Below are 144,179 nucleotides of genomic sequence, written 5' to 3'. Positions count from 1 at the left end.
CGTTAGTGGGTGGCGGTGGGTCTGCAGCGCTGGGGCTCAGCCTTCATCCAGCCGTTGGTGAATCCTCCCTCAGTGATCCTTAATATACGAAGGGGGGGAAAGAGATGAGTGCAGGAGGGGGCTCTGGGGCAAAGGGTTTGCGGGATGGGACATATTTTGGGGTTTATGATTGAGTGCAGATGGCCGACTTCATAGAAATGTCTTCAAGATACAGGTAATTATTTGTGAAGGAAATAATATAAGCCCTGTTACTGCTGGGGGGGCACAGGAGATGCTGGAAGCACAGTGCCCCAAGACAGGCCCCAGAGTTTGGCTTCTTGTGATCAGATAAAGATTAAGTGTACAGTACCCGTCACCATCCAGCATAGGGGACACCGGGGGGAGGATGCCAGTCCATCAAAGGTCATGAAGCAGGGGACACCGGGGGGAGGATGCAATTACCTTACAGGGCACAAGGCAGGGGACACCCAGGACAGGATGCCAGTCCATTGCAGGACAGATGACAATGGAACTGCTCTCCTAACCCGCTACTCATTTGTTGCTCCTGACTGGAGAGTAGACTGTGATCTCTGCCTGTCTTCTTTCGAAGAAGAGTTGAACAGGATAGCAAATCAGTCTCAGAAGACATTCTTATCTGGAAGTGTGTGATTGATCTGATCGTAATCCATGCAGTCACCTGTTATTGGACTTCTGTGCTAATCACAGTTTGTCCATAATTAACATCATAATGGAGTATAAGGGTGTTCATAAGTGCGCTTGTCACCAGAGCACCTTAGGCTGCTGTTCGATGATCGATTTTGTAATCATGTCGGTGGATCAGTGTTCATGTGTTTTGGACACTCAGGTGAAAGGAGGAGCAGAGCTGTCAACTGATCACCAGCTGATGGTGTCGTGTATGACGAGGCACGGACCAGGGGAGCAGGCAAAAGAGATAAGGAATGGGGTAAAATAAGAGGGTTTAATCGGCAAACAACGGGACATAACAATCCACAGCACTATAATGACAGAAGTAGGGAAACACACTCTGACGTGGACTTAAATACACAGAACTAATGAAGACAACACGAAACAGCTGATAGACACGGGGAATCCGCACGGGGTTAACGAGGCGGGCGTGGCACAGGAGGATCGAACGAGCGGGTCATGACAGATGGTGAGTTGGATCCAATGGCGGGGGAGGAAGCTGGATAGACCTGGTAGACCCAAATACATAGTGAGGGTGTGCTGGGAGCTCGTGGCGGAGGCCCCTGTCTGAGAGATCGTCAACTCACACCTGTAGCAAAATAATTCTTCTCTCCCAAGGAAGTCAGGGGACATGGAGCCTGAATGTGTCATGTTCCAGGACTCTACTGCTGAGGTGGCAGTGCGGAGCTGTAGCTGTAAGGTTACCAGTGCCAGTTGTGGCAGCAATCCCTGAACCCAGTGGTGGACACCAGCAGTAAAGGGAGCTGTCCGGCTGAAGAAGGAGGCCTTCGGGATTTGGTTTCCTTGTGGGATTCCGGAAGCAGTGGACAGGTACTGACAGGCGAAGCGGCTTGGGCGGTTGCTGAGACAAAGACTTGGGTGGGGGAGTTTGGTGAGACCATGGAGAAGGATTTTCGGGGAGCCTTGAAAAGGTTCTGGCAACTGGCAGGTGACTCAGGAGGAGGAAGCGGAGCTTCACCAATGTCATGTACAGCAGGGATAGAGAACTATTCACCTCAACTGGGAATGTAGTCGGGCGGTGGAAGGAATATTTTGAGGATCTCCTGAAGCCTAATGATATGCCTTCCTCGGAGGAAGTACAGCTGGAAGACTCAGAGGAGGACCATCTGTGGGGCTGTAGGTCGCTGAAATAGTTAAACAACTCCTCGGTGGCAGGGCTCCGGGGGTGGATGAGAGTCACCCTGAGTTCTTGAAGGCTCTTGATGTTGGTGGGCTGTCTCGGCTGAGATGCCTCTTCAACACTGCGTCAATGTCGAGGACAGTGCCTTTGGATTGACAGACTGGGGTGGTGGTCCCAATCTTTAAGAAAGGGGACCAGAGGATGTGTTCCAACATTAGGAGGATCATACTCCACAGCCTCCCTGAGAAAGTCCATGACGGGGTACTGGAGAGGAGGCCCCGGCCATTGGCAAAACCTCAGATCCAGGAAGAACAATGCGAGGATCAGGAAGGGCATCTCCAAGTCGGAGGCCATGGATCTTCACCAGAAAAGGGTGGATGGCCCTATCCTGGTGGGGGATGAGTTACTGCCTCAAGCGGAGGAGTTCAAGTATCTTGGGGTCTTGTTTACGAGTGAGGGGAAAGGGAGCAGGAGGCCAAAAGACAGATCGGTGCAGCATCAGCAGTAATGCGGATGATGTACCATTCTGTTTTGGTGAAGAGGGATTTACTGGCTGATCTACATTCCTCCTCTCACCTATGGTCAAGAGCTCTGGGTAGTGACCCAAAGAATGACGTCATAGACACAAGCGGCCGATATCAGCTTCCTCCTTATGGTGGCTGGGCTCAGCCTTAGAGACATGGGTGAGGAGCATGGACATCCGGGAGGGGCTCAAATTAGAGTCACTGCTCTTCCACATAAAAAGGAGCCATTTGAGGTGGTTTTGGCATCTATCTAGGTTGCCTCCTGGAGGTCTCCCTGTTTCGGGTATGTCCAACATGGAGGAGGGACTGGGGCAGACCCAGGACACACAGATCTCTCGCCTGGCCTGGAAACACTTTGGTATTCCCCGGGAGGAGCTGGAGGAGGTAGCTGGTGAGAGGTAGATCTGGGCATCCCTGTTTAGACTGCTGCCCCTACAACTCGACCCTAGATAAGCAGCAGAAAATGGATGGATAAGTGAACATTCTTATCCTTCTTATCTATCTTTCAATGAAAGATTTCTTTAAATAAGCAAAAAAACAAACAAACCTCTTCCTTGATTTATAAGGTTGTCTTGGAATTAACAGCTGAAAGCAGTAGTTATGTTCCATTCTCCCCAAAGGAGGTCCACTTCTGCTTCGCAAGGTCTGGATCTACCTCTCTGCTGGTCAGGGGCATCTGAATTGAATGGTCCACGTGACTGACGGCCCAGACAGAAACACTTGACTTTTTTGCCGTGCCACCAAATCACAACCACTTCCAGGAATACAGCGTTAGCAGCCTGCTCACGGTTCTGCCAGTGCGGCCGGATCCAATGCTGGAATAGGTTGCTTTTCCCTAATCAGGCAGGCTCGGTTCTGAGTAACTTACATTAGGTCCAGGTTAAGTGCTTCACTTATGGACAAACTGAGACCTTTTAGTTGAATTTCAAAAGTTAAAACATCTATGCCAGCTGTTGGTACTTCTGCATGTCTACATTTACAATTATTTTTATTTAGCAGATGTTTTTGTTCAAAGTGATGTACAAGTAAGGTCATGTCACAACTCAGACCAGGGAAGCAGGAGCGGGGAGACGGAGAATCAGGAACGGAGGGATTTATTAGGAATCAACCCTACACAGGACACTGGACACATGCAGCGTCAATGACAGGACTAGGGAAACATACTCGAATGCGGACTGAAATGCACAGGACTAATTTACAGCAACAGGAAACAGCTGGTGAACAGGGGGATTCCACACGGGGTAGATGAGGGGGCGAGGCACCCGGGAGGATCGGACAAGCGGTCAAAGAGTCAGATAGTCATAAGTACAGCTTAAGTACAAGCATGAGTAGAGCTAGGCTGAGCTTCCCTTGAATGCTCAGCTACAAGTGTAAGCAGTACTGGAGCAGGAGCTAAACGAAATCTTTTAACAAAGAAGGAACCTAATAAGACAACTATTCACTGAACATTAACAGTAAGAGCATCCAGGGAGCATGCAGTGGTGTCAGGCTGGTGGAGCTGGTCCTAGAACAGATGGGCCTTGACGTGCTTCTTTGAAGATGGAGAGGGAATCTGAGGACCAGATGTGGTTCAGCAGGATGTGGTCCTTCCCAGGAGAGCATTTAATGTCTTTAGATGACTATACTTGCCTATATACAAGGTACGACAGTACGCTCTCCTGAGATTCCACCTGGAATCTGTGTTGGTTGCCCATCGCCCATATAGTCTCCATATACCTACAGCCCATACCACGCAGTCCCAAGGCCGGTAGCTGCGGCGGACAGTCTGCCAGCACCTCGCTTCCGCTACCAGTCTCACATTTCCCATGGGGATGAGATCATGGCTGCTGCATGGCTCCATATTGCCTTGTCAGACATGTTGAGATTTTTGACATGCCATCTGCGGGAATCTCACTGCAACGCTTCATTTTTGATGGATATTTTGCTGTTACAGTCGCTCACAGTTGCTTATATTATCATGCCTGAATAGCATGCGTTTGGACAATGAGAGCAACCCTGCAGGTCTACAAACATGGAGAAGAGATAAACGTGTCCGATACTGATCTGGGGTGGGAACTGAACCCTGGGAAAAAAAGCCAGAGCCACACAGTGGGCGCGATATCAGCCGGCTGACTGGAGCTCAGCCTCGCAGCTCAGCGGCCGCGTGAAAGGTGGCCCTGACAGTGGTGGTGCTGACTGCTCAATGGTGTTAATTAATCTCTGCTGGGGGAGGCGGCTGTGTGTGGGGGGGGTCTGTGTGTGTGGGGGAGGGTCTCTGTCAGCTCTCTCTTTTCTCACCTTCTGACTCAGACACTGAGCTCTTTGTGCAGGTCCTGACAAGCGGCTAGGGGTGGAAGAGGACTGCGGAAATCCAAGCAGAGAGCCCCCCATGTTCATTCACCACCCCGGGTTACACTCTGCTGGCCTCTCAATGGAGAGGCCCTTTTTCTGATGGGTTTCCCATTCGCGTCTGGGTGCGGGGTCAGCGTGGCGTAATTATGGGATGCGCAGTGTCACCGTGGGGATGGTGAGCATTCCCAAAAGCTGTTGTGCCTGATCAGTGAAGGGCAGACTTGTAGGATCCTGGGTCAGCTAACACTGTATGACTGTATAGGCACTCGCTGACCAAATGTGAGGCTGAATGGGTTAGGACCCTGTGCCTGTGACTGGAAGGATGCCAGGTCTAAGTCCTTGCCTGATAGAGTAGCTAAATCTCCATCGGGCCCTAAAATAGGGCCCTTGAGCAAAACCCACCCCCCACAATGCTGCAGGGGCACCAGAGAAATGGCTGCACTCAGACCACAGTTTTTAGCTCTATATGTGCATCTTAAAAAGGAGAGCAAGATGGGATACGTGTGAAACTTACTGCTGAGTAGAGTACCTGTCAGACGTTTGAACACGCCACCCTAAAAGGAGAGCGACCGAGTCTCATCACATGGCTTTGTTCCTGACCTAAACGCAGAAGAGAAGGATTTAAGGAGTTTGACCAGAGTGGGAAAGAAAAGCAGCCAATGGGGGCTCAGAATATGTAGGACCTCCTTCAGGAAGCTGGAAAAGCATCTCAGGAGGCCACCTCATGGAACTGGTGTAGAGGAGACAGTAGGGGCAGCCAGTGGCTGGAGTCCAAACCCACAGTGCTCTCCCCCCACAAATTCATTTGTTGTTTAATACTTTTTTGCTAAGTGCATAATTCCATAGATGATATAGATTTATTATTATTGTAAGATGTAGATAACCGTACACATAGACCTTTCATTGGGTAGGTGTGTCCAAACTTCTGACTGGTACTGTATTTCTACAAATGGCAAATAAAGCTTCCTTTCACTTCATTACAGATGTTTAGTTAAGCTCCTTCAATGGAGTCTTCAGCTCGGCAAGATAACCCAAGAGAGGAAGAAATATAATCCACTATTTGCACATCGAGGAAAGATATAACACGCAAACCCAGGCCCGGATTACCCTAAGGTGAGCTCTTCTGGAAGCTTCCGTACTTCAAAAGATGAAATTGCATGCAGATTTCGATACACACACGTCCTTCAGGCCCACAATGAAGCTGTTCTGCGGTTTGTATTGCGGTAGAGACCACAAAGACGTCACATGCCCAGATGAGACCCTATCAGCCAGCGCTGTCTCCCCTCTTTGCAGTGACCATGTCATGCGTGTAAGTGAACATATATGTGTACATACACCTGCGTGGGGCCACGTAAAAGAACGATGCATACACAGCTTTGACGTGTGTAAAAGAACGGTGCATATGCAGCTTCGGGGCGTGTAAAACAACAACATGTATGCACCTTTGAGCCGTATAGAAGAATAGCACATTCACAGTTTCAGGGCGTCTAAAGGACGCTGCATATGTAGCTTTGGGCCACATTAAAAAACACCGTATACTTGGCTTTAGGGTAATAAAACAACAGCCCGTACATAGCTTCAGGCCATGTTAAACAACATCACCTATGCAGCTTCAGGCCATGTTAAACAACAGCACCTATGCAGCTTCAGGCCATGTTAAACAACAGCACCCAAGCAGCTTCAGGCCATGTTAAACAACAGCACCTAAGCAGCTTCAGGCCATGTTAAACAACAGCACCTATGCAGCTTCAGGCCATGTTAAACAACAGCACCCAAGCAGCTTCAGGCCATGTTAAACAACATCACCTATGCAGCTTCAGGCCATGTTAAACAACAGCACCTAAGCAGCTTCAGGCCATGTTAAACAACAGCACCTAAGCAGCTTCAGGCCATGTTAAACAGCACCTATGCAGCTTCAGGCCATGTTAAACAACAGCACCTATGCAGCTTCAGCCCATGTTAAACAACAGCGCCTATGCAGCTTCAGGCCATGTTAAACAACAGCACCTATGCAGCTTCAGGCCATGTTAAACCACAGCGCCTACGCAGCTTCAGTCCATGTTAAACAACAGCGCAGGCGCAGATTCAGGCCATGTTAAACAACAGCACCTATGCAGCTTCAGGCCATGTTAAACAACAGCGCATGTGCAGATTCAGGCCATGTTAAACAACAGCGCATGTGCAGATTCAGGCCATGTTAAACAACAGCACCCAAGCAGCTTCAGGCCATGTTAAGCCACAGCACCCAAGCAGCTTCAGGCCATATTAAACAACAGCGCCTACGCAGCTTCAGGCCATGTTAAACAACAGCACCTATGCAGCTTCAGGCCATGTTAAACAACAGCACCTATGCAGCTTCAGGCCATGTTAAACAACAGCACCTATGCAGCTTCAGGCCATGTTAAACCACAGCGCCTACGCAGCTTCAGGCCATGTTAAACAACAGCACCCAAGCAGCTTCAGGCCATGTTAAACAACAGCACCTACGCAGCTTCAGGCCATGTTAAACCACAGCGCCTACGCAGCTTCAGTCCATGTTAAACAACAGCGCCTAAGCACCTTCAGGCCATGTTAAACAGCACCTATGCAGCTTCAGGCCATGTTAAACAACAGCGCAGGTGCAGATTCAGGCCATGTTAAACAACAGCACCTATGCAGCTTCAGGCCATGTTAAACAACAGCGCCTACGCAGCTTCAGGCCATGTTAAACAACAGCACCCAAGCAGCTTCAGGCCATGTTAAACAACAGCACCTATGCAGCTTCAGGCCATGTTAAACAACAGCGCCTACGCAGCTTCAGGCCATGTTAAACAACAGCACCTATGCAGCTTCAGGCCATGCTAAACAACAGCGCCTACGCAGCTTCAGGCCATGTTAAACAACAGCGCAGGCGCAGATTCAGGCCATGTTAAACAACAGCACCTATGCAGCTTCAGGCCATGTTAAACAACAGCACCTATGCAGCTTCAGGCCATGTTAAACAACAGCGCCTACGCAGCTTCAGGCCATGTTAAACAACAGCACCTATGCAGCTTCAGGCCATGCTAAACAACAGCGCCTACGCAGCTTCAGGCCATGTTAAACCACAGCGCCTACGCAGCTTCAGTCCATGTTAAACAACAGCGCCTAAGCACCTTCAGGCCATGTTAAACAGCACCTATGCAGCTTCAGGCCATGTTAAACAACAGCGCAGGTGCAGATTCAGGCCATGTTAAACAACAGCACCTATGCAGCTTCAGGCCATGTTAAACAACAGCGCCTACGCAGCTTCAGGCCATGTTAAACAACAGCACCCAAGCAGCTTCAGGCCATGTTAAACAACAGCACCTATGCAGCTTCAGGCCATGTTAAACAACAGCGCCTACGCAGCTTCAGGCCATGTTAAACAACAGCACCTATGCAGCTTCATGCCATGCTAAACAACAGCGCCTACGCAGCTTCAGGCCATGTTAAACAACAGCGCAGGCGCAGATTCAGGCCATGTTAAACAACAGCACCTATGCAGCTTCAGGCCATGTTAAACAACAGCACCTATGCAGCTTCAGGCCATGTTAAACAACAGCGCCTACGCAGCTTCAGGCCATGTTAAACAACAGCACCTATGCAGCTTCAGGCCATGCTAAACAACAGCGCCTACACAGCTTCAGGCCATGTTGCTTGTTGAATTGCATGCCATTGTATTAAGCAAACGCACCCTTGAGAGGATTTTAAGCAAGAAGCAACTCTGCCGACGGAAGAATAAAACCTATGTGGCGGAGGTGGCAACCTTTATTGAACAGCAGTTGCAAATGTCTGGTCAAGACACTCAATCCAGCAAGACTAAGAATAATGTAGTGAGACGAGGGATTCAGAGTCTGCCAGTTGTATCTGACATTTAAAAGCATCACTTGTAATGCTTACGTTTGCACTGTGTCTCCTTATTGACGCCAATGAGGCGATGACAGGCCTTCAGCTGGACTGGAGCGCATGCGTACTTCTTATCTCGTAACTTTGACTTTCTATCTCATAATTTCGACTTTCTGTTTCATTTTTTTTTCTTTTACTGGCGGAAACGGGCTTCCATACTTTGTAAGCAGTCTGTAGACTTTGCAAATTACCTAATTTTAGGTTTAGAATGTGATAATTTCCCCATTAGCTTTCTTGTGTGAATGTGAAAATCTGAAAAAGCTGAGTGTCATGCCAGATATGTGAGAGATAGCTACTCTGATCATATACAACCCAGCCAGTTATGTCACGTCTGATGCACAGAAATTTCCACAAATTTCTGTTACATGGGTCCAAACACACGGAGAAATCACTGCTGCCATAATGCTGGGGTTTAAACTCACAGAAAACCTAGAAAGTGCAAAAAGAGAATCACCTAGAAGCAGAGTCCGCTTTGGTCTCCCTCTGTAACACATAAATACATGCTGTCAGGTCACAGCTCTGATGATGGGCCTGCCAAGAGACGCGGGCAGCTGCAGGGGACCAGCCTTCCATCAGACTCCCTGACTCACCTCCGCCAGTAGCTGAGTATGTCTTTCACTCATGTAGATTTGTACCTAATACATTTTTCCAGGTTTCCGAGTTCATCGTCCATTCATTTGCATCCAGTACTGAATTAACTCTTCGTGGTACTTTTGTAGCCAATGGCTCAGTGAAGAGTGTGAGGCTCTGGTAAATCACTTTGCGGTTCATTTATTTATTTTTAAATACTCGACAGATGTGAGTAATCCATTCCTCAAGCCCTCATGTAAGTCAAATCTTACATAACATCGTATTTACCCCCCATACCATTCAAGACACCTTATAGCAAAAAGCACACAAACCAAAAATATACAAGCTATACATACTATGTATTAAATACATGAAAAAATATAGTGTAAATTTATTTACATGCAAATGTTACCATTTTGTGCTTCCACAAATTATGTAGGTCAAATATATTTCAGTTGGTTTTACACGTGTTGAGAGCTGCCTGTATTTCGATACATACAGTATATCAGAAGTACCACTGATGAACATGTAATTATCTGTCTTGATGCAGCCAGCATTTGCTAATTAACCATGTCAACATCAAAGTATAATTTATTCAAAGAAGTTTCTGTACATGTGTGCAGATGGAGTATTTTCTGTTTTCTACTATTTCCACTCTACCTGTCAGTTGGCAGCAGGTAACTGGCTTGGTGGTTTTGGCCCACTTGCTGGTTTTGGCCCACTTGCTGGTTTTGGCCGGCTTGCTGGTTTTGGCCGGCTTGCTGGTTTTGGCCGGCGTGCTGGTTTGCCTGGTTTGGTTGGCTTCGTTATTTTGGTGGCTTGGGGACTGGTCGGCTTTGAGGCTGCTGGGCCGCTGCTGTACTGACTTTCATTCTTATACATGTGCATCCTGACTTTTGAGTTCTTGCCCCTTTTAAGTTCCTTAGTTCCTGGTCTGTGTTCTCCAGTCTACCTTTTGCTTCACCCCATCTTAGAGTCATCTATGCAGTCGGTGACCCTCTGGTTCCATGTTTCCAGCAGTTTTTGGTTGATTAGTCTCAGTGGGAAGAAGACCTGGTTTGATGGATAGACGGCATCAGCTGAGATGTTCTATTACCGATTTTGTTTATGAAGACCAATAAAAGTTTTTAATCAGTAAGCACTGAATCTGAGTCATGATGAAGCAACCTTTAGGCTGCCATTTGAAGGTAGGTTTACATTAAGAGGCCCATTATATATTTTGAACTTGCGTAAATTCTTTCAGCTCCAAGTTTGGTGGCCCTTACCGGTATAGATAGATTCTGCTAAAAGGTCATGGAGCAGCACATAGGACTCTTACATCTATCTAAGTACCGTCTTAACGGAAGCAGGCCTGGTGTGTGGCCTCTGCTGATCCTGCATGTGTCTCCAAGTGCTGCAGCTGCTCTCTGAGAAGTCTTTTGTAGTAGGTTTGGCAGAACATGTCTTCAGGACCACATGTTAGGGCCCCGCGGCCTTGCTGGTGAAGTTTCCATCTCTTGCTAACTAACCTCAGCTTTCTCGCTGCAGGCACAGAAATGCTGACTGCTGTCAGCAGGACACAGTGTTTTGATGGGCAGCCATGGTTCTCTGTGGGAAAGTTGCTGAATGTGGCAATAAAACCAATGCTGAGAGAAACCAAAATGAAGAAGCACATGCATCGGTTTAGTAACAGAGCCGGGTATTAAGTAAAAGGCTGCTTCCCTCGCAATGTTCTTTTCCAGAAGGAATGAAGACCCTTAAAGCCATTATCCGAGGCTTTTTGAGGAGAAGCCAATTGGGTAATGGCTGTTCCTGGGTAAATAATGTCCCTATATGTGTAGAATCACAAGCCTGGTCATAGATATCAATGCCCCTTCAGCATGGATCATCACGAAGGCTAGAGATCTTGCCTGAGCCCTCGAGTGGCTGGAGGTTCTGTAAGGTGCTGAGGGTATTTACGCAGATCGCCAATCCAAGTGCACCTGCAGCTAAGTTAAATACATTCAATCGATATTGTCACAAGGCAAATGTCTGGGTATTTTTGGCTTGTTCAGCATGAGGGATGTAGGTGGAAAGCCTGCTGAGTTGGTCTCAGGCAAATACCCACTGCCTGAATGTCAACAAGACAAAGGAGATGATGATAGACTTTAGGAGGCAAAAGAGGAGCTATACCCCACCTCAGATCAGCGGATCCCTAGTGGAGAGGGTGAGGTCTTTTAAATACCCTGGTGTCACATCACTGAGGACCTAATCTGAAGCTCTCCCAGACAGTGCCTCTACCACCTTAGGTGATTCAGGAGGCTCAGGGTATGTTCCTTCATTTTAAAACACTGCTACTCTCAGGTAATACAGGTCATCCTGACAGGAAGCATGACAGCCTGGTACAGATACTATACCGTACAGGAACAGAAAGCCCTGCAGCTGTTTGCTGAGCCCTCAGGATCACCAGTGACTCCACCACCCACGCCGCACATAGACTGTCAAACTGCTGAACCCTAAGGATCACCAGTGACTCCACCCACGCCGCACATAGACTGTCAGACTGCTGAGCCCTCAGCATCACCTATGACTCCACCCATGCCTCACATAGACTGTCAGACTTCCGAGCCCTCAGGATCACCTATGACTCCACCCATGCCGCACATAGACTGTCAGACTGCCGAGCCCTCAGGATCACCTGTGTCTCCACCCATGCCGCACATAGACTGTCAATCTGCCGAACCCAAAGGATCACCTGTGACTCCACCCACGCCGCACATAGACTGTCATACTGCCGAGCCCTCAGCATCACCTGTGACTCCACCCACGCCGCACATAGACTGTCAGACTGCCGAGCCCTCAGCATCACCTGTGACTCGTCCCACGCCGCACATACACTGTCAGACTGCCGAGCCCTCAGGATCACCCGTGACTCCAAGCACGCCGCACATAGACTGTCAGACTGCCGAGCCCTCAGTATCACCAGTGACTCCACCAACACCGCACATACACTGTCAGGCTGCTGAGCCCTCAGGATCACCTGTGACTCCACCCACGCCGCACATACACTGTCAGGCTGCTGAGCCCTCAGGATCACCAGTGACTCCACCCACGCCGCACATAAACTGTCAGACTGCTGAGCCCTTAGGATCACCTGTGACTCCACCCACGCCGCACATAGACTGTCAATCTGCCGAACCCTAAGGATCACCTATGACTCCACCCACGCCGCACATACACTGTCAGGCTGCTGAGCCCTCAGGATCACCTGTGACTCCACCAATGCCGCACATAGACTGTCAGGCTGCTGAGCCCTCAGGATCACCTGTGACTCCATCCATGCCGCATATAGACTGTCAGACTGCCGAGCCCTCAGGATCACCAGTGACTCCACCCACGCCGCACATACACTGTCAGACTGCCGAGCCCTCAGGATCACCTATGACTCCACCCACGCCGCACATAGACTGTCAGACTGCCGAGCCCTCAGGATCACCTATGACTCCACCCACGCCGCACATAGACTGTCAGACTGCTGAGCCCTCAGGATCACCAGTGACTCCACCCACGCCACACATACACTGTCAGACTGCCGAGCCCTCAGGATCACCTATGACTCCACCCACGCCGCACATAGACTGTCAGACTGCTGAGCCCTCAGGATCACCAGTGACTCCACCCACACCGCACATAGACTGTCAGGCTGCTGAGCCCTCAGGATCACCAGTGACTCCACCCACGCCGCACATACACTGTCAGACTGCTGAGCCCTCATGATCACCAGTGACTCCACCCACGCCGCATATACACTGTCAGGCTGCTGAGCCCTCAGGATCACCTGTGACTCCACCAATGCCGCACATAGATTGTCAGGCTGCTGAGCCCTCAGGATCACCAGTGACTCCACCAATGCCACACATACACTGTCAGACTGCTGAGCCCTCAGGATCACCTGTGACTCCACCAATGCCACACATACACTGTCAGACTGCTGAGCCCTCAGGATCACCAGTGACTCCACCCACGCCGCACATACACTGTCAGACTGCCGAGCCCTCAGGATCACCTATGACTCCACCCACGCCGCACATAGACTGTCAGACTGCTGAGCCCTCAGGATCACCAGTGACTCCACCCATGCCACACATAGACTGTCAGACTGCTGAGCCCTCAGGATCACCAGTGACTCCACCCACGCCGCACATAGACTGTCAGACTGCTGAGCCCTCAGGATCACCAGTGACTCCACCAATGCCGCACATAAACTGTCAGGCTGCTGAGCCCTCAGGATCACCTGTGACTCCACCCACGCCGCACATAGACTGTCAGACTGCTGAGCCCTCAGGATCACCAGTGACTCCACCCATGCCGCACATAGACTGTCAGACTGCTGAGCCCTCAGGATCACCTATGACTCCATCCATGCCGCACATAGACTGTCAGACTGCTGAGCCCTCAGGATCACCAGTGACTCCACCCACGCCGCACATAGACTGTCAGGCTGCTGAGCCCTCAGGATCACCAGTGACTCCACCCACCCCACACATAAACTGCTCAGGCTGCTGAGGTCCAGTGGATACTTCTTCAGCCTCAAAGCCAAGACTGAATGCTTCAGGAGAAGCTTTTATCCCCAAGCGCTAAGATTGTTAACAACATTAAACATAATGGACAGTCCACTTCTCCATAGATGCACACTAGCGCTCTCACTCTCTTCCATTAATTCCCATTTCACCCTCCGCTCTTATCTTGCACACTCACCAACCTACCTTCTACACTCATACCAACTAACACACTACGTCTTGTGATTGTGTTTTGTTTTTTTTTGATACTTTATTATTTTTACAATTTTTATATATTATACATATTCTCTAGGGGATGGCATGGTGCTGCAGTGGTTAGCACTGTTGCCTCACACCTCTGGGACCCGGGTTCGAGTCTCCGCCTGGGTCACATGTGTGTGGAGTTTGCATGTTCTCCCCATGTTGTCGTGGGGTTTCCTCCGGGTACTCCGGTTTCCCCCCACAGTCCAAAAACATGCTGAGGCTAATTGGAGTTGCTAAATTGCCCGTAGGTGTGTGTGTGTGAGTGAATGGTGTGTGAGTGTGCCCTGCGATGGGCTGGCTCCCCATCCTGCTTCCGGGATAGGCTCCAGACCCCCCATGACCCAGTAGGATAAGGGGTTTGGAAAATGGATGGATGGACGGATGGACATATTCTGTATACTTTAGATCATAATTTCTCTAATCATATGTACCACAGTCGGTGAACCTGCCAGACCACACATTTCATTGTATGTTATACAAGTTTGGTTGCATAAAACAAAGACCTTTGCCTTTGCTGAAGAACCGTTGGTCTCCCCAGAGAATCCTACAAGCGCAGGAAAATCCGGCATGGGCCAGACTGTACAAAAGGGTTAGTCAGGCCATACATTTATTTATTGAAGACAAAGAAAAAATTCTGAAACAATCATTAATTGATAATTATTGCCTAGATTTAGGGTAGCACTAGCAGAAGAAGAGCAGTCATTAAGCAGCAGTGAAGCTGCACACCTTATCTGAACAACATCATAAAAAAGGAATGTTGTTCTTAAGCTGGCATGTGTGCTGATATTTCAGGATCACGTCGGCCTTTCTTTCCGCAGGGCTGCCTAAGGGTTGGCTGTTCTTTAAAAGACTTCTAATATTTCCCATCCTTTGAGAGCAGAGGTCTTTATCTGCACATTAGCTGAGGGTGTGCCGAAGAAGGACCTGAACATGCATGTACTGCATGGAACTGATCTGAGGGGGAGAGAGATTTCTGACGGAAAGCACATCCCTGTCATTTCCTTTGTCTCATGACAACTTTAAGCCACACATTTCCACAATTAGTTCTTCAACCTTCGAACTCTTCTTGTACTAAGGAATGAGTTAAATCAATGAACCGGGATTCAGATTGTCGTCAGGAGATGGAAGGTCAACGTCATTGTTATTGAGTGATATTTGCCAGGGTTAAACATTAGTCTTTCATGCTTTGAAATTTTGTTGACATACGGCTGACCATTTGTTAGACGTGAAGGTCAGTGATCTTTTGTTTCAGCAGGTTTCCATACAAATGAATCAAAATGCAGGATAGAAATCTCCGTTTGCAGCTCCTTCCTCACCCTAGTCTTTCTCCACCTGCCTGCTTCCTTCAGGTGTTCTGCTTCAGACAACCGAGCTTTGGTTTTAAAGGTATGATGTCCATTTCAGTAACTGTGGTGACTTACATTAATATGTCCACGGACCCATTAGCTAGCTTTTGTGATGTTTCGGCTCTGAAGAGCCTCCCTGGAGTTTTACGCGTTTATTACGTTGTACTTCGTGATCGATATACGAGCTGAACTTTGCTCAAAGACTATGCCTGTATCTCCCCTGCAAAAGCCAATCTATCTTTGTCTGAAAATTCAGATCTGAGCACTCGAACTTCCTCCTGGGTGTCGTACATCAAGTCAAAACAGATTTATGTTACACTCGGGGGAGAAAAAAGCTCAGTTTTCTTCCCGATGCCCCAGAATTTCATTGTTAAACATGTAAGGCAACGCAAAGCAAAATTTGCTCAATTGCTCACATTGTCCATCTTGTTTTTATCCTGCAAAATTGCCAAGGGAGAATTTCTCTTAGATGGTTGCGGTTGAAAACCCAGGCTTCAGTGTATGGTTTCTGGGAAATTTTCAATTGGGCTTGGAACAAGGGCAGACATCTTACAGTTTAACAGAAGCCTTGGCCTTTGGCGATAGTTTTATGGACATTTGATTGTTAAAATATACACCTATTTCTGCAATATAGCAGTAATAGTGCCGATGTCTGGAATCATGAAGACAGCTGTGTGTAATTCCAACTCTTTCTTCTGACACTAATGCAGAGAATAAGGTACCGAAGCAGTCAAGAGTTTAGACACACCTACTCATACGGAAGGTTTATTTGTACTTTCCTCTGCATTTACAAGTATTCAAAAAAATAATAATTTGTTGGGGGGGGGGGGGGGCAGCTCTGTGGGTTGGGACTCTGTGGGTTGCTGGTTAAAATCCTGTGGTGAGCAGAGTGACCCCAGCATCAGGCCCTTAACCCCAGTTGTTCCAGGTACTGGCTGAGCCTCCATTCTCCTCTAAGCCAGTTCCATGAGGTGGCCTCCTGAGATGCTATTCCAGCTGTCCAGACAGAGGTCCCACATATGCTGAGCCCCCATTGGCCGCTGTTTCCTCACTTTCTGGTCAAACTCATCCAAAACTAGTTCTGCTGTGTTTAGTTCAGGTGGCCAGGTCATGTGATGCAACACTATTGCTCTTCTTTGTAAGTGGCTTGGTATGCCCAAAACAACTCTGGGCACGTTCCCACCCCAGGAAAATTTTTTTCAGATCCAGGAACTTCTGTTGTGTTCCCTCTGCAGAAAATCAGCCCAATTGTAGTTCCCCAGAGGCCGTTCCAGAACCTTTTTCTAGCCCTACTCCAAGTTAGGTACTTTTACTTCAACTACAAACTATGGGGCAGGGCATATACTGATAAACTTGCTGATTGGTTGACCACAAACAGCAGCGCCAACTTGGAAAAGAGATAGAAGTAGTGGTGCTTAAATTGAGCAGATGGAATTATTTTTCTACCTCAATTATATTTAATGCATTTTACTTGTGTCTCCATATTTCTGCATCAGAATATGCAATTGACAACCAATATACTTCAGTCTGGTGCCGGTGGTGAAGCTTGTCAGCACTTATTAGTGGAATAACATCACATCATTTTTTATACTGTGGAAAATGGCAAATCAATCTGCTGACCAGATTTAATAATGAATTATAAACATGTGAAAGATCGTACGAATAAAATACTACATAAACAAAAAGCTGTGCCCCATTTTGATTGCGACTGATCCCTCCAATAAGTAACAAAATTACATGTTCATCCTCCGCTGTTTTGGTTTGTTTTGGTGCAGTAACGTATGAAATTACATGTGCAGTGACACACACAAGTGGCCAAGAATTACAAAAGTTCCCACTCAAAGTGACCTAGGAACTCAGAACCAGGAACTTGGTTCCTGATTGTTATAAAAGCCTAATAATCTACTAATCAGCGCACAAAAGTGTTGATGGTAAAAACTTGCCAAGTAGGGGGTGGGGGTGGTTAAATTTGCTGAGGCTGGAGGGGGGGTGGACAAACCAATTGGTCAGATTTGATAAGGCTAACACTTCTCTTCTTCCCTCTCTGTTGCCCAGGCTGCCCCTATAATTGATAATCAATGCAGATATAATTATGTTTTGACAACATAAAACAGGGAATTCCACCTTGGGAGGATAGTTCTGAAGACACCAAACAGGATCGGTGGGGGGGGGCATTATTGTTTTGGCAGATAAATTACTATTGTGCTGTGGACAAGCTTGCTTGTGCCTTACATGCTTTTGTAAGAGTGGTGGGTTAATTCTACACCTTTGAACTGTGACTGACTGCAGACACCGGCTGTTTATACCAGGTTTACTATATGAGGACGTGACAGGCGAGGCTATGACCTCACAGGACTTTTTGGAACCGCCTGTCTCCCCGCTGGTCTCTGTGACTGACACAAAGCAGGCCACAGTCCTATGTAGTAATGATCTTATTTGGAAAGCCATAGAACCGGCGATAAAAATCTTTCTGTGTCCATGTTATCTTTGAAATATATCACTAGCCAAACAGACTAAGGCTAACGACAGCCCCGGTGATTTATTTGTTGTCATTAAGGAAGGCTATAAATTTCTTTGCACATCTTGTCAGGAAAGGCCTTGCAAAAGGATTTTTTTTTTTAAGGTTTGCTGTTTATTTGTCTTAACAGTCATAAGTCAGGCGGAGACAACATATTTACTTTTGTGTAAAAAAAGCTTTATTGCTTGCAATAAATAATCACTTGGTGTTTGGACATAGAAAGGGTTCAAGAGACACTGGTGTTTGTAGAGTCAGTGGAGCTCTGAAGATTGTTACATGTGACATTTTGCATATGGCATGAATTTGGATCAATGTGATAGCATTTACTTTTCCTGTACTGTGTGGTCCCTGGCAAGGATCATGACCTCTGGCATATGGAGGCTCCCAGTAGGGTCTCCCTTGGTGAACAAGTCTGTGGGGAAAAGCCAGACAAAGCACAAGCTACCAATAAATACCAGAAAGACAAGGACTTGGCAGCGGACAGCGGCTTTGGCAGGGCGAGAGCCCAGGCTAGTGCGGGACAAAGAGAAACGTTGACTAGAGTTGGCTGTACCAGCACACTGCAGCCAAATCCAGAAGAAAATGTAACGGGTGGAGTTTGCCATAGTGAGAGACCACAGGTGGGTGTGGGGGGTGGAGTTTGCCATAGTGAGAGACCACAGGTGGGTGTGGGGGGTGGAGTTTGCCATAGTGAGAGACCACAGGTGGGTGTGGGGGGTGGAGTTTCCCATAGTGACAGACCACAGGTGGGTGTGGGGGTCGGAGTTTGCCATAGTGACAGACCACATGTGGGTGTGGGGGTACTTTCAGGGTAGTCTCTAAAGGATCTGCATTTGCAGTGTTTCCCTGCAGACAGGAGGTCTGTCCTTATTGGAGACCACAGCCTTCTTAGAGAAAGTGAGTCTGTACTTCCCTGTACTTCCCCCCTTTGATGCCTACTTAGGGAACAGTGGGTATTCCTGGCTGGGGTGTGACTGGGGAGAACAGCCTCCTGGATTTGATATCCATACTGTTTTTTGGTACAAGTAATGGGCTGTCCATAGCAAACACCCAGCTCCAACGGGGGGGGGCAGGAGAGCACCACAGCCAATGATCAACTTAGTAGTAAAGTAGTCTGGCAATGCGAGGAGCTGACAATGTGGGGACCATTTTTCATATCTCCACAAAGATCTGTGAATGTACTCAAAAACTGAGGGACTGGCTCACAGCTGAGAGCCGACTGCTTTACTGCCCTCTTCACATGCAGGACTGGCTCACAGCTGAGAGCAGACTGCATTACTGCCCTATTCACATGCGGGACTGGTTCACAGCTGAGAGCCAACTGCATTACTGCCCTCTTCACATGTGGGACTGGCTCACAGCTGAGAGCCGACTGCATTACTGCCCTCTTCACATGCTGGACTGGCTCACAGCTGAGAGCCGACTGCATTTCTGCCCTCTTCAAATGCGGGACTGGCTCACCGCTGAGAGCCGACTGCATTACTGCCCTCTTCATATGCGGGACTGGCTCACAGCTGAGAGCCGACTGCATTACTGCCCTCTTCACATGCTGGACTGGCTCACAGCTGAGAGCCGACTGCATTTCTGCCCTCTTCAAATGCGGGACTGGCTCACCGCTGAGAGCCGACTGCTTTACTGCCCTCTTCACATGCGAGACTGGCTCACAGCTGAGAGCCGACTGCATTACTGCCCTCTTCAAATGCGGGACTGGCTCACAGCTGAGAGCCGACTGCATTTCTGCCCTCTTCAAATGCGGGACTGGCTCACAGCTGAGAGCCGACTGCATTACTGCCCTATTCACATGCGGGACTGGCTCACAGCTGAGAGCCGACTGCATTTCTGCCCTCTTCAAATGCGGGACTGGCTCACAGCTGAGAGCCGACTGCATTTCTCCCCTCTTCAAATGCGGGACTGGCTCACAGCTGAGAGCCGACTGCATTACTGCCCTATTCACATGCGGGACTGGCTCACAGCTGAGAGCCGACTGCATTTCTGCCCTCTTCAAATGCGGGACTGGCTCAAAGCTGAGAGCGACTGCAGTTCCAATTAACAGACGACAATCTCACATTTAGGCTGTGTAATGCTGGGCGCTAATAAGCTTTCTCTGCTGATAAAGTTAATTAAAACTATTTAATTTCCCTTAATGTAATTACACCCTAAGCACGCTGCATCCATATATACATAAACTACAGGGCAACACTGCTGGATTAACAGAGAATAAAACAATATACAGTATTCAAATATATATATAGGAATTAACGTATCCATCCATCCATCCATCCATTTTCTGAAACCACTAATCCTATCTAGGGTAACGGGGAATTAAAGTATATACAATATAAACAGGTGTATGTAACTGAGAAGGTGAGTATTAAGTAACTGGCTATTTATTTTGGTTCTTAATGTTGAAATGTCGCCTGTTTCTGGCTCATTCGGTTCCTGTGACCCGCCTTGTCTTTGTCCAGTATTTGCTTGTGCGTCTGGGTCCTGAATGGGGGGCACAGGAATCACCAAAGGCAATTTCATGTTGTCCAGCATGTTTTAAAGAGGTCCACTCCATGGTATCTGTGCCCCCCCCCCGGATGGTAAATAAGCACAGTGTCATTACACAGAAGATGGGGGGGGGAGGGAATGCAGGCCACTTTATATTCTCCCCCACCTCAGTCGGTCACGGCTGTGATTTACTTGGGCAAAGGCGCCCGTAGATAACCAGCCTTTGACTGGGACAGCTGCCAGTTGCAGACCCTGTAAATCGATCTGTACTCTTCCAGAGATATTAAACTATAATATCTTTAAGCTCTGTTCATGTACCTCAGTATTAAGAGGCTTTTCAGGGAGTCGTATGCCAGTAAATGTATTATAAGGTATTATAAGGGACATTTTATTGTCATAAACTCCAGCTTCAAACTATGTACATCTCTAATGGTCAGGAAATCACAGACAAATCGGAGCACAGACGCTTATAAAAGGAGCCATTTCATTTATGTTTATTATTTAAATAATCTTTCCATTCTGTTCCTACAGCTGCAGTCTAACTGCCATAAACTGCCTCCGGATGAATGATGCACAACAAAAAATGTCCTTTAAATGAAGGCATTTATGAAATGTTTTGTCAGAAAATTTCACATATTGAAGGATTTTTTTTGCCAGAAACAGAACAATAAATGTCAGTTCAGTTTAGCTTAAAGGCACATTTGGCATCCAGATTTAATTTAAGCCCCCCCCCCCCCCCCCCACCACCTCATGTTCTGCTCCTGACGACAATTGAGCTGACTTATGGTCGATGGGGGTCACATCATTACGCTACAAAGCTGCTATTGCCCCCCGCCCCCCAACGTTCTCCTCGCAGAAGCACAACACCAAGAGCCTTTGTGCTACTAAGCTACCACTGCTTGCTCCGCTCCTGACCCCCCCCCCCCCCCCCAAAGCCCCCCGCAGTCAGTAACTTCCTCCTCGCAGCTCCGGTAGGATTAACAGATGTGTAACATCTGTGGATGCTGCCTTGTCTGCCTCAGTCGTTTTTTAGACACTGCTCTGCATCGCTGAAAAACAGCTTGACTTTTGTGTTAGACAGCCGGGTCTTCGACGGTGACTTATGACCGATCGTGTAAACAGACTTTGTGGCTAAATGTGCTGATACAGCCACCATGCACGGCTGAGACGTGTCAGGCAGGCTTGTTCTGTTAGGTGGACAATCTGATAAAACTAATCAAGTCACATTAAGCCCATAATTAGCACAATCAGCAGGTCTGAATGTGAAATTAACAGACGGAATGGATGAGAAGCTGAAAACGGCTTTAAGAAGCTTTTGTGTGGATGAATCCAGCATCTACCATCCAGCCCTGGAACACACGTCTCCCTGAAGCTCCTGCAAGATAAATATTATGGTATGTCTGCACCTGACAGTCCTAAAAGCTCAAGAAGCAGGAGAAGATGCAGAGATCTTGCGTAAGTGTCATTTTTTACGATCCACTAGACCTGGAGATTGATGAAGAGAGAGGGAGGAGAGGTTTGCGTATTTGGGGAGTTTTGCGTGTTCGGTTACACCTGTGCTGAAGTAGTGACCCCCCATGTACTCAGACTTCTATGGTGACGCCATAAACATTCATATGTTTGTCTATGTATTGTGTCAAGATCAGAATGATAGCAGCCAAATGTCACTCTTGTAATTCTTGTACTACAATGTTAATAATAATTATTGTTAATGCAATGTCTTCTCTCCAGGGTTCGAGTCTCCGCCTGGGTCACATGTGTGTGGAGTTTGCATGTTCTCCCCATGTCGTCGTGGGGTTTCCTCCGGGTACTCCGGTTTCCCCCCACAGTCCAAAACATGCGGAGGCTAATTGGAGTTGCTAAATTGCCCGTAGGTGTGCATGTGTGAGTGAATGGTGTGTGAGAGTGCCCTGCGATGTGCTGGCCCCCCATCCTGGGTTGTTCCCTGCCTCGTGCCCATTGATTCCGGGATAGGCTCCGGACCCCCCGCGACCCAGAAGGATAAGTGGTTTGGAAAATGGATGGATGGATGGACGATTTTAATTTTGCATAGGAACTCATCACTGTGCACTTATTTGTTAATCATTTACTTTAGTGTTCTTTCAGGTTTGTAGCCTAATTTTATGCATGTTTGAGTTTGACAAATTATGAACCTATAAAGACGACATACTGCCCCGCGCTGCTGGCTCACCTCTGCCAGGCTTCTGCCCTCCCACAGCTTGTTATCCTTAATAGCTGCTGTAAATAAGCTTCTCTACTTTGGCCGACCTTCCCTTCCCATCATGCCACAGTTACAGGCAGTTTGGGCCCAGCAGACTGTGCTTGCTGAGTTTTCCTCTGTGATTTGGGCTGGTGTGTCACACAGGGATGCCTCGGGATCCTTCCCGCAGGACCCCTTACCACGGGAGTCCGGTTGGCCGTCCCGGGAGGCAATCACCGGACTTGAGGATTCACCCAAACCCATTGTGGGAAATGAGAGCAGTATTGTAACTCTCTGTACTGGAGCGAGATAAGATCACATGACCACATGAGGTCGGCTGGAAAGCTCCGCCCCCCCGGCTTCTCCGCACACGAAACGCATAAAGACGATAAATTAGAAGCTAGTAAATATCGGAATTTCTTACTAGTTGCTCTTCCTGTGTGTATTTAGCTTTATTCTTTATGCAGGAAGCCGCACTTGGATGCTGCTTGCGATCTCACGCACCTGGGGTTTAGTGAGGCGCGGCTGCAAGAAAGCGGCCGACCCTTTGGGCCCGGGGGGGCGGGGGCAATGCAGCCGGGTCCTCCTGGCTGATCACTCGACCCGGGACGCGTATTCGTCTGGCCAGCTTCAAAGCCGCAGTGATGTCAGTGCTGTGACCAGGAACAGCCGGACCTGACAGACGTCTCCCAGACACCGTTTCCTGCTTCGAGCTCCGCGGGGAACATTCCATGACATAAAACACACCCAGTGTTAAGATTTAAGGGCGGCTACCCCATTAAAAAAATCACCCTCCAGTAATTTGGATCAGCAAATGCTAATCAGAATCAAATGGGTTATATATATATATATATATATATATATATATATATATATATATATATATATATATATATATATATGAGTCACATGGTTCGCTAAGGTGAGAGTGGCTGTCGACGTACATCTGGAATGCACATCCATCCATCTGCCTGTCTCTCCTCTCTAACACACAGTCACCCGTCCATGTTTCTGCCATTTAAAGCTTCTGGAGCATCTCAAAAGGCAGCTTCTGACATGCTATTAGTCCCCATTAAACCTCGTACTGTGGACCGGTGCTGGGCTTTCATCCTATAGAGGTCGGCCATGCCAGGGTCACACTGCCATTACGGTAGGATGCGTTGCCATGGAAACATACTAGTCATTTCCATATAGATGCTACCGTTGTCGGGGGAATGTGTCTGTGTGTGTGTGTGTATTTATATATATAATTGACCGTAACTGTTCAGAACTGAAAAAATGTGAATTACGGACTTTGATATTCATATTTTTATTCAGTGGTTTCCTTTAATGTTGGCAGTAAAACTCTGTAGTTGGAATCAGAGAAATACCCTGGAGGTGCCCTTGGGCTGCTGGGGTCGCACCGCCGGTTCGGCTCGGTGCGCAGACCAGTCCGTTCGGCTCGCTGCTTCGAATCCTGTGGTATTATTGTCGGGCCCCTGAACCCGCGGCGGCCCCTAAGCCCACATTCCTCCTGAGACTGACTGACCCTGCTTGTCTCGGTATGTCGCTGGGAATAAAAGCTTCTGCGTGTAGTTTTCCCGGTGCTTTGCTGGGGTGGCTGGCTGGACACGCCATTGTGAAGTGCTGGACGCCCAGTCTCGTTCTTTCGCTCCTGTTTGGTATGAAGAAGCCCCCCCCCAGGTTTCCCGTATGGCCCCAGCATGACCTTGCGGAGGCCAGAACTGCCCAGCTCTGCTGATGTATTTATCATCAAAATAAAAGACCCGTCTGATCTAGAATCACCTCCAGCAGGTTCCTGAACGCTCTTCGTCTCTCTCTGTCTGCTAACTAAACAATAGCCTTGTGTTCTTACCTTAATCACTGTTCTTCCATTGCAAGTTGTTTGCTTTCAAACCCATTGCACAGTCCAGAAGTCACGCTTGCACCCTCCGGCCAGGCTTGACCCTCCTGTGTCCACAAGTCCGTTGTCTAGTAAACCATGAATACTCTCTCCGTACAGCATAATTATTTATTCATTTGTTCGTTTGTTTTTATTCTCGGCGTAAAGCTCTTTGGGCTGCATGTTGTGTATGAAAGGTGCTATATAAATAAAGATTATTATTATTATTGTAGGTGTTTTATTTTTATGGTTTTTAAAGTGTCAGAAAAACGCTTTTCTTTTTATTGCGTGCCTGCATGCAGTAAGTGCTTTGTAAGTTGATGTGTGTGTGTTTTGTGTATTTGGAGAAATCTGATTGGATAAAAGTGGCAAAACAGGAAGCAGAATATAAAAAGTTTGAGTTAGTATGTTTTGACAAACCCATGTTGATACTGAATAAACGGCTGAAGAATAAATCTGCCTCCATCTATCGCTGTTTATTTGAAAGACGTTCCCACAACTTACATCTATTGTACAATATGAGTTTTCTCCAATTACCTAATTAATTTCCCATCCACTGACTGCATTTAGATCTAATATATTTCATTTTATTGTGCAATGTTTGTGAACAGAATATTTGTGATCAAATTAAAATACCAATAGTCAGTTTGAAATGGCTGATACTGGGTCAACACAGGAAAACACACAAGGCAAAACGGCAAAAAACACAATCCATCGAGAATTAAAATATTTGCAGATTGCGTATGATGATTATTTACAATGTCTAATATACAGGAGAACTCACTGTTCATATAAAAAGCGACAAATTTGTTGATTGATATACCCTGTAAAATAATACGCTTAATTATTCAGAGACATGAATAATTATCACCGCAGAATTCTGATCAATGAGTGTCGGGCTTAAGCACGCGGCACCTGTAGGTCACAGAGAACCTGTGAAACCGGGTAGTGAATGTTAAATAAGCCCCCAGTCTGCTAGGAGATTAACAGATGGGGGGTTTATGAGAACGAGGGATGAGCAGGAAAAGGAGGGAAAGGAAAGATAGAAATTAATTTGGGATGACGCACATCTCAGGAGGCTGCATGGCTATTTCTCTTTGTTCAGTTTATGTTTTTAGCTGCAGTCAGACGTCCCAAGTTCAGTTCAAATGGGCTTCAATCGACTCTGCCTGAGGTGTGAGAGATGGGGAATAATGCAAATGTTATTCTGTCGCCCTGGCATGCAACCTCAAAAACACACTCTGCTCCACGTCCTCAGATCGGAATCAGGTGACAGAACATAAAAAACCTGAAAGCAACACCAGAAAAAGTCCATGTAGCAAACCTTACTGCCAGCACCCCCACCCCCAGTTTGCTTAGCTGCCACCCTTGGCAGTGACCTGTGTCAACAAGCCCTACCTCGTAGGACGTGCCAGGTCCTCATGCAGATGTGGGTGGGTCCATCCATCCATCCATCCATCCTCCTCTTCTCTGGTCCACTAGAGGGATGTACCATACTCGCTCATCAGTCCCAGCAGCCTTGGGGATCGAGAGTATGGCCCCAATCTCCTGATAATCCCCACAGTGAGGTGCTCCTCAGATCAACAGCCAGTGCAGAGACTCACAGCTGTTACAGTGTGATATCGAGCACTAATCACTAAAACGAAATGCTTATAAGGTATGCTGAGAGGAGCTTTAAATGGACGCCGTTACTGAGATCTCACCTAAGTGATGATCACGTAGCAAAAACAAGCATTAAGGGGCACCTCCAATATGTGTAGGGAGCAGCCCTTAACGGGTGATTCTGCTCTCGTTTATCTGATAAACAGATAAACTATTTAGTAAAATATGATCCCAGACACAGCTGGGGTCTGGGGAGTTACGGGGATGCCATCCGCTTCCAGAATGTTCTCTCTTGGTTCCGTGGGCAAGCTAAGCCAGCCCAGATGCAAAGCAGACATCAGTTCACTAAGGATAAATGGAATTATTCAGTAGTGATGCATATTTAACATGACATGTAAGTGGCAAAAGCAAAATAATGGGAGGGCCTGCCACTCCATCGCGGAGGTCTCGCCAAGAAGGTCTCGCCAAGAAGGTCTCGCCAAGAAGATGCTGTTTCTGGGTTCCTATCCTGGCCTGTGATCGATTAATGTCCAGCTCACTCCAAACTTTATGAGAGCCAGACACAAATAATTAATATAGCAGTGGGACCAAACTAAATTAATTAATGATAAATGATGCAAATCATGCATATACTTTTAATATTCATGTGCTGTTATCTGCTAACATGATTGCGGCATCTACCCTAATTCTGAAGTGACATTTGGGTAGGATGGAGATGGGGGGGGGGGGGCAAGGTTCATTATCATTGTGTCAAGTACAGTAATGATGAGAGTTTGGCTTGAACAGTAGAGACTGGGCATTGCCTTTGTTGGTCGTAAATCAGATGTGGTGGACATAGATTCGATTCCAGTGCTGCCAGTCAGTGGCCTTATAATGGCACCATCATCTAGATGATGGGTCTCTGTCAGAGATATAGCGCCATGTCGAGTGAGTAGTTTGGGGGAACGAACGGTGGCTCGTTAGTCTCAGAAAAGCCGCCTTGGCGGAGAGGCAGAGGGAACAAGCCTGTGCGTGCAGTTAATGGCTCTGATCCCTTTGGAAGACAAGGCTGTGAACTCAGAGCTGGTTTCTTCAGAAAGCAAGTCAGCAGGTTAGATGGGGCAGGAGGTCTCCCAGGCGGATGAGAGAGGTGCACGACACTACAGCGATGTTTCGGAAGAGCGCCTGGGTTTATGAGAAACAGGGGCTGCTCCCGTTAGTTAAACAGCCGCATCCCTTATACTCACACATCTCCTCGCTGCCCATTCCTTGTTTCTCCACATTAAATATTCAGGCGACACGGCAGTTTGACTTCAAAAGGCTGAAATCTCTCTACAGGGGCCCAGGACACCAGTATGGAAACACTTCATTATAATTTCCCTGCACACCAAGCAGGGTGGCTCTTTTGGGGGCAAATCTCTGTGCACTGAAACAAAACGTCCATTTCCACTTATCACCAAGATGTACGGAGGTGATGTCGGCTACACAGGGCTCCAGGCTTTCTTCCTCGGTCGTGATTTTTGCAAACCGTGTTGATGGTTTATCGATTCAGGCTTTTGGGGAGTCATTTAACGGAACCATGAAGGTTACATGCCAGAGTCTTTTCAAAGGCATTCGAAAATCGGCAGGGGTGTGGTTCAGTGGATTTAGAAGCCATGCCAATAAGCAGAAGGTCGTAAGTTCAAATCCTGGGCTCCACTCAGGGGATTCGCTGTGGGGCCCCTGAGCAAGGCCCTTAGCCCCCAATTGCTCCAGAGGCTTTCGAACCCTGTTTTCTCAAAAAAAAAAATTAAAAATGTGTATTGCTTTGGGTAAAATATGAATAAATTAAAAAGCAGTATTGTGGTCCCATGCCGCTTGTAAATGGGATCCCTGGCCTGACCTTTAACCCCAGCACCATGGCTGGCTGAGGCTTTATAATGGGTATTTGTTTTTCTAAGCTGCTCTGTGCGGGGAATCTCTCTCCTGATGGCTTCCAGGTGATGCACTGTTGCCTGTAGCAATGCGTAAATAACACATTTTCTCAGTATGGCTTCCGTAGTTTTTGCAGCAACGGGAAAAGTTTAAACAGAAGCAAGGTGGGGGTGGTGGGTTTGGGCGTCGCATTGGGGGGTGGGGGGGTGGATTGGATCGCTTTCTTCATGATCACGTGACCCCTCAGGTCCCGGCAGGCCGATAGACATCACTGAGCTGTAAACGTGGAATTAAACGGCGCTCTTCAGGAAGGTGTGTTTCAGGGTAAAAAGGGTTAGACTGAAACACACCTCGACTTCTTTTCTGAAGTCTTCAGAAAGAGAAATACAAATGTTTTCATCATTTGTTCCCAGTGGATAAACAGAAAGGTGACTGCTAATCGTTCGATGTAAATCATTGATAAAGGCTCCCTGAAGTTTAAATTCTCTGACTAGCATTAATAAATCATAGTGTGACCTACATTATTTTTAATTAGCAGGAATTTGTATATTCTACCCTTTTTCTGCAGTATTTAATGTATGATCATGTTTATCTGTTTTATTTGTTATTTGTTAAGTCCAAATTTTATTTTCATCATTACGTTTGTTCATTGAGACATTTAGAGGACAGTGAGCGAGGCAGACGGCTTTCGCAGTGAGACGCAGATGCTCTTTACAGTTTGGCAAACTGGCTTCCCTTGTTAATGTTCATGCATGAATGCGGTCACTGGAAATGATGGGCCCAGGTTCCTCTCCGGTATGAAGGACACTTGGTATGAAGGACAGGATTTGTCTTCTCTCATTGTTTTTTTCCTGTATGTCATACGAGGCTGGGTGGGATACAAAATATTGATCTCAAGAGTTTCCTTTGATCTCCATCCAAAGGATCTTCAGTAAACTGCGAAGAGACCCCGGCTGTTTATCAGTGATGACGCGCCTCCATCCTCACTCCAGTCACACCTCTGGCTGTTAGTTATACCTCATCTTAGCCTTTAATGATTTTTTATCCTCAGGTGGTTGACTTGACATGAAATCATTCAGGTAAGAAAATGACAGATCGCACGTCCTTCCTGAAATGTGGGTAGTGAATGTTGTCCATGAAGACCTCTTCCAGGACGCTATTTGGGAATCCCACTTATAGGCTGCTATTAGTGGGATGAAGATGGTACACGGTAAATGGCATGCAGCCTTTTAACGATCCAAATGGATGCGGGTATCACTTTGTTTGTGAAGCACTGGTTCTCAACTGCTTTAGTCTCCAGACCCCTTTGTTCCTTGGTGATTAAGTCACCAGCCAAATTGTTAAGCAAAATTACGTCACAACACAAAGCACAGTAATAGTAAATAGAACAATGAACAGTAACAATAAAGCATTGTTAAAGATGCCCATTGTTTATCACTTTACGCTGTATCATGTCTTATGATGTAATCAGGGTTCATCTGTTTAACATTTCTGTCAGCATCTACGCAGGAGGGGCCCCGGGGGCCCCACAGGGATGGGGACATGTCCCCAGATGTCGTCCAAGGGCCACAGTGTGAGTCCTCAGGCCTCTTTTAAATTGCACCACCACGCCGGTCTAAATGCACTCATTCAGCAGCTGACGTCCAGCTCTCTGAGAGGCCTGTGGTGTGCCCGAATTGAGGCCCCAAGACAGTCCAGCATCCTGCCAGGCGTGAGAATGGCCCGGGGGATGGGGGGGTGACCGTAAGTAACTCTCTGAGGCGGGTAGGTTCACACGGCACCGGAGCCCCGTGGCTTTGGCCCAGGGACGGCCTCCAAGACAGAGTTAGCGTTGGGCAGTCGCTAGTGGCGTTAGCTATGATTCCTGCAGTCAGCAGCAGGGCATCCAATACTGGCAGCCGGAAGGTTATCAGTACGTCAACCAGCCCTTACGCCCTTCACAAAGTCAGAATCGGTATGTGAAAATAACAGGAGAAATAAATCAGGTGTGACTGGGCCTGCTGTCTTGGGGTCACTGCAGGGGAAGCTGTCCCAGCATGGGGGGCGAGGGAAAGGGATTGCTCATTATGGGGGGTCCATTGAAGTAAATTTCTCCGTGGTCAGAGTGTGATGTACAGCAGGCCTGGGTGCAGCCATAAGAAATGTCCGCAATTTGGGGAATCTGTGTTCAATGCAGAAGCGCACAGTTTGCTTTGCTTTAGAACTATTAAGAATCTGCAACAGGTGAAATTCAGCCTTCATATATCCTATCTTACTCTCGCATTGAAGGCCACACATACACCACTCACACCTCAGCACACATACACCACTCACACGTCAGCACATATACACACTCACATACACCACTCACACCTCAGCACATATACACCACTCACATGCACCACTCACACGTCAGCACATATACACCACTCACATGCACCACTCACACGTCAGCACATATACACCACTCACACACCATTCACACCTCAGGACATATACACACACTCACACACCATTCACTCTTTAGAATATATACACAGACACTCACACACCTTGTCACACCTCAGAATATATACACACACTCGCACACCATTCATACCTCAGCACATATACACCACTCACATACACCACTCACACCTCAGCACATATACACACTCACATACACCACTCACACCTCAGCACATATACACACTCACATACACCACTCACACCTCAGCACATATACAGCACTCACACCTCAGCACATATACACACTCACATACACCACTCACACCTCAGTACATATACACACTCACATACACCACTCACACCTCAGCACATATACACACTCACATACACCACTCACACCTCAGCACATATACACACTCACATACACCACTCACACCTCAGCACATATACACACTCACATACACCACTCACACCTCAGCACATATACAGCACTCACACCTCAGCACATATACACACTCACATACACCACTCACACCTCAGCACATATACACACACTCACACACCATTCACTCTTTAGAATATATACACACGCACTCACACACCTTGTCACACCTCAGCACATATACACACACTCACACACCATTCACATCTCAGCATATATACACAAACTCACACACCATTCACTCTTTACCATAGATACACACACACTCACACACCATTCACTCTTTAGAATACATACACACACTCACACACCTTGTCACACATCATATATACACACACTCGTGCACCATTTACACCTCAGCATACATACACACACTCACACACCATTCACACTTCAGCATACATACACACACTCACACACCATTCACACCTCAGCATACATACACACACTCACACACCATTCACACCTCAGCATACATACACACACTCACACACCATTCACACCTCAGCATACATACACACACTCACACACCATTCACTCTTTAGCATAGATGTACACACTCACACACCATTCACTCTTTAGAATATATACACAGACACTCACACACCTTGTCACACCTCAGAATATATACACACACTCGCACACCATTCATACCTCAGCACATATACACACACTCACACACCATTCACTCTTTAGCATAGATATACACACACTCACACACCATTCACTCTTTAGAATATATACACAGACACTCACACACCTTGTCACACCTCAGCATATATACACACACACACACACACCATTCACTCTTTAGCATAGATACACAGACACTCACACAGCATTCACTCTTTAGCTTATATACACACTCACACACCATTCACTGCTTAGAATATATACACACACTCACACACTGTTGGAGTACGCCGACTCCACCGGGTCCGTAGATGAGAAGAGATCACCTGGAGGTGTGGATGAGTTAATCCAATATACTTTTATTCCAATAACCTTTTATTCCATTTATTCCAACAGATCGATCTGGGAAGTCTGTGATACACCGTATCCCAACAGAGTTCGACTTCCTTACTATTCATGTGTGTCTTATATCCTTCTACAAGCGGCCCCCGCCCCTGTCCGTACTTTTCCACTTTCTGGCAATTTCGCCTTATCTGGTACACCATGTTATTCGGTACGTTAGCCACCACAGTCTGCGTCAATAGGTTAATTTTGGTACGCACAGATCCTCCCTAAGTGTCCTTGTTCCCCTGCAGTTATTGCTCTCCACAACACCTTGTCACACATCATATATACACACACTCGTGCACCATTCACACCTCAGCATACATACACACACTCACACACCATTTACTGTTTAGTATGTATACATAGACACACACACCATTCACACCTCAGCATACATACACACACTAACACCCCATTTACACCTCAGCACATATACACACACTCACATACACCACTCACTCTTTAGCATATATACACAGACACTCACACGCCATTCACTCCTTAGCATATATACACACACTCACAAGCCATTCACTCTTTAGCATATATACACACACTCACACGCCATTCACTCTTTAGCATATATACACACACTCACACGCCATTCACTCTTTAGCATATATACACACACTCACACGCCATTCACTCTTTAGCATATATACACAAACTCACACACCATTCACTCTTTGGCATATGTACACAGACACTCACACGCCATTCACTCTTTAGCATATATACACACACTCACACGCCATTCACTCTTTAGCATATATACACACACTCACACGCCATTCACTCTTTAGCATATATACACAAACTCACACACCATTCACTCTTTGGCATATGTACACAGACACTCACACGCCATTCACTCTTTAGCATATATACACACACTCACACGCCATTCACTCTTTAACATATATACACACACTCACACGCCATTCACTCTTTAGCATATATACACAGACACTCACACAGCACGCAGGAGGAGGGAGAGCCGAGGCTCGGCTGAGGGGGCTGGGGGGGATTATAAGGAGGGGGTGAAACAGCACAACCGGCTGTTCTGGTGCATGAGTTAATTTTGGATAACTGACATGAGAAAATGGTAGGTGGGGGGAAGTATAGATAAGTTGGGGGGGCGGCATGGCTCACAAAGAGCTTCTTAGGCATAGGAATGATCAGATGTGAAGCAGGAGAGCGAGCCGGGCATGACATTTCAGAAGCTCTGCCTGTGGCCCCCACCCTGCGTTTCCATTGGGCGCCAAGTAACTGCTTGACTGGCATGCGGATTAAACGGACGTGACTGTACGCGCGGGTCCGGCATGTCACACGGGGCGTTCCCTTTCATCCCGCCAAGGTCCTGCTACAGAACAATCCCTCCAAAGTCAATCTTACTTCTGTCAGTCTGCGGTTGGATGAAGAATTCGCCTCTCCCAAGGTTATTTTTAATACTTAGCTAATAACAATTTTTTCTTTGGAAGCTGATGAAGGAAACGCTACCGATAAATCATCGCTAGCGTAAGGTAGGAGGATGCAGGAGACCCGGCAGTCAGATCACCATGATGCTGCTCCTCAGGTGAGCAGCACCAGCCGGCTGCTAGAATCAAGCCCCAGGGGTTCTGATCCAGGTCTCCACTGGATGGCGTACTGTTACCAGGACCTCAGCAGCACCGCAGCCCCCTAAGGTCCACTTCACTTTCAGGAGGAAGGCTGCAGGTGGGAGTTAAGCCCCTCCCCAAACAAAGCCCCGCCCCCAGCTAAGCCCCACCCCCGCAGCCTGATGTGGGTCAGCAGATCTGTCAGCAACTCCCTCCTTTTGGTCCCTTGTCCCATCTCCCTCATAAATCACGTCGGCCTTTAGTATTCGGACCCCCCTCCCATGTCCCGTTCCAGGTCGTAACCTCTGCTAAGCCCGTTTGTTCCCGGTTGGAGCCCTGGCCGGTGCCCCCTTTGTTCACCCAGCAGATCCCGGCAGACAGGATGGGGGACATGGGGGTGAGGCGGCCCTGAGCTAAGGACAAGGCAGCCGGGCCACAAAAGCCTACTTTTCTTGGGGCAGGGGGTCTAAATTGGCAGCCGTCCCCCTGGCCAGGCCGCCCTACATCGATGCGAGACGGGAGAGAGGCCGACAATGGCAATCTGTCTTCAGCTTGTTCCCGAGGGTCCTTCCTGTAATCGTTTTCTCTTCATTTTAGCATCCCAAGCTGATGTATGAAGCAGCCATCAAACGGGCTGCGTGTGTGAACTCGCCTCCCTCCGTAGTTGGCGACAGTTAAACAAAAAACTGAATTTAACAGTCATTCTGGGTCCTACGAAATCAATCAGCCTCTGAATAAAGACTTACACAGATACCGGCTGTATTACAACTACAGCTGACTTATTTTCATTCAATGGCCCACATTTTGGTCATTTATTTCCCTGTAGCATTTATAACTCATTATGCCAAGTGCTAGGTGTCTGCATGTTGAATTGTGGTCTGAGAACAAGCAGATAAAACAGTCCTTGGTACATTAATCTTTGCAATTAAGTAAATCATCAGTGTGGCTACGAAAGGGCGCCACTACGACCAGCGTGAAAAGGGCGGCACTACGACCAGCGTGAAAAGGGCGGCACTACGACCAGCGTGAAAAGGGCGGCACTACGACCAGCGTGAAAAGGGCGGCACTAGTCAGAATAACACCATGCGGCTTTTACGTTTAGTTGAAGCTTTCCGGTCCGGATGACGTCTGTTATTCTCTCTTAATGTTTCCTAAACACGTCCATCCTGAACGTCCACACTGAACGCGAGGAGACTGTCGTTGGCTTGTGTCCTCGCCCCTGTCCTGCGCCTGCCTCCTTCCCGTCAGTTAAGGCGTCCTTTGCTTTTTTTTGTTGTTGTTGTTATAAGACCTGGAACGGTGGCGTGTCAGGTAAGCTGTGAGTCACTTATCACCGTCGCCTGCTTCACAGCGCACAGCGGTCCGACTGATAAGTCCGAATTGGATTTGGGAGGAAAGGCACTTTAGAAGCTTAAATACTGTGGAAGGTGCTCCATTCTCAGCTTTGCCGGCTGTATCATATAATCTGCTTTCCCAGGGAAGCGAGATCCCAGCCCCCGCATCTCTTAATCCCACGAGCAGCTCTCCTCTCCTGGGACCATCACGGATTCTTCCGGCCTCCCTTCCTCTCCGACTCAGTCACCTTACCCTGTCCTGGCTGGTGGGTGTGGCTGACAGACCCAGATCAGGTCAAGGGTGAGAGTGCCGTCTGAAAACAAAGGAGAATGTCACTGAGGCATGGACTCCAGCTGACGGGAGGCACTGAATCCCCCCAAAAAATGCCCCAAGAGTGCCGGTTGGCTACGCTCAGACCTTTTCACCTCTGTGTATGTGTGCATGTGTGTCTCAAAGCAGAGCATGATGGGATATGTGCAAACGGGCACACTCCATTGTACCTATTCTTGTAATCAATTTCTCTTCAGTCAGCTCTGAATATATTTGTCTACACAAGTGCTATTTAGAAACTTTGTCAATGGACAGCAGTTTAGAAAAAAATATGCCAAAAGCAAATGCTTGGGTAGTAGAGGATTATGGGTAAAAATGTTGACCCAGGAGGTCACCTCTGCCAGCTACACGAGACACCGTCACTGCGCTGCCTGCCCTGTGGAACTGCAATAAAGACGTTGGTGCTCAGCAGTGAATGGCACCAAAGGCGTGTGGGCATGTACTCTCTGCTGTGGGCTGTCCTCGCGTCCATCTCGGTTAAGCCAAGATGCTGAAACCCAATCCTCACTGTTTCTCTGCCCGCTCTTCAGAGAGCAACCATTTAGAAATCAGCAGTTTTTGGTGAACTCCATTCCGAAGCACGACCGCAAAAGGCCATATGCAACCTCTCTCTGGAACTGTGGCAGAGCCCCCACGCCCCTCTCTACTTACTCAGCGCTGCATTGCTCATTTTACCACAGTCAGTCTCCCGGGTTTCTGCTAAATGCACCACATATTTAGATTGGACCAACAAACCAATGAAGTCAACACTTACAGCCAAGGCAGATTCTGTAGAAAAATCAACAGAAAGGATGCATCAGTTTGCACAGTCAGTACAATTAACAGCATCTGGATGTTGTAGCAGTACAGTGGAATGCAGTCAGTGCAGTGATACTTTATTCACCTCCATAGGGACATTCTCTCTTCTCGTACTCCATCTTATACTCCACAAGAGACGCAATGACAGGCAGGCAGAGCGGTCATGGCTGCCACATCCAGGTGGGCCACCGTATATTTCAAAGAGACATAACATTACTCCAGAATTTCTTGTTTAATACTCTGATAACAAAACAAGCTTCTACATCGCAACATCACGCAACAATTAGTGACAGCCCTATAGCAAATCGGAATGTCTGGAAAACATTCAGAATGCTGTTTGCTGTAAACGGCTGCCTGGCAAAATCGCTCTCCGTTTGCGATCTGCTGTCACAGCCACTTGCTGTGCTCTCATTGTTTCCTTGTAAAAATTAATTGAAGCATTAAATCCCATTTGCGATTGTATGTGCCTGGTATTATAATGAAATATCTTTTAATGAAAAACACGTTATGAGCCCATTTTTTGCATTGATGTATTTTTCGCTCCGTGTAGAAATTGTAATAAAAAACACATTTGCATTCACGAAAAACTGACCAGCAAACGGCAACAGAAGTGCAGAACCAATCAGAAATGTGCGGTGCTTTTGTGGCCTGTTCATAGAATAATCACATTTGAAATCAGATTTCACGAAGCCGTTGGTTTATGTTCACATCTGCCTTCCCTGTACAAATGTCAACAATGTTGACAATGTGCGGCTCTTGGCTCTGTGCACACCCCCACACACACCCCCCCCCCCCCACAGCTGGTGATCAGGGGCTTGATAGTCAATTTATCGATCAGGTGTTTGAGAACGCAGTATGACTGGGGGCTAACTAACTTCCCCTGTAGCTATGCTAACTAACGTCCCCTGTAGCTACGCTAACTAACTTCCCTGTAGCTACGCTAACTAACGTCCCCTGTAGCTACGCTAACTTCCCCAGTAGCTACGCTAACTAACTTCCCCTGTAGCTACGTTAACTAACTTCCCCTGTAGCTACGTTAACTAACTTCCCCTGTAGCTACGTTAACTAACGTCCCCTGTAGCTACGCTAACTTCCCCTGTAGCTACCCACATTGTGGCCCTGAGACAGATTTGCAGACACTCGTGGGGATGATTCTGCTCTGCCCGTGTCACATCCACGGACTGTACCTGGAATTCATTAATCATGCCACTAACCCGAAGACCCCAGAAAACACAAACAACGTTATGGATCTTCCTCACATTGCTGGCGGCCTCTGTGACCTTGTGCGACTCGATGCTTTTCGATAAAGTACAGTTCCACCCCTCACCCCAACACCTCTGTTCACCCTTAAATCCTCCAGTAAGTCTTTACATCAACAAGAGTGACCCCCCCCCCTCCCACCACTATCCACTGGGAGTTCTTTGTTAAGAACCAACCTGTATGAATGCACTCCGCTCCATTGAGAGCGGCATGCATATAAGTAGGTGCTGACAGGATACATCAGCCCTGAAATCTAGTTTAATAGTTTGCACTACAATGTTTATAAATGGCTAGTAAATGGATAATGGACTAAAGGCATTTTAACCAAGCTCTGCAAGACAGCCTGAACCAAAGCTGGATGAAGTAGTCATGTCGAAATCCACTGAACTTATTTAATATCAGATCAGACATTGGCACCAAGATGGCTGTCCTTCATTGTTCTGCCTTTCCAGCAGCTACCAGAATGACCTTAAAGCCATCATTAGTTAGCTTAAATGCCATCTTTTTTAAAGTGTTAACCTGAATTCTTTCTTGGGCCGCTCAAAGAAGCTGGAGACTCAGTGTTTGACAAGCCTCCCCAAGGCCTCTGATAGCGGGCTGCAGAAATGACCGTCTGCTTTCTACCTTTCGCTAGGATATGTATGATGAATTCCTTAAGTAGGTTTTTAGGATGAGGAAATCCAGACATTAATGTCCCTGTGGCTCTGAACAGAAGTGGGAAAATATGGCGTGTGAATGTGAACGTGGTTCCAGCAGGCAATACAGGAACACTCTCATCATAGCAGGAACTATGGCAGACCTACAGACACCAGGGGTGAGTCACATGGGGCCAGGAATTCAGAGTAATCAGCTCGACTGTGTCTCTGTCCCGGGAATAATTACGGACCTCTTTCAGGCACGGGGAGCTTCGATCTCGGCATCTCGGGAAAAGCGGCCCACTAATGATTTATGAGCTCGAGTTACATTTTCACGAGTCTTGAACGGATAAACAACCCAAAAGTCGGCTAATGAAATGGAAAGCACACCACCACCAAAGCCTTTGTGCAGCAGAGGTAATCCGGGCATTTAGCTTTTAAGTCGCTTATTTCGCTGTTCATCATACGTCTCGTCCGCCAGCATTCCATTTTTCTTTGGCAGGATTGTAATGAAACCGTAGCCTCTGTGTTACTATCCATTAGGTTTGCGAGGAAGCTGCTATTTGCTGTGTATGTCATTCCCTGCATCCTCTGCTTATGTATCGAGCAGAATAACGGCCAATCGATAGACACTGTAGCCGAAGCCTCACAGAGGCAGCCTCAGACTCGGGCGTTCCTGAAGACAGCACCCTTTGCCTTTACTGAAGCACCACACTAATTCATTTATCTCTAGTTTCCTGCTCGTTTAGTACCATTGTTACCTCAAATTATGATAATTTTTACCCCAATGAAGTGGTTCCACTACATCCTATTTGTGATTAATGGATGCCAGTTTTTAATGTTTTGGGTAGACTGTGCATGTAATAGATTCCTTTCTTGTTTTTTTTTTTTTTTTCCTCCGTTGGCAAACTGAAATCAGATCTGTGCAGGAAAATGATTTAACTCCCGTCACAGTCAGTTACGTGACACGCCGATGTTCTGCTCTTCTCCTTTCAGCTTGTTTTAGTTCCTTTTGTTTTTTTTCCGGGATTGTTACAGGGTGGAGGCGTGATTCTCTCATATTCAGCAGCACAACAAAAGGCCTGAACGTAAACAAATCTGCTTCTCTATCAGGAGGCCTGCTTACGCACTCGCACGCGTGCAGATAACAGACGGCCAGGCCGTCTCCTGGAGGCTGACCGGAATATTGGCTGATATGGAGCCAGCTTCATAAGGACACCACATGGAAAGGCCGAGACCAGTCAGGGCCTTCCAGCATATCTCCAAAATGCCTCCAGGATTATGTATGTTTCTGAAACACATTTTTCCTGATGGTCGTCATTTATCACCAGCTATTAGTTGTGCAAAAAAATTACTCCTGACTGTTACCTGTAAGCAGCACAATTCCCAGCTACGTTCGGCCAGGAGTGTCCTGTAGCTTCTCACAGATGACGGAATATGAGCTGCATGTCTTCAGAAACCTTTGCTGGTCACCTTTTCTCTCTCAAACTCAAAGCCACGCTCCAAAGGTTTGTCTGCAGGGACGGACTACACACGCCCGAGGGTCGCGGAATTCACCTGCATCCTGCTTACTTGCAGGTCTGCACCCCCCCTCCCCGCCCCCACCGTGCCCTGAATTATAAATGAGCACTAATAGACTGCTTTTCTCTCACTTAACTCGCCGCTCCTGCAGGGTGTGCTGGCAGATCTCTCTTTAAATGCACCCACCCCGCCCCCCACATTCCCCATTTGCAAATCCCCACCACACCGCTAATTTCCCAATCCGTTTAGCAGCCGGTCACCCCACTGCTGGGGGGTCTTTGTGGGGTGGGGGGGGGGGGGGGACAGGAAGGCAGAGAAAAGCTTCCTCACAGATCAGTGTGAAAGCTCAATGGGAGTCTTACTCCGTAACTGACGTCGTTACTCATTGAGAAATGTTACCTGGGTGTCACTTTGCCCCCCCCCAAGCCCAGCACCAGCCCCCCAATTTAATTATTAGTGAAGTGGTTTTCCTACGTAGGCTTTCATGAAGCCAAAATTGCTTTTCCAGTCCAAAATGGATTTTTCAGGCTCTCTCTGTTCCCAACTCACATTGGGCTTGAAGGTGCCCGAGGGGGGGCCTTGGGAATGCTGTGTGCTACCATTCGACTTCACCCTCCCTGCCTGTAAAGGCAGCTGCGTACTGCCAGCCACGTAGTGCCCACTGCATATAGCCAACCACGTAGTGCCCACTGCATATAGCCAACCACGTAGTGCCCACTGCATATAGCCAACCACGTAGTGCCAGCTGCCTACTGCATGTCGTGTGCTGCCTGCTACGAAGTGCCAGTTGCGGAGTGCCAACTGCTTAGTGCCAGCTGCTTAGTGTCTGCCATGTAGTGCCAGCTGCTTAGTGCCAGCTGCTTAGTGTCTGCCATGTAGTGCCAGCTGCATAGTGCCAGCTGCTTAGTGTCTGCCATGTAGTGCCAGCTGCTTAGTGTCTGCCATGTAGTGCCAACTGCATAGTGCCAGCTGCTTAGTGTCTGCCATGTAGTGCCAGCTGCTTAGTGTCTGCCATGTAGTGCCAGCTGCTTAGTGTCTGCCATGTAGTGCCAACTGCATAGTGCCAGCTGCTTAGTGTCTGCCATGTAGTGCCAGCTGCTTAGTGTCTGCCATGTAGTGCCAGCTGCATAGTGCCAGCTGCTTAGTGTCTGCCATGTAAAGCCAACTGCTTAGTGTCTGCCATGTAGTGCCAACTGCTTAGTGCCAGCTGCTTAGTGTCTGCCATGTAGTGCCAGCTGCATAGTTCCAGCTGCTTAGTGTCTGCCATGTAGAGCCAACTGCATAGTGCCATCTGCTTAGTGTCTGCCATGTAGAGCCAACTGCTTAGTGCCAGCTGCTTAGTGTCTGCCATGTAGAGCCAACTGCATAGTGCCATCTGCTTAGTGTCTGTCATGTAGAGCCAACTGCTTAGTGCCAGCTGCTTAGTGTCTGCCATGTAGAGCCAACTGCATAGTGCCATCTGCTTAGTGTCTGCCATGTAGAGCCAACTGCTTAGTGCCAGCTGCTTAGTGTCTGCCATGTAGTGCCAACTGCATAGTGCCAGCTGCTTAGTGTCTGCCATGTAGTGCCAGCTGCTTAGTGTCTGCCATGTAGTGCCAACTGCATAGTGCCAGCTGCTTAGTGTCTGCCATGTAGTGCCAGCTGCATAGTGTCCATCACGCAGTGCCCATCATGTAATGCCTGCTACATACTGACAAACATGAAGTGCACGCTGCGTAGCACCAGCCGCGTAGTGCCTGACACGTAGTGCCAATCTCGTACTGCCAGCCATGTAATGCCCAGTCTGTAGTGCAGGCCATGAAGCGACAGCCACTTTGTCCCTGCTGCATGGTGCTCGCCATGTAGTGCCAACTGTGTAGTGCCAGCTGCTTAGTGTCTGCCGTGTAGTGCCAACTGTGTAGTGCCTGCTGCGTACTGCCAGCTGCGTGGTGCCATCCTGTAGTGCCAGCTGCTTTGTTGCCAGCATGTAGTGCTCGCTGCATAGTGCCAGCCACGTAATGCCCGCCACATAGTGCCAATCATGTTGTGCTAGCCATGTAGTGCCTGTCACGTAATGTCAGCTATGTAGTGCCTCCATAGTGCCAACCGTGTAATGCCAATTGCGTAACGCCACCGACGTAGTGCATGCCCTGTAGTGCCTGCTGTGTAATGTTGGTCACTTTGTATTATCATTTAATGCCAGTCATGTAGTGCCACCTGCATAGTGCCAGCTGCACAGTGCCCGCCATGTCATGCCAGCCACTTCACTCTGAGCTTCCACCGAAAGATCGAGGGTCAGTTATGAAATAAAACACTTTGAGACACTCCGTGGCAATATGGCGTCTCCAGGAGCGGCTTCTGCTTTAAAGAATTTTAAAATTGCAGCTGCCAGTCATTCTGCTCTCTATTTAAAGTGAGCAGATGTGCAGATCGGAGCCGAGATTGACAGGCTGGCTGATAACATCGCTTTGAAGCATCGCCAACCGCCGATGCCGTGAAATCGCTAGACACGCGCACGCCCCCATCGGTGGGGATACTGTAGCCTCCATCAGCCGGCACATGTGGAGAAACGCTCCACACGAGGCAGCCCGCTCGGACCGCAAAGCGCCGGTGTCCTGTCAGACGGCTGGGAACGCAGGAAAACCGAGGTGTGTCCTCTGGAAGTCAACTTACTGATGCGGAGGTTTGCTGCTGCCACTGTCTGTGAGGATTGCAGGAAAGGGGTGGGATAATGGGCATGTTTCATAAAAGGGGATCACATTCTGGGCAGGAACAGTTTAGGTGAAGGTGCTTTGTGTGAAGTGCGGAGCTGCTACGCTCCGCCAGCTGTCGGCGGGGATCTCGACAGGGGATTATCCCTGAAATGGGATCAATCCTTCAACACGCCTGGGCTTGTTACTCACTGCTGCTTCGAGAAACAATAAACCTCTGATGCAGCAGCCTTGGCACATAAATGAAGATCCTGGGAACATCACGGAGGGATCTGCTGCTCCTCCGGCTTCGTGATTCGCCCCCAGTTGGCACAGCATTAGCTTGAGAGGTAGAAATGAACCGCGTGTCAAGAAGATGAAACAGGAGGTGCCACTTAAGACTCTGATTAAATGGAGAGCACTGAACAGAATGATTTGTCATGTCAGAAAGTTGACATCCTCTTGGATCCTCTTGCCTGGGGGAGGCTGTCACCGCTGCGTCTGCCACTCGCAAAGCAATGACTGAATCTGGGTCTAGCTGCTGGTCCGTTTCACACTCAGTGTTCCTGTTTACCGTCACCACCTCCAAGCGGGAGTGACCCCCCACCCTTCCCCCACACAGCTCAGCACAGTGAACCTCACCCTTTGTCTGAGGGGCTATTTGAACTGGGCTTGCTGTTTATAAGGGGGGGGGGGTGTCTGTATGTCGTTTTAGGCTCTGGATTAAGACTCTGGTTTAGCCGTAAGGTTTAACTTTCGGCTTAGCGTTAACGCTAGGGGTTAGATTTATGGTTAAACCTCAGGCTTAGGGTTAGGGTTTAACTTCGGGGTTAGACTTAGGGTTAGGGTTAGGCTTCAGGTCGAATCTCAGCTTTATATAATCTCTGTGTTATCTGACAAGTGCAACAAGAATTCTGAGTTGTTACCTACCTGTGTGAGAGGCTAACAAGCTAGTCATGGCTGAGTTACATTTTGAGTTACATGGCTAACATGTTGAGTTAAACACAAGGCATCTGGCTTGCTGAAATGAACACTTACGATTCTATTCGGACTCAGACCTAAGTCAGGCTTTTTTAAGGACCCAATATAAAAATAACTGAAAAGACTTGAATAGTTATTTAAAATCCAGGAAGCTGTAATCATGGAACGGATTACATTCAATTCAAAATTTGACCCAAAATGCTAAGTTGCCCGTTCCTCACATGCCATTAGGCTGGTGGTAATGATGTTGCTTGTCGACGTTATTGAGGAAGGTGCTGCGGGTGGGGGGGGGGATCATCAGTCGGATTTTCCCACCCTGACATCATGGTGCCCTAAGCGCTTGCGACCCCCCCAAGCCATTGATGGGTGTCCCTCTTCCATTGTCCCCAGGACTCAAGTGCCTCTCCTCTGTTTGAGCTTGTGCCCCCCCTCCCCACCCACTCAACTGAGAGGCATCCCATTTCAGCTCTGTTGGGGGGGGGGCGCTATTTAAGAGCTCTAGGTAGAGCTCTATGTCTGTGGGTGTGTGGGGGAGTTCTGACCACAGGCTTTCAACTGTTTAAGGGAAGGGGAGCTCTCCCTCCCATTCCCTCTTTCAGTGGCACTCTCGATCCCTCTCTCTCTCTCTCTCTCTCTCTCTCTCTCTCTCTCTCTCTCTCGCCCGCTCACTCGCTCTCTGGCTCTGCCTCCCGTTCCCCAGACCCAGCATCAGTGTGCCCCTGCTAGGTGGATGGAATAGGCAGCCTCCAGAGCAGGCGGACGGGACCGGTCAGAGGATCTGTCATCATCCCGAGGGAGAGCGACAGAGACAGACTCCCTGGAGAGACCCATCTGAGCCACCCCATCACGCCAGTTAACATTCTGCCCCCCCAACTCCAACTCACATTGTTTCTGATTGCACTGGGGGATTGTCCTTCAGAGAGAGCGTTAGCAGTTTGTGAAGAGGTAAGTGTCTACTGCTTCACCTGTTTGAGGTTTTGTTGCATTTGGCAGACCGAGGGAAGTTACTCGTCTATATTATATTGTGTGAGAAAAAGGTTTGCTTTACATTTTCATGCCAAAATCATGATATATCTCTCACTTTAATATTGCATGTCTTTGTATATAATTTCCAAGTGGTTTTGTGTATATGGTGGTCTAGGCTGAAATTTCACGTGCCTTTGTTTATATGTTAGGGTTATGCTGAAATTTTATGTGGTTTTGTGTGTATGGTGGTCTATGCTGAAATTTCATGTGGTTTTGTGTAAATGTCAGATCTATGCTGAAATTTCATGCGGCTGGGTTCAGCCCCACAGCCAGCCGAACATGCGTGTGTGACACTTGCCCTGGTAGTTTGTTTAAGATCCACTGGTGGCTCCCAGAAGCCTCCTGGGCTCGTGCTGGAGATGCGGCCAGGCGCAGCCAGCCGCACTTCCCGCATCCACGTCCGCTGCGGAAAGAAGCCCCTTTGTCTTGCCGGCTTGGTGATCCCCGAGTGAGAGGGAGCGGATCCCAGCACAGCCACCGGCTGCATCCACCCATTAAGCCTTTATGGGGGAAGTTGTTAATATTTTGAGCATGTTTCTGCCAGACATCTGGGGTTTGAGTCTGTGTGTGTTTTTTTAATGGAAGAGGAGCATACTGGGGGAGTGAACCAGCTACTGGGTAACTGGGGAGACTTGAGGAGCACAACTTCTGCCCAGTGAGGAGAGTTTGGCTCCTTGCTTAAGTCCCTTGACACCCTTAGGGGTGTCTGCCTCGGCCAGCTGGTCCGCGTTCGGGCGTCGCACTCCATCAGCTGGGTCCCGCTACTCTGCGCACATGTGATTCGGCATCAGCACAGACGGTCTGGGCGTGGGGAGGAGTGTGTGTGGCTTGGGATCGCGAGCGGGAATCCAAGCGGTGACACTGGAAGTATTGGGGTGTTAGCAAATACAGTTCAGGACCCCAGTGTGCGGTGGGGGGGGGGGGATTGCTGTATATCGGTGAACCCGAAATAATGATGATAATTTCATTTATTTGCCCCTACATCTCTGAATGAGATAAGCTGTTAGAAGCTGGACGGGTGGATGGATTTTTTTCCAGTCTGAAATAACCAAAAATAAATGTTCACAATAAGGTTGTGAGTGTGATTGTGAGCATGATTGTGAGTGTGATTGTGAGTATGATTGTGAGTGTGATTGTGAGTGTGATTGTGAGCACAATGCTTGCATATCACAGGCAACTGAAGGTAAGAATCATGATTGTGAGCATGATTGTGAGTGTGATTGTGAATATGATTGTGAGTGTGGTTGTGAGTATGATTGTGAGTATGATTGTGAGTGTGATTGTGAGTATGACTGTGAGTGTGATTGTGAGTATGATTGTGAGTGTGATTGTGAGTATGATTGTGAGTGTGATTGTGAGTGTGATTGTGAGCACAATGCTTGCATATCACAGGCAACTGAAGGTAAGATTAGCACTTGCCTGTGGGGGGGATTTCTGATTTAAATCAGGTATCTTGACATTTGATTTGCATATTGTGTGTATCAGTTACACTCAAGGTCACGTAATCGAAAGGTGCAGGGCAGGTGAGGGGTGTTGAGGTGGGGTCTCCCAGGGGCCGCTCTGCATGTTGTTCCCTGGGGGATTGTGTTTGGCAGCAGCTGCCCTTTGTTGCCACGCCGACCGTATGTGCATGTGTTTGCGTGTTCACTCTTTATGATGCCGCAAAAGGATGTGTGAGCACCGGGGCTCATTATTTGGACAGCTGTCATTCCTAGGGGAGGGATTCACAGTCCACTCGGAGCGTTTGTCTCGAACCGACCTCCTCCTGTGTTTCTCCATCCTTGCATTGTCTGAGCCGTGTTAAAGGTACCCCACCCCCCAGCTTAGGAGCTCCGAAGCAGGAAGTGCCATTCACTGGGAAGAGCTGACAAGCTCCCGGCACTCCATTAGACCACGGCCCCTCCCCGAACAAGAAGCAGACAGCCGGCCCCCGCGCCTCTGCGCCGAACAGGTGATTTATTGGCTGGTCCAGGTGCCATTAGACGGACAAAGATCTCAGCTCTAATACCCAATTACTGAACTCATTTGGGCAGGAGATAAGCCTGATTAGGCAGAGGAAGGGGTCCATTTTCATTACGGGCCAAGGTCTTGGTTGGCAGGAGACTCATTTGATGATGTTCAGTGGTTTCCTTGTAGCTATGAAATGCCATATCGGGGTTATTCATTCTTACACATTATGAAGAGATAATTGACATTTGGCGCATGGATTGCTACAGGAAGAACGGAGCTGACATGCTTCTGTCACTAAGACACCGTTATGCCTATTTATGGAGCTGAACTGCATCCGGTTAGTATGCTCCAGCTAACTGACAGGTCCTGTTAAGAAGTCAACTTACCGCGTCTTGCTAATTTCAAGAAATGACTCAAGACCCGTCTGTTCCAGGAACACCACTGCTCCACTGAAACGGCTCCATGCTCCGGATCGCTCTTACTGTCGCCGCTTTCACTACTTCTCTTACTAGGGCATTACTTTGAGCAGAAGATCTTGTGTAGCTCCTGCTCTTAGAAGCTCAGCTGAGCCGCCCTCATGTCAAGTCAGGTGCATGTTTGTAAGGTGCTATTTGCCTCACTTTGGACAAAAGTGTTTGCTGAATGAAATGCATGTAAATAATAGAATGAGTGACCAGGAAGGTCGTCAACTGCCAGCTGGACTCAACAGTTCAATCAGGACCATGTTTGACCTTTACCACTTGAACACTTTTATGACCGTCATAGTTGCTGGTTTTATGACAACATAAATCCTGGAATCCTCCTGGGGGGGTCCACCCAGTCATCATTCACACATCTAACGATGAATAAGGAATGGGGGGGGAAACGACTGGAAAGACCCCGATTTTTTGATGACTATGAGAGTGAGCATTCTGGAAAATGCCTTCTCATTGTATCCTGGAAGCCTCATTACCACTGCCTGTTTCGGCTTCCATGACCGCCCCTGCAGAAAGAGCCAGAGGGAGTCCCCAAGAATCTCCCTGTTGTGAAGGAGGGGGGGGGATTTGGTTGGAAAGACCAGCACGTGTGTTCGAGGCTGACATGACATTTCGGCTGGTTCACCCCTTTGCCCCCCCCACACTGGAATGCTGCCGTAACCGGTTGAGCTCTCGGACCATGAGGAGAGGTTTAAAATGGGAAGACCTGCCTGCCCTGGCCGGCTGAGCCCAAGGCTGTTCAGCCCCTACAAATATGCGAATCCGCTGCGCTCCCTGTTTGGACTCAGCGACCTACACACTATGAGCCTTTATTGCTGAGAGGCTGAAACAGATGTCCCCAAACCAGGGCCAAAGGCCTCCTTTCGTTTTCCATACAGGAATCATTTTCTCTTCATTGCCCAGAATAAGAGGGGGGAATTGCGCTATTTCTGGTTGCTACTCTGAAAAACGGAGTGTCTGTATCAGACGTCCGGAGTTAATGAGCGAGGGGGTGGCCTCAGCTGACCCTCATCTCTTATCCCATTATGCTAATTTTTAATTTATGCCTTTGAAACCACGGACACGTCATTCCTTTGAACTGTATGCACAGCACCGAGCGCGTCTGCCTCCGGCAGGGTTCTTGGCAGATGTGGAGGGAAATGGTGGTTTGTATGTTTAATTTTGTATCTTCATAGGATGTGCAGTTCCCTCTCTTAAGTGAACAGATGACACTACGGCACGAGGTTTACACGCCCACTCCAGTCTGCAACGTAGAGTTTTCCCATCGCTCCCAGCTATACCAATTACGCTTGGTCTGAGAGGCTAGAATTAGGACAAAGGACAGAGGAATTCCACTCGACACACAAGACACCCGCCCAGGGACACCCAGGGAGAAGGAGCCAACGGCGGTGATATTCGCTGAGCCTCCAGGAAACGAAGATGCAATTCCTCACATTCCCATGGAAAGATGAAAGCAATTTAAGGGGCTCGACTCCCTCTGGAATGGAGGACAATACAATTATTTAGTCACACAGCCAGTGAGCCAAATTGTTATTTCTGTCCGGAAACACGGTTTCTCTATCGAACCCTTTTCATCTCTTTGGTTATGGTGGCATCCATTTGTCCCCCAGTGCTGTTTGGAAGTGTGGAGTTAGCAATGAAACTGCATTAGCAAGGTGTCAAATAAAGATCATAAGGATCTAGAGAAGGTAGTGCTGCACCTTTCTGGTAAGTCGTGCCACACTGTATGGATTATGCTGGAGAAAATCAGTTTCCATCTGCAGAAATATCTCTAGTAGGATGTGGCGCAGCTTGTCGGCTTTATCAGAAGCAAATCACATTAGGTATGGAGGGCCTGACAGCGCGAGTCAGCGAGACGGCTCTTTGCTGACCCTCACGGCGCCGCTCGGAAGTCATTTCCAGCTTGTTGTCTTCCCCTGTCCCACTTTTCCCACGGGCAGCATTTAATTGGAAGCCACTTTCTGCGGGATCTGAGCCGACGTGCGCTGGAGGCGTGGTGGACCACGCTTACCTGCCGGGGACTGGGGGTGCGGGAACAGGGACCAGTGGCTAGATGGACGGGGAAGGGCCACAGCCTGAAGCTGGGGGGGGGGGGGGGGTCATTGGCCCCCACATGTAAATGAAGAGCTTCCATCCCACATTCCTCCTCATGCAACCCTCTGTCCTTTCTGTTCACGCTTCCACTTCCACTGCTGAGTGAAAGGTGCAGAAAAGCTGTATCATCCATCCATCCATCCATCCATCCATCCATCCATCCATCCATCCATCCATCCATCTTCTACCTGCTTATCCTGGTCAGAATCACCAGGAAAGTGATGAGTTGCCTCTCCGGTGACTGGTGACCATAAATAAACATGGAGCTCCTCCCTAACTTACTTACTTTCAGCTTTTATGACCTTCCTCATGGGCCGTGAATCCCGTTCCAGTACGGACCTGCTGACCTTCTGCAATGTCTGCACATAAAGCGTAGCGTGACCAGCCTGGGGCGGCAGGGGGATCTAGCACTTAACCCTCCTTTCAGAACTCACATGTCCTCTGGCATCATTAAAGACCAATAAAGAGTTTTTATAACCATGAAATCCAATCTGTCTTAAAGGCCCAGAAAGATGATTTAATGGCAGCTTGCCTCCATGATGCAAGTCACAGCATGATAAAAGATAAAAAGCTACTCTCTGCATCTGAGGCCATGTGCAAACCGGAACCAGACCCCTGCAATTCTATCTGGGATTTCAATTAACTAAATAGGTGATTAATTGATCAGTCAGTTCATCAAACTATAGTTATTACAGCATATTTTCCAAACTTGCTATGAAACACATTATTGTTATCAGCAGACGTGTGCAGGTAGCAAAGAAAAGACACTGAGAAAAAGTACAATTTCTGGTTAGTGTCTGGACTCATTCAAAGTTGGTGAATGACCACAGAAAAAACAAAGTAACTTACGTAGGGCTGTACTCTGTCCGGTATGTGTGTCTGTCAGACAAACAGCCAGTAAGGCTTCCTCAGATATCTGTAACATGAAGGGAAACTCATTCTGAATACAGACTGACTTTAACGAGAAAAAAACAGGCGGAAGAAATGTAACAGCTGAAGGCCTCCACACATGTACTCCCAGCGGGTGTCTTGGGTGTTTTACAGTGGTACAGTGGTCTTGTATCATATTTACTGTTTTTTAAGACTGGGATTCACAGTTGAATCTGAATAAATACTCACCCTAGCTGACATGTGTCTTGTTTGACTTAAGATCAGGTTGTATCGTTTTATGTTCCATCCTGCCTGCTTCCTCCCAGCTCCTCATTTGGCTTCTGATTAAGGAAAAGCTACATTGGCTTTGATGCAGTACCCTGGGAGCAGGGGTGCCGCTTGAGATTTTGGGACCCGTGAAAGCATATCATGTTGGGCTCCCAACCCAGACCAATCCAATTCTGTCCCACATTTTTTAGGGTCCCTGTCACTCAGGGGCCCTTGGAATCCCCCCTTTATGGCACCCCCGGTTGGGAGGGCCCGGGGAAGCCGCTGTCCTAGACGGACGAGGACCTGAGTGCAGTTTGCAGTTGAAGCCCATGTAGGCTGCTATGCAAGCCTCAGACCCCCCCGAAGATGACGCTCTACGCAGCCACCCATGTCGCCTAGTGGGTTGACCAGTACCGCAGGGGTGCCAGGTCGTTGGGTCTACCTGCTCCCATCGCCTTCAGATTCCTGGTGTGATGGCTCGGCTCACACTTCTGTCACCGGCAACTCCATTCCGTCAGAGAGGGGCCGGTATCGCACAGGAAAGAGGCAACCAAGTGTGGCCATAACCTGAAGCTGATTAACGTGTGAGCGTGGAGGCGTGGCCACAAGTACTGCTCCGCTCATCACGCGAACCGCTGAAGGTGCCTCCCTGTCTGACCATCATATAAGACACACCTGAGGCCCAGTATCGCCCACTTTACCACCGCTTATGTGGACTGAGCCTGAATCGATGCAAAGCAGCCCAGGACTGGGGGGCAAAGCGGCCCCCACCTTTGCCACATTAGCGCTCTGGATGACTTTCGTTTTTTTCGCTGCAGCCTTTTTCCCGGGGCGCTTTGCTTCCTTAGCAGACGGACGGAGCTTTTCGTGGTGGACAAGAGCCAGTCCTGGGCTTCACTCAGCACGCGGTGGAGCACGCAGGTCAGACCGTGTGCCAAAGCGTTGCCCTCATATGTACCTGTGCTCAGCGACGTCGGTAACAGAGATGCGATCCATCATCCCACTGATATACCACCTCCATGCTGGGAACAATGCAGCCCCTCTGCCGCAACCGGAGCGCCCAGATCCATTATTAACTCCATTTGTCTGAATTTTGATCCATTATTAATTTCTTTATCTGGGAGGTGATGGCGGCCCCCTCCATCTCGGCCCTGCGACCTCCATCACGCCGCTTTGTCACGCTCTGCCAGCATAAACGAACCATTAGCCACACCGCGGAACGCTAGTCTGTTGTGCAGCGTAGATCACACTTTATCACAGCTATGCCCATCAATCACAGGAGGATCTGACTCTTGTTTTATGTGACAAGGGGAGAAATAGGCATCCGCAGAGGCGGGGCCATCACCCCACCCCCTGAAAATAAAGGCCCACGCTTTAGCGCCCAAGCTTATGCTAACTTTCCTGCTAGCACTCATGCTAACGCTGCTAAGGAGTACCACACATCATTGCTGTACTACTTCATGCTTTCTAATTCTACTCAAGGGCCAGACCTGAAAAGTACCGGTCACATGGTAGAGCCTGGGCCCAGGCTCTGTTCGGCCTACTGTCCTGCAGGCGGAAGCTGCACACACTCGCACTGCGGGGCTCATGTCATGCTCACCACTTTACTTGCTTTGTGGAGCACCGTAATCTCTCAAAATCAATGTAGTGCTTCGGTGTTTTTTCTACATAGGTGGACTTTAGCCCATTAGCAAAGAAAACAAAGAATAATCCTTTTGCAACTGCCAATTCTTATTCTCACTGTGGGACAACCATTTTTTCTTTATCTTCACCATGGTAAAATGTGCAACATTTTAACATCGTTTTTACTACTTGCAGATAAGATTAATGACATATTCCCACAGTTCCATTTGACCTTCCTGGGTCAGCAGTCATCTCCAAGATGGCCGCCTCCCTCCACCAGTGCTGGTATTTTGTCCAATAGCTCCAAACTTCACCCAGCAACCGTGCGAAATGTAAATCACATACACATAGTTGCCCAATAATTTGTAATGCAGCAACCATGTGGAAGGAAACCCACCCCCCCTTACCCCATTCCGACATTTAAGCTTAATCGCTGTTCAGTCTGTGCAGCAAATTATTGGCGGCTACTGGGCGGAGGTAATTATGGAGGGGGTGCGCCCCCACTGGCCAGCCTCCTGAAAGCATGTGCATGACCCTGAGGTAATGAGCCTTCTCTCCTCACCGGGCAAACATGTGACAAGTTCAGCATTTCCCTAAAAATACACCAGCCGTTTCTGAGATCCCGCCCACCCGATGTCCACAGTGCGAGGGGACAAGACTCTCGTTCAGCAGCTGTGACATATCTTAGTGTCTGAGAGTTAAATTTAGAATTCAAATCTTACAGAATGCCATGTCTGCATTGAGCTGAAGTGACACAAACAGAGCATTATGGGAAAAAATTGGCAAGTGCAGGAAAAACATACACCATGCTCTACCTTCGTAGATGATCAATACCATCAGTTTGTCGATAATGCAATACAATCAAAATCATGAGATTAGGTCCATACTCAGATGGCTAATTTTCTTCTTATTATAAATCCTCCCTGGGTTCAACCATAGTGTCATCTGAGTTTGGACTCTATCTTCATTCACGAGAAATAGCAAGTTAAATTATGAATTACATCAGAAAGGCTCTGTGTTCCTATGTCTGCTATGAGGGCCGATGTTTCTCACCTCCATGCCATGGAAGCACTTGTGTCATGAGTCTCATCCATCCATCCATCTGATTTCTACCATTGCCTTTCCAATCCAGAGCCACAGGCTCCATCCTAGGAAGCAGCAGGCATGATCCATAAGGAGCAGGATGCCCATCCATCACAGACAAGCTCCTTCTATAGTTTAATCAGTAAAATCCAAAACAAAGGAATTCATTTCAATACTAGTACACAAAAGTCTTTTGAAATGAGCCATAAAAACAGCAAGTGTGAAGTCTGACCATACAGCTTTGACTGCAAAGGGGGGCCTTTGCGTACTGGGTCTTTGTGGGTTTCCCTTACTCAACAGACGGGGGTCTTTAGGGGGGATCTGGCAGAACGCAATATTCTTTTATGCATGAGTCCTACAAAACAATAATCATATTGTATCCCACACTGGACAAGTCGCATTAAATTTCAGTAATGAATCCCCCTTTTTGGAATGTGTATAGAGTGCAATTTTTTTTACTTTTAAAAATCAAAATGCTGTTGTTTACGTTGGATCAGGGGGTAATTCTAAGCACAGAGAATAAAGACATGATTGACTGGCAGTGGGGATAGTGATTTTTACTTGTTCAAAGTGACTTGCCACTAGGTTATGATCGGATATTTCTGCTTTGGGATACATGGTCAGTGAAGTGTGCAGCTCTGCTAATAATCCGTGACCCTGCCGGGCGTGGTGTTCGATGACCTGCGACCCTGCCGGGGGTAGTGTTCGATGACCTGCGACCCTGCCGGGCGTGGTATTTGATGACCTGCGACCCTGTCGGGCGTGGTGTTTGATGATCAGTGACCTTGCCGGGCGTGGTGTTCCATGATCAGTGACCTTGCCGGGCGTGGTGTTCGATGATCCGCGACCATGCCGGGCGTGGTGTTCCATGATCCGAGATCCTGCCGGATGTGGTGTTCGATGATCTGCGACCATGGCGTGGTGTTCGATGAACTGCGACCCTGCCGGGCGTGGTGTTTGATGACCCGCGACCCTGCCGGGCGTGGTGTTCGATGATCCGAGATCCTGCCGGACGTGGTGTTCGATGATCCGAGATCCTGCCAGGCGTGGTGTTTGATGAGCTGCGACCCTGCCGGGCGTGGTGTTCAATGATCCGAGACCCTGCCGGGCGTGGTGTTCGATCATCTGCGACCCTGCCGGACGTGGTGTTCGATGATCTGCGACCCTGCCAGGCGTGGTGTTCGATGATTCGCGACCCTGCCGGGTGTGGTGTTCAATGATCCGAGACCCTGCCGGGCGTGGTGTTCGATGATCTGAGATCCTGCCGGGCGTGGTGTTCGATGATCCGTGACCCTGCCGGGCGTGGTGTTCGATGATCCGCGATCCTGCCGGGCGTGGTGTTCGATGATCCGAGATCCTGCCGGGCGTGGTGTTCGATGATCCGAGATCCTGTTGGGCGTGGTGTTCGATGATCCGAGATCCTGCCGGGCGTGGTGTTCGATGATCCGAGATCCTGCCGGGCGTGGTGTTCGATGGCCCGCGACCATGCCGGGTGTGGTGTTCGATGAACTGCGACCATGCCGGGTGTGGTGTTCGATGATCTGCGACCATGCTGGGTGTGGTGTTCGATGAACTGCGACCATGCTGGGTGTGGTGTTCGATGAACTGCGACCATGCCGGGTGTGGTGTTCGATGAACTGCGACCCTGCCGGACGTGGTGTTCGATGATCTGCGACCATGCTGGGTGTGGTGTTCGATGAACTGCGACCATGCTGGGTGTGGTGTTCGATGAACTGCGACCATGCCGGGTGTGGTGTTCGATGAACTGCGACCATGCCGGGTGTGGTGTTCGATGATCCGCGACCCTGCCGGGTGTGGTGTTCGATGATCTGCGACCATGCTGGGTGTGGTGTTCGATGATCCGCGACCCTGCCGGGTGTGGTGTTCGATGATCTGCGACCATGCTGGGTGTGGTGTTCGATGATCCGCGACCCTGCCAGGCGTGGTGTTCGATGAACTGCGACCATGCCGGGCGTGGTGTTCGATGGCCCGCGACCATGCCGGGTGTGGTGTTTGATGAACTGCGACCCTGCCGGGTGTGGTGTTCGATGATCTGCGACCATGCCGGGTGTGGTGTTCAATGAACTGTGACCCAGCCGGGCGTGGTGTTCGATGACCCGCGACCCTGCCGGGTGTGGTGTTTGATGGCCTGTATGGGATCTGATGACAGCATGAGAAAATCCATTGGAAAGAGTGGAATTCAGGTGGTTAAAAGTAAAATTTAGTCAAAGGATGTGGGCTGGAATGGTGGGAAGAGCACAGCTGTCATACATGAGCACCAGGTGCTTGAGTCCCACACCACTGTTATGAGAACCCAGTTGTTTAAACGACAGGGAGACTTCAAAGTGACGACAGAATGTACGGACTAGAGAAACATCTGTTAGCATAACAGCAACCAACAGTCAGGTAACAATGACCAACCCACCCAACTGTCTAGTCAGGAAATTATGTTATAAAGCGTCTGTTCACGTGATTTCTTAATGGCTTTTTAAGCTGTGTCTATGCGACCTTTATTCCTGTTTAATCATAACTGGGGGCGACAGCGGAGATGGACATATTAAGCCTGGATGCAGCCATGTATTCCTCCAGGGCAGATCCTTGAAGCATTTACCCTTAATTGTTATGTCCCAGACATAATGAAAGGCTCATTGCTCCCCTCTCAGTATCATCAGAGCAGCCAAACTTCTGCACATTGTTGGCCCTGCCAGTATGACCCGTTGGGTCCTGACACGTCCACCACTGGGCTCCCCCCGGGGACGATGTTCCAATCACAACTGGGTACTGGGCCACCAACTGTCTTTTGTCTCTGTCTCAGACAAAAAATAAAAAAAAAATAAGAATAATAAATAAGTAAATAAAACAAAGCCTCAGTGTCTGTTTTTAAAGAAAAAATGGCGGGAATTAGCATTTTGGTTCTTTGAACAGCCAAGTCGCTTGGAAGCAAAGCGCTAATGAAGGCAGATTCCTGTTTCCCACGCTGAGGACGGGTGGTCGCTGGCTTTTCGCTGTTCCTCTCCATCTCCATGATAATTTGAGTATCTGCCCCGCTGACGCGTCTCGACGCCCCGGAGTGGGCAGCTCTCCTGTAAATGAACCGAGCTCGTCCCTGGGGCGCAGCGCGGACCTCCGTCATCCCGAGTCTCCCTCGCGGGGGTCTTTATCTCACTTTCATTATCATTGCTGTCGCGAGTGTGGTTACAAAGAGCAGCTCTCCATCTCTGTGAGTCTCCTCCCTCTGCAGCTTCAGACAGGCGGGAGCCAGACATCCGAAGGGAGAAAGCCACTCGTCCATCCAGAACTAAGTCCTAGTAGCAATTCATCACAAATTTTCCGGTTTGTTTTGTTGATTCAATCCACAGCCTGCGATGCGGATGGGGGGGGGGTTGTCTCTGCAGTCTCACACCCCATCACTCCTCCCATTAGAGTCGCACCCACCCCCCCTCCCCCTGGCTCCCACGGGGAATCTGTCATGACCGCTCTCGCCCCTCACGTGTATAATCAGAGCTGTGGGATCGTTCACCAGGGGCTCATCTGCTCTGGCGGCAGGGCGGGGGGGGTCGCAGGCCTGTCAGCTCCCACTAATCACCCGTGGGCTAGAGGTCAGGCGTCAGCGTGGCTCCCTGGAGGACGCAGCACCTGTAACTGGCCTGTCCACATCTTGCCAGTGGCACTGGCACCCACCCCCACTCAGCCAGCTCCCGGCTGCCCCCTTCAGAACCTGGACCTCATTCCCAGGCTCAGTGCCGCCTTCAGACAGAGACTGCGTACTGCAATCATAACCCGTCACAGCCTCTCTCTCACACACCACACATGACCGATTTAAAGCTTCCTGATGAATATCTGCAGTGGAAATTTCTGGATTTTTGATCATATCCATTGTAATTCTTTCTTTGACTCCTAATGTAATAGTGCCACACTGTTTCATTCTGGGCATAAATAAAGGGTTTGAATAGCTAGTAGAAAAACGTAGATATTCACTGCTATTTTAAAAGCATATAAGCTGGTGTGTCTGGTCGTATTCTTCAGACATGCTTCAGTGCTCAATGTTGCTTGAAGAAATGTTGGCTTTGGGGAAGGAGTGTTGCTGGTATATCATCCAGTGTACGGTGATTTTTGGAGGGGGGGGGGGGGGGCAGGTTCAGTGATAGAGGCCCGAAGGGAGCAGCAGGGCGGATGGAGACACGGCTGCAGTTGCAGTAAGGAAGCAAAGCCTGCAGTAAGCTTTGGGGGACCCGCTGCCCACGAGGGCCCTGCCTGCCTGCTCTGTCCCACCCAGCACCAGCTGGCTCCGAGTTCCATGAGGAGGACGTGTTTAATATCTGGAAAATGCGGGATGGTGCAGCTTTATGCTTGACGCGTGCGCATTTTCCCGCTCTTGGTGGAATCGCATTGTGCGAAGCAGACCCTGAGAGTTCATTCCCATTTTCACAGCGGCGTGATTTAGCACCTTCTCATATTTTTAGCGCTAGCAGCGTTTATAGCCCATGCCAGGCGCTCTGCCTGCCCAGGAGTCCCACCCACAGCCAGCGCAGTGTTTTACAGCCGCTCCTGTCAGCATTAATCTCCAGCTCACCGCTGGAAATGAAGGGCCATAAATGAGGAGGTACGGTCTGCCGCGGTCCGTGGGACCGGACCTACCTGCACATCCACCCCCAACTTGACTGGGGCAAACCTGTGAGCTGGGATTGCACCCTTAGGTGCCAAAGCTACAGTGGAATTCAGCAAAGTGGCCGATGCATATGGACGCCTACTGGGGAGGGGGCTCGAAATAACTCCACACTCATTAACGGTTGCGGGTGCATCGGCTTTTGATGCAGACCCACTGTACTGCAACCAAGTATAACGTTACCTAAACTGTACAGAAATACATGTGACCCCTCCTCAAAGAGGGATATATCCTTTGTCCTCATAGAGCCTCTCTGTTTAATGCAGGAAACACGAGTTTGTCCCCCCCACCCCCTCCATTTCCCATATCAGTTTGTTATTCTAATTCCTCAGTTTGATCCGCCGTGAAGGATCCGTGACACTGGCAAGCCCTTTTCCAGGCCTCCAGCATTTTCATGTGTCCCATTTAAATTATTCACTGTAATAATCTGATTAGATTTAACACCACAGTCTTTTTCTCACTTAGCCGATCGCTGGCGCCTGCCTGCGGGAGTCTGATCCATCTCTCGTGCGCCCTGTACCCTACAGGAGCAGGGCCGTCCCATCCCTCACACTTCCGAGTTCTTCCCAGCCGGACTTTCAGTCACACGGGGACCAGCATGAGGAAGGACCCTTTTCTCCTGGGCTGCCTGGGGGTGGCCGCATTGCTCCAGCTCGCAGCCGCCGGCTTGGTCCGGAAGGTCATCCGGCACCGGCGCGAGACCTTATCCCCCCGGGTGACGGAAAACGTCTCGCTACCACACCCAGATGAGCCAGTTGTCTTCAACCATGTCTACAACATCAACGTGCCCTCGGGCTCTCTGTGCTCTGTGGATCTGGATTCCCCTGGCGGGACGGAGCTGAAGCCCAAGGTTACGCAGCCAGAGCTGCGCGCCACCGAGCACACGCTGGACGCTGACAACCAGATCGTCTTCACACACCGCATCAACATCCCACGGCAGGCCTGCGCCTGCGACAGCCACCTGCCCAGCCTGAAGGAGCTGCTGAATCGCATCGAGGCGCTGGAGGGGGAGGTGTCGAGCCTGAGGGAGCAGTGCACCAGCGGGGTTGGCTGCTGCGGAGTGCCCGCTACGGGTAGGCTGATACACCCGGGGGCAAGCCTGAGGACCAAGCAGTGTAGGGGGGCCCATGAGTGTGTGTGTGTGTCTTCGGTTTGGGGAGGGAGCTTAAGCTTTGTGGGGCGCTGCTTCCCGGAGCCCCACAGATATGACCTGAGGTGTCTTTTGTGTCGTTTGATTGCTAGACAGTATTAATATTCACGATCTGTCCAATGACCATCATCAATCTGAGTGCCTGACCTGCCCCCCAGGTGAAGTGGGCATCAAACCCTACTGCAGTGGCCATGGCAACTACAGCACAGAGACGTGTGGGTGTGTGTGCGAGCCGGGCTGGAGGGGCGCCAACTGCTCAGAGGCCGAGTGTCCCAACGACTGCCAGGACCAGGGCCGCTGCATCGACGGTAAGTGTTACTGCTTCGTGGGCTTCAAAGGTGAAGACTGCAGCATTGAGGAGTGCCCCGTGGACTGCGGGGACAACGGCCAGTGTGTGGATGGCGCCTGCCTGTGCACTGAAGGCTTCTCTGGCGAGGACTGCTCACAGACCAACTGCGTGAACAACTGCCTGGGTCGCGGCCGCTGCGTGGAGGACGAGTGCGTCTGCGACGAGCCCTGGACGGGCTCCGACTGCTCTGAGCTCATCTGCCCCAACGACTGCTATGACCGCGGCCGCTGCGACAACGGCACCTGCTACTGCGACGATGGCTTCACCGGCGAAGACTGCGGCGAGCTCACCTGCCTGGGGAACTGCAACGGCCGCGGCGCCTGCGTTGATGGCAAGTGTGTGTGCGCCACGGGCTACACGGGCGAGGACTGCTCCAAGATGACCTGCCTGAATGACTGCAATGAGCGCGGCCACTGCTTCAACGGCATGTGCGTGTGCGATCCCGGTTACCAGGGAGACGACTGCAGTGAACTCGCCTGCCCAGACAATTGCAACAACAGGGGGCGCTGTGTAGATGGCAAGTGCGTCTGTGAAACCGGCTTCCAGGGTGATGACTGCTCTGAGCTCTCCTGCCCCAGTGACTGCCTGGACCGCGGGCGCTGTGTCGATGGCCAGTGCGTGTGCGACAAGGGCTTCACTGGCGAGGACTGCAGTGAGAAGACATGCCCAGGCAACTGCCTGGGGCGCGGGCGCTGTGTCGATGGCCAATGCGTGTGCGACAAGGGCTTCACTGGCGAGGACTGCAGTGAGAAGACATGCCCAGGCAACTGCCTGGGGCGCGGGCGCTGTGTCGATGGCCAGTGCGTGTGCGACAAGGGCTTCACTGGCGAGGACTGCGGCATCCGCACCTGCCCCGGCGACTGCTACGGCCGCGGAGACTGTGTGGACGGCACCTGCGTGTGCTACGCCGGCTACACTGGGAAGGACTGCGCTGAGCTCTCCTGCCCCAGTGACTGCCTGGGGCACGGGCGCTGTGTCGATGGCCAGTGCGAGTGCGACGAGGGCTTCACTGGCGAGGACTGCAGTGAGAAGACATGCCCAGGCAACTGCCTGGACCGCGGCCGCTGCGAGGATGGCCGCTGCATCTGCTTGCAGGGCTATGCCGGAGACGACTGCTCCGTGCTCACCTGCCCAGAGAACTGCAGTGACAGGGGGCGCTGCGTCGACGGCCAGTGTGTCTGTGATGAGGGCTTCACTGGCGAGGACTGTGGGGAGCTGGCCTGTCCCAACAACTGCCTCGACAGGGGGCGCTGTGAGAATGGGCAGTGTGTTTGCCAGGAGGGCTACATCAGCGAAGACTGCTCCCAAGGTACGACCACAAAACCCGGACCGATAAGCTCAGTGCTTTTCCTAGTTACCAGTTTGCTAATGACTTGTAAGACTCCAGCCCTAACCAGCTACGGTGGACATAACTAAACTAGTCTGGATATCTTATTTTTCTATCAGGGAAGACATACAAGCACACAGACACTAGGGGGTGCCCAAGAGTGTGTGTAGCTTGGGGGAGGCGAAAATTAATCAAATTTTCAGGGTGCTAGCTATGCCTTTGTGTGGGCCTGCTTTCAGGAACTCCACAGATTACACCTGACATGGCACAGGCTTATGTTTCCATTCATCTTCACAACCAGGAAGAGTAGGGAAGTGAGCACCCGAGAGCCCTAGAGGCGGGTCACAGTATTGCTTTTTTGTTGAATAATCACTGTGTTCAGAATGTTCCCGTATCTTACTGTCCTGTTCCCGGTGATGAAGATGAATGGAAAAATCAGATTCTATCTACACACAGAGGTGGGCGAGACAAACGCCAGCAAGCCTGCGCTGTGGCCAGTGACTGTGCGCATTTCCGTAACACCTACATGTTAGTTTTAACTGCTGACGTCAAACGCGGCATTTTCAATGTGGCCTTTTCCCTCCTACCTGTCTCACGGCATCTTGAAAAGTCATCGGGCCCCTGGCAGTGGCCCTGTGCAGTGGCCCTGTGCAGCGTTTGCGGGAAGTGCTGTGTGTGTTGGCAGAAAGGACACGCGGCTCAGAAATGCGAATGTGATCGCTACTGGGCTGCATTCTTTCCACAGGCCGTGTGCAGTTCATTACTGTAACATCTCCGCCATGCCAAGACTCAGACTCAACTTGCGGGACAGCCTGTGTACTTCAGTGCACTTACACATAGCTAATATAGCATTTGTAGTTTTAATCGTCTTTTGTTGCGTATGATGGGATTTATAGGTTAAAGCAGTTTAAAGGGGCAGTTCACCCCAAAAGTAAAACCGATATATCTTGACGAGCTATTTTCTTCTACCGAACTCCACACACCAATTGCTAGAAGAAATTGTTCATACCTTAAACTGCTCAGTACAAAGACGGTGGATTATCTTCGATAGCTGGGTCATGATTTCGGGTCAGAGACATTGCTGTTGGATTTTTCAAATGTATTGTTCTGGTGCTTTAATCACCACAGAAATAATGTCAGTCACTCCTATTATATTTGAGAGAAACCTATTTCTATGGTCAATATCTCCAAAACTAGGCATCTCCCAGCAGAACAACCTAGATCAATGGATAGTACCAGAGCCCCCCTAAAACACACAATTTTCAGTTTATCCTGGCTAATAACAAATATGTTAACCTGCAGTCAGTATGATCTAGGGTAGACCTTTTGGATGAATCTTAAGGTCACCTATGCTCTGTGTACAAATGAAAAAAAAGGTTATAAATGTATTACTATTATTTAAAAATGAACTCAAGCTATTGTGAAAATGAAACCTAAAGCAAAGCTGCGGTCTTCACCAGGATAAGCAGCAGAAAACGCAGTGAGAGGGACAGGCGTAAATCTAGCAGTGAAGGCGTCGCTCCAGACTTCCTGTTTCCCTCGTTTCTGCCTCTTTAAACAGGACTACCTGTACAGGATCATTCTGAACGCAGCACTTATTGAATAGAACATCAAGCAGCTTGACAAGACCATTAGGGTTTTCACTGCAGATCTAAAAATACACAAGTAAAGGTAACACTTACTCTACCACAACTTCAACAGGCAAATACATAGAATCTTGGAGCAAAGTAAGAAGCAAGACTAAAACGTGAGACACCTGGAGTGAACCGCAATACAATAAATGATGAAGGAAAAATATGAATCAATAAAAACTTAATCTTAAAAGTTCACCACCTTGTTTTGGTTTGATGGGGTAATTCTGCTTCCATTCGGTGGTGTTCTCAGTCTCTCCACCCAAGGACCTCTCCATAATCGAGGTGACCACCGAGACGGTGAACCTCACCTGGATCAATGAGATGGTGGTGACCGAGTACCTCATCACCTACGTGCCCACGGCACCAGGGGGGCTGCAGCTGGACATGCGTGTGGCAGGAGACCAGCAAGCCACCACTATCAGGGAGCTGGAGCCCGGTGTGGAGTACCTGATCAGCGTCTACGCCATCCTCAGCAACCAGAGAAGCGTGCCCGTCAGTGCCAGGGTTGCCACACGTAGGTCCGGCCGCCGCAGGGCACCTTAGCCCAGGAGGGCCTGGGAACTACCTTGCATTGTCGCTTCCTGTCACATGACTCCCAGCTAATCATTTAGTGATAATTCTATCCAAAATGATGTACATTTCAGAAACTGTCCAGGGACTCACTCAGAGACCCAACAGCGAAATCATTCTTCCGAGCCGGGGACTAGAACCAGCAATGGTCCGATTACAGGGACGGCATCATAGCCCACCGAGCCACACACCATCACGCGGTGACAGATTAATCATGAGGCGTCCGATAGTCATTATCTGTAGCAAAACAGGAGCAGGAAACCCCCCCTTAATTAAACTCGTTTTACATTCACATTGTCCCCCACAACGTGATGTCCTTCCATTCATGCTCCCAGCCTGTGGTCTGAGTGTTCAGGGACCAGAGTCCAGGGTCTGTTTGATTTTATTCGCTTAGCAGATGCCGGCCTTCTGGCAGAAGCTTCAGGCTGCTCCAGGTCTCGGTCAGAGACAGCGTGTCCTCACAGTGCCGCTCACTGTCCCGGAGATCCTGTGCAGCATAACGGCTGAGGGGTCCTGCTCCACGGCGCTGAGCGAGAAACCCATCTGCTTCCTTTGTTTTTCTTTCCCTCCCTTTTAGATCTTCCCGAACCTGAAGGTCTGAAGTTCAAATCCATAAGGGAGACGTCTGTGGAAGTCCAGTGGGATCCCCTCGACATCGCTTTTGATGGCTGGAATCTCATTTTCAGGAACACGGTGAGTCTGTCCTTCTCCTGCAGCAGGACCCAGACGAAGGGCATGACAGGGACGTCAGGTAGGACCATCGAAAGGAGCCGCTAATGCGGAAAGCGAGTGGTGTTGGTGGCTGGGTGTGGGCTGTGGCTGCGTGGTAAACCCCCAGGGCGAACCCCCAGGGTGGCTTTGTCTTTCTGGAGCCCCACTTAAAAACTGACCTTATCCCATCCCCCTCACTCCCCCAGAGCAAGGACTGCTCGTGACCAACAGGGAGCCAGACCTTTAGGGGCTCGAGCAAACGTGTGGTTTGAGTGGCGGTAAACTCTGCTGCTGGGCAACCCTCAGCACTGAATAACTTTAACCTATGTGGAGAATGTGGATATACCGCAGCTTACATACTGCAAGGCTTCTTCCCTGTGACTTCTGGGTAATGTAGTTCTCAATATCAGTTACGTATTTTCCAACACTACCTTTCAATTATGTACCCACAACTTACACACATCATGCTACGATGTCTGGCTGTGGCACACTCCACTGCTCCAGGGAGTAAGTGGTCTGCGAGGGGCCATCATGAAACATCTGGCGGAGACCCTGTAGGAGATGGCTTCCCTCAGCCGGCACAGAAATAATATATTGCGCATGAACAAGGAGCCTGGGCTCTGAGGTTAGTGGGAAGCTGCTTTCTGGAAGGTTCTGGCAGCTGTCCTGGTGGCTATAAAGGGCTGGAGTTCTCATTGTTTCCCCGCCGTCTTCTTTGAAGACATTGTGAATGCTTAGATACTTCCAGCCAAAGGAACCATTTCAGCCACAGGCAGTAGAGCGTTTATGGGTTTTAATTCTCTCCCTCACTTTGAGCTTCACTGACTGCTCTTGTGTGAAGCTTCCTGAGCTAAAATACACATGGTCATGCCACAGTCATATCTATAAATGCCACATTATGATATTTTAATGGCTTACTGCACTGAAGGATGACTGTTCTAGCAGACATTCATGTCGGGGAAATCGCTGGCATGGAACCTTCCGAGAAACAGCCGGCTTGCGTGTAGCTGTGAATTTTGCCCTCGTCTGGTCACTTCAGTGGTCATTATTTTTTAATGCCCATTTATCTAGCACTAAAGAAAACAGCAAAAGTGCTAATGAAGTCGATTCCATGCAGCTCACCTCTGGGACCGACTGCCAATGAGAGCTTCTGTCTACAGTAACTTAGGAAGCCTTTGCTTATGAGCACAGCACTGCTCCAAATATTTGAGGTTTTTCTCTTTGAAGCGGCAATCAGCTGGAGACCAAGAAAACCACGGGAATAACTGATTTTTTTATATTCCAGTCCGCAGCACCCTGCTATATAATAGCTACAATGCTCTACAGTGTCCTACAGTGCTCCACAGTGCTCTACAGTGTCCTACAGTGCTCTGCAGTGCCAAACAGTGTCCTACAATGCTCAACAGTGTCCTACAGTGCGCCACAGTGCTCTACAGTGTCCTACAGTGCTCATACTGCCAAATAGTGCTCTACAGTGCTGTACAGTGCCCTACAATGCTCATACGGCCAAATAGTGCTCTACAGTGCTCTACAGTGCCCTACAGTGCCCTACAATGCTCATACTGCCAAATAGTGCTCTACAGTGCTGTACAGTGCCCTACAGTGCTCTACAATGCGCTACAGTGCCCTACAGTGCACTACAGTGTCCTACAGTGCTCTACAGTGCCAAACAGTGTCCTACAATGCCCTACAGTGCTCTACAGTGTCCTACAGTGCTCTACAGAGCGAGATGACATTGCGGTCCCCCAGCTCCAGGCTCCCCCCTTGAGTCTCTGTGTGTTTCTACTTGTCTTTGTGTGGGTTTGGTCACACAGTCTACGTTGCTGCCCACCCTGTGCCTTCTCGGTCAGGCTCTGGGCCTGTCGTGACCCCGCACAGAGGGGACCTTGGGGTATCAGTTTTAAACCACTTGGTGCTTCTCTCCTGCCCTCTGCCACCACAAAACACACAGAGATTTTACAGCTCAGCCCCCACCATTCCGCTGTCTGTTGCTTTGTTGTTTACCGGGCCTGAGTTTAACAAAGCTGACAACAGTTAAAGCTCGACTAATCAAGCAGACTAAAGTATTGATGGAAGTATTCAGGCACAAAATATATTTAAATGCATTCTGTGCCATTGATTCACTTTCTGCATCAGGCCTGAATCACAGTTAATGAACGGCAATTAAATTAGTTATTTTTAGCTCGCAGTCATTCATCTGGTAATTATAAAAGAGTCTGGGAAAAGCTTAGGGCCAGTGCAGCGCCAAGTATAGTGCGGATGAGCAGATCTTCGCTCTCAGAGTGCTGTGTAGACGTGTTCTGGATTTTTCTGCTGCTCTCTTGCAGAAGGAGGAAGGCGAGGAGATTCTGAACACGCTGGGGCGGCCGGACACCAGCTTTGAGCAGTCTGGCCTGGCCCCCGGGCAGGAGTACGAGGTCAGGCTGCACGTGGTGAAGAACAAGACCAAGGGGCCTGCAGCCAGCAAGAATGTCTTCACAAGTAGGGAGAGACCCCGCTGAGCTTTACCCATCCTGGGCTGTTCTCCACAATCCTGGTAGCATCACTGCAGAGGGAAGCTAATGACATTGTAACCTTAGAAAAAACCCTTTCAGTCCTCCAAGTGTCTGTCTGCCGTATCGTCCAGCTGGGTTCCTAACCTGAAGTAACCTCTAAACAACTAAGTAACACATTTCCAGGGTCGCCAAATTTGGTCAGTTGACTGCAGTGAGATTTTCAGTTTGAGATTTACATGTATATAACAGTTTTATCACCTTGTAAATAGTCTGTAGGGTGTGCAAACTACCCCAATGCTTTCAATGTAGCTAATTTTATGTTTATTATGGAATAACATGGATCTGCCGTAACATTCCTTGCAAGAGTGCGAGACTCTGAAAGTGTGAGTGTCACGTCATGCATGAGGGCTGGCGGCCCTGCAGGAACCCAAAAGCACTAACAATGTTTGAGGACACAGAGCACATTGTAAGTGTAATAATGCATCACCACCTGTAGAGAGCGACTTTCATTTGTTTCATTTGCTGGGATTTCTATGTTGTCCCTTTTGTTTGCAGTGTGACGGCTTTTAGGTGGGTTTTAATAGCCTGGTTAAACTCTGAGGAATGAGAAACACGTGCAAAGGCTGTAGCTCCAGATCAGACTTCTGGATTTAGCCTTCATGTCTGCAGAGGAAATCCGTTAAAAATCAGTGAAGTGCTTTACCTAGTCTGCTGTCAGACAGCGTGAGGTCCCACCTACCGAGTCACCGATCGGCTAGGAGAGCGCGGTCTGTAGCAGCGACGGGATTAGCCGTTGATGTTGCGGAGATGAGATCCCTGCCGTTCCACTTTACCCTGAGAATGTGTTCACCCCCAGGGGGACTGTGGGGGGTGGGGGGTCCAGTTCATCAAAAAACTGGGATTGGCAGTAGCACAGCTTCTTATCTGCTGGCTTCAGAAAGCTTGCTTAACCGGCTCAGCATATCACTGGGTGCTGATCTGCATTTTGCTGAATAGATAGAATTACTAATCAGAAATAAAACTGGAGACTTCCTGTCCTGTCTGGTTTGAATGGCCCAGCTCTCGCTCTGACTTCCTGTCCTGTCTGGTTTGATTGGCCCAGCTCTCGCTCTGACTTCCTGTCCTGTCTAGTTTGAATGGCCCGGCTCTCGCTTTGACTTCCTGTCCTGTCTGGTTTGATTGGCCCAGAACTCGTTCTGACTTCCTGTCCTGTCTGGTTTGATTGGCCCAGCTGTCGCTTTGACTTCCTGTCCTGTCTGGTTTGAATGGCTCGGCTCTCGCTCTGACTTCCTGTCCTGTCTGGTTTGACTGGCCCAGAACTCGTTCTGACTTCCTGTCCTGTCTGGTTTGATTGGTCCAGCTCTCATCCTGACTTCCTGTTTTGTCTGGTTTGATTGGCCCAGCTCTCGCTCTGACTTAATGTCCTGTCTGGTTTGATTGGCCCAGCTCTCGCTCTGACTTCCTGTTTTGTCTGGTTTGATTGGCCCAGCTCTCGCTCTGACTTCCTGTCCTGTCTGGTTTGATTGGCCCAGCTCTCGCTCTGACTTCCTGTCCTGTCTGGTTTGATTGGCCCAGCTCTCGCTCTGACTTCCTGTTTTGTCTGGTTTGATTGGCCCAGCTCTTGCTCTGACTTCCTGTTTTGTCTGGTTTGATTGGCCCAGCTCTCGCTCTGACTTCCTGATTTGTCTGGTTTGATTGGCCCAGCTCTCGCTCTGACTTCCTGTTTTGTCTGGTTTGAATGGCCCAGAGATCGACGGCCCCAGCCAGGTTGAGGTGCGTGACGTCACGGATTCCACGGCCCTGATCACCTGGTTCCGCCCGCTGGCCCAGGTGGACGGCATCACTGTGTCCTATGGACCCAGCTCTGACCTTGAAGACAGACAGACTGTGGAGCTCCCAGCCACGGACAGCCAGTACCACATGGACAACCTGCAACCCGACACCTCATACAAGGTGTCCCTGACATCCAGGAAGGGCCAGGCCACCAGTGACCCCACATACGGCTCCTTCCTCACAGGTCAGGGAGTGCCTCTGCGTTGGCCTGGAAACCGCTTGTCACTTCCTGTCATTCGACTCCAAGCCAATGAGCATTTATGCTGTTTGCATCTTTCTGTATAAATGTATGTTGTGTGTTGCACTGTGTGCAGTAACTGTTCTATATTCTGTCTATTTTAAAATTCTGCAATTAATTAAACATGCAAAAAACATGAGTAGATTTATTACGCACCTGGCAAGTCTATTGTGTCTCCCACAGTTTGCAAAAATTTCCCCCAGCCTGGTCATGTGGCAAAGATTATGATTCTGATCATTAAATGTGACAAATGTATAACATCTAACTGTGTCCCTCCAATCACGACCATTAGAAAATAATAGAAATCATGCAGTTTTTAAAGAGCAGACATGGAGGGCAGACAGTAAATGAGCCGAGGCGCTGAACGTCCCCTTAAACTCTCCCTTGGCGGCGAGACAGAGCACAGCGTCTTTCTGTTACAGACCTGGACGCCCCCCAGGAGCTGCACACGGTGACCCAGACGGACGAGAGCATCACCCTGGAGTGGAGAAACAGCAGGGCCAGTGTGACAGGCTACCGTGTCAAGTATGGGCCCATCTCCGGGGGGGCGCACGGCGAGGTCATGTCCCACAGCGCACAGCAGGACAAGACTCAGACCACCATCACAGGTGAGGAAGGGGTCTTAATCTCTGCATCCACAGGCAGGCCTCACCCAGCAGATAAGGAGGTGGCTCGGAGACTGCATGGTTATTGGCTCAAATCCCAGAGGGGAGATTGCTGTACCCTTGACTGAGATACTCAGATTGCCCAGGTTATACCCAGCTAAATGCAAACTGGGCTTTTCTGTGTATGATACCCCAACAGCCCCATTGGGCTGCTCATTCACTCACTGTCAAAGGTCACACAGTACATCTTCGAAAAGTGTTTAAATAGGTAACAAAACACAGCTTTTCAAGGTGGTCCGTTTAGCCATGATAGCTGGTCGTCCTACAAATAGAAAGTGATTTTGCATCAAAGGCTGTCTTGGCCAGTACTCCCAGTATTCCCGCCTGTAGGCCAGCATCGGCAGTGGAATGTACGCCACGGAGAGTTCCCTGCTGGCATAGGCTGCGCTGGTCCGCTGCCGGAGGCTTGCTGTGCCTTTGTGTCGGGCCTCTTACGTGGAGTGTGGCTCCGCTCAGCATTGGAATCAAACGCTTGGTCCTTTAAACTTTAAAATATGAAGTGGACCTTTTCTCTGTCCCTCTCTTTTGTCCCCCGGAGGCTGTTCCTTCATGAAAACACATTTTATTCCCTTGAGCCCCCCCAGACAGCATCTCACTGCCCCCCCCCCCCCTTCCCCACTGTGTTGCAGTTATTACACATAATGGTCGTCACACGTGTGGTTTTATTGATAATGAGCTACCCTGCATCAGGTATAATTTCACGCTGGGGGTCTCCTGGGTGATACACCCTGTTAATGAAGGCAGTAAATTGTAGGGTTCGGACAGGGGGGCTCTAATTATGGGTGTGGGGGGGGGTGTTGGGGGATAAATGCTATTTAGTGCCTAAGGCGTGGTCATGTTCCTATCAGTGCCCCCCCTATCCCTGTACACCCACCCACCTTTGATAAGGCATTTCACGCACAAGCCCAGCCAAATGGACTGCATGGAGAAAACATTCCTGCAGGGGCAATTCTAGGATTTTTTAAGGTGGGGGGCCATAATTTATACAGAGAGGCCAACCTTATCATTAGCCAATGATATGTTTTGAATTGGAAAGTGACAGGGCAGGGGGCGCCCCGGGGGCCAGTCAGCTTTCAGCGGGCCCCACCCCTGTATACAGCCCTGCATGACTGAAACGTGGGTGGCTGCTTGAGTGGTGCTGCTGCCGCATACCTGCATGGTTGCAGGGGGGCCGGCATCCTGCCCCCGCTCTGTATTGCGCGGAGCTTGCATTTTCTCCAGCATGTCCTGCTGGTTTCTGAAGTCATGCAGGTCTGTTAACCTGTGTTTCCGCAGCCCATGATTTTATAGATTTTTCTTGGAAAACATTATTACAGCTGAGGGGGTGCAGCCCAATCCCGCGGGGTTCAGTGCCACCCACTCACACCTCTGGGACTGGGGTTCGAGTCTCCGCCTTGGCCCCGTTCTGTCTGTGTGCAGTTTGCATGCTCTCCCTGTGTCGTCATGCGGTTTCACCCCACAATCCAAAAACATGCTGTGGTTAACTGGAGTTACCATATTATCCGTAGGTGTGTGTGTGTGTGTGTGTGTGTGAGTGTGTTCTGCAATGGTTTGGCGCCCCATCCTGGGTTATTCCCTCCCTTGTGTCAGTAAATTCCAGGCTTGTGAACTCCGGACCCCTGCACTGCTGCATTGGACAAGGCTTATAGAACATGAATGAATATTTTACAGTTCTGACAGGAAGCTCATCCAGCTCATCCTAAACGGCAAACAAGACGAGCCAGTGTGTCACGTGGCAGTTAAAGATACAGCTGTGCCGCCTGCAGCTTTCTGCTACAATTCCCAGGAAGGAACTTTCTGTTGTACCCTTGAGCATTGCACATAAGGGAAACAGGTGTCCCTCAGTGATTAAAGAGCTGCCTTTGTCATCCTCCTTTGAGCATGTATGTGCCTGTCTTTCAGTGTTCCTCTGTTTTTTTCCCGCCGGCTCAGGTCTCAGGCCTGGGACGGAGTACGGCATGGGGGTGACGGCGGTAAAAGACGAGCGTGAGAGTCTGCCTGCCACCACCAATGCAGCCACTGGTGAGAGAATGCACTGCTACCATCATCCATGATGTCATCCGTTCTCCATGCCAATAAATGGTCACTGGGTCATATTCTAGGCGACCACAAATGCACCTTCTTCTCATCAAATCCATTCGGTATTGTTCCACTAATGCCCCCTAGAGGGCGCCTGTGGTTCTCAGTGGTGGGGTGACGCATCATGTCTGTCAAAGTCACTCGAGCCCCAAGTGAATGTGACTTTGTCCATTCATCCTGCACACTTGGTCTGTTTACATCTGCGGCGACCAACCTTGAAATTCAATTACGCTCGATTCAATTTCAACAAAGATTTTGAAAAAAATGAAAACATCGCAAGCTGTTTTGAGGCAAATTAAAAGCAGCCCCCAAAGAACAGACATAGCGACAGTGGAAGTCTCACAATAACAAAGGTTTTTGTGGGGAAAAAAGACAACAGAGGAGAAGAATTCAAAAGGCGTCTGGTGGATGTATAAAAAATGTCCTGCGGTCATTCAGGCAAATTGGACGGCCAACCACTGTAAAGTAACATCTCGAGTGAGCTCAGCCAATGAGGTTCAGCCCTGAGAACCCCCCCCCCCCCCATCCCATTCTAGACATCGACGCCCCCAAGGAGCTGGAAGCCAGTGAGGCCACGGAAAACACGCTGACACTCGTCTGGAGAAGACCCATCGCCAAGTTCAGCCTCTACCGGCTGGTGTATGTGTCAGCGGATGGCAGGCGGTCGGAGGCTGAGCTCCCCGCAGGCGTCGTCACAGAGACCCTGAGAGACCTGACTCCGGGGATGCTGTATACCGTCACGCTAACAGCAGAGAGGGGCAGGAGGAAGAGCCGCCCCGCAACCCTGTCCGCCTCCACAGGTGAGGCCGCAATTCATACAGAGGGACTGGCATTATCATTAGCCAATCATGTGTTTTAAATCAATGAGTGACAGGGGAGGGGGCAGTCTGGTGGCCAATCAGCTAACCTTGCTCATGTTCACTGATGAAGGCTTCATCCTGGGTAAGAAGCATATGTTTAACGTGTAAAAGATGGTTTTTTAATTGAGGGGGGGGGGTGACCTGTAGTTTTGCGCCTGCCACCAGAGCCAAATTCAGAGAGGAACAGAATCCAGCGTCCCTCTCCCCCACGTCCCTCTCCCCCACGTTCCTCTCCCCCACGTCCCTCTCCCCCACGTTCCTCTCCCCCACGTTCCTCTCCCCCACGTTCCTCTCCCCCATGTTCTCTCCCCCACGTTCCTCTCCCCCACGTCCCTCTCCCCCACGTTCCTCTCCCCCACGTTCTCTCCCCCACGTTCCTCTCCCCCACGTTCTCTCCCCCACGTTCCTCTCCCCCATGTTCTCTCCCCCACGTTCCTCTCCCCCACGTCCCTCTCCCCCACGTTCCTCTCCCCCACGTCCCTCTCCCCCACGTTCCTCTCCCCCACGTTCTCTCCCCCACGTTCCTCTCCCCCACGTTCTCTCCCCCACGTTCCTCTCCCCCACGTTCCTCTCCCCCACGTTCCTCTCCCCCACGTTCTCTCCCCCACGTTCTCTCCCCCACGTTCCTCTCCCCCACGTTCCTCTCCCCATGTTCTCTCCCCCACGTCCCTCTCCCCCACGTTCCTCTCCCCCACGTTCCTCTCCCCCACGTTCCTCTCCCCCATGTTCTCTCCCCCACGTTCCTCTCCCCCATGTTCTCTCCCCCACGTTCCTCTCCCCCACGTCCCTCTCCCCCACGTTCTCTCCCCCACGTCCCTCTCCCCCACGTTCCTCTCCCCCACGTTCTCTCCCCCACGTCCCTCTCCCCCATGTCCCTCTCCCCCACGTTCCTCTCCCCCACGCCCCCCTCTTCCGCGAAAAGCTTCCATTTTTGTCCCTGAAACATTAGACATTATTTTGTTTCCAATCGAAGCATCAGAGATGTGTTAGGGCACTGTGCAGGTCCCAGGCACAAGTCCAGACACAACACGCATCCGAGAAGCGTCTAGGGTTGCTGAAGAAGACACTGCTAACCTGCTTGGTAAACAGGGAAATGGGGGGCGAGCTGCCAGTGTGAAATAAATACCATCGCCAAATTTGTATCCCACATGGCCAATAATGCCAGATATGCCCCCCCCCCCACAAGACCCATTCATGTCGTAATAATGACACACTTCTGTTCGTGTGTGATTTTACCAGATTGAATCCCAAGGTCAGATAAAGACAAAGAGACCCCCCCGCAGGGGTTCGAAGCGGGCACATTGTCTCCATCGTTGGTGCTCTGATAATCCCCCCCCCCCCCCCCCCCCCGTTAATCACGCATCTTGGTCCATGCAGCTTGCGAAGGCTCCATTCGGCTTTCCGGGTAAAGTGAGTGGTACCTCGGGCCCGAAGCGTCTCACAGCCATGGAAAATGCAGCCGGAGACGCTCTGACGCAGATTAAGTAACCTGACATACATTAAATGGTCGGCAACAAACATGAAAGAAAACTTGATACAACATGCATCAGATACATAGAGGACATGACACATTTGAATGAGAAAGGGCCTGATTGGTCGGAAATTACATACTGCTGAGCTGATGAGATGGAAATAGCAGCAACAGCTAATCCTGGAAATTCAGTGACTGAAGGGCTGTGCCTGGCCGCTGAATAAATCACAGGCAGTCGGCTAACAGCAAGCAGACATTGCTAAGCTCCATATGCAAGCGTTTAAGTTTGGAGATAAGGTGCATTTACTGGCTGCAGAGTAAAGTGAGGAAGAACTGTCCGAGATCAGTGGCTTTCACGAGAAACGAATCTTCAGACAGTCAGTCCGATTTGTTGGCGATCTCCTTACACCTCATAATGTGTCATGCTGGGTGACACGGTGGGCGATGGGAGGGGGGCGGGGGGGCTGGCTTTGGGGCTGAAAAGCTGGAATTTGGGGAGTCTGCATGCCCATCCCAACCCCCCCCCCCAATTCTGTTTGCTGGGGTTACTTACAGTCACACCCACTCTCTCCCACACTCCTGGAGAGGTGGGCATTGGGTCAACTTGTGATCAGAAGGTTGTTGGTTTAATCCTCAGCATCAGCAGAGTGATGTCAGAGTGATTTCAGAGTGGTGTCACTGTCAGGCCACTGAGGAGGGACCATAACCCTCAAAACCAATTTTTATGAGCTAGCTTTCTCAAAAAGAACAAAATCACTTTGGATGGAAACATGTTAATAAAATGCCAATGTAGCTGAATCGCCGACCCTAATCTGCGCCGCTGAGCTTGTGTATGTCACGCCTCCAGAGGCCTCCACCTCCCGGGTCAGCCGGGGGTCTCTGACTCCTCTGAAGCGGGACCACAGCCCCCAGCATGCCGGGCTTCATGGGAAGGCGGGAGCATGCAGGTGCCCATCAAGAAAGACGCATGACAGCTGCCTGATTATGACATATTTATATATATGAATGTTTATATATGTACATATATAAATATGGATCCACTATATATATATAAATATGAAATATTTCTTTCCTGCTGTCTCCATGTCTGGAGCGGCAGCAGAAGGGATACATTGACAGGGTGTTTGTAAAGCGAGTACGATGGATGGGGCTGAAGTGGCACTGAGGGTCTCCATGTCCGAGAGTCGCTGTCGGGCTCCCCGCATGCCTGTGTCCCCCCACCCCCATCCTGCACTAAAAGTGTGAAAAAATGACCATGCTCGCCTGACACCACTCCGGGGGGGTGGAATCTGCAGGTTCACGTCTTCCTGATTCGCCCTCACTCCCGAAATCTGTCCCGTTAATGTTTCCTGAGATATGAATCACAGGCTTGGTCAAAAGCAAATGTGGAAGCTGCAGTACGGAAGGAATTGGAGTTTGGGAGAAAGCTGCAGATTTAGTCAGAAGACTATCTGTACTGCTGTCACACCGGACGCAGTGAATAACAGCGCATTATTTGCACTGTGATCTTCCCCTGTTTACGAGAAACTGTTAGCTCTGTTAAACTGGTGTCAGCAAAGGTCATTTGATTCATCAGTCCCTCCCAGCCTGTTCTCGCCTCTGTTTCTCTCCCGCTCTCCTGCTCCATTGTACTTTGGCAGCTGGTAATGCGCGCTGTTCACAGCATCTGCTGGCCGCATGGTAGCCGCTGCCGGGCGCCCAAACCCCTGAACGGCAGCCAGTCGTGATTCCCGGCTCCCAGCACCTGCCTGCTTTTTTTTTTGCTCTGAAGTGCACTGCAAGCTTCTGCTCTGGCTGGGTAGCCATTGTCTCCGAAAGAAAGCGAGTGAACGCCTTCTTCAGACCCATTAAGGTGGGGAATGCAAGACACCGCATTCATGGATCGTGAACTGAGAGCATTAGGTTGGGAATCCAAGGCTGAGGTTAGGACACTCGACAGTAGATTGGGGGTCTCTGGGGTTTGCAGTCTGTTTTGGCCTCCCAAAGCCGCCCCCTTTGCCTGATTCCTTTGCTCCTTACTCAGATCTGCCGGCTTTACTCTCTAGCAGCTAATAAATAATAGTTACAGCTGAAATATTGCTGGAGTGTCTGACAGCAGAAGCTGCCACATCATATGGCCTATATCACAGAGGCTAGGCATGCGGTGCGGAGCTACAGGCCGATGCTATCTTAGCAGGAATCCATCCTCCAGCTGTCTGCTGCGTATCCTCATTTACACTGCCAGTGTGCGTGTGTGTGCATGTGCGTGTGTGTGCGTGCGTGTGCATGTACATGTGTGTGCGTGCGTGTGCGTGTGTGTGCATGTGCGTGTGCATGTGCGTGTGTGTGCATGTGCGTGTGTGTGCGTGCGTGTGTGTGCGTGCGTGTGCATGTACGTGTGTGTGCATTGAGCTTAGACAGTGTCACGACACTGCAGAGTCAACATCAAGTTTTATCAACCTGAACGTGAATTTTCATCTAACTAATTAAATGAAGGTCTTGAGTGTTTCTCAGCCATGCTGACCTTAATTATTTCGCATTCAGTGAGTAACTAGGAAAATGCTGCAGAAGCCTAATTACGCTGTTCTCTCCCAGCCAGCTCCCCTCCACCTCCTTTAGCATTTTATTGTGTTGATAGTTTCGTTGCTTACAGGTTGACCTTTAGAATATCGAGGGCAGAAAGAACCTGGATTGGAAAGGCCTGTTGGATTAAGTCAGCGCCATCTGCAGGAGCACCAGTGCTACGCAGGCCGACACACAGAGCAGCTCTCATACCGGCACCCTTACGTCTGTTGTGCTACGAGTGCTGCTATGGACCCCTCCACTCTGCTCTCCTCCCCTCTGCTCTCCTCCCCTCCACTCTGTTCCACTCCCCTCCACTGAGCTGTCCTCCCCTCTATTCTGCTCTCCTCCCATCCACTCTGCTTTCCTCTCCTCTGCTCTCCTCCCTTCCTCTCTGTTCCACTCCCCTCCACTCTGCTCTCCTCCCCTCCACTCTGCTCTCCTCCCCTCCTCTCTGTTCCACTCCCCTCCACTCTGCTCTCCTCCCCTCTGCTCTCCTCCCTTCCTCTCTGTTCCACTCCCCTCCACTCTGCTCCCCTCCTCTCTGTTCCACTCCCCTCCACTCTGCTCTCCTCCCCTCCACTCTGCTCTCCTCCCCTCCTCTCTGTTCCACTCCCCTCCACTCTGCTCTCCTCCCCTCCACTCTGCTCTCCTCCCCTCCTCTCTGTTCCACTCCCCTCCACTCTGCTCTCCTCCCCTCTACTCTGCTCTCCTCCCCTCCTCTCTGTTCCACTCCCCTCCACTCTGCTCTCCTCCCCTCCACTCTGCTCTCCTCCCCTCCTCTCTGCTCTCCTCCCCTATACTCTGCTCTCTTCCCCTCTACTCTGCTCTCCTCCCGTCCACTCTGCTCTCTGCTGCTCTTTTAACCTCTTGTTTCCTGCTAATTCATTTTCTCCATTGTGAAGTTGTCTTTGTTTTGCCAGACATTGTCTTATGTTGTTTGTACAAAATAAGCACCAACCTCAGGCATAGCAGTGGTGACAGAAGGTGTGTGAGCTTCAGTCCCCCTGCAGCTCCTCTGTCTCTAAGTCTAAGCCCCCCCCCTTAATTGTGTTACGCTGGTCTCACTTGATTCTGATTGTGTCTGACGTGTCAATTCTGATTGTCACCCAGAGGAAGAGAAGCCGCAGGTGGGTGATCTCACCATCTCGGACGTGTCCTGGGACAGCTTCAATGTGTCCTGGCGGTCCGAGGAAAAGGCATTCGAAGGCTTCCTGGTGGAAGTGCTGGATTCGGAGGAGGGGGCCACCGTTGAAGGCCGGAACCATAGCCTGCCTGCCGAGGCACGGAGCATAGGCATCACCCAGCTGGTCCCCAGCACCATGTACACCATCAGCCTGTACGGGAAGTTCCGAGGCTCCCTCTCCGATCCTGTCACCACAGTGGCTCTTACAGGTACACCAACTTCCAGCTCTCCTCCGCCTCTTTTTGTCTACCCCCACCCCACTTTAATCACTACAATAAGAATACCATTCAGTCCCATTATAATTGATAGACGACTGACATTTCTAAAGCCGATGTCCCCCAAACTAGGCAACTTCCAGCAGAACAACCTTAATTGGTATTTAGCTCTAAATATGGTGATGCAGTGGTTAGCAGTGTCGCCTCACACCTCTGGGTCCCAGGTTCCAGTCTCCGCCTGGGTTATATTGTGTGGAGTTTTCATGTTCTCCCCATGTCGTTGTGGGGTTTCCTCCGGGTACTCCAGTTTCCCCACACAGTCCAAAGACATGCTGAGGCTAATTGGACTTGCTAAATTGCCCGTAAGAATGCATGTGAGAGTGAATGGTGTGTGTGAGAGAATGGTGTGAGAGTGTGAATAGTGTGTGTGAGTGAATGGTGTGAGAGTGAATGGTGTGTGAGTGTGAATAGTGTGTGTGAGTGAATGGTGTGTGAGAGTGAATGGTGTGTGAGTGAATGGTGTGTGAGAGTGAATGGTGTGTGTGAGTGAATGGTGTGTGAGAGTGAATGGTGTGAGAGTGAATGGTGTGACAGTGAATGGTGTGTGAGTGAATGGTGTGTGAGTGTGAATAGTGTGTGTGAGTGAATGGTGTGAGAGTGAATGGTGTGAGAGTGAATGGTGTGTGAGTGAATGGTGTGAGAGTGAATGGTGTGAGAGTGAATGGTGTGAGAGTGAATGGTGTGAGAGTGAATGGTGTGTGAGTGTGCCCTGTCGCGGGATTCTCGTGTTTGGGAAAGTGCCTTTGTTATGCCAGGTAATATACCAACTTTGAGATGCGTGATCCTGACAGCTAACCTGCTCTGGAGGAGGTTTTCTCTGTAATATGAGTTACCATGGTAATGTCTGACCAGCATGGTGATAATGGAAAAACATTTTGTGTTACTGCTGCTTAACCTCAAAGTTATCCGACTAAGCAAGGAATCAGGCTTTGTGATACAGGCCTCAGCTGTCACACCGGAAGTTCCAACACAAAGCAAACAAAGATGACCCCTCCACTGAAAATAAGGTGAATAAACCTCTCAAATGGGACTCTAGACTGTTGAAGCAGTCTGCATTATTCATCAGGACATCTCCTGGCCCCGGTACAGCTGCTACGTCCCATCTGTGCTTCTGTTTGTACAGTCTAGAGTGATTTCCGCCTGTATCCTTCCTCCTCCCACCAAAATGTCAGACATGTGGGACCCCCACTCCCTGGCAGTGGCTATTTCACCCGTGGGATCGGCGGCTCATTTTTGCTGCGGTTCCCCTCCCATTCTGCCCACTTAGCGTAGCCGTTATGCTAACGGACACTCGTGTAGTCAAACAGCCCCTCATCATGTATCTCAGCCAGTTCCACCCCCTGTTGACAGGTGATATAACAAAAGAGCACTACTTTCAAATGGCGAGGACTGTGGGCAGCTCATCCTGTAGTGGGGTGTTAGCATGCAGGGCGCCACTCTGCTGCTCCATTAGCCTGGTCCTTATTATACTCCCACGTGTAGAGATAATCTCACTTTTGTCCACGTTGGCCTGCCTCTGAATGTAAAAGACTCACTCAAGATAGGCCGACGGTGGCGGAAATGCAGCACTTTCACAATCTGTAGCTTACCAGCCGTCTTTACCATGATGTTTGGGTACCGTAGACATTTTTTCACATCTCTAAGTCGCATCAGAGTACCTCTTCTTAAATCACTAGTTCACTGGAAGATAGGAGGCTGATTGTTCTCTTTGGAGATCATTATCGAAGCTGACACGCTGGGGATGTCCTCTCTGTTTGCCAATCTTCCCACAGTGCAATGGGGCTGCCTCTGTTTTGTTTTGATCATAGCTTATGTCTCTATATTCCTTCGGTTCTTCCTTGTGTGCCCTCATATGACAGACATTCCCTTTGCTGCCTGACTCTTTATTAGTGCAGAAACTCTCCAATGGCTGTAGTTCTCCTGTCTGATCCATTTAAGTGTGCTGTGCTGCGAAACTCAGAGAGAAGTGACCAAAGACAGTCTGTACGCCTGTAGAACGCTCGAAGGCATTTTTTGCTTTTCTTTAAATTTCCCCAACAGGTAGAACAGCTTCTTCTTTTCATTCATTTTTAGGAGATGCAATATGACTGTGTTATCCAAGCATTCTTTTTTTTAAATTTCAAACTGTACTTGGGCCTCAGGGGCAGTGAGGACCTTTCCAGTGTTTCAGTACTGAAATCGGACCGCAGCACAGCATCACATAAGGCAGCGTTAACAGCCTGTGAATGCAGGCACTGTATCACATAAGGCAGCATTAACAGTCTGTGAATGCAGGCACTGCATCACATAAGGCAGCGTTAACAGCCTGTGAACGCAGGCACTGCATCACATAAGGCAGCGTTAACAGCCTGTGAACGCAGGCACAGCATCACATAAGGCAGCGTTAACAGCCTGTGAACGCAGGCACTGCATCACATAAGGCAGCGTTAACAGCCTGTGAATGCAGGCACTGCATCACATAAGGCAGCGTTAACAGCCTGTGAATGCAGGCACAGCATCACATAAGGCAGCGTTAACAGCCTGTGAATGCAGGCACTGCATCACATAAGGCAGCGTTAACAGCCTGTGAATGCAGGCACTGCATCACATAAGGCAGCGTTAACAGCCTGTGAATGCAGGCACTGCATCACATAAGGCAGCGTTAACAGCCTGTGAATGCAGGCACTGCATCACATAATGCAGCGTTAACAGCCTGTGAATGCAGGCACTGCATCAGATAAGGCAGCGTTAACAGCCTGTGAATGCAGGCACAGCATCACATAAGGCAGCGTTAACAGCCTGTGAATGCAGGCACTGCATCACATAAGGCAGCTTTAACAGCCTGTGAATGCAGGCACTGCATCAGATAAGGCAGCGTTAACAGCCTGTGAATGCAGGCACAGCATCACATAAGGCAGCGTTAACAGCCTGTGAATGCAGGCACTGCATCACATAAGGCAGCTTTAACAGCCTGTGAATGCAGGCACTGCTTAAGGTTAAGTTGGTTTCAGCCTTAGCAGATCTGTTTAAGCTGTGGTTAATTCAGTAATTGCTGTTTTTTTTTTTTTAGCCTGGAGCACAGAAAGTGGCAGAAAAACGTGAAACGTGATTACCGGCTTTTCTCTGATACTCTCAGCCGAGTCTCAGAACAGCCCAGTCTAAAGGAACCAGGTGTAAATTCGCACGGACTAAGCACAACACAAAGGAACAGAAAAGTGGAACCTAGTTTCTCACCAGTGAAGAGAAAGCCCCGTAACCAAATGTGTTTTAACACAGTTCATTTGAAACTCGACTAATTAAAAAGCATTTGCTGAACAGATATGTCAGGATAAATGACTGAGTCTGGTTTGAACGGTTACCTTTTAAAACTGCATAAAAGGCAGTGCCCCCATTCGGGGGGCTCGTCAGCTGGACGCCTCACAGTGTACTGCTTCAGTCACCTGCATGGGCAAGCCTGTGATCTGTGCTGCTCTCTTTCCTGATGAGAATCCGGCTATGCATTATTATACTGATCTGTACGCACCTTTAGCTAATACCCTTAGCTATGTTCCCTTAGCTATGCTCCCTTAGCTACTCACCCTTAGCTACACAACCTTAGCTACACTCCTTTAGCTTAGCACCCTTAGCTATGGTCCTTCAGTTATGCTCTCTTAGCTACACACTCTTAGCACCCTTAGCTATGGTCCTTTAGCTATGCTTCCTTAGCTACACACTCTTAGCACCCTTAGCTATGGTCCTTCAGTTATGCGCCCTTAGCTACACACTCTTAGCACCCTTAGCTATGGTCCTTTAGCTATGCTTCCTTAGCTACACACTCTTAGCACCCTTAGCTATGGTCCTTCAGTTATGCGCCCTTAGCTACACACTCTTAGCACCCTTAGCTATGGTCCTTTAGCTATGCGCCCTTAGCTACACACTCTTAGCACCCTTAGCTATGGTTCTTTAGCTATGGGCCCTTAGCTACACACTTTTAGCACCCTTAGCTATGGTCCTTTAGCTATGCTTCCTTGGCTACACACTCTTAGCACCCTTAGCTATGGTCCTTTAGCTATGCTTCCTTAGCTACACACTCTTAGCACCCTTAGCTATGGTCCTTCAGTTATGCTTCCTTAGCTACACACTCTTAGCTAAGCACCCTTAGATACAGTCCCTTGGTCAGACTCGCCACTCAGTATGCATTCCTGGTTCCCGGACCCTAGACGGACTCCCCATTCTCAGGCTTGCCTTCACATGTTTTGGGGGGCCGGACAGCCCCAGAGACCCCACCGGTCCCCGACTGAATGCATTCGGCGCGCGGCCCTGCATGTTAATGCGCTAAAAAAGGCAAAGCTAGCCGAACGGTGACATTTGCTTAATCCTAATCCATAAAATGTATCTGTGGAGCCCTTTCTCCGTGCGCTGATTACATTCTGCAGCATGCGCCGGGCTGCCCGGCCTGTAAAAGCGAGCGCCTTTGCAAAAACGGCTCTTTGTCTGCTGTCCAGTAGCTCTATAGTGTTTCCATAATGCCAGGAGAGCAGGCCCGGGAAAGCACCCTAAACCCATGCAGTGCCTTTAGCGCATTGAGGACTCGTCTGACGGTTACCCGAGCGGTGACACCTATCGGGCCGGGCCGGGCAGGACGGGAGGGCCGGCAGCCAACAGCTCAGAGCCACCTTCTTTGAGGAGAAGCTTTGATGGCTACAGCCAGTCCTTCTCGCAGCTGGTCTCCGAGCACCACACTGAGCCCCCGGCAACAGGCACCCCTTTGTCAGAGCGGACTGAACGGGGGTGGGGTGGCAGGGGGAGGGGGACTTGATTTTGATGGCGGCCTCGTGTTGGAGACCCTAAAGGATATGGGGGGGAGGTCGTTGGCAATAAGTGAGACCGGCTTCTAATGAGCACTGACAGCTCCGCGGGATGAGTAGGTCCTGGCTCTCGCTTCTGCGGGGCACTCTCCCTCCCCCCTCACCCCCGCTCCCTACCCCCTCTTGGCCACAAGCACCCGCCTCCCTCGCCAGCACAGCAGCAGTAGTAGTCCGAACGGAATGAGCTTGACGTGTGTCCACAGTGACTGCGCTCACCCTTCCTGTGAGACCCGTCATCCGGGAAGGTGTAGGGTTCGGGTAGCTGCTCTCACCAAGACTGGGTTTGCCGTCCCTTTTATGGCAAAGTTGGCAATATGGCGCAGTGATTTATTTAGCTGCGCTCTGAATTATGTGATTTTAATACCTGCCCTGACCACTCTGTCATCCTCTGGACCTACTATGGCAGGTCCTCAATACATCTGTCTTTTTCCAGGACATATTTTGACCTTATTACTGGACAGCGTCTAAGTGGCCAAGGTCTCAAATGAGCCTGACTTCTACTGGTAAACTTCCTTCATTTTAGTCATCATCCTTTATAGCCTGACTGACGTTGATGTACCTGGTGTTGAAGATTTCTTAAAGTAATTAAATTTGGATCAAATCTTACGATGAATTGTGGCCGTTTAGCTTATAGGCTCAGTTTTTCAGTGTGATTTTTTTAAATTATCCTGAATCCCATTTCTTAATCTTACGAAGAAGCTATGTGACCCCCCTCCCTTAATAGGTTTCCCCAGGACACCTCCCCCAGCAAAACCAGTTTTATTCAACATGTCCCCTAGTGCAGAAGACACATTACATTGCACAGATACACCAGCTCTCCATGGGGTTTGTGGGCCATTGGGCCAGTCGCCTGGTGCCTTGTGGGACACCAGCTCATGGCATATGGAATACTTCTTTCATGACATCCCCCCCCAAACAGCACCTCAGAAGACCCACCCTGCTAGTTAGGCAGCGTGTTACCCACCTAGATCAGGGCTGACAGTCCAAGAGACTCTAACCCTTGTATAAATAAGGCCGTTAGTTTCAGAAACAATAGTGGAAGATTCCATCTTGCTGAAGCCTTGTAAATATTAACACCATCCAGGGACATCTTGGAAGTTCTGCACATCTGTAAAACGATATCCCACAGACGTCATCTCCTGGTTTTCAAAATATACATCTCTGTAAATGCATTATAAGGGACATGGTGCGGCATTTCTCACCAACCACGTGACAGCCTGCCATTGCATGTGTGCAGACTCGTGTTCTTTTGTCCTCCAGAGGCCGAACCAGAGGTGGATCATCTTTTTGTAAAGGACATCACTCCGGACAGCTTCCACCTTTTCTGGACCACCAACAAGAACATCTTCGACAGGTTTATCATTAGGATTCGGGATTCTGAAGGAGTCCAGGAGATGCAGGAGTTCACTGCTTCAGGCAGCGAAAGTAGCAAAGTGCTGAGCGGCCTCGCTGAAGGGACAGAGTACAGAATCGAGCTCTACGGGGAGATTCTGGGATGGCGATCCCAGTCTGTCAGTGGTGAAGCTCAAACAGGTATTCTGTCACACCAGTTTTCTTCATTTCAGTTTCATGTTTTACTGTCACGTGAGTGATCTGAGGAGCACTGTGAAATTGTTATGGCACAGCTGTAGGGGAGGGAATAAGTGCAACAACAGGACAAACAGCAGCGCAGTGCAGGACATACAGCAGTGTGATACAGGGCAAACATTAGTGCCACAATAAGCCAAACAGCAGTGCAACAGTAGGACAAAGAGCAGTGTGATTCAGGACAAACAGCAGTATGATACAAGACACAGTGCAATTTAGGACAAACAGTAGTCCAATAGAGGACACACAACAGTGCAATATAAGACAGACAGCAATGTGATACAGGACAGATAGCAGTGCAATACAGGACACATTGCAGTGCAGTGAGTGGCGAGACAGTGCAAGACAAGACAGCAATATAAAAAGTGACAATAAATATGAAATAAATAGATGGTGCAACATAAAACGATGTGCAAATATCCACAGAGGGAGTGCAGCACAGATGTTTCAAATGTCAGCAAAGCATAGAAAGATTTTCTATGGAAAGGTTTCTTCGGCAGCTGTAACCCTCACACTGTTCAGCCTCATTCACTTGTGTCTTGTATGTCAACGGATCTGTTCCAGTGTGTCCAGGATCACCTCAGCCTTGTGCTTCTTAAGTGTTTGTGGAGAATGAATAGACAAATAGCCAGATTAACTGAAACTATTCCGTTTCATTCACAGTGTTGAAGTTTGAGGGATGCATGAGGTAGATGTCCACATATTTCAGCCTGATAAGGATTTTATGTTTTTGATGGGCATAAACTGTCAACCTCCATCTCATGTTGGTGTGTTGATCTTCTGTTCCCACCACCAAAAAAATCTGCCTTTTTGTGTCTTATCGGTTGTTCAGTCAGAGTTTCAGGCACACAGTTTGCTACCGTTTCCGGTCCAGTTGCTCTGGGAGACCATATAATCCCTTTGTGTTGCCGGAATCTCCTGAAGCAGTTTATTTGATGCACCAGTTCCTGCTGGATTCTTTACCTTCCACACACTGACCTAGGAAGGCCAGTGACAGTAATTCTGTTTGTTTATTACATGAATTCTATCCCAAGTCTTCTCATGTTTCTTTCACGAGCTATTTTTGTATGTTTACTCTTCAGGGATGTAGAATCTTTATGCATCTAGTTTGAGTCCAAACTCCACAGCCACTGTCCTCACTGTGATTCGCAGCAGATTGTGCTACAAAGCCTTCCGCCCTGGACAGCTGAAGGTGTTTCGGGTTGTTAGTTTTTAATTTGGTCTGCAAATACATGGACCGGTGCCTCCTGGCAGGAGACACAATGGCCCAGAGCCGATCCAAGGCTCTCGGGGTCGTTTCATTCTCTCAGGTCATAATATCCTCTGTGTTTGTTGTTTTCTTGTTTTCGGTTGTCTGTCGCCATGCTACAGGTCTTGGCACCCCTAAGGGCATCCGCTTCTCGGACGTCACCGACACCTCAGCCACCGTACACTGGACTGCCCCTCGCACCCGTGTGGACAGATTCCAGGTCACCTATGTCCCGGCCCAGGGAGGTGAGCATCTGAAGATCCCCCCCCCCCCCCCCCGGGGGAGCCCCCCTTCCCAGGGAGATTCACAAGGAAGTGCAGTCGAAAGACGCTTCAGTGAAAATCCACGTGTACAGCAGGTCGGTGTGGTCCTCGGTTTGGATGTTCTGTCTAAAAAACCCAAAGCTTTAGTGTGGTTCGGCGTGGTGCTTTGGCCCAGCAGCGTTTCCCATGGGAAGTCAAGGCACAAACAGGGCAGCCTCAGTGGTTTTCCAGTACTGCAAACTATCACATAGCCTAACTTCAAATCCCCTTAAAATTATACTGGTTTAGATTTCAGACCGCTTGGAATATGGCAGGGAAACGCACATGAATGCATCTTTCTTCACCAGAGTCCATGAGGACATTCCATCTATCAGTGTTGTCTCGTTCATTTCCTTAAGATTGTCCTCAATTTATCTTTACAGTCCCCCTCCGCGTGGCATCCTAATGCTAGTGCTGCCATCTAGTGGTGAGGAAATATAGTGCCCATTATTAAAAACCATCTGCTTTCACAGAAGAACAAATTGGAGGCATTAGTTTGCCGGTCCATTGATGAACGAAGAGGAAAAGGAAAGAAATGCACTATTTTCATAATGTTACAGAGCACATTTTTGCTTTTAGAAAAAAAAAAACAGCCAAAAATTTCATTGCCAATGTAAGTTTTACATTGCCACAGTTAATCAACATCCTTTGCAGACATGGTTCCCTCAGATGTGTCATAGGCTGAGAGCTCAGGTCAGCTGACTGGGGTTTACCTGTACCGCTACCCTCCCTCCCACAGGAAGTCGAAAGGCGGTGACAGTTGGGGGCACAGAGTCCCACACTGTCCTGGCTAGTCTGACGCCCGGTGTGACCTACCAGGTGACAGTAATCGCTGTGAAGGGCCAGGAGGAGAGCCAACCAGGAACTGACTTCGTCACCACAGGTGAGTCCTTTACATTCATAGAGAGGCAAAATGTTACCATGTAAAACTGCAGAAATTCACAATTACTAAGGTGAGTCATGTTTTGATGCCCATCAGAAGTGTGTGCGTCTGGCTGTCAGCACTGTCTGGCTGTGAGCACTGTGACATGTGAGGTCTGGCTGTGAGCATTGTGACATGTGAGGTCTGACTGTGAGCGCTGTGACATGTGAGGTCTGACTGTGAGCGCTGTGACATATGAGGTCTGACTGTGAGCGCTGTGACATATGAGGTTTGACTGTGAGCGCTGTGACATGTGAGGTCTGACTGTGAGCACTGTGACATATGAGGTCTGACTGTGAGCGCTGTGACATGTGAGGTCTGACTGTGAGCACTGTGACATATGAGGTCTGACTGTGAGCGCTGTGACATATGAGGTTTGACTGTGAGCGCTGTGACATATGAGGTTTGACTGTGAGCGCTGACATATGAGGTCTGACTGTGAGCGCTGTGACATATGAGGTCTGACTGTGAGCGCTGTGACATGTGAGGTCTGACTGTGAGCGCTGTCACATGTGAGGTCTGACTGTGAGCACTGTCACATGTGAGGTCTGACTGTGACCACTGTCACATGTGAGGTCTGACTGTGACCACTGTCACATGTGAGGTCTGTCTGTGACCACTGTCACATGTGAGGTCTGACTGTGAGCACTGTCACATGTGAGGTCTGACTGTGACCACTGTCACATGTGAGGATTGTCTTTGACCACTGAAAAGGCCGTTTGCAGGGGTCAAAGTCGTAGGTTTGGGGTCAACTATGGTAGGGAGAAAATCAGCTCCAAACGCCCCCACCCCCTAAACACACGCGGTACCCCCACAGTCCTGCTAGGTACACGACCCTGCCCTTCATACCCAAATGGACAGCATGGGTGTTAGTCACAAAACTAAATTATTCCATTTGTCTGTGACCACATCCCAGCAAAACTGCATGTTGTGAGCTTAAAAAAGCTGGAATTTATAGTTACATTTTACATATTTAGCAGATGTGATGGACATATGAGGCAACCAGCACATTACGAAAGTATGTCTGTGGACGAGTCCAGAGTGAGCTTGAGTGAGTGAGTTTAGCATGACGAGAGGCACAGAAGGACTGGAGCTCACGCCCCAGGGTTTGCGTCCCCCAGCTCTGGACAAGCCCAGCGGACTCACTGCCACCAACGTGACCGACACTGAGGCCCTGCTGCTCTGGCAGCCGGCGGTCGCCAACGTTGACGGCTATGTCATCACCTACAGCGCAGACACAGGTACGGGCCGATTACCGCACAAGTCATGACCTTGGCACTGGCCTCCCATCTGGGGTGTACCGCTGCCCAATGAAGAGGCTCCAGGGACCCCCCACGCCAGCCCTGTCCGGGATCACGATGGATATATACTTAATTAGACATGAATGGCTGCTGAACAGTAGCACTTTTAAAAAGTTTACTGGAGGTGTTATTGTTCTAAAAAAATGTAGTATCTGTTTTGTGCCACAGGGGGGCGCAGTAGAAGTTTGGTGTAAGGTCATTAACAGATGGCTGCTCTCTGCAGTTTCTCCAGTGATGGATCGTGTGTCTGGGAATGTGGTGGAGTATGAGATGACCTCTCTAAACCCTGCCACACACTACACCGTCAAGGTGTATGCCTACAGAGATGCTCACAAGAGTGCTGCCACGACCACCGAATTCACCACGGGTGAGCTTCCTGCCAGACCAGAGACAAATGCAGGATCTGCCAGGACTCACACAGGTTCCTATATGACCCAGGACCAGACACACATTCCTATAAAACCCAGAATCAAAGGCAGGTTCCTGTAAGACGCAAAACCAAACACGGGTTGCAAAAAGACCCAGAACCTAACACAGGTCCCTATAAGACCCAGAATCAAACACAGGTTCCTATCAGACCCAAAACCAAACACGGGTTACAATAAGTCCCAGAACCAAACAAAACTGTCATAGCACCAGAGTAAATGATAAGTATGTACAGCACTTAGAAATCAGCTAAGGTTCCTGCATAATCCAAACTCCAGCCCAGCCTCTTACACACCCCATGATCAAGCAAAGTTCTTAGTACCAAAATCAAACATCGGATTTTACAGCACTTATAATCGAACTCGGGTTCTCAGAGGAGCCAGAGTCTTACAGAGAGCTGGTACATATTCCTGTAGTATTCTCACTCCACCAACGTGAGACACAACATCAAAAGCCAGCACAGTGTTCTGTACCATTACAGCATGAGGGCAGCCTTCAGTCAAACACAAGGTTGATGTTAGCATGTGGCTGGCAGGGACTGGGGCAGCAGGTAACCGGATCAGATCCATCGCGGGGGCCGTAGTCTAACCTGTGTCTCCTGTCCGTCTTTGTCCCCCGCCCTAGACGTGGATGCTCCCCAGGACCTGGAAGCAAACAACATCCAGACAGAGAGTGCCGTGCTGAGCTGGAGAGCCCCCCGCGCCGAAATCACAGGCTACATCCTGAGCTTCGAGTCTGCCGACGGCATCATCAGGGTATGGGGGGACGGAACAGCAAGGCGATGGGAGGGGGGAAGGTTCTCTACACACCTGCACTTCCAGGAGGAAAATGTCCCATCTCACGAAATAAAAATGCTCCATTCTTCACGATGTCAGCTTATAAATAAAAAAACCTCCATCAAATTCATTTGCATGCTTCCATCTGCATGCATTCTTTGTCGTCTCCTTCTTGTCTTTACATGGAAGACACACAGCTGTTTAGTCAGGGATTAGACCCTGGAACAATTGGGGGCTAAGGGCCTTGATCTGTGGCCCAGCAGCAAAGTCACTCTGCTGATACTGGGGTTTGATCTGGTGACGTTCAGGCGCAGCCCCCTAACCACTCAGCTCCTTGTTTGGGCAATTTGGTGTGCCTGCCTCTCGGGTTGTCATCGAGAGGGGTCACCACGCCATATCACTTGGACCATTTGCGCACGTCACGTGTGGGGTCTGTGTCACTGTCCAGGAGGTGGTCCTGAGTCCCACGGCGACCTCCTACATCATGACGTCGCTCAGCGCCTCCACCGAGTACAAGGTGCGGCTGCAGGCCCTGGCCGGTCCCAAGCGGAGTCGCTATGTTACCACCGTCTTCACCACCAGTAAGGCTCTCGGCTGACCTCTGCCCTCTGACCTTGACAGCCAACACACTTAGGCCACTTCAGCTAATTGTTCAGCTAATGTAATTGTTCATGGCGCAGTGGGGAGACTCAGTGGGTAGCAGCCTCACACCTCCAGGGCTGGGGCTTGGGATTCTGCCCCCTGGTGGTGTATGAGGAGTTTGTGGAATGTAGGTCTCCCCTTATTCCTGTAACAGCAGACAAACTGTCATTAAGTGACAAATACCATACATTGTAACTGCGTGTGTAGCTGGCGTACTGTACAGGGACTGTGACTGCTTGTTATTGTGTGTGTGTGTGTAGCTGGCATACTGTACAGGGACTGCGACTGCTTGTTATTGTGTGTGTGTGTGTGTGTAGCTGGCATACTGTACAGGGACTGTGACTGCTTGTTATTGTGTGTGTGTGTGTGTGTGTGAAGCTGGCATACTGTACAGGGACTGTAACTGTTTGTTGTTATTGTGTGTGTGTGTAGCTGGCATACTGTACAGGGACTGTAACTGTTTGTTGTTATTGTGTGTGTGTGTGTAGCTGGCATACTGTACAGGGATTGTAACTGTTTGTTGTTATTGTGTGTGTGTGTAGCTGGCATACTGAACAGGGACTGTGACTGCTTGTTATTGTGTGTGTGTGTGTGTGTGTGTGTGTGAAGCTGGCATACTGTACAGGGACTGTAACTGTTTGTTGTTATTGTGTGTGTGTGTAGCTGGCATACTGTACAGGGACTGTAACTGTTTGTTGTTATTGTGTGTGTGTGTAGCTGGCATACTGTACAGGGATTGTAACTGTTTGTTGTTATTGTGTGTGTGTGTGTAGCTGGCATACTGTACAGGGATTGTAACTGTTTGTTGTTATTGTGTGTGTGTGTCTGTGTGTGTGTGTAGCTGGCATACTGTACAGGGACTGTGACTGCTTGTTATTGTGTGTGTGTGTAGCTGGCATACTGTACAGGGACTGTGACTGCTTGTTATTGTGTGTGTGTGTAGCTGGCATACTGTACAGGGATTGTAACTGTTTGTTGTTATTGTGTGTGTGTGTGTGTGTAGCTGGCATACTGTACAGGGATTGTAACTGTTTGTTGTTATTGTGTGTGTGTGTGTGTAGCTGGCATACTGTACAGGGATTGTAACTGTTTGTTGTTATTGTGTGTGTGTGTGTGTGTGTGTCTGTGTCTGTGTGTGTAGCTGGCATACTGTACAGGGATTGTAACTGTTTGTTGTTATTGTGTGTGTGTGTGTGTCTGTGTGTGTAGCTGGCATACTGTACAGGGATTGTAACTGTTTGTTGTTATTGTGTGTTTGTGTCTGTGTGTGTAGCTGGCATACTGTACAGGCATCCAAGGGACTGTTCCCAAGCCCTCCTAAATGGAGACACCACCTCTGGCCTGTACACCATCTATCTGGGTGGGAAGGAGGAACAAGCATTGCGCGTTGTCTGCGATATGACGACTGACGGGGGCGGCTGGATTGTGAGTGACACGCTAACCCCTGTGCACACATGGTCACACATGGCTCAATGAGAAAGCACCAGTGTTGGTTTATCCTGATAAAGAACCAGTGGCATAGGAACCGGGGCTGTGGGGGGAAGCATGTACCCCCCAATATTTAATCTGGCTTCATTCATCCCGCCAAAAAACTGACCATTGCATTTAAATTATTAACGTGTGTCTCCTACCCTCAATATGAAACTCTCTCTTACACTGTTGTAAGGAACGTAGAGATTAAGTGCTTTGCAAATTGAAATGTCAAATGTGCCTCACTGAAGACAGACATATTTACCAGATTAGCATGGCTTACGTTTCGTCCTTAAAGACACTCCTTTAATAACCCATGTTCTCCTGCAACCTCACTGTTCCCTTTACCCATGTAATCTGCCCACATGATCTTATCCATTTTTCACACCTTTGTAGGTATTTGTCAGGCGCCAGAGTGGAAGCCTAGAATTCTTCCGGAACTGGAAGAACTACACCATAGGCTTCGGAGACATGAATGATGAATTCTGGCTTGGTATGTCCTCATGTGATTTGTTGCCTTCATAGTGTGTGGCCATTTCCAGGTGTGTGGTGTGAACTTAAAAGAAGTGAATTGGCTGGTGGCCTCAAATATGGACTCTGATTGGCTTATGTCTCCGAATCTCTTCTGCTTTCTTTACCCAGGTCTAGAGAATCTGCACAAGATCACATCTGCTGGCCAGTATGAGCTGCGCGTGGATCTCCGTGACAAGGGAGAGAGCGCCTACGCCCAGTACGACCGCTTTAGCGTCTCCGATCTCCGCAGCCGCTACAAGCTGCACGTGGGCGGCTACAGCGGCACTGCAGGTAGGCTGGCGGGCTTCCTGTACTAACGGCTCAGGTGGGGAGGGGTGTGTGTGCGGAGTCAACCCTGTCCCTTAACTGATAGGTGTCCCATGGCCCAATTTTAATAACTTTCAGTAAACATCCTTAGTATCTTTACTATAAAGCTTTTCATGACTTTGACCTGGTTCTGACCCCCCCCCCAGGTGACTCAATGACCTACCACCAGGGTCGCCCCTTCTCCACCTACGACTTTGACAATGACATCGCCGTGACCAACTGCGCCCTGTCATACAAGGGTGCCTTCTGGTACAAAAACTGCCACCGCGTCAACATCATGGGGCGGTACGGGGACGACAGTCACAGCAAGGTGGGTGTCACTGCTCTGGCTCTGTCTGCGAACTCGCTCTGTCTCGTGAGGGCGATCTTGGCGAAGCTTCTAGTGGAGGTCATGAAAGGATGAGTGCCTCTGCGGCTTCTATGACGGCTTCCTCACAAGGGGGGGGCGCCACACCTAAAATCTCAACGTATGCTTTCTCTCAGGGTGTCAACTGGTTCCACTGGAAAGGCCACGAGCACTCGATCGAGTTCGCTGAAATGAAGATCCGGCCATCCAACTTTAGGAACTTAGAGGGAAGGAGGAAAAGATCGTAAAAGGCCGTTGACGCCCTGATGCCCCGCCTCCTCCTCCGTACCCCGTCTGCTCACCTCTGCCTTTGCTCAGTCTATACCCCTCCCCACCCAGGGTTACCAAAGCCACTGCAAAAAGCCCCGCCCACCTCCACTGACATCCCTCCAATCAGGCGACTGCCTGAAAATGCCAATTCAAGCAGCATATCTTGTCCCCACTTGAGTAGGCTGGGTTCCCTCAGAGAGACACGTTATGAGAAAATGCAACTTTGCTAATATCACATGATGCACCGTGATCCTATCCCAAAAACATTTATAAATCAATTATGAGGTAAAACAGACACTTCTGATTTGACCAGAGGTGGGTCATTCAGGTTCGGAAAGTAAAAGTTCAAACAAAAATTTTATTTCAACCAACCAGCTGAGTATAAAGAGTCACCGTCACAGAGTACTCAACTGCTTAATTGAAATAAAATCTCGGTCGGGACTCTCTGGACCTGGTCTACCCATCTCTGGATTTGACGGCATGTCCCTTTTAATATTCCTGCTAACTCGATTGGCTGAATGTATCGAACTTGATTTAGTCTAAAATTAATCAATCCAAATCGTGCAACAAGACCATTGACAAGACCCAATCAACTAATCATGACACAGAAGCCACAACTGCCACACAGCTCTCTTGTTTCATGTGAGTCTTGTCCTGTCAATGTATTTTCATTCACGAATGCATGTGGAAAAAACCCACAACAAAAGATGTTTTTCCAAATGAATTGAAAGTGGGGTGTAAATGCTTCAGGGTTGGTGTTTTTTAAATTTATGAAAAAAGAGAAAAAAAAAACAGTTTGATGTTTTCTGTACTCCAGTGGTGCTTGTTGTGATGTTGTCGAAGAATTAGCCCCATCCTGGCTATGCCAGTCATCATGTCATGCCAGTATTCATGTCATACCAGTCATCTCATCATGTCAGTTGTCTATTTTGTTCTCCCTCTTAACTTACTAAAAAAAAGAAAAGAAAACTGGACTGAAGCCAAAGCGTGTTCCAGTTCGTTTCTTCATAACACACTGTTAACCCTCCGGGAGGGCGGTACTGAGTTCTCGTCTGCATCCGTCTGTGCGACCCCAGCCCTACCTCCCACCTCCATGGAAATGTAAGACAAAAGATGCCTTGCAGCCCCTAGGCGCTGCTGCGAAAGCGGCTCGTCAGGAGGCTGCTGGGCAGAACTGGGGCTAAAAGAAGCACCGAGTGACCGCCCGCTCTTATCTGATCTACGCTTTCTTCTTATTCCAAATTAAACTGCAGAGAATTCACATTTACGTCACTTTGCAATTACTGTCCTTCACTTTCAAGGTATTGGCTTCAGGGCACAGGAAAAAAAATATATATATATTTCTTGTTGTATTCAACAAAATCTAACATGGGACTTCTTTTTCAAGATGCTTTATACAATGTACACAAAAACAGCGGTTAGGGGGGTTATGTTGAATGTGCAAAAAAGGGCCACTTCTAATGTCATAACCTGTAAATAAAATGTTTTCAGATGGGAAATTCCTTAATTAAACCATATGAATGACAGCTGTATACATTTCCGCCTTTGGCAAGAAGATACAGACTTAGACGGAACAAAGAAAGAGCTTTACGCTCTCATACAGGCACCTGTTCATATACAGGCGGTGCCACTTGCTTAATCCACTGACTCTATTGAAAATCTGTGTAAATTTAGTTACAGGACAGTTTTTGTTTCTGTGTTTTATTTGTTCCATTTTTATTTTTTAACAGTGAAAAACAGGCATTTTCTGTAACCCACATTACAATAAAACAAACCTTGTTAAAAATGCCTTCAGCATCATTGAATAACCCTTTGACCCAATACAGCCACTAAACCCTGCATTGTGGTGTTTTTTCTGTATCAGAAATGACCAGATAAAAGCAAACTTATTTATTCTTTTGCTTAATTATCAGAATTTGAGTATATATTAGAAGTCTCCACACCCAAATCAGGTTTCATTAACCAATTATGCATGCATACATAGAATATGGTGCAGCGTGTTTGCTCCTAGTACACGTACTGTAGAATTAAACAAAACACTAAAAATCAACTAAACTAAGCTAAAATAAATTAAGAGTAAATTAATACAAATGGGTAAATTATAAAAATAAGCAAAAAGATTATACTTTTTGAAGAAATATAGTATGTATAATTCAATTAAAGATTTATTAGTAAAGTGTAAAGGTTGAGATCAAGACGTATCAGGCTCTTTAAACTGATTGCTGTCAGGATAAATATAACAAAATAAATAATAAATGGCCCATGTTTGTGGAAGCAGCTCCTGCTCTCTTTGCAGCTGATGGCTACTTGGACAGATTTCCGTCAGCTCAGCAAACATGCCAGGAGGGCACAGTGCCCAAGACAAAGACCTAAACGAAATGAACGTGATTTGCCAATTCACAAACCACTCGGCAAAATGTTATTGCCTATCCTCAAAAGTCCTCCACACTGCAGGTGATGAAGCTAACTAAGTTACTGGGTCAACTTTGGCCTCTTGAATTAATAAATGAAGAAATGACAGGTTCAACAAATAATCAAACAAATGAATTAATAAACGAATGAACATGAGTGCTTCTAGTAGAGATATGAATGAACAGATACCGTATCTACCTCATATTTTCATTGCAAGTAGCAGGTGCATGCGGCCAAGGAACATCACAGGATGTTTGTCCTTTGAAGCAGCAACATGGCTTCTCTTTATGGCAGGCATAGTCTGCAGAAAACACCCTCACAGCATGTGGAGAACATGCAAAGTCTACCAGCTCAAAGCAGGGCTGGTATCCAAACACGCAACCATGATGTTCAAATTTATCTCGTTACCGAAGCCAAATTAACAATTCTTTAAGAACACGACAGATGAGTAATCGGGCTGCGTCTTTACGGGCTTATTCTTATTTTGAGGTTGTGTAGTTTAAGGCTTTTTAACTTAATCACAATTGTTTATGAAATGAAAGATTCATCTTTCAAAGAAATTTTGATATCAATAACAATTATAATACTACGGAGCCAGCGGGTTTCAGCATGGTTTTGCAATCCGTTCCTTTAGGCTACTTGTTGCGCTAAGTGTTCTTCCTTTATGCTACTAAAATCTTCACAGTATTAGCATTACAGTACTGAAAGTGAGCGCAAAATCCTTCCATTTCCACACCGTGACTGGCGGGGATTACAGACACGGAGGCATGAGATGTACGTGGCACCTATTGTCCTGGTTTTTAGTTTTGAAAATCTCGTCACCTGCCAGACAGAGTAATTGGAAACTGGGAATGGCGTGGGGGTGGGTCGGTGTGGGTGGGGTGGTGTACGTACGTATTCTTGATTTTCCGCTTTTTTACAGTCGCTGTATAGCCGCATTCTTCTTCTGATTCACACATCAATTCACTGGTTTCCTTTCTGGTTAGTTACTATGGAAGCCCATTTCTGCCAGTAAAAGAAAAAGAATGAAATAGAAAGTCGAAATTACGAGATACATAGTCATGAATACGAGATAAAAAGTCATAATTACGAGATAAAAATGTCGAAATTACGAGATGGAAAGTCATAATTACGAGATAGAAAGTCAAAATTACGAGATAAAAAGTCGAAATTACTAGATAATAAAAAAGTCGAAATTACGAGATAGAAAGTCAAATGCTTTCACACAGCAGTCCGAATATCACATCTTTAGCTCGAGGTCGCATTCGGTTTAACATAGTAGTGGATGACTTCATTGAGGATTACTTTTAACGTGGCTTTACAACAAATGAAATACTTAATTTACTTGTTGAATTGCATGCCATTGTATTAAGCAAACGCACCCTTGAGAGGATTTTAAGCAAAAAGCAACTCTGCCGACGGAAGCATAAAACCTATGTGGCGGAGGTGGCAACCTTTATTGAACAGCAGTTCCAAATGTTTGGTCAAGACACTCAGTCCAGCAAGACTAAGAATAATGTAGTGAGACGAGGGATTCAGAGTCTGCCAGTTGTATCTGACATTTAAAAGCATCACTTGTAATGCTTACGTTTGCACTGTGTCTCCTCATTGACGCCAATGAGGCGATGACAGGCCTTCAGCTGGACTGGAGCGCATGCGTACTTCTTATCTCGTAACTTCGACTTTCTATCTCATAATTTCGACTTTCTATTTCATTTTTTTTCCTTTACTGGCGGAAATGGGCTTCCATAAATTACAGCCGTTTTGGCTAGATAGCTTAATTAAAGAATTTACACCATTTCACACCACATTATCTAAATGTATTTTTGGCCAGAATTTAATATTGAATGAGTGATTAAAGGTTATTTAAGTTCTTGTTACGCAGATATATTAAATAATTTTACCTTTCTATCTCTCAAATATTTTGTTTGTGTTCAGTATCCAATAATTTGTATCAAATGCGCTACGAAGGACCATGTTTAGTTTTTGGCAAGCCGTGAGGAGTTAAACGTTAAAACCATGCCTCCACTATTTCAGTTACTGTTGAATGTGTGCTATATTTACAAGGAACACAAATAATATGGCAAATACAGGACTAACTGTATTCAGTGTAATCGAGTTTATTGGGCTTGTTTGGGGCTAGATTTTTCGAATTTTCTTTGCGCAATGGACTTATCTTGGGCTTGTTTACATAAGTGTAGTTGCTCATTTATCTCGTGAGATTTGGTAGCACTGCTAAGTCAACTGCACTTTAACATTTCAGTTACTACAAACATTCGCCGTCCCAAATTGCATGTTTGTATGTAAAATTGAAACAAATACGTCCTCAGATTTATAAACGCTTGAGTCTTATAATCTTTTTAATGATTACAACAGCATAGGTTATTACATTTCTGGTACTCAATATTTATAATAGTTATAATATCAATCAAAATTTCATACAATTAAAGTAACCCATGTAGCCTTTCTGACATGCTAATGTTTATCGTTACATGAAAAAACATCGGGCGTGTTGTGTACGTGATGTTTTGCATTTATTTTCTTGTATTTATTTCGCGCTGCGAAGTTTCAGAAAGTTCCTGGACTTCAGGCTGTAATAGGCGAAGTGCTTATGCGGAAGTTGTGGAGCAGAAGTGGGAAGTGCGCCGGGGGTAAAGTGTAAGATCCTTTTATGGATATCCAAAAGCAAACGCCACGGACTTTTCATGGGACAAGCAGATATACGTTTTGTAGGAATTCGTGAGTCTCTTTTTACGGAGAAATGGTAAGGCTGTCCTGTCGCATGATCCTCACAGTCGTGACTTCAGCAGCTTTGCTTACCTTCTTCCTCGGTTTCTTTTTGAAAACGTTTTGGAATGCAAGCCCAATGACCAGCCTGCAACCCATATCCAAAGACCTTTACAAGCTAATCTCTCCATCTTCGTACAGATATGTACTTAACCAGCTGGACAAGTGCAGGGAGAGAAGTCCATTCCTAGTGCTGATGGTTCCGGTGGCTCCAGGTGACCGTGCTTCTAGAGACGTTATCAGGAAAACTTGGGGGAAGAAGGACCAAATAACCAACATTGAGATTATACGGCTCTTCTTTGTGGGCCTTCCCACTGGAAAGGACAGTCATCGTGTCCAGATGGACCTGGAAAGTGAAGCACTTCAGCATGCAGATATTATCCAGTTGGACTTCCTGGACAGTTACCATAACCTGACCATTAAAACCTTGATGATGATGGACTGGTTAGCCTCTAACTGCCGGAGAGCCTCTTATGCCATGAAGGTTGATGCGGACACCTTCCTCAATGTGCACTGCCTGGTCGGAAAGCTCCTGATCCACAATCAAAGCTCAGTCAAGCAAAACTACATCACAGGGTCGGTGATTAACGATGGCCGCCCGCGGAGGGACAGAGGAAGCAGGTGGTACATATCTGAGGAAGCATACCCTGCCACCTGGTTTCCTCCCTATGTCTCTGGGGCCGGTTACGTCTTTTCAGTCGACCTCGCCGAAAAGATTTTGCGGGCATCTAAATTCATACCTCCAGTTCCCCTTGAAGACGTATATGTGGGATTATGTCTACGCATCCTGGGCATCAAGCCAACGTACGCCTTTAGCTTCACCTCATTCCACAACCTGTTTGAAATCCGCCACATACAGTATGAGAGGTGTGCTTATTTCAGACGCGTGCTGGTGATCGGATTCCACCCTGCGGATCTCCTCCAAGTTTGGCCAGACTTCCAGAAAGCCAAGTTTACATGCTAAAGACTATGTGCCCATGTACTGTTTCAAAGGTGATACTTAACTATTATATATTTTTTTTTATGTATATTTCGGGGGCAGCATGGTGGTGCAGTGGTTAGTCTGGGACCCGGGTTCGAGTCTCCGCCTGGGTCACATGTGTGTGGAGTTTGCATGTTCTCCCCATGTCGTCGTGGGGTTTCCTCCGGGTACTCCGGTTTCCCCCCACAGTCCAAAAACATGCTGAGGCTAATTGGACTTGCTAAATTGCCCATAGGTGTGCATGTGTGAGTGAATGGTGTGTGAGTGTGCCCTGCGATGGGCTGGCCCCCCATCCTGGGTTGTTCCCTGCCTCGTGCCCATTGCTTCTGGGATAGGCTCCGGACCCCCCACGACCCAATAGGATAAGCGGTTTGGAAAATGGATGGATGGATGGATTAACATTCTATATTGGCATATGAACAGTCAGGGTCACTTGCTGTTAAGGGTCTTGCTCAGGGGGCCAGCTGTGAAATCCAGGAACCTTCCGGTCACATTTAACTAAAGCAGCCCATTTCGTGCATGACACGTCTGGGTAAAGGTTTCCGTTAGTTCTGTTTTTTGTTAACAGTGCCTGAAGGCATTGCGCTGCTGTTACTGCACAATGCTGCACGTTCGACTTTCCGATTCTGCACTTTTTTGTGTAATAAATTTGACGAAGGAAAAATGTGGGTACAGAAAGAAAGACAAACGAGGCTGAATTGAACCTGTGTATTGTTTTACAACGCAGTAACAGGCCACTTACTATGGGTGTAAAAGCCTCCCTTCTCGCTGTCCTCTGCCCTGTACTTAAGAAACAGGATGACTGGTAAATACACAGTTTGTTTGTTAATTTGTACTTGCTTGTACACCATTGAGCCAAACGTGCTGATAGACATCCTTTGACGCCACGTGTTGCGTACTCCCTAGTGATGTCTAGTGGACGACTGACGCAGGACCAAGGTCACCGTTGTGCATATATGTGACTCTTAAACTGTCCTGACACAAGATATTGCATTTCTTTTCCTTTTTACACACCGCCCGAGTGGGCGTGGGGGCACAGTGGCCAGCACGGGGTTGTGTCTTATCATTTTATGTTTGTGAGAGACACACTTGTTTGTGTGAAGTGGATTGTGTATTTATTTGTGTTTAAAGTGGATCGCTATGGTATCTGGTAGTTGTAGTCTATGGTGCGATTAAAATGGCGTCCCGTGTGCGTAGAATCCGTATATCCAACACCAAATCCCCGCCTCCTTATGCGAAACAGCAGCTCTTGCTCTGTTGCGGAGGAGGGAGGCCCCGGAAGAGACTGGGGCAGTCGATCGTTATGCAGTGGGCAACTTATCTAGGGTGTGCTTGTGTTTGTTCTCTTATTAATGATTTACATGCTTAATTTAAACTAAGATTTGTGCTGCTAATTTGAAGCAATGACCCTTCCACTGTTGCAGAAACTCAGACGACGCTTATGCCAAAAATAATACTGAACTGATATGGATCCCAAAAATCATGTTATTTAAATATTAGTGATACATAATATTTGTTAGCGTAAGTGCATGCTCCGCCTTTAATAATAAAAGTCTTGCCTTGGCTACGCCGTTCATCCTTCTCACGGTAACCTGTATCCCTCGGGATCACTGTCTTTCTGACTCTAAGTTTTAGACTTTTCACTGCCGTTGTTCTGCATTTTGACGGAAGGGGCCAAAGCATGGCGCTCCCAGTGAGTATAGCAGTGACTTTGTACATACAGGGACACAATTTAGATGGCTTGTATTTTATTGAAAAACCTTTGCATTTGATATGCAGTTCTGCAATACAGTACTGTTTGTTAAGAAAACGGTAACAAACAGGCTTTTCGTGTTATCGCTCAGGTTAGCAGACTGTTATGGGTTCAGTTTAGGGGGCCATGTGATGTGATATGATTGTAGGCCCCGAACACGGTGCCTCTGGCGTCTCTGAAGCAGCCGCCCAACTGGGATTTTACAGAGAATGGAGTGATGAACAAAACTCCAAAAACCTCCAGTGAATGACATTTCTGCGAGTCCTAACACTAGAATGAGAGTGATCGGAATGTTAAGACTAACAGGATGTCCACAAGGCCCAAAATAACAGGGCAGGTCAGCAATGGGGAGTTTCCGACAATATGCTTCCCATTACCACGCAAATAAAAACCTGGAAGATCGATCGTTGTCTCCTTTGTTACGGTTTTCCGAAGTATTACATACTGTCGCCAGATGGCGCTATTACCATACTTACCTCCCCTCCCTTTACGAAATTCACGTGGAGTAGTGGCTCTGAGGCTAGGTCTGAATTATTATTATTATTATTATAGGAGGATATAATATATCTGTACGGAAATAATGTTTATGTAAGGAAATAATTACATTTACTTGAAACACTGAGTTTCCAAATAGCCATACATTATTAAATTTGTTAAATAAATTATACAATTAGTATATTCACGATCATGGTTTGACTGAATAATCCCGCTGCGCATACCTCCTCATCTCTCATTTTTGGTAACCGACGGCAACCACTTTTCAGAACGAAAAAAAAACGAGTCTGACTGGTATTTCTCTCGGAGAAATGGCCATTGGTCCCACTTTGGTTTTAATAGCTAGTATATATACCAGTGGGAAATTTACATTGTCAGCAGAGTCGAATGGAGGGGCTTTTAAATGTCTGTCTGTTAATGCTCGTAAATGCGCTACAAACCTTCGTCAGCATCTTTTATCATTATACAAATTCAGTTTTAAGGAAGTTACATAGATTGTAGGCTGTGTACATATTGCTCCTGCAGCCCAGTGCCCTGCCTTGTAATATCAAAGCGGCTTTCGGTAGGCGAAGCAGATATTCATTACGATGATATTCTAACCACGATGAAGTCGTTTTTATGACTTTAATGAATTTTAATGAAGTGTTTTAAGTGAAAATCCACGAAGATCCACAAAAACTTTCGGGTCGGTCGCATTTTAAGCGACACCAAGCACTGAAGTATTTTAACATTCACAGCTGCCATTTTTTATTTATGCACTTTGTCCGTGGTCTAGGGGACCACCTACTGCATGTCAGGGGGGTCACTGAGCTAGGATATGCTTTGTAAGCTACCATTTCAATCAACAGGACCTGGATTTCACTTAAACACCGAGTACTTGCTGTGTGCTGATTGGTCAGTCTCCTATAATCATGCATGTGTCACTAATGTTAATGTGAAACAGCTGGATGGGTTTTTCAGTCAAGGAAACAAACCAGCCAAAGCGCAAGAAGAACTGAAATATGCAACTAAGTACATGAGCCTTGCAGTTTAAAAGCAGTTTGTGAAACCTGAAGTAGCTGACAGTGCCCCCCCCCCCAAACCCCCGACATGGATCAGGTGGGCACCCTAAGCCATCGTCTCTTATAACAGTCACTTGTGGCTGAAATGAAAACGTTGAATATGTGGTATTTTTAAATAAATTTGATTTAAAATAAAGTTTGAATTCCTGTGGTCACTCCTGTAGGCTGCATTTTCTGTAATTTCTCTGTAAAGCAGGAAACGTGAAATATTACCAGTTTAGTTATTTCTATGAACTTCAGTTAATAGAGATAAAATGGTATCTCAGAAAATTCAACCAGAAGGTAGAGGGGAAACGGCGAGACGTGATGGGAAGGACATTATTGTATTTGGGTAAATGCGTTCATTGGGTTTGCATTTTTTCTTAAGGTTTACTGTCTTTGCTTTTTGTATTTAGTATTTAAACTGAATGATGTATTATATATTGGCCATGATATAGCCTATTTACTTTCTGCGCTGTTAGCAAGGCTTATTTCCCTAAATTTCCTTCTGAATAAATAAAGTATCTCTATCTATACCGTGAATCTGAATTGGATGGGAGTGGCTGGGGGAGGGGGCGGGGAAAGTGTGTGTGTGTGTGTGTGTGTGTGTGTGTGTGTGTGAGAGAGAGAGAGAGAGAGAGAGAGACGGGGAGTATGTGTGTGTGTGTGTGTGAGAGAGAGAGAGAGAGAGAGGTGGCAGGGAGAGCCGGGCGCAGATATTGTGTTGCAAACGCTGTCGTAACGTTGGACTGTCTCAATGCGATAGGTTGCGTTTGAGCATAAGCAGAAGTCGCTGTCTGTCTGTGTAATTAAAATCATTGCTGCGGTAAGTGCTTTTTAATACACAAATATGTATTTTGTAGGCAGTTTGGAAAACATGCTGACTTGATGTTTAACGGTAGAAGTTGTTTTTATTTTTCTTACATAAATCTAATTGTGTGAATTGCTCTGAACTGGTACGGTTATAACTGGGAAACTTGATTGAAACTTTTATGCTCATGTTGTTCACCTGCATGGTTTCTTCATGTACATTCATCCAGATGCAGGCAGGTTTCGGCCCAGACTCGGCTTACTTTCAGAGTCTTTGCGCCTGTCAGCCTGGCCCCGCACTCACCACTCCGACATGACGGCACAAAAGTTGATTCCTCCCATTATTGTTTTAAAGCCGTTTCAGGCTCCGGGTGTAAGAATGACACTTGCTGTGCTGCGAGCAGCATGAGCGCTTTTCAATACGCATACATGTTTAATCTGTGCTAATATATCGGACGGCTCGAACTTTCGGTGGAGAAGTGACCAGAGGGCACGATATAAAGCATCACTAAGATTTTAATCACTGTCCGTCTGCTATCGCTGTACATTCGCTCACTGTTACGCGTATGTCTGAATGTGCGTCTTTGCACGTGGGTCTGTCTCTGTGCGTGTATCTCTGCATATGTCTCTGCACGTGTCTCTGCACATGTGTGTCTCTACGTGTGTCTGCGTGTGTGTGTATGTCTCTGCACATGCGTGTGGTTCCCCCCCAGCTCCCGGAACCTTTAGCTGGCTGGCTGCTTTGTTTTGGCTCAAGCGCTTGGACGGATTGTTTGTTTCCACCCGCTTGCATGATGCATATGAATAGCTTATTAAATCAAACGAGTAAGTAAAAGCCCTTCTCTTATCCCGCCACCCCCCCCCCCCCCCCCCCCCATTTTAGCACAACTTTTCCTCTGTAACTGTTGAAACATCTGCAGACAGCTTTTTCTGTGACAACACCCCCACTCTGCCTGGAACTACTACCCCCATCACTGGGTGTGCATAAAATGTTCCTGTCCTTATTGTTTATGTGCTTCATGACCCAAAACTAATAGCAAGATGTTCTTTAGTGTGGCTGTGATCAGGGTATGTGGCCGTGTCTGCGATGTAAATGTTTCATTGAGTATCTCTGAACTGCCGAATCTGGCAGTTGATGAAAGGTTTTCTTGACTGTCATGGTCGTGCCCTGACTGCTGCGTCTGTCCTTCCTGCAGGCCGATTATTTCCAGATTCTGTTGTTGTTTATCTCATAGTGCCATCAGGGTAAAGCCACTTACAGCTGCAGCAGTGATTGAGGTGTCCAGATGTGCGTTTCTGGACCAGTGGTCAGTACTTAATAGCTTCCTCTGCAATTCCATCTTGTACTTGCGGATCCTGGTGCGGTTGAAACCAAAACGTCGGCTGTAGATCAGTGAGTACCTCACCCCGGAGAAGGTCTCTGCCACTAACAGTTATTTTGAAAGTTTTCCAAGACCACTGGCTATGTTAAATTGAGCTTCTGGGGTGGGGTTGCCAGGGTAATGGGTGGGGTGAGGGGGTATCTTTGAACCCCATGGGACTGTGGGTAATGAGCTGGCTCGGCCAAGTAATGTCCTGGTCGGTGACAGTGGGATAAATCCACAGTCTGTTGGCAGGAACAGAGCAGGGACTCACTTGGACCGTGTTGCATTGGCTCACATGAGGCAGGCCTGTCACTTCCGCTTGTCAGAGGGCGAGTGTCTGCCGCATGAGCGACACCTTCTCTGACATCCCGAAATGGGATGCCGTCTCTTCCCCGCTCTCTCTTCCGCTCTCTCTGTCTCTCTGCTCACTCTTTCTTTCTCTCTTTCCCTCTCTCTGCTGTCTCTCCTCTGTGTATAGCTTCAGCAGATGAGCTCTCGCTTCAGGAAGGCTTGGACACCGGCTCCACAGGTTGTTGTCGTTCTGCTGCATGTTTACATTGCAGTTCCTGTGGGAGAATCGGCACTTTTTTGAGGACAGGATTGTTGTTGCGGTTTGTGCAGTGGACTGTTCCTGTGTACCAGTGCGGAAGGTCTTAATGAATCTCCTGATTACACATGGATGGCATGACAGCAGAGCCCCTCCTGAGAACCATGACCTTCTGGCATCTTAGTTTTCACGTATCACCAAGAGCTGTCCATCGAGCTGCCTAATCGAAAGCCCCCAATTTCTGCCAGAGTGGCTGATTTTCAGCCACCCAATCCTAGGCGATCCCGCTGACAGCTATACGAGAGGTTCTTTCCGTGCTGTGGGTCCTGCCACTTCCTAAAGGCCCACCTACTGTCCGCACCCAGACTGGATCTTCTCTGCCAGCACCGGCATGTCAGATGACAGCTCAAGGCGGGTCCTTCCTCTTGCGCTCATCCTTCGAAGGAGCACTGTGTTCCGTTGACCCTGGAACAACACGTTTCCTTGTTCTGTCTTTTCCCTGCAGTGTATTACAGAAAACATGATCTGCTTATTTATTTAAACTTCACCTCCCTTTTTGGCAGCAAAGGTGCTCCGTCGTCCCCAGCTTCCCGTAAAGTGACAGCTGCCTGTCCTCTGTTTGTGCCACTTGCTTTAGTAAGGCGGCCATCTTGGATTGTATTACGTCACAGAGGGTTAGCTTTCTGGTCCAGTGATGGCATGTCTGGGATTAACTGGTGCATCATTAATGATTTTGTTTTCTCTTTTAAAGATATCGTTTTTATATAGCTTAAAGCAGTGTCTTCCAATCCAGATCTTACGGGGGGTTGGGAGGGAGCAAAAACATGGACTGTGTGGCAGGGAACTAAAAGGAAGCAAAAACGTGGACTGACTCTGTCTCCAAGGGCTCGATTAGGAAACACTGCTCCAGCTTGCATTCATATCAAAGAACAAAAGAAAACGTGCTTTATTGGCCATTTTCATGCTGTTTCGTGCAGTGCCCCTGGAACTGGGGGTTAAGGGCCTTGCTCATGGTGCCCCCTCATGGTGCCCCCTTGGGGCTGCTGTCACCTGTTTCACCCCTGGAAAACAGTTGCTATGGGCGCCGTCCTTTGGTGTCGCATCAGCACCCTGTGTCTCCTCTCTGTTGGGCTCCCACGTGTGTCATTGTTATGTTGGCCAAAGGCATGTGAATGGGCGATTGCTCCTCATTGTTGGCTGCTGGAGGGATGAAGCTTAGTCGTCAGGGTGGGCTCTCGTCGTCAGGGTGGGCTCTCGTCGTCAGGGTGGGCTCTCGTCGTCAGGGTGGAGCCTAACAGCCAGCCCAGCTATAACTGGGCTGAAGTGATGAACACGGCAGTGCTCATTCATTGCCATGGCGCTGCGGGCTGTCGAGAAACTCTCTGACAGGTGGAGGAAGTTAAACTGAATGACAGTGTTTTCCTTCTGCTAGTTTGTAGCTAATACTTGGTAATGCTTGGTAATACTTTGCCTTTTAAAATACATGTAGTTTGCAGTAAAAACTCATTTTAGTTTCATGTCCGTTTGAACCAGCACGTCCTGTTCCATAAAAAATTAGTCAAATTTACCATGAAATATTTCTGTGCCTGTGCTTCTCCTCCTGTCTGCAGTGCCTTCCGTTCTAGACGAGCGCTTCTGATGCACTTTCAGGAAGCTGAGGTACAGCATACAATGAAGCACCAGTTCACCAAGATGGGCCTTTTTCGGGAGGAAATGCGTGTAGAAAAGCAGGCCGCGCACTGTGCATGTCTTCCTGAAAAAGGCCCATCTCGGTGAGCCAGTGCCAAAGCCGCAGCCCCATCGCAGCGGGCGCATTGCTCACCCCGTCGCTACCCACTGAGCCCCGGGCTGCCCGTGGGCCTCACTGCAGGTAGCACTGTAGCCTCTGACCTCCAGGATTGAGGGTTCAGTTCCTGCCTGGGCTTCGTGACTCTGCACTGGGTTCGACTCCAGGCCGACCATGACTCTGCACTGGGTTAGCGGCTTTGGAGGAGGAACGAACACTCATCATTGCCACATCATTTAATTTATGTTGTTACACACAATACCTATTACAGATATTTGGGGATGTCAGCATCCTGTATTGTTGGAAATATATTGGTTATCGTATCTGTATCAGCTGATGTTTGTTAAAAATAAAGACATCAAAATCAGTCCGATGTATCAATCGTGGCTGATATTGCCAACTGATATATAGACTTTAGTCAATATTCATAAACATAACTACTAAAATAGTAGTACTGACTGAACTGGACGATCATTCATTTTTCATAGTGAGGGATGAGGGACTCCATCGGCTCCTTCGCCACTTAGACCCTCGGTACAGCATCCCAAGCCGTTGCTGCTTTGACTTCTCACTGCCAGCGTTATATGATGTGATCATTACACACCTTTGCAGGATCTCAATGAGTAACGTCACCAACATCAGTGTCTCCACAGACCTGTGGAGCTCAGGATAGCCGCTTATCGGTATTGATTATATTAGACACAAATATATTTGTTATCAGTGCTGGCCAAATTTTCCACATTGATGCACCGCTGTGTAATTTCCCCTTACTGGTCCTCCAGCACCATTCTGAAGCCCCAGTAGGGCCTGGTCTTCAGCTGTACCAGCTGACTTGTGTTTGCTTACTGGAGGTTGTGACCTCAGGTGACGAGGCAGCGGTGAAATCAGTGCAAATGGGACACGACCCGATAGGGTTACACCCCATGATGGGTACATGGGAAGGTCTCGGCTTACCAGATTAATTATTCAGAATGGGCCCAACCATTTCGGGCGGGGTGAAGGGGGGAGATTGCTGTTTGCAACGCCTATGTTCCTGAGTCACGCGGAGATGTAGGCCTTGACACGTCCAGATTGTGATTTTTCTCCATGCATTGGGGTTCATTCCCCAAAGCTGCTCTTGTAGGGATGTCACTCTGTCAGAGAGAAGTACTTTGGCGCAATCAGAACTGATTTGAATGCTTCCAGCGTGTCCAGGTCGCAATCTGCTGACTAAATATTTTTAGGAAAGTGCAGGACTGTCACGGAAGAGAGCGGCCCTCCTCTCACTCAGGCGGCATGAGCCCCCGCCCCCCAGCGACGGGCACGCTGAGCTTGGCATCTGCCCCTCTGGTGCTGCTTCGGTGCCTGTAGCAGTTTCGTTCCTTCGCCTGCGTTTCTGCGTTGCCCGTCTTCCGTCCATCGCCGCGTCCGGCCTGCCCTCTTTTCTCTCTGTCTGCTTCACTGCCTCCCGCCGCAGGAGTTTTGGGAGTGAGGCGGCCAGTGGATGTATTGTCATGAAAATGGTTCTCGCTAAAGTGCCTCTTTGTTTGCGGTTCTCAGATGTGGCAGCGTGACCTCGAGCACTCAGTGCCATCTACACAGTGAGTGCTGGGTGAGGTGCTCTTGCGTACACTGGCTGTAGCACTTACAGACCACACAAACACTCTTAGACAAAGGCTGCAGTTGTCCTGTTGAGCCCAATTAGAGAGTATGGGGAGTGTGTGAGTTTGTGTATGGGTGGGTGTGCAGATTGGAGGGGGGGGGCACAGAGCAGGACAGCCTGAAGAGGGCACTCTGTTTGTTGGAGCTGGCAGTCAGTGAGGACAGAGAGTGAGTCCGTGTTTAGCAGGAAGATGCAGTAAGCGTATTAGAGAATCTGGAGCGTGGGCCCAGGGGTGTAAGGCGAGACTGACCTGAACGGGAAATCCAATCTGTGTTTATGATCCGAATCCCCAATGCAGCTCCAGTAAAGGAGGATGAGTCAATATTCGCATCGTGTCAGGATTACAGCATCCTGTAAAACGTTAAGTTAAGATTAACTTCAGTTACCGAGATGCTTAGATGTTTTTTTTTTTAAAATATATAAGGTGACTTCTTTTAGAAATGGCATTTTGAATGTGTTTTTACCTCGAAGGTAAGACACTTTTGTACAAGCTAAACTAATTTACATCATATCCAGTCAGAGCTGAATCCAGCCGCATTATATTAGAATTGAATCATACTGCATCTTTACTGACTCATTTCCCTCTTGCAGTATGTTTATTGTATACTTCCTGTGTGGCAGGAAGACCTGTGTGTCGCAGACCAGGTGCCTGGAGGTGAGGTCTGTTCTGCGAGACCCAGGGGCTGCTCCATTGTCTTTGCCAGTTGATTGTCAGGAAAGGGGTATTTATCGCAAACTGTGAGTGTAGAGCTGGTATGTCATCAGTCTGCATGTGGAGCAAACTGGTCGCTCTGGTCGAGGGTGGGGGGCAGTTTCCACCCGTCGTGTATCACCCCTTGTATTTAATAACCCTATTCTTTAGTGTGAGAGCCGTGCCTGGGGAGAGGGGCCCCGCGACCCACCCTATACCTTAGTGTGAGAGCCGTGCCTGGGGAGAGGGGCCCCGCGACCCACCCTATACCTTAGTGTGAGAGCCGTTCCCGGGGAGAGGGGCCCCGCGACCCACCCTATACCTTAGTGTGAGAGCCGTGCCCGGGGAGAGGGGCCCCGCGACCCACCCTATACCTTAGTGTGAGAGCCGTGCCCGGGGAGAGGGGCCCCGCGACCCACCCTATACCTTAGTGTGAGAGCCGTGCCCGGGGAGAGGGGCCCCGCGACCCACCCTATACCTTAGTGTGAGAGCCGTGCCCGGGGAGAGGGGGCCCCGCGACCCACCCTATACCTTAGTGTGAGAGCCGTGCCCGGGGAGAGGGGCCCCGCGACCCACCCTATACCTTAGTGTGAGAGCCGTTCCCGGGGAGAGGGGCCCCGCGACCAACCCTATACCTTAGTGTGAGAGCCGTGCCCGGGGAGAGGGGCCCCGCGACCCACCCTATACCTTAGTGTGAGAGCCGCCCCATGCCCCATTTGAGTCCTGCCGTCACCATTGGTCTCCTGTGTTTCCCGTGGGAACTTAGTGCCCAGGTCTGCCACACCGTGCTGTTTCACGCAGCTGGCAGATAGCGCCAGTCTAACCCAAATATTTTACCAGCTTTCCAGCCACGTCTATGATACATCTGCAAAAGCCCGTCTGCTCACCCAGTTAACAAAGACACTATGTCACAAAAGTCCATCATCCCAGCGCTGAGAAATATCCTCCCAGGAAGTCTCACTGCGACGTGAAACTGGGGGCGAGGGTCACTGCAGCCAGCATAGAGATGCAGTGACGTAGGGATGCCAGCTCTGGCACTGCCCACCTGACCCAACGGCAAACAGCCCTTATAGGTTAAATGCGTCAGTGACACTTCCTGCGGATGTTATCTTTTTTTTCACGGACCGTTTTTTTTCTGAAGGTGGCATGTTGTGTCGAAACACCTGCCAGCTTAAGACTTTATTTTGGACTTTGGGTCTAAACTAGGAATTTAGGACTGTATTTTAATTTTGATAATAAGGGTACTTAATAATACTGAAAAAATGAAGCAAAAATTACTTTAAAATCAAGTAATGCAGTTACTTAAGCAGTGCAAAGTCCATCGCAGCAGTGTTTTCATGGGATCTCAAAATCTGTGGTCAGAAAGAATTATTTAGATTTTTTCTAATGTCAGTCATCTTCACAGTGCATGAAGGCCAATTGTTACTGCACTATATTCCAGTTACTATGATGTGTGACTGATTCTTATTTTTTGTGAAAAAGTAATTTGTTTTAAAATTTTAATGATGTCCGTAAGTCGGAGCTTATTATGATTGCTGAGGCTACAGCTGCTGTCAACGGCTGTTATGTGACGTGAGAATGATCAGGTTTTTTTTACCGCAGATCAAACGTCTTGCATACCTGCTATTTATCTGCATGTAGAGTAGATGTTTACAGAGTGACCACTTCCTGTTCAGTTATCACTGGGGGAGGAATGGAGCGATGAAACACAGCCTTGTTAAACGACAGCACTCAGAAACCAAAGAGGTGTCAGTGGCGAGGGGGGGCGGGGCTTTGGGCTTCTGACATCCAACAGCAATGCACTGCCAGGCAGCGTCACCACGTTGGTCTGGGACAGTCACTGTCGTTGGGACAGAGTTGGCATGTGTGGGGATGTTTCTGTTACTTGCCCCCCCTCACCTAACTGAATGTGTAGGACAGCTGATCCCCCCCCCCCCATTTCCCCCAGCAAAGCAGGGCCAGTTCAGTTGCTTCGGCTTGTCAGATTCCCCACTCCTTTACTGCTGGCTCCGGTGTGGCATCCGGGGGGGGGCTAGGGGGGACATAGTCTGACGTAACCCCCTTCAGGACTCATTCAATGTAAGGGAAGCTCTGCTCCTGGAGTCTTTCAGCCCTGGCTCCTCTGGCTTGTTTTTCGTTTTATCAAAGCTAGGGGGTGTCATGGTTAAAGGAGTGAACTCCTTTCAGTTTTACTGCTGCGGTACAGTGGAAAAATGGGTGCCCATCCCATACAGTAGGGTTTCTCAAATCAGTCCTTGTACACCCCACATGGTCCACATTTTTTTCCCTTCCCAGCTGCCAGTGGACTGACAGGGAGCTGGAGGAAAGAAAAACATGGACTGTCTGGCAGGGAGCTTGGAGGGAGCAAAATCATGGACTGTCTGGCAGGCAGCTGGGAGGGAGCAAAATCATGGACTGTCTGGCAGGGAGCTGGGAAGGAGAAAATACACAGACTACCTGGCAGGGAGCTGGGAGGGAGCAAAAACACGGACTGTCTGGCAGGGAGCTGGGAGGGAGCAAAATCATGGACTGTCTGGCAGGCAGCTGGGAGGGAGCAAAAACACGGACTGTCTGGCAGGGAGCTGGGAGGGAGCAAAAACACAGACTGTCTGGCAGGCAGCTGAGAGGGAGCAAAAACACGGACTGTCTGGCAGGGAGCTGGGAGGGAGCAAAATCATGGACTGTCTGGCAGGGAGCTGGGAAGGAGAAAATACACAGACTACCTGGCAGGGAGCTGGGAGGGAGCAAAAACACGGACTGTCTGGCAGGGAGCTGGGAGGGAGCAAAATCATGGACTGTCTGGCAGGCATCTGGGAGGGAGCAAAAACACGGACTGTCTGGCAGGGAGCTGGGAGGGAGCAAAAACACGGACTGTCTGGCAGGCAGCTGGGAGGGAGCAAAAACACGGACTGTCTAGCAGGGAGCTGGGAGGGAGCAAAAACATGGACTGTTTGGCAGGGAGCTGGGAGGGAGCAAAAACACGGACTGTCTGGCAGGCAGCTGGGAGGGAACAAAAACACTGACTGTCTGGCAGGGAGCTGGGAGGGAGCAAAAACACGGACTGTCTGGCAGGGAGCTGGGAGGGAGCAAAAACACGGACTGTCTGGCAGGGAGCTGGGAGGGAACAAAAACACGGACTGTCTGGCAGGGAGCTGGGAGGGAGCAAAAACACGGACTGTCTGGCAGGGAGCTGGGAGGGAGCAAAAACACGGACTGTCTGGCAGGGAGCTGGGAGGGAACAAAAACACGGACTGTCTGGCAGGGAGCTGGGAGGGAGCAAAGACATGGACTGTCTGGCAGGGAGCTGGGAGGGAGCAAAAACACGGACTGTCTGGCAGGGAGGTGGGAGGGAGAAAAAACATGGACTGTCTGGGGGGTCCCTGAGGACCAGGTTCAGAAATACTGATGGATGAATAGCCAGGCACTCAGTGTATGTTCCCAGCCTATAAGAGTTGTTTATGGATAGGGTAGGTGGAGCACATCTGACAGAAGGGTGGCCTGGAGAAACTTTCAACAGACCGATGTCATGATTTATGACTCTAGCCTATTGGATAGGATGGAACGGGGGTCATTAGGATAGAATGAGGGTCTTTAGAATGGAATGTGAGTCTTTAAGGTGTATCAGGGGTCTTTTAGAGGCTGAGCCCTTGTGTGTCTTTCTGAAGTAGCAGATTTATTGACGCCTTATTTGCATTTGCTTGAACTGTAGGAGCTTCTCTCATCTTTACCAACAAAAGAGCCCATTTTACATTCAAATACAGTCAGTCTCGTCTTTCAGTTTTTCGCTAAAAATGGCTTTTAAACAAACCATGCTCGCCCGTGAGAGTGTGTTTATTGTTTTTTTAAACCTGTTACTTCCCAAGCTTGATTTTGCGGTTTAATTCAGAATATTTATTTGTCTGATAGTAGGATGATTTTTCCAGAAATTCGTTATGAATTGTTGTTCACAGATACTTCCCACCCATGCAACACTTCCACAAATTCCAGTTCAGATTAATGTTTTTTTTTATATGTTATTGTTGAAAAGTAGCATATTTTAATAGCGCAGCTTGTTCATGCTGTCTGGTGCTAAGCAGAGTTCAGAAACACGACAGAGTCCAACGTAGACGGGATGCAGCTTCTCTTAAGCAATTAGGCTGCACTGGTCCTCATGATGCATGCCAACAAAAATACCCACGATTCATCTCATTTTAATCTGATGATTTTTATCTGAGCGTTTTCAGGCGGAAGTTCTCTCTGTGTATCGACAACAGGAAGGCAGGTTTTATCTATGTGCAATTTCTGGAGTACGCATTTGAGAAAGTGTATGAAAACTGGGAAACAATATAATGTGTGCAGTTAAATAATATAATATAATGCGTGCGCCGTAATGATGTAATGCGTGTGGCGTAGGGTTGGGGTTAGTGATATAATTTGATGCGTAGGGTTGGGGTTAGTGATATAATATGATGTGTGCGGCATATGTTTGGGGTTAGTGATATAATTTAATGCGTGCGGCATATGTTTGGGGTTAGTGATATAATTTAATGCGTGCGGCATATGTTTGGGGTTAGTGATATAATTTAATGCGTGTGGCATATGTTTGGGGTTAGTGTTATAATATTATGTGTGCGGCGTAGTGTTGGGGTTAGTGATATAATATGATGTGTGCGGTGTAGGGTTGGGGTTAGTAATATAATATTATGTGTGCGGTGTAGGGTTTGGGTTAATAACGTAATACAATGTGTGTGGTGTAGGGTTGGATAGAGCACTGTAGGGTGTGGAAGTGTTCCCATGATGCCCTACTTGCCCTGGCTGACCCCCTTCTGACCCCCTAGCTGGGGTCCCCAGGATGTATGAGGTGGATGTGGCCTCGGAGCCTGGCAGCCCCACGCTTTACGGCGAATCCTCGGACACCTACTGCCCCATGGAACGCTGGCAGAGACTTCGCACCGCCGTCCGCAAGCTCGAGTTCTGGGAGAACTTCAGCCCAGAGCTCATCGGGGGCGGCTTCTTCTCCAAGGTCTACAAGGTATGCTGGGGGGGGGGGGAGGGCACTGCCTGCGAGGAGCGCTAGTCAAAAAATAAAAGAATAAATTTTAGTGCATCAGGTGGCGTGGTGGTTAAGGAACCACTTCTGATGTGCAGAGCAGAGCAGTCACTGTGTGTGTGTGTGTGTGTGTGTGTGTGTGTGTATGTGTGTGTGTGTGTGTCTGGGCGGGGGTGAGAGCCACTTAGCACAGGTGGGGGGTGGGGAACCCGACTCAACCCCTCCTATGTCGTGTCACTAAAAAAACATTAGGAAAATATCTCAGTGTCACCTGGCGAGAGTATGGAATAGGCTGACCAGCTCCCTTATAAGGGCCCCGGGTGACAGTCCCGACCGACGACTCCCTTAGAAGGGCCCCGGGTGACAGTCCCGGCCGACGACTCCCTTATAAGGGCCCCGGGTGACAGTCCCAACCGACGACTCCCTTATAAGGGCCCCGGGTGACAGTCCCGGCCGACGACTCCCTTAGAAGGGCCCCGGGTGACAGTCCCGGCCGACGACTCCCTTATAAGGGCCCCGGGTGACAGTCCCGACCGACGACTCCCTTAGAAGGGCCCCGGGTGACAGTCCCGGCCGACGACTCCCTTATAAGGGCCCCGGGTGACAGTCCCAACCGACGACTCCCTTATAAGGGCCCCGGGTGACAGTCCCGGCCGACGACTCCCTTAGAAGGGCCCCGGGTGACAGTCCCGGCCGACGACTCCCTTAGAAGGGCCCCGGGTGACAGTCCCGACCGACGACTCCCTTAGAAGGGCCCCGGGTGACAGTCCCGGCCGACGACTCCCTTATAAGGGCCCCGGGTGACAGTCCCAACCGACGACTCCCTTATAAGGGCCCCGGGTGACAGTCCCGGCCGACGACTCCCTTAGAAGGGCCCCGGGTGACAGTCCCGGCCGACGACTCCCTTAGAAGGGCCCCGGGTGACAGTCCCGACCGACGACTCCCTTAGAAGGGCCCCGGGTGACAGTCCCGGCCGACGACTCCCTTATAAGGGCCCCGGGTGACAGTCCCGACCGACGACTCCCTTAGAAGGGCCCCGGGTGACAGTCCCGGCCGACGACTCCCTTAGAAGGGCCCCGGGTGACAGTCCCGACCGACGACTCCCTTAGAAGGGCCCCGGGTGACAGTCCAGGCCGACGACTCCCTTATAAGGGCCCCGGGTGACAGTCCCGACCGACGACTCCCTTAGAAGGGCCCCGGGTGACAGTCCAGGCCGACGACTCCCTTATAAGGGCCCCGGGTGACAGTCCCGGCCGACGACTCCCTTAGAAGGGCCTCGGGTGACAGTCCAGGCCGACGACTCCCTTAGAAGGGCCCCGGGTGACAGTCCAGGCCGACGACTCCCTTATAAGGGCCCCGGGTTACAGTCCCGGCCGACGACTCCCTTAGAAGGGCCCCGGGTGACAGTCCAGGCCGACGACTCCCTTAGAAGGGCCCCGGGTGACAGTCCAGGCCGACGACTCCCTTAGAAGGGCCCCGGGTGACAGTCCCGGCCGACGACTCCCTTAGAAGGGCCCTGGGTGACAGTCCCGGCCGACGACTCCCTTAGAAGGGCCCTGGGTGACAGTCCAGGCCGACGACTCCCTTAGAAGGGCCCCGGGTTACAGTCCCGGCCGACGACTCCCTTAGAAGGGCCCCGGGTGACAGTCCAGGCCGACGACTCCCTTAGAAGGGCCCCGGGTGACAGTCCAGGCCGACGACTCCCTTAGAAGGGCCCCGGGTGACAGTCCAGGCCGACGACTCCCTTAGAAGGGCCCCGGGTGACAGTCCAGGCCGACGACTCCCTTAGAAGGGCCCTGGGTGACAGTCCCGGCCGACGACTCCCTTAGAAGGGCCCCGGGTGACAGTCCAGGCCGACGACTCCCTTAGTAGGGCCCCGGGTGACAGTCCAGGCCGACGACTCCCTTAGAAGGGCCCCGGGTGACAGTCCAGGCCGACGACTCCCTTAGAAGGGCCCCGGGTGACAGTCCAGGCCGACGACTCCCTTAGAAGGGCCCCGGGTGACAGTCCAGGCCGACGACTCCCTTAGAAGGGCCCCGGGTGACAGTCCAGGCCGACGACTCCCTTAGAAGGGCCCCGGGTGACAGTCCAGGCCGACGACTCCCTTAGAAGGGCCCCGGGTGACAGTCCAGGCCGACGACTCCCTTAGAAGGGCCCCGGGTGACAGTCCAGGCCGACGACTCCCTTAGAAGGGCCCCGGGTGACAGTCCCGGCCGACGACTCCCTTAGAAGGGCCTCGGGTGACAGTCCAGGCTGACGACTCCCTTATAAGGGCCCTGGGTGACCGTCATGGCCTGGGTGGCCAATGGCCGTCTTGTGACGAACGATCTTGGGCCATGAGGCACTTGTCATGCTCCTGGGCTTCTGCTGGCAGAAATGGCCACATCTGTCTCAGCTGCCTGATACGCTCCTGTTTAATTCACAAGCTAATTCAGACATGCTCGTCATTCCTCAACGTGCTCCTAGATACTGCCTGGGGATGCCCAATGACACCCCCCATCTTCATTCTGGTGTTTCTGCATCTCTTTACCACCATGGGAGCCTACTTCTCCATGGCATGGCCCCATTGTCCATGTGATGATTGTGTCGGACGGCCCCAAAGCCACTCAGCTTTGTGACAGTCCACCAAACGGCACTCAGCAGGACTGAATGATCCATGAAAATCAGCGGCAAAGCTAGCAGTGTGAGTCTGCCCAAAACACAGCTGTCATTTAGGAGGCCGAAGCAGTGCCTGTATAAAGTTACCAACAGCCAGATTACTGGTGGTGCTCAGGGCTGGACACAGACACTGTGAAATGTGCATCTCCAGTGAGTGTAAGAGGAGACGGAGCGTGCAGAGGAAGGCAACGTGCTTTAGGCGTGTTTACAGAGCAGGAAGGTTCAGGTTCAGAAAGTTCAAATCCAGAAAATGATTATGAGCATATAGAGTCACAAACACAGAGGACTCAGCTGGTTACGTGAAAAATATCTTGGTCTGAATTTGTACTTTTTGAGCCTGAACTTTCCGCATGTTTATATATAAAAATCCACAAGGATCCTTAAGAAGACAGCAGGCAATGTGGCCACGTGCCATCAGCTGTTGACAAGAGGTTTCAGGATAGAATCCAATCAAATTAGATGAATTTCACAGCTTAACCACTACAGAACCAGGGCTGAGTATAGCTTCTGTATAATGATTAATCATGATCTGCTGACGGACTATGTAAAATAATCAAGATAAGAGAAGCTGATATCAAGCTGCCGTGACTGCACCCATTGGCCCCTGACACACTGGCAGCGGGATCGTGTGCCATGACACTGGCTTTCTGGACACAGTGTCCCTCCCCTTCTGGGACAGATGTCTTCAGCATGGTGCAGACACAGAGTCCCCACATCGACCCGGAAAGGCAAAACCCTCAGCGTGCCTCACGACCAGGGTAAAGCTTACACCTCCATACACCAAGATACCCACTGAATACCCACTCCATAGCAGACCCCCCCCCCCCCCCCCCCCCCCACATCCAGACTGTCCTGGCAGCTTCAAACACTGTCCAGTCTGTAGCTACTCATTCTCCATCCTCCAAAGGGTTCACTGGAGGGATGCTGGTTAGATACATATTAAGAGAAACTTTGAGGTTTTGTGACGGAAGGTTTAGTTTAATGAGATATGTACTGTATTCACACTACGTCTGTAAAGTGTTTTATTATTATTAAATGATTATTTTAAAATGCTTATTTTATTACTATTGCTATTGTTGTTGTCATTCACAGAAAGAAGAATATGTTGGGTGTTTATCAGATATGATGGGTTGTATGATTGAAATACTGATATTCATTCTTTTGACTTGGCACAACATGACCCTATGCTTGTAGGTCATCCATGGCACCACCAGAAAGGTGATGGTGGTGAAAATCTACAAGAATGACGTGGACCAGGACTGCATTGTACGGGAGATCAGCCTGCTTCAGAAACTCTCCCATCCAAACATTGTGAGGTGAGGTGCCATTTCATGGTGTGGTTTGTCAAACATAAACAAAGTTACCAAGAATTATTCCACATCAACACTGGTCAGTGTTATTTGGCTCATACTCGTATAACTTGAATTGTCGCCGAGAATCATCTCATACCAACACTGGTCTGTGTTACTTTGCTATGAGAGATTCATATAACTGGAAGTGTCACCGAGAATCATCTCATACCAACACTGGTCGGTGTTATTTTGTGAAATGATCGCCAGACATTCAGATTAAATACCTATTCATGACACCCCAGTTGCATTCTGCCTAAATTTTTTCATAAAGAATGACTGGACTTGGGAGACTGTTTACTGCTATCAGTATGTGAACTGGGTGTAAAAGGTTAAATCAGCTTAGGTTAAGTTTGTCGTGGTGCTGTTACGTTAGCACTTTAGAGTTAATTAGGCAAGGTCATGAAAAGCCCTTATCACACAGTAAATAATATATGCTTAACTTACTGCTAAAGTGTTATTCATAGAAATGTGTCTGACACTAGACCCTACGACACAGATGACAAGGCCATTTCTAGTCTTTCCATGGTTATTCTATAGTGATTTATGCTGAATGAGTGAAATGAATGTTCATAAAAATACATTAGACTACTGTCATCCAGATCACATGCTCAGAAGCAGCATTAGATCACACAGGTACATGTGGTTTCTATTTGGTACCAGTATTAGCAAGATAATAGAGTGAAGATGTGGAACTTTATCCTGGTAGGAAGCAAATTTATCTGTATTGGTTTGGAATTGGTTAAAAACATTGAGTGTTTAAAAAGCTGAGTATTGCAACTCCATAGGCTTTTGTCTGCTAGAAAAATTCATTTTCGAAGATCAGACAAAATCAGTATGATGGGACAATCAAGCGAAAGCGAAAGAATTCAAAGTTCACGTTAAAGCATGTGATTCGAAGATGAAGCGAAGCGCTGCTTCACAGATCACCTAAAGGCAGCATCATTCTGCCGTTTATGAGAACATAAAAGTACCACAATTTAAATACCGCATAACAATGGCTTTTTTTTTTAAATCACCTCAATGTGCAATGATTCAGAGTTTCTGAAAAATCACCCCTAGAGGAGGGGCTGGGTCATCATCTTCTCAGATGGGCCACCTTCTTAGGCAGCAATATTTGCTATGGCGAGCAGATCCTTGGGACGCCTGGGATTTAGAGGGTGGAGTGGGTGGATTTAGACGTATTGCAGCTGTGTGACGTAAACACCTAGGACATCATAACAGACCTGGGGACCTTGAATCTCCTACCTACCTGCTTTGTCATTAATAATTAATAGCTGATAGCAGGTGAATGGGCAGGCTTGTGCTCTGACACTGCCCCCCTCCACCACCCCCCCCCCCCCATCATGCTCTTAATGAATCAGTTTCTGTTCATCATCTTCCATTATTCCATCATTGTTGCCTTTTAGGTATCTTGGAATCTGTGTTAAAGAAGATAAGCTCTACCCCATTCTGGAGGTGAGTGGCTTCTCTTTTTAAACGGTCCCAGATTAGATTAGTTAAATGAGCGAGACCATCAGGTCACAAGGCTGATTTTTGGTAGTTTTTCACAGTTGTTCAGAGCCAATGGGATCAGCAGAATGTGTTGAGGAGAATTCCATTGGTTGGGGATTCTGAGAAAGTGCTCTGTCCTTCAGTACGTGAGCGGGGGATGTCTGGAGGAGCTCCTGGCCAGCAAGGACGTGTCCCTGAGCTGGAGGGAAAAGGTGGACTTGGCCTGTGACATCACTCGGGGAATGGTCTACCTGCACTACAAAAACATCTACCACCGGGACCTTAACTCCAAGGTAGGGCCAATGGCTGCGTGCTCATTAACCCTCTGGATGCCATCAGGAGTCGCCTGACAGTCCAGCCTCTGGATCTTTGGTGCTTTGTCATTGCGGATGAAATATGAGACCATATGATTATGCTTGTTTGTTAGAGGCAAGAAAACACATCTCTCACAGACATTTTGGGCTAATTTCAGGAATAATAATGGCACTTCGTTGACCCCCGTGGGGAAATTCTCCTGTCGCCAGCCCCATCTTACTCTCCATCACACACATGTTGGTTAGAGCAAGCTTGGCAGTGAAGGGCAGCCGCCTGCTGTGGGGCCCATGGAGCTGGGGGTTAAGGGCCTCACTCAAGGGCCCACAGATGGAACTATTCTTCTGAGGCTGGGATTCAAACCGACAACCTTCTGCTCACAGGCACATAGGCTTAGCCTGCCACGTCACACAACTCCCCCTAAGACTCTATATGATGGAATAAGTGTTGAAATTGATCTCCCAGCCAAAAACAGAGTGTTCATTCAATGGTGCTTTGACTCTATGATTTGCTTCCTGAAAGATCATTCATGAAGGTAATATTGCTGAAATGTGCACAACGCAGAGGACAGTGTTATCCAAAGTCATACAGTATAAAGCCCCAGAGTGCTGGCATGAGGAATCGGACAACGTTTTCTGGAAATGAGACAAGCAGACAAGACAGGGTTTGTGCATGTGCAGTGCGGTGCAGTGTGCAGTGTGTTGCCGCAGCAGCTCCCACGGCGACGGGAGCCCCCCCGGTTACCAGGGCAGGCAGAAGCTCTCGCCGAGCCTCCCGATGCCAGAGCCGCTGGCGGTACTGGGAAAAGGTCGGCCTTTTGTTATGCCGATGGGAGTGGCACTGAATGGGGGGAGATCAGCTCTGGGCCGCCCCAGTACTCCACACCCCCAGTCAGCTCCCCGACCCCATGCCCCCAGTTAGCTCCGTCTCATGGCACTGGGTTACCCAGGCAACAAACATTCCAGCCTGTGCAGGAGTGGCTGCGGGGGGGTAAGAGGCTGAGCGTGCGGCGGTACGGCAGCCTGACCCGGGGCAAACGGAGGCAGGATGAGCTGCGGATGACAGGCTTACGGTCAGCGGGACACACAGTTCAGAGTTTCACTACATAAAGTGGGATTAATTTTCAGTAACTGTCCATTCTCTGTTCATAAACATCACCCATGACATGGAAAACTTTCTAAATTATTCTGACATTATTGACACATTTTGTTTGTATGAATTGTATGACAGTGCAGTATTATAGTAAAAGCTGAAATACTTTGTGTGTTTGTACCATAGCATCACCATATTATCTGTTATTAGCTGCTTTACAGATTTGCTTGATCTCTCTGGCACATTTCATGAAACATACTTAACATTCTCAAGACCATAAAAGCATTTCTCAGTTCATGCACATAGCAGAACATTACGGTTAAGCTGTAAAAACCTGTGTAACTTAACCAAAACAGTTAGCTCATGTCTCAAAAGCAAATAATTCCACCAATGAATTAGTCAGCGCCACCAAAATGAAAAGTACAATCCGGATTGTTTTAACGATGAGAGTCTAAATGCTGAAATATACTGTCAGTGTGTCAGTGTAAATATGCTCCTCAGCTCCACAATTATGAATGATAGTCGGTTCCCACTTTCTCATTGTTAATCACTGATCATTCTGCTTTAGCAAACTGATACTTATTCATGTCAAAGACACCTGTTTCAACACTGCAAGGCTCCACATTACAGTATGTAAAGTTCACTGGCAACGGAAAGCACTCGCTTGTACACGTAACTTCTTCAGATATGAAGACACAGTACAATAGCAGACAAAAAAGGCACACAGCTCTGTATAGCACAAAGACAGCAAAACGGCAACAGAATTATGTATTGAGGGAACCAAAAACACAACAATGCTGTATCATAGTTTTTGGAATATAATTTTAAATATTTTGAAATCTTGGTCAACTTTTGTTGCGGTGGCATGACGTCACACATATATATATATATATATATATATATATATAAATTACAGTGGAAGTTCCGCTTCCTCTAATATGTCAGAAAATAAATGCCCATGTATGCAGTGTTGTATTTATATTGGTTTTAATAAAAGTGCACTAGAATGCGTTCAACTTCATGACGAGCACGTTCAGAATCAGCTATTTATTGTAGATTGTTTGACGCGATTTTCTTGTCATGCATTTCCATGCAGCAGCGCATTAAAACCTCCTGAAGCGCAGCATCACTGGACCTCTATGGCCGACACAAAAGAGCTTTTTTCACTCCTATTATATATTATTATTATTATATATATTTGCGTATATTTACCAAAATATTGAGAAATTTGTATGAAACCATGACAAATAATATTTTGCAGAAGTGACACTGTGGTGTTGGGATTACACTTTTTGTGCAAATGTTGTCATTTGAGAAACGCAATCGAGGAGAAAATGTTCTGCTTTGTACCTGGCCTGATAGCACTGGCACTATGAGGTTAGGTTATACCGCTCCCTGCTGGGCACTCACGGCACTGGCTGGAATTTGAAGTGTCAGATATGGAACGTGATTAAAATGCGACGCCAACGAGGCGACGCATCTGTGCTCGAGTCTCTGGCCGCATTTCGAAAGGCTAGATATGAAATATGTTCGCGTTCGCAAGCTAAAGGCGTGCCAGAGTCCGCCCGCTGCAGGGCTGGCTGCAATTATCGGTCTCAGGCAGGGTTGACGTGTGACACAGACATAGGAGGAGATTCTGAAGGTCCAAGCGGCTCAGGTATGCAGCACACGTGACCATCTCCTCTGTGTCTGGCCCACAGAACTGCCTGATCAGGCTCACGACACGGGGCAGGGAGGCTGTGGTGACAGACTTCGGACTGGCCAGGGAGGTGGTGGAGCTGCCTGCTAAGGACATCGAGAGAAAGTTGTCCCTGGTGGGCTCCGCCTTCTGGATGGCACCTGAGATGCTGAGAGGGGAACCGTATGACCGTAAGGTAGCGTGTGTCTGCGACCTCACTAAGACCGCTGCTAACCACGCCGTCCAAAGTGTTCCATGCCGAACCAACTCAGCAATGACACACTTTCTAAATGTAATCTACCCCCATGTGAGACGGCTAGTGAGCACTATTCGCTCTGTAAATTATCCAACTTTATTTTTTGAACCCACAAAAAAAGGTGTCATCAAGCACATTTACATGCATCCGCTTACTTGCCCATTGCAAAGAGCTACACATTAGTTTTCACTGGTCTCATGAATAATGCAAATGTTAGCTAATTCAAATTCCTGGTGTAGGTGGTGATATTCCGGGAGCGAATACACAGTGTCAAGAAATTTGTACTTAAGTAACAGAAGAGCAGGCATGTTTGTTCTGACCATACTTGTACAGTCACTCCACCACCAGGGGGAAGTAGAAAGCAGAGGTGTGACTCTTCTTCTGAGCAAACGCACCTCCAGCTTAATCTGATCCCCTGTCATGCTGCCCTCAGGTGGACGTCTTCTCCTTCGGAATTGTACTGTGTGAAATTCTGGGCAGAATTCCAGCGGATCCGGAAATTCTTCCCAGGACGCAGGTAGAACTTTACCTTCTGAATAAACAGTGAAAAAAGGCTCACTGACCCAGTTCGGTGCTGTGGTAGAACACGAGCCCAGATACAGCCGGATCTTGGATGAGGCCCTGCAGTCCGGCTTCTTGCACGTTCTGCTGCTGATCTAAGTGTGTGGTGATGTTCAGATGACTATGGCAGTGAGAGTGAGAGGTTGTTGTGAGCATATTTGAATCTGCGAATACTGTATTATTCATTTAATCAGCAGTTAGACAGATCAATGTGTCCTGCTAGCTGACATGAATACATCTCACAGACCAGCTTCATGCGCTTAATGTAAACGGAAGCATTCATGGAAATCCAGATAAAAAAAGAAGTTTAGGAAATTAAATTCCTCCCAAACACATCCCCAGTTCCCAGTAGCCCGTCACAACCCCAGCTCTTTTGCACAGCTCTGGTATTTAAGTCCATATAGAAAAGGTTTTCAGTGACAGTTATTGAAGTAATTTCTTAAGCTACTCTTGTAGATATAATCTATTGATAACGCACTTGTAACTATTAGAGAGAAAAATAGCGCAACCCAGGAAAAAGAGCATTTTATTTATCCTACGATGCAGAAACTAGAAGTTGCTATGCAAGCGGTCCTGCAACTCAGACTGCTCCAACTGGCAGCTAGCATTTTTTCAAACTGTTTGCAAAAGTAAATTAATACATTTTATTATAATTATGTTGAAGCAACGTTAAAATATGATATTGCTGGTACATTCATACATTCACACATTTGACACATTCGTAAATTGTAAATGTTTTATTTGAATAAAATTAGCAATTACCAAATGCATTTAGGTAGGATTAACAGCATAGCCTAACATGCGAGTGGTTAGCGCCACACTAAGGGCAAAGCCATTGCGTGCGTTTGGTGCTGAGACCCCTGCTGGTTGCTGGCAGGATTACGGGCTGGATGTGACCGCTTTCCGGGACATGGTGGTCGGCTGCCCACATCGCGTGCTGGACCTGGCAGCCAGCTGCTGTCTGGTGAGTGACCGCTGCTTGCCCTGGGGGGCAATGCTGAATATCATGCCCCACCTCTGACGGTCAACCTGAAGACATGGTTATCACTTAGGGGGCTGCTGTTGTACCATTAAGGTGACCTGCGCAACAGCAATGATGATAATAATAATAATAATAATAATCATAATCAATGATGACGGTGGTAACAATGACTGCACCCCCGTCGGACAGATGGAGGCGTTCCGAAGGCCATCCTTCACAGAGCTCCTGGACCAGCTGGAAGAGCTGGCGGAAAGCTTGGAGCCCCCCAGTTCAGAGCTGACGACGGGCTGAGGGGTGGGTGAGGCTTCACAGAGCCCCGCCCCCTCCCACCGCACGGAGGGACTCTGCAGCTGCCCCGTGGGCAGGGCTGCAGCGCATTGCACACACAGGCTGAGGCGTGGCACACGTGGACCTCCGTCAGGAAGAGGGCGCTGTACTGGCCACATGCGGGAGCGTGTGTGTGTGTGCGTGCTGGACTGGACCAATGGGAATCACAGGGCATCCTTCTGTAATACTAATCAAGGAATTCTTGTAAGCTGTGGACAAGAAGAAATTTTCTGCACCTTAAGGGAGAATTAAGTGAATTAGACATAAGCAATGTCTGACAGCAGCCCCCCCCCCCCCCCACCCCAAAAAAAAAAGGCAGTTCCCCGCCCCCCCAGGCCGCTGTTCTTGCTCATTAATGTCAGTGGTGCTCTTGGCTGTTACTCATTACTATAGGCTCTGCTAATTATAAGTCAGAAGGGCCAGCAACCATTATCTTCTGTATATTTTTTGTTTTTTAGAGCATAGTTCTTCTCATAGGAGTGTAATTTTGTGATAAAAAAGAGATTAAGGTGTTGGTATTTAGATTAGATATTTATTTTCTATACTTGCTGAATCCCGTGGAATAGCATCTCATAATCAGTTTGCGACATGGAAGTTGTCATGCCCGCCAGTTCTGACTTGCAGCTGAATGATTTTAACCATCATTAAAATAAAACTATAGAATATTTGAAATATCAGTCTATCAATGGCCGTCGTTTCACCTATTCGGTATTTTTTGCAATGTGCTCTAAGTGCCAGAAAATGCCACATATTTGACTTATGAAATACGATTACAAGCCGAACTCAGATCAGTGGTCCTTTAAATGTCAGCGGACCATGTGTTTCTACAGCGTACGCGAATGCGGTTTGTGTTTAGTGCTGCCATCTTCTGGCAAATAAGCGGAACAGGAACAGATTCATGCCGATACTCTGGTGGCCAATGCTGATTCTCAGAAGAGACGCATATAACTGCACATTTCGCATTTTTGTTGGGTGTCATTGTTCAAAATACGAGGCTGTTTGTGAACGTTGTGGCGAATTAACAATCTTTCTCAGGATAAATAGAATGTAGTCGAAAGAAGTCACACAGTTTCACAATTCACTGTTATTTTTTCACGTGATGATGTACTTGTGGGAAATTTGCTTGTGTTAAAAAAAACATCGTTTCCATTATTTAAAATTAAAGTAACTTCTAATGGATTTTTCTGAAAATGTCAGTGTAACTGTCAAATAAAGAGTAGGTGCGCGTTAATTTAGGATGGTCCCGCCAACACTAGGCGGCACAGCTGACCGTAATGCCTGCGGCGGTCTCACGTCCCCAGCTGTGTGATTTCACGGGGCGCTTATCGCTCTTCGGTTTCCTTTCGCGTATGAAACACGGATGATCTGAGATTTCTACTACGACTCCAAGCTCTCCGTAATTCCGCAGGGGGATCTCTGTTATCACAAACTGCTCGGTTGTAGGCCTGTATGAGCAGTTTGTGTTCGTTTAATCGGGTAGAGCTTTTCCTTCAATATTACAGCTTGTCAGTGTAATCTAATGTCTTGTGTTTATTATATGTGACCCTCCAGCACAAAACTGTACACTTGGGTCAAAAATATGAAATTAGGATTATGGCATCAAATGAAAGAGCACAAAAATCCTTTCCAATGATGCATGAATTTTAAGAATCGGACAAAAATTAATCGAGATATGCTAATTTGAAGTTTCGAATTTCATGAATTAGGGAAAAGAAACTTTTTTGAGAAAAATGGTCCCAAAGATGATCAATATAAACTCCTTTGCAACACATATTACTTTTCAAGCAAATAAAATTAAATTCACACCATATATTAACCACATATAGACCAATTATATAGATTTTTATTAGAAAAATCTAATAAAAATTGAAACAGGAACCTGTCAAAGACATCTATTATACCATAATCCTAATTTCTAATTTTTGACCCAAGTGTACAGTTTTGTGCTGGAGGGTCACATGTAATTTCTTACTTTATACTGCTGTTAGACATGAATATTATATGACACAGATACAATAAAATACCACTGATATCTAAGAGAATTAGTTGAATGACTGGTATGTATATTTCAGGTGAAAAGTTTTCATAATGCCAGTGTCATCTGCTTGAAGGGTTGTAGTTGCAGGCATGTGTGTTACCTCCTTCTCATTCTGTGTATTAAGTGAGCAGGATTTGTAAGTAGCCTGCATGCACAAAGGCATTAGAGTTATGATTAAAGTGGGCTTATTTTGCAATTAAATTATTTTTCAAACGTTCAGTGGTTTGTAATGCAGTTTTTGTTTCACGAAGCATTTACAGAAAATGTAGTCAGGAATAGAGCAGGTGTCTGAAGGACCTGCTTATTTTTGGTCACACAGACATGCATGCCATCGTATACGTACCATGGTAACTGCATTTTTCCATCTCTCAGTAATCCACCAGTTACACTGCATGGCCAGAGGTTTGTGGACACCCCCAGTAACTGGAAAAATTGCCTATTTAAGCCACGCCATTTTCCCAACCAGTTCCCCACATTTCTGTCTTGTTGGATCTGTCCTGTCAACCGTAAGTCAAGCGACTGTGAAGATCAAAACATCTGGGAGCAAGTTTAGCTGCAAACTGGCAGCCACTCAAGGTTACAGAAAGGGAGCTGATGACCCAACCTCAATACCCCCCCCCCCCCCCCGAATGGCTGCAAACCCCACCAGCAATGTGTACCGATGTCTAATGTGAAGCCTTATAAGAGTAAAAGCTTCATATTAAAATATCTTTAAATCTCGACTGAAGTCCTACTACTTCAGTTTAGCTAATTACCCGCAACCTAACACAGCATAACTATGGCTGCTGGTGTCTGAGCTGGAGTCCTGATTCATTCCCATGGAGGAGTGACATCGCAAATGGGACCTATGAACTTTATCACCGTGGGTGCAGCCAGTAACACCCTACACAGGCCAATGTGGAGAGCAGACTTACTGATGGACGTTGGCCACCCTACACAGGCCAATGTGGAGAGCAGACTTACTGATGGACGTTGGCCACCCTACACAGGCCAATGTGGAGAGCAGACTTACTGATGGACGTTGGCCACCCTACACAGGCCAATGTGGAGAGCAGACTTACTGATGGACGTTGGCCACCCTACACAGGCCAATGTGGAGAGCAGACTTACTGATGGACGTTGGCCACCCTACACAGGCCAATGTGGAGAGCAGACTTACTGATTGACGTTGGCCACCCTACACAGGCCAATGTGGAGAACAGACTTACTGATTGACGTTGGCCACCCTACACAGGCCAATGTGGAGAGCAGACTTACTGATGGATGGTGGCCACCCTACACAGGCCAATGTGGAGAACAGACTTACTGATTGACGTTGGCCACCCTACACAGGCCAATGTGGAGAGCAGACTTACTGATGGATGGTGGCCACCCTACACAGGCCAATGTGGAGAGCAGACTTACTGATGGACGTTGGGCACCCTACACAGGCCAATGTGGAGAGCTGACTTACTGATGGACGTTGGCCACCCTACACAGGCCAATGTGGAGAGCAGACTTACTGATGGACGTTGGCCACCCTACACAGGCCAATGTGGAGAGCAGACTTACTGATGGACGTTGGCCACCCTACACAGGCCAATGTGGAGAGCAGACTTACTGATGGACGTTGGCCACCCTACACAGGCCAATGTGGAGGACAGACTTATTGATGGACATTGTCTTCATTCTTAATCACAGCATATACCTCCCTTTTAGCAAGCATGTCCACTCTTTTTTGTTCTCAGTGATGTTAATGCGCCCCGGGGGGCAGCCATTAGACCTTGGACCCGCAGAGGTTCCTTTTCTCCTTACCTGGGAGTTTTTGTTTCCTCTCTTCCATTATCATCTGACTTTCTTTAATTAATCTCTTTCCTTCATTTTCCCTGATCTGTATTACTCTCTCCAATGATGTTTAATGTTTCACAAGACATCCATGTAAAGCACCTTGGGGCAAGACTGTTGTGAAAGGCGCTATATAAAAGTAAATTGAACTGAATATACCTTTCTGAATATACCTGAATATACCTGAATATACCCTTGCTATCGGAGTGAGATTCTGGATGAGCTGATGTCAGTATACTTTTGGCCATACAGTGAATTTCAACTACAATCCATGCAACTGATAATATAAGCAGCTATCAAATTATTTTACACAGCACAGTATCGCCATTAACTCTATGGAGGTAAACATGTATGGCAAACAGCATTTTTCAGCACATCTGAATGGCTGTGTTACTACTCTTTCCCCTGTAAGTTGCTTCAAACGGATGGCTTCTTGCTGCCCTTAATACAGCCTATTCCTTATATCTGACTAAAACCGGTGACTTTTGCTGCTAAGGATGGAAAAGCATTAAAAGCTCCTGACAGGCTGTGTTTGTGCTGCTCGGATCTACCGGAATCGGAGGAAAGCCGGTAAGTAGTTGGCGATTATGAGGCTTCAGGACGCGGCACTTTGTGCACAGACAGCCCACTGCAGAGAAAGCGTCCTCTTTGCTTTCAAAATATTCCTTGTAGCGTTTAAAAACAATGACAATTTAAAGTGCAAGAACTGTGCTTTCTCTTTTGCTGGCTAAAGTATATAGATGTCATATAATAATTAATAAGCCAAACCGCAATTGTTTAAAAATATCCAAATCAATACAATTTTACATGGATATATTCAAACATTCTCAAAAATGAGGCACAGAACAGTTACTGCAAATGAGATCAGAGAGGAAACTGACCCCACAAGATACTAAATTTAATTTCCCGGTTGTGTAATTCTATGACCTTACATTTTCCCTGGCTGCCCCCTCTCAGGGAAGGTAAGGTTGGGTATTTTTACAGTGAGAGTTTCACAAAAGCACTCCAGTCCGTTTAACTTGAGCATTTCATGAGGGGGATTGCAGCAATGGAGATGGGGCTGTTCTACAACAGTGCACTGGAACCAGCAACCTTCCAATCGCAGGTCACACGCTACCCTAAAAGTAACCAGTTGGGGGGGGGGGAGGGGTGATGTTTGCCGTGACCCGGATTCGAACCGGGGTTGTTGCGGCCACAACGCAAAGTACTAACCACTATACGATCACGGCGAGCCACCCAACACCTTCTGGAATAAACGTTCCCCATAATGTTAAAGGTGAGGCACTTGTACGTTTCATTTACTATTGCCTATAAACTGTAGGTCTTTAATTAACTTTATAACCGGGTACCTATTTGCAAAACAATCCCTCGCCCTAAATTTAAAATGTCTCCAATAATATGACCCCAATGGACGCCCTACAACGCGCTTTGCGTGAGATTGACGAATCACATTCAGTACCTTCAAGATCAATATGAATATAAATCGCTTCTTTCTCTTCCGCCGGTTACCTGGCAGCCTGGCTGTCGTTGGGAGCCCTTATCCAGGGGCTCGGCTTCATTATTTCGTGTCCATGGCGAGGGAGCCGCCGCTAGACTTTGAAGCTTTAGCATTATTGAATATTTGCGCCTAGGAAGGAAAACAGCTTTAACGCATGATTGATTGTGCTTTTTAAAAAAACACTCGTAATGTTTGGCAGCCATTTATTATTCACACAGGAGCATTCATTAGTGTTTGGTTTGGTGACTGGCTGTATGCGGGCTTCAGCGGTCCCACTTCGTACGTGAAGGCTTTCGGGAAGCTGGGTTCGGTGCGGCTGCAGACCTTCACGCACATTATGCTGTTATGTCAGAGTCATTAAGAGACGGAGACAGAGACGTAGACGGAGGGCCACAGACTGGGCCACTGTGCTGGGGCGCCTCGCCTGAAAGCCGAAACATCAAAAGACCGCATTAGAAGCACCTAAATCCCTTTTAATGGGTTGTTGCTCTTCTCTGCCCTTCGCTAGCTCTCAAAGTCATTTTCCTATTTAGATGAGATTATGGTAATACGTGTGCATGTCTTGATAACTCTTTGTATAGTCACGCATTTCTTACTCTATCGACTCTCGTGAGAGGCGACCCTTAAAATGAGAAGCTTTAATCGACTGGCCGTGAATGTTTTTTCATGGCAAAGTAAATGTGGGCATTTTGTCGGCAACAAACGCAGACACATATCGAGATTCCAGTAGGGACACTGAAACAGGTTCCCTCAGTCCTATACACAGAACGAATAAAATGCTTCTTTATGCGCTATTTTTTTCTTCTATTGATGTCATGGGAAATTGTTAATGAAAACTCCCAAACAATTTCTGCATTGGAAGAAATTGGGTGCCATGAGATTTGTTTTCCACAAGATGGCGATGTTCTATAAAAATGCTGGATGCACTGAAGAAAAGTAAATTTGAAAATGATATATCAAAATCTGACTTAACTAGCACAAGGAATTTGGTTTCAGCCGTTGGTGTCTCTCAATATAGGCTGACAATATACAGACAATGAACATATAATTTACAGAAAACACACATAAAGTGCCAACAGCAGTAATGACCTTTGCGTGTGAGAATGAGACTGTATGACACTGTATGTGTGGATGTGAGGCTGGGTGTAAAGACAGGAGTAGCTGTGGCCCGGCAGATGATCCTGGCCACCTGTTCATGAGGGTGATGGTGTGAGGAAGAAGCTGCTCCTGTGACGAGATGTTTTGCAAATCTTAAAATTGGGACATTTGCTCTTTAATAATAATGATACCTGTACTCAGTGTTTGTGACCCCTTAAATAAGTGGCAGGCACTATTGATGGAGTCTCACTGCCTGGACTCGGCAGGTGAGTCTGGAGATCATGTCCTCACGTATTGAGCCACTTCCATGCCGATCACACTGCGCTTTTTCAGCGTGTGTCCATGTGAGAAGGTGGCAGGTACAGGAACCACAAGGTTTCCGTGTCTGAGTAGGATGTCGCCGTAAACGCAGATACCGGTTTGGCCTATAATTGAGAAAAGGAGACAGAACACAACTGAACATTAATAACGTGAAAGCACTGAAAGTCGCTTCATGGATGCAGAAAAGCCAGAGTGACTAAAACACTTGTACTTCAGTGCAGTCAGGGTGGTTAATGTTCTCATCAGTCTGCTGTGATTTAGTGGAGCCCCTCTACAGGACCCTTATCTCCATATCTGCCAGGTGGCTCACGGTTCAGTGCAGCCTTAATGCTCTGTGTCAGGTCTGAGTTATAGCCGAACTTCCTTCAGGATCGTGCCTTAGCAGTGGTGAGAAGTGGGGCTGTTTCCGGCTGCAGAGGGCACAGGAAGGGCGGTAACATCAGAGTAAAACCTGGGAAGCTCGTAAACGAACCTGGGAAGGGGTCTTGTTGGCTTGAAGACCTAACAAAAGAGAATGCGTGGTGAGAATGAGAGAGAGTGAATGTGAAAAGCAGAGGATATGGCATCTGGGTGTGATGTCTCACCATGCAGAGTTCCAGTGTACATATACAATGACAATAAAAATATTCTATTCTATTTTCTGCTCCATTTACACCTCTGGCATAACTGGACAGGAAGACACTGGCTGAGTACATAACAGTCCAAGTCCATTTAGGGCCCACAGTAGGGGCCAGCTACTGTGGGAAAGAGCTGGATTGTCAGGTAAGAGAGAAGCTCAGGTCTAACAAACCAGATAATCAGTTTGTAAGACCTATTATGGACTGGACAAGAAGGAGACCATGCAACCTGATGGTGGGAGGGCAGAAAGGGCATCTTCCCTGGGCAATGGTGTGGAGACAGGCTTTGGACAAAAACAAATGGCAACCGTTCCAGAGGAAAAACAAAACAAATCGAGAACATAAGAAAGCAGAACCCAGTAAACATAAGAAGGCTAAAACTGGACAAGAAGATAAGCTTTGTTGATCCTGAGGGAAATTATCGCATACAGCTGTACGGTCAGCAAAGTGCAGATAAACAAAGAATATGATGCAGATCAGACAAAGTGCAACAAGAGCACGTATACTCTAGGCGATAACATTTAATGCAAACATTTTAAAAAGTACACAGTGCACAAACATCCTAAGAAGTATATAGAGTAAATAAATAGACATAAAAAATTTATGATAGGTGAGGGACTGCAAGGACCACAAGCTGGGCAAGCAAAAGGAGAGGGACAGGGAGCAGGAGGATGCTGAGGAGAGGGCTGGGCCAGGACCGAGAGGCACAGAAGGACCCACAGGGCAAGAACCATATATGTCTGTCCACGTCTTTTTCTTCCTGCAAGCCGGCGCTGCGGGTTTTTTTTGCGAGATCTGGAAGATCGAACAGCGAGGGAGGAGGGAATCTATAATCTACAGTCCATACTTACCTTCCAGACCATCGACCCCACTACCCAGCTTCTGAGCTGGGTTAAGTTCCTCCACACCTCATCGGTGAGGATGGGGAAATCCCCTCCAAGATGTCCCGCGATTGGAACTTCAGGTCTCGGGCAGCTGGGACCTCCCTCATCTCAGGCTGCCGGAGCCAGTAGATCACCTCATCTACCAGGATCATGTAGCCGTCGTCCGTGAGGCGAGGTGTCCTGTCATTCTGTCATAAGGTGGGTGAGCACGGTGGGAAGGGAAGAACGGGAGTCTGGGAATAAGGGTAACGAGGGATTCAGGGTAACAACACTGGATACGGGGAGAGGATTGGCAGCGATGTTAAATTGACGTTAATGATAGGACTGGGAAAACTTACTCTAACAAACGGAAATACACAGAAATCAGGAAAACAATTCATAACAGTTGATCACACAGGGATTCCACACGAGGTTAACGAGGGGGCGTGGCACACAGGGTCGAACGAGTAGGGTGTGATAACCTCCTCTAGGCCAGGTACGGCAACGGGCACTAGTGGAGCAGTAGCCATCTCGGGCCAAGGATGCCAGCGGAGCAGAAGCAGCCTCTTTCTCGTTGGGCACCAGCGGAGCGGCAGTGGCCTCTTCCGAGTCGGGTACCAGCGGAGCGGCAGTGGCCTCTTCCGAGTCGGGTACCAGCGGAGCGGCAGTGGCCTCTTCCGAGTCGGGCACCAGCAGGGCGGCAGTGGCCTCTTCCGAGTCGGGTACCAGCGGGGCGGCAGTGGCCTGTTCCGAGTCGGGTACCAGCGGAGCGGCAGTGGCCTTTTCCGAGTCGGGTACCAGCGGAGCGGCAGTGGCCTCTTCCGAGTCGGGTACCAGCGGAGCGGCAGTGGCCTCTTCCGAGTCGGGTACCAGCGGAGCGGCAGTGGCCTCTTCCGAGTCGGGTACCAGCGGGGCGGCAGTGGCCTCTTCCGAGTCGGGTACCAGCGGAGCGGCGGTGGCCTCTTCCGAGTCGGGTACCAGCGGAGCGGCGGTGGCCTCTTCCGAGTCGGGTACCAGCGGAGCGGCGGTGGCCTCTTCCGAGTTGGGTACGCTCAGCACTGGGCTCACCTGGGGATTCAGGCAAAATGAGTGTGGCAAGAGAACAAGCAGCGGAGGAAGGGAGTGATTCAGACGACTCCTCGGTAGGCTGTGTGCCAGCTTCACTTGCCAGTGTAAAGCAAACAATGCCCTGATCGTCTCCTGTATTGCTGGGGAAGTGGAGACCAAGGAGACTGCCCTCAATTCCACCTCTATCCAGTGCAACAGGGCAACCACCGGGTGACTCCTGAAGCCAGGGATCTCCGCAGAGCTCCTGAACAGTTTCCTCCTCCCCATTTGAATCTGGAGCAGGGGCGGTGGCAGGCAAAGGAGCGGGCACAGGTTCCTCACTGGCGCTTGACCAGTACCAACGTCGGTCACACAAGTGAGCACTCTCAGGGATTAGTGGGGTACGTAGACCATTGATTCTTCTAGGTGGTCTGGAGAACAGCCGCAGGTTCATCTTTGCGGTTCAGTCATTCTGTCATATTGCGGCTGTCAGCAGGTACAGCCCCTCATGGGGGAGTGTATTGTGGAAACCAGACAGGGCAACACGCGCAGACAGATAGCAATGACTGAACAGGGAGCACAGGACTAAGGCTACGTTTACACTGCAGGACAAATGTGGCCCAAGTCCGATTTTTTTCATATGTGACTCAGATCACATTTTTTCATGTCAATGTGAACAGCCACATGGAATCCCATTTTTTCAATTCCGATTTGGGCTACTTCAGTATGTGGTCATAAATCAGATACTGGTCTGATTTTTTGCGATGCGAAATCGGAATTCATGCGACTTTTACGTCACTCTCGATCGACATTCATCACAGTTCTGTGCAGGCGGAAGCCACCATGTGTCTCCGTCAGAGTGCCAAACGTGGAGGAGAGTTCAGAAGGAGGGTAAGGAGCTTGAGCATGAGCACATGCGCTGGTGCCTCCGTGCTGGAGCTTGACTTCCTGCATCAATAAAGTGACGTCTTTGCTTTTGCCCGTGTGCGTCATTGCGTTTTTGTCGTTTCATGCACACGTGGGCCGGTCTGTGAGCAATCTGATATTAAAAAAAGAGTAATGTGAACAGGCAAACAACAATTCTGATTGGAGCAGAAAATGTGAATTGAGCATTAAGGCCTGCAGTGTGAACGTAGCCTTACAGACGCTAATATACATGACTAACAGAGGAGTAAACACAAGGCAGCTGTGAGTGGTTAACAAGAGGGCAGGAACAAGAGGTAAGACTAACAGGCTTCTGGTGTGGCTGAGTAGAAGCCATGCTCGAGGGAAACCGAGGGAGCAGACACACATTGTGGGGCTGGATGTGACAGGGATATCTTATTGTGTAATGAAGGTACGGATGTAGCACTGTAACAGTGAAGTTGTAACAGTAAAACTGTAAAGTTGTTTTCAGCTCTTGTACCCCTGAATAATGAAGAAGATTTTTTCCAGTGCAGTAGCTTAGAGAGAAAAAATGATTCCCATCAGTTGAAACCCATGATAAAGCACTGAAAGGAAGCGTGAGCTTTTTCCAGCTGTCTGCTCGTATGCGCCTAGACGCTGGGCTGAAACTGGGTGTTCCTTGGTGGTGTTCTGGATCTGCTGGTGGAAAATTGGGTCATGTCCGAAGGGCTAGCAGATGAAACCCAAGACGGACTGGTGCTCAAGGTGGCACAACAATGGAATGCTTAAAATTAAGTTTTTTTTTTTTTTTTTTAAATATTAAGTGATTTGGAAATTTGTGCATATGGTGATAGCATCCTGTGAAAGCCGCCTGATTTCTTCCTGGTATTCTTTATTGAGGCTGTAGCCCAAATCTGGGAATGACTGAGCATCACAGTCTTCTGTCAGCAGCTGAACCTGAAGAGTCCCACAGCCATCCAGGTTTACAGATAATTGGAGTTTCTTGGCAGACAGCTTTAGAAGCTTTTAAGTTAATGAGACAGGCTACGCGTGTCTTTGAGAGCGACTCGAAAAGACCCCGCCTTAAGGGGGGGTTGTTGTTAGTGGAAGGGTTGAGTGGTCCTTCATCTTGCTCTTGATGTTAAAATAGGGCAGCATGTGTTTTTTGCGACTAAATTGAAGCACTGAGGTACAGGAAAAATCATAGTTCTGTCAATACCAAGCGCTGGGTGATAGATCAGGGATATTGGACCCCCAGGTGATCAGACTTTTTCTTTTTGACGCAGTGGATACTCTGCTGATGTGAACAGTGAGGTCTCAGGCAAAGGATCATACCTGAAACATCAACGCTGAAGCAGAGGATCGGGGAGAAGAGGGTGTAGGGAGTGAGAGAGGTGTAAAGCAGAGGAAAAGACTCAAGCAATCATCTCCGTTTACCATGATTTATGCGTTTGACTGTGAGCTTAGCTGCTTAGGGGAAGAGTCCTCCATGCAAGTGCATGTGGGTGATGTGCATGAATAGATATGTACAGAAACCGATGTGCACGACTTGTCCTTGACCTGTGAATAGATCAGACATGTTCAGTGCACTTTCAGACTCACTGGTGCACACAGACCCAGTCCTGTCAGAATTATACTGACAATAGGGTCCCTTAAGAGATGTCTGTGTCCCCACAAAGCCCCATTAGATCTCAGTACAGTCTCAGTATATCTCCTACTCACATAAAAATACCCCCCTTCGGTCTCTCTCTCTCTCTCTCTCTCTCATACACACACACACACATTTCTCTCTGAGATTTGTGAGTAGGGAGAGTTATGGTGATCACCACGTCAGCTTTCATCAATAACCAGCCATGGAGGACAGGAAGCAGATTCATGCTGAAATGTGGTTTTGGGGTCAAGGAGAGGATGAGGGCAGATGGAGAGAGCCGGTCATTCTCAGTAACACCTCCCAAAGCACTAAAAATGAGCATATGGATGGAAAGGTGTGACCACAGCCGTAAATGGAAAATGTGGAACCGAGTGTAAAATAATCAGAATTCATATCCAGAACTAAATTAACCTGGCTTTCACATGAAAGGAAATGAAACCTAAAAAATCATAATTGCATGGTGCATTAAATGTGCGCATCCCGTTTCCAAATTAAACGCTGAAGCGCATTCATTCATGATTACGATGATTATGATACTTGCATATAAAAACATTTAAATGGGCGACACACACAACACAGTGCAGATATATCCATCCACCCCAGGCAACGTGAAAGCTGGAGCCTGTCCCAGACTACTGATATATATAGTGCAATATTCTAATTTAAAATAGATTTTGCATTAGACCTACCTGTATTATTTACTGTTTGCACGTTGCAAAATACTGCCGCTACATGGTTACTCGCACAACTGCATTAATGAAGTATGATCAGACGTGGAAAGGTTGGCTACTTAACAAATAAAATTATATCCTGAAATGTCTGCTTATTTACATCACGGATACAAGGATGGGCGCTTTAGAAAGCAGATGAAGATGAGGGGTGATATAAAAGCCAGAACACTGAGGAAAAGGAACTGAGGTATCAGGAGAAAGTTCTTCTTGTGGGAGGTTTGGGACGGGGCTACTAGAGGGGACAGGAAGTGGGACGATGACGCTGAAGTGAAGAGTCACACTGGTGTGATTAATGGGAGGTTTTAAGGGTGGGGGCAGAGAAGTAGGACAGTCTGACGCTGTGGAGAGAGCGGGAGCAGATGGGACGCAGGTAGGATGTGGACGCTTAAGCAGGTCTGTGCATATCTGGAATTGTCTGTAGGAGGCGTATTTTCAGGAAAGTCATTGTTTGCGGACGGCAAACAGAATTGTGGGATTCGGGTGTGGGGCACAGAACGGATTTATTAAGGAGGGAGGGTATCCCGTTTCGGGCTGACGGGGGTGGGCAGTAAAAGGGTCAGCAAGACACAGAGGCAGACTGTAAATGAAAAGGATCTGTTTCAGTGAGAAGAAAAGAAAACTCTGGGACACAAACATCAGTTAATGAGACACCTTAACAAGTCTGGGTCCAGTAAGATTTACCTTGTGATGGGAAGAACAGATCGGCCTAATCCAGTAGACAGTAAGATAAGATGTTATTGATCCCCGAGGGAATCCGATACCGAAGCAAGGTATGGTGTACAGCACAGAGTACATCTGTATGATGCAGAACAAACAAGCGCAAACCAGTACATACTGTATAGTGCAAAGAAAATGTAAAATACACAAACAGAATATTCTGAAAAACAGGCTAATAATAAATAAATAACAACAGCAATTATAATAATATATTAGCAGATTTAAACAAGCACGATAGACTTCTGCTCTCTGTGGGAGTAGCTCTGCTGCAGCTGCCCACAGGAAGGCTGCACGCGCCATGAAGGGGATGGGGGGAAGTCATCGGGAGCCTCATCCCTGGATGAATCGAAAACCGTCTGAGCTAATAGGGTCAGGCTTGTTGGGGATCGGGGCTGGTGTAGTACTGAGGCGTCACCTGCTGCATAGCGGCACTCGGGTCCCAGTTTGAGGTGACCAGTCCGGGTAGGCGTGCGGAACATCTTGTCTCTCTGGAATTATGACCATCTTCCTCTGCTGTTAGGGGAGCTTTGTAAACTCCACGTTTCAGTGGCAGCACTCTGAGGTACGCAGACTGGGGAGTGGTCAGATCTCTGTAGGTGGGTGTACCTACTTCATACCTATTTTTGGTCTGGTCGGTCTGATGGCTGCCATACTCAGGGACTAGCTGTTGCTGTAGAGGATTGGCTACTTCCAATCGTGTCTTATCTCACTCCTTTCTGAGCGTATTATGAGACTGAGGTTAATGCACTCCTTGGGTGCTTTGTCTGTTGTCTCGGTGTGTGCTCCGACTGCGGTGGGAGATCTCTCATTGAGGGAGACATTTTACCCGCAACTTTGCTCGGTGGTTGAAAGGTACCCATGAGGTGACACTCCTCTGGTCATGGGTGACTTGCGATCACTGGCTCTGACAGGGCTGGCCATGAGGGTTGTATCCATCCCCATGGGTCTGGAGATTGGGCTGGAAGTGGCTCCATGTTCTTTGGAGATCGGTCACATCCTCATGGGCAGATGCTGGAGGCTCCTGCACAACTGCAGGGTCTACAGAAGTGTCCGGTTTGTGAATTCTGACCACAGACTTGTTGTTGCTACTCTGAAGATTCAGCTTAGATTGAGTAGGCAACCACCTACTATGAGAATGAGGCTGGACTTAGCCAGACTCCAAGATCAGGCATTTTCTGATGAGATTGCATGCAGTATGTGTAAGGAACTTGCAGATTTGGGTGCTACTGCTGACTCTAATGTGATCTGGGAGACCTTCCGTGATAAGAAGGGTGCTGAGGGTTGTGTTGATGTTGCCAGTATTCCCAGAAGAAGGACCCTTGGATATTATCGAGAGGAGTTGCAGCTTATGACTGGGTGGCAACTCCAGTCTGTACCAGGAGCTGAGAAGTACAGTTGTGAGGGGTCTGAGGGCAGATAAGGAGGCGTTTGTTAGATGAATCTGTGAGCAGGTGACACACCATCTGTGGTCTAGTGACACATGTCCTGCTTACAGAGGAATAAAAGCATTACACACATCTGAATCTGTTCCTCTGAGACTTGCAGTCAGGGCAGGTGATGGACCGATCCTTACGGATGACACTGCAGTTCTGACTCATTGGACCGGCTACTTTGAGCAGTTGTTTAAAGCTGATCCTCTAGCTAGGATGTTGGACATCTCTTGGTCCACGGTTCTCGTAGCTGATCCTCTGATCAGCTGTGAACCACCCAATCTCATTTAGATTGCACGGATGGTGAATCAGCTGGGAGCAGCGAAGGCCACAGGGATCTGTGGTATCCGGGGTGAACTTCTCCAGGCTGGTGGTCAGGCTGTCCTCCTGGCATTGCAGACAATCTTTGCTTCCATTTGGGAGTCAGGCGTCATCCCAACTGACTGGAAACTTGTGGACTTGTGGTCCCTATCTGGAAAGGGAAGGGTGATCGCCAGGATTGCGGCATCTACAGGGGGATAACACTGCCTTCAGTGCCAGGTAAGGTCCTTGCTAGGGTCATCCTTAACAGGATCCGTGATCACTTGCTTGCCTGTCAGCAACTGGAACAGTCTGCTTTTACGCCTAAGAAGTCTACCATCGACCGTATCCTTGCACTGAGGGTTCTCATCGAACACAAGTGCAAATATTGGTAGAGGTTCCTTGCAGCCTTTGTCGATCTTCGTGAACTGTTCGACTCAGTTGATCGAGTTGCCCTATTGGACATCCTGAGACTTTGCAGGATCCCTCCCCCCCCCCCCCCCCCCCGAAGTTGCTGGACATCATGGCCGGACTATACACTGGTACTGTGAGTGCTGTGCAGAGTGGAAGGTGAACCTCTGCGTTCTTCCCAGTTGATTCTGGGGTTCATCAGGGGTGTGTTCTTGCTCCTATTCTGTTCAAAGCTTGTATGGACTGGGTTTTGGGAAGATCATGGGGTTCAGGAGCTGTGGGGAGTCCATTGGTGAAGAAAGATTTACTGATCTTGACTTTGCCGATGCGGTGATCTTAGCAGAGTCAATGTATTCTCTGATCGGGGCTCTCGAGAGACTGAGCCAGGAGCCTGAGTGTCTGGAATTGCGAGTGTCCTGGATAAAGACCAAGATCCTCATGAGAGATAAAACCAAGGAATGTGTTACACCGCCCAGATTGGGGAGACGAGGGCCTCGCCCTGGAGCCAGGCCTGGGGTGGGAGCTCAGATGCAAGTGCCTGGTGGCGGGCCTGCACCCATGGAGCACTCCCTGCTTAGACTGCTGCCGATGTGACACAACCCTGGGTAAGTGGTGGAAAATGCATGGGTGGATGGTAACCACATGAAAACCAAGGATGTGACAGGAGCAATAATGTAATATAATGCAGCATGAGTGGATCTGGACATGAAAGGTGGCCCATCTGTGGTGATGTCGCTGTACTGAGGCAGAGCCACTAATACAGCTGCTGTTCCCTGTGACAGCAATGGCAGGATGAGGGAGATGGCAGGATGGGGGAGACAGTGACATGATGGAGATGGCAGGATGATGGAGATGGTGACGTGATGGAGATGGCAGGATGAGGGAGAATGCAGGATGAGGGAGACGGTGATGTAATGGGAATGGCAGGATGAGGGAGATGGTGACGTAATGGGAATGGCAGGATGAGGGAGATGGTGACGTAATGGGAATGGCAGGATGAGGGAGACGGCAGGATGAGGGAGATGGTGACATAATGGGAATGGCAGGATGAGGGAGAAGGCAGGATGAGGGAGATGGTGACGTAATGGGAATGGCAGGATGAGGGAGACGGCAGGATGAGGGAGATGGTGACGTAATGGGAATGGCAGGATGAGGGAGGATGCAGGAAGGCGGTGTGAGGGAGACAGAAATGTGAAGGAGACGAGGCAGAAAATGCTCTGCTCCGTCTGACTATCACCCTTTCTGCATGTGACCCCCCACCACCCCACCCCCCATAATAATGGAGGGGAGGAGAGGCTGAAGAATCCATCAGTGGATTGGTATGAAGTTCATGGGCCACTAATTTAAAAAGCTTTTTCAAATGTATTTGTCACATACACAGTTATACTCAGTATGATGTTTAGTGAAACACTTGGTTGCCTTATTCCAGGAGTGAAACAGGGGACATTAAAGAATAATCATAAATAACCATAACCTGCGTGCAGTGCTGTAGCTACTGGAATCAGCGCACATCTGCGCAGTCTTCCTGCTGGCCTGTCATCAGCGTGACAGCATGTTACCCTCACTGCTCTGCCCTGTTTGGGATTTTTGTCAGTGGCGTTGGTGATAACTGGCAGCTGTGATCCAGGGGCCACATAATTCCAGGGAGCCCAGGATGGGCCAGGAGTGAAGAGTAGGGGGGCGACAGGGAGCAAGGGGGAGCACTCCGCAGCCTGCGAACAATCTGCAGCCTTTCTCTCATGAAACATCTTCACTTAGGCTAAGATAGGGAACATAGATGATATTTCATGGGGGCTGACTGAAGAGAAAATGAGAGTTTGCAGATGTACAGCTTGAGGTTTTATTTTTTTACTGTTGCACAATTTTTGTATATAGCTTCTTTTTGCAGCCATATATGTAAAATGAAGTGAAAAAAAGTATAGGAACCAAAAGGAGAATGGCCCCTGTCTGCATTGTGTACACTGACTTGGAAAAGGGAGATTTTCATCATTTTTGTACGTGTAGTTTCGTCCGATCTTTTTTGGGCATTGTTGTAACGTGTTTGTGTCGAGATGAAGTGAGGCAGAAAAGATCACATCAGCACCGGCGTCTCTTTCATTTGCTCTGAGTTGGCTAGACCAGCTCGCTCGCTTCAGCTCGCCGCATGGAAAAAGTTACTGACCCTAATTTAACTTTAGCGACGTAATCGGAGTCAGGTGTTCGGACAGCCAGTCCTGATTCGTGTAAAGCCTGGTGAGTGTGTGTGTGACTGACTCACCTGTGTAAAAAGGCTGTCATTTCACTGTCCCTTTCATAATGGCAAAGCTTGCGATGATATTAATGTGATTTTCTCAGCAGAGAACTGCAGTTTAGTTGGGAGAGTCATGTCTCAGGCTGCATATAGCAGTTATTCCTAAACCGTCAGCATTTCTCACCTCCAAAAAAAAGCAGGTGGAGAGAACAGCTATTACCTACTGGGAAAGTTTGAATGTTTATGATTTACTAAATTCTTTTTAATATATGTCTAAACAGGCTGTGCATCATTCATCCACTTATCCAGTATAATGTTGATGATTTAATTAAAAGTAAAGAGGAGCCCTAACCTGAGTCCCAGCGGGAACTTGTTTGTGGGGTGCAGTGGGTGCAGTGGGTGCAGTGGGATGAGAGGCTTCTTGGAGGGATGGACAGAGGGGACAGCTGCAGGAAGAGGGTGTCCTCCAGCCAACTATCCACCCTTCATGTCTGGAATGCCCCCTAAGGACACTGTCCCTCCCCCACATGCTGACCAGGTGTGTTTTGTCATCGGGACACTAATGCTCACCTCTCGAACCTCAGTGAAGGACAAGTGAGGTTCTAACAAGGCTTGCAGCTCCTACAGAGTGAGCGCATACACAGTACTATGAAAAGACCAGGCTCACATGTGGAATTTTCCATGTTCTATGGGATTCTGACCAGGGTGAAGATGTGCTGGCTGCACTACAGGGGCGATGCACTGCTCTGTGTTTGTTATATAACTCCTGCTGTTCAGTGGCTGCAAAATAAGACACAAACGGAATTCATGGCACCTCATGTGCTGCCTCCCGTGTGCTGATTGGCTGGCAAGCCGTCGGCTGATTGGCTGGAGAAGTGCTGGTTGATTGGCTGGAGTGCCTGGTGCCCTGATTACAGCAGACAGGACCACCTGGAGGGAGGGGGAGGCGGTACAAACAACCAGAGAGCGGGCAGAAGTGGGGGTGGGTCCCTTGCCTGAAGCTGTGCCCTCCTTAAGAGAGAGTGTGCTTGGTGTGACCTCTCCATCACTCCTCCCATCTCCAGACCCCCCCCCCAGCCTTCAGCGGAGGGATATTAGCATACAACACCCCGCACCCAGCACCTAAATACCCTAAATACCGACATGGCTGCCATTGTGCATGATGCTTTATTAATAACTCACAGCTTATTCTGTAGACAGCAAAGGCACCGTGATGCCTGGCAGCAATGCTCTGAAGCTTCATGGTGCCAGTCAGTCTGTCTGTCTGTCTGCCAGCCAGTCTGTCTGTCTGTCTGCCAGCCAGTCTGTCTGATTGACTGTCTGTCTGTCTATCAGGCCACCTTATTGCATGTGCTTTTCCCTGTGATTGGAGAGAGCCTCGGGAGCCGCCACCTTTGTGTGTGCTGTGCATACAGAGAAATCCCGCAGGTGACCTGCCAGCGAGGTGGGGACAAGCAGGCCATCCATGACACAACGTGCCCTGAACTCAGGAACAGGAATGGGTGCCGGCATGGGACTGGCTCGTAAGGAGGCTGCGGAGTAAGGCTGCGATAATATGACACATCTATAAATATACGGTACAGCGGGCGGCTCTGAAATGTAGGTGCTGAATGAATCAATTATTTTAATGTATAATCATGGCTATAGAAAGTCCCCCCTCCCCTCTCAAAGCTGGGAATGCAGGCCAAAAACAGGCCACAAATAAAATTATATTTATCATCTTTATTTACAAATATTTGCAGTATCCAAAGAGGTGTTCCAGGAAGCAGGATTTCATGCTTAGCAGGATAACTTGATAAATTTAAGGTAGTCTGGGCCAAATGGACTTTATATTCGTTCGCTCGCATTTAGCCCAGACAAGTTAAATCTGACAAGTTTTCCAGTTAAGCAAGAAATCCTGCTTCACCTGAGAATAAAGGAGCATAACATTTGTGAAAGAAAAATAAAACGTAAAGAAAGGACAATCAGTGGTTTATGACAATAGCCCTTAGGTGAACACTTAGTGAAAACATCATTCTCCTGAACTATAGCCCGAGCCTGTTTGCATGTGTCTCCATGAACTTTGCCCATCCAGAGGAAGGGATAATTGCCCTTTCTTCTGTACAGAACTATTTGAGCTCAGTCAAACTGTTTGATGATGGTTGGTAAACTGCCCTCTACAAGCCCAGTCAATCTGTGCAAGGTCAAGGCTGCAAATAGGCCACTCAAGGACTGTTCCATACTGGCATTCAGCCACTGCACAGCCACTTTGGGTCATAGTCATATTGAAAGGAGAACCATCTTTCCATCTTTAACTTCCTGAGCACAGCAGGTCATCTTGAAGGGCCCCTGGGTGTTTTGCACAATCTTGTCTTCTATCCTGTAGTCCCTGCAGAAGAGGGACCCCCACACCACCAGTGTCCTTTAGGCTGTGAGGCAAGATGTACCATGACACACGGCGGTCAATGAGATCGACTTTGGTCTCATTGGACAGCAGTACACCTGGTCACTTGCTGGCACAGTCTGTAAGGTGTGTTTCAGCGCAGTCTGTAAGGTATGTTTCAGCGCAGTCTGTAAAGTGAGCGCAGTCTGTAAGGTGTGTTTCAGCACAGTGTACAAGGTATGTTTCAGCGCAGTCTCTAAGGTGAGCGCAGTCTGTAAGGTGAGCGCAGTCTCTAAGATGAGCGCAGTCTCTAAGGTGAGCACAGTCTGTAAGGTGAGCACAGTCTCTAAGGTGAGCGCAGTCTATAAGGTGAGCACAGTCTCTAAGGTGAGCACAGTCTCTAAGGTGAGCACAGTCTGCACGCGATCGATACGGCCTTTTCTCGAGGAAAGGCTCTTTTCTCACCACTTCCCATACAGGCCAATGCATTTGTGACATCGTAGGGACACGGTCACCTGTCCTGCTCATTAAGGTTTGTAGCTCCTCCAACTTTGCCGCTGACCTCTTAGTAGCTTCTGTTTATCTGCCACCTTCTCACTCATCATGGAGTTTAGAGGAATGTGCAGACATATGCGAGGTCTGGGTTGTGCTGCAGTTCTTCCACTTTCTGATGAAGGTCTTTACTATGCCACATGGAGCCATTAAAACCTTTCAGATGTTCTTGAATCTCCTTCTGCCATAGAGTATGTGACCTGCTATGGACTGCAGGGCGCCCCTTGCTGCATATCCTGTGCTTTCAGGGTCAGGCGTCATGCTCACAGCT

General features: G+C 48.5%; 3 protein-coding genes, 1 long non-coding RNA gene and 1 other non-coding gene across 6 annotated transcripts; 3 read left to right on the top strand and 2 right to left on the bottom strand.

Annotated features, from left to right (window-relative positions):
* The first annotated feature begins 43,475 nt into the window (after positions 1-43,475).
* On the top strand, positions 43,476-93,072 carry tncb (tenascin Cb). Its single transcript, XM_048994031.1, has 23 exons — positions 43,476-43,832; positions 57,473-58,018; positions 58,254-59,753; positions 61,656-61,919; positions 62,553-62,668; positions 65,014-65,167; positions 66,929-67,198; positions 67,675-67,860; positions 69,850-69,939; positions 70,533-70,796; positions 75,982-76,263; positions 82,416-82,688; positions 84,114-84,236; positions 85,033-85,176; positions 86,337-86,456; positions 86,740-86,883; positions 87,567-87,697; positions 88,167-88,299; positions 89,634-89,785; positions 90,227-90,323; positions 90,473-90,634; positions 90,817-90,980; positions 91,154-93,072. Exons 2-23 carry the CDS (start codon positions 57,544-57,546, stop codon positions 91,262-91,264), a joined length of 5,355 nt encoding a protein of 1,784 aa, XP_048849988.1. The 5' UTR covers positions 43,476-43,832; positions 57,473-57,543; the 3' UTR covers positions 91,265-93,072.
* Positions 93,073-93,229: 157 nt separating this feature from the next.
* Positions 93,230-94,703, bottom strand: LOC125719351 (uncharacterized). The gene is made up of 3 exons (XR_007385066.1): positions 94,593-94,703; positions 93,897-93,999; positions 93,230-93,655 (listed from the first exon to the last, which is right to left on the bottom strand). It is a non-coding gene; the product is annotated as an uncharacterized LOC125719351 (long non-coding RNA).
* Positions 94,704-96,021: 1,318 nt separating this feature from the next.
* b3galt8 (beta-1,3-galactosyltransferase 8) lies at positions 96,022-98,672 on the top strand. Its single transcript, XM_048995658.1, has one exon. The coding sequence runs from the start codon at positions 96,460-96,462 to the stop codon at positions 97,447-97,449; it is 990 nt and encodes a 329-aa protein (XP_048851615.1). The 5' UTR covers positions 96,022-96,459; the 3' UTR covers positions 97,450-98,672.
* Positions 97,352-123,626, top strand: LOC125720354 (dual specificity testis-specific protein kinase 1-like). 2 transcript variants are annotated; one of them, XM_048995670.1, is made up of 9 exons: positions 97,352-97,478; positions 112,413-112,606; positions 116,477-116,598; positions 118,041-118,089; positions 118,269-118,418; positions 121,230-121,403; positions 121,897-121,980; positions 122,902-122,988; positions 123,196-123,626. In XM_048995670.1, exons 1-9 carry the CDS (start codon positions 97,463-97,465, stop codon positions 123,295-123,297), a joined length of 978 nt encoding a protein of 325 aa, XP_048851627.1. In that variant the 5' UTR covers positions 97,352-97,462; the 3' UTR covers positions 123,298-123,626. The 2 variants fall into 2 exon arrangements, with proteins under 2 accessions (XP_048851627.1, XP_048851634.1); XM_048995677.1 differs by lacking the exon at positions 97,352-97,478 and adding an exon at positions 101,408-101,581.
* A 4,726-nt stretch (positions 123,627-128,352) lies between these two features.
* On the bottom strand, positions 128,353-128,424 carry trnah-gug (transfer RNA histidin (anticodon GUG)). The gene has a single exon. It is a non-coding gene; the product is annotated as a tRNA-His (tRNA).
* Between the last annotated feature and the right edge of the window lie 15,755 nt (positions 128,425-144,179).

Source organism: Brienomyrus brachyistius, chromosome 2 (assembly GCF_023856365.1).
Source record: "Brienomyrus brachyistius isolate T26 chromosome 2, BBRACH_0.4, whole genome shotgun sequence".
NCBI lineage: Eukaryota > Metazoa > Chordata > Actinopteri > Osteoglossiformes > Mormyridae > Brienomyrus > Brienomyrus brachyistius.
This window is presented reverse-complemented; position numbering and strand designations above follow the sequence as displayed.

Bases quoted from the DNA above. Each gene is read 5' to 3' on its own strand.
- tncb (XM_048994031.1), top strand. From the start codon at position 57,544: ATGAGGAAGGACCCTTTTCTCCTGGGCTGCCTGGGGGTGGCCGCATTG. The intron at 67,861-69,849 runs GTGAGGAAGGGG...CCGCCGGCTCAG, and splicing joins GACTCAGACCACCATCACAG to GTCTCAGGCCTGGGACGGAG. The intron at 86,884-87,566 runs GTGAGCTTCCTG...CCCCCGCCCTAG, and splicing joins GACCACCGAATTCACCACGG to ACGTGGATGCTCCCCAGGAC.
- b3galt8 (XM_048995658.1), top strand. From the start codon at position 96,460: ATGGTAAGGCTGTCCTGTCGCATGATCCTCACAGTCGTGACTTCAGCA.
- LOC125720354 (XM_048995670.1), top strand. The intron at 112,607-116,476 runs GTATGCTGGGGG...CTATGCTTGTAG, and splicing joins TCTTCTCCAAGGTCTACAAG to GTCATCCATGGCACCACCAG. The intron at 118,090-118,268 runs GTGAGTGGCTTC...TCTGTCCTTCAG, and splicing joins AGCTCTACCCCATTCTGGAG to TACGTGAGCGGGGGATGTCT.